At 36.6% G+C, this 144,179-nt stretch overlaps 1 protein-coding gene across 2 annotated transcripts; it reads left to right on the plus strand.

The window, feature by feature from the left end:
* Positions 1 to 7,894: 7,894 nt before the first annotated feature.
* TRAPPC8 (trafficking protein particle complex subunit 8) lies at positions 7,895 to 96,692 on the plus strand. Of its 2 annotated transcripts, XM_055324284.1 has the most exons (29): positions 7,895 to 8,468; positions 16,354 to 16,548; positions 24,581 to 24,670; positions 25,899 to 26,073; positions 28,165 to 28,318; positions 30,635 to 30,728; positions 31,364 to 31,620; positions 31,949 to 32,064; positions 32,758 to 32,908; positions 37,344 to 37,444; positions 43,403 to 43,508; positions 52,999 to 53,130; positions 56,967 to 57,191; positions 58,120 to 58,228; positions 60,046 to 60,240; positions 60,863 to 60,993; positions 63,169 to 63,243; positions 63,748 to 63,874; positions 64,268 to 64,422; positions 70,387 to 70,829; positions 74,173 to 74,320; positions 76,569 to 76,665; positions 77,877 to 77,945; positions 78,033 to 78,091; positions 80,335 to 80,502; positions 83,727 to 83,828; positions 87,380 to 87,525; positions 94,632 to 94,721; positions 95,650 to 96,692. In XM_055324284.1, exons 1-29 carry the CDS (start codon positions 8,312 to 8,314, stop codon positions 95,882 to 95,884), a joined length of 4,302 nt encoding a protein of 1,433 aa, XP_055180259.1. In that variant the 5' UTR covers positions 7,895 to 8,311; the 3' UTR covers positions 95,885 to 96,692. The 2 variants fall into 2 exon arrangements, with proteins under 2 accessions (XP_055180259.1, XP_055180260.1); XM_055324285.1 differs by lacking the exons at positions 7,895 to 8,468; positions 24,581 to 24,670; positions 25,899 to 26,073 and having other exon boundaries at positions 16,485 to 16,548.
* The last annotated feature ends 47,487 nt before the right edge of the window (positions 96,693 to 144,179 follow it).

The raw sequence follows: 144,179 nt of genomic DNA on the forward strand, positions 1-144,179 counted from the left end.
CCTTTGTTAAATACTTCTATTAATTCTCATGGTTTTTTCCCCAGTGAATTTGTCTGGGTTTTCTGAATATATAACAACCTGTTTTTTTCCTTTCCAATATTTATACTACTTATTTGTATTTCCTTTGCCCCAAATTTTCAGAACAATATTAAATATTAATAATTAACAGTGCTTTGTTCCTGATTTATACCAGAAAGCCCCTGTCGTTTATCAACTTCTCAAAGAGATCTGTGATACTAAAAGTTGAGAACCATGAGTTATTAATATTCATACAATCTTTAATCTATAGGAGATGATTCTTGAGATCACAGGGTTAAGTGACTAGTGTTCTAAGATCCTACAACTAGATGGTGGAAGAAACATGAAGAGAATTTCTTTCCATTTACAGTTTTGTTGTTAACCATACTTTGCAACACAAATTGTAATGCTTTTCTTCACCTCTGACCTTTTTTAAATTGCAAATTATTGCGATTGCATTTTTTAAAGTAACAATTTATTGAGCTATAATTCACATAACATATAATTCATCCACTTAAATTATACAATGCAGTGGCTTTTTGGCACATTCACAGAGTTATCATCACAATTACTTTAGAATATTTTTATCACCCCTAAAAGAAGCCTGGTAGTCCTTAGCCATAACCTTCCAACTCTTCCACTCCTCCTCCCCACTTCCCTCAGCCCTAACCTATTTTCTATTTTTATAGATGTACCTATTCTGGATATTTTATATAAATGGAAAGATATGTGGTCTTTTAGGACTGGCTTCTTCCACTTAGCATGTTTTCAAGGCTCATCCATGTTGTAACATGTATTGATAATATTAATAATATTCTGTTTTTAGTGTATACTTAATTGTTCATCTATCAGTTGATGAACATTTGGACTGTTACCACTTTTTGGCTATTGAGAATAATACCATTATGAAGGTTCACATACAAGTTTTTTTTTTTTTTTTACAATTTTATTTATTTATTCATGAGAGACACAAAGAGACAGAGACATAGAGAGAGAAGCAGTCTCCTTGCAGGGAGCCCGATGTGGGACTCAATCCCCAGATGAGGATCACACCCTGAACTGAATGCAGACACTCAACCCCTGAGCCACCCAGGCATCCCTTTACATACAAGCTTTTGTGTGGACATACATTTTCATTTCTTCGAGGAGTAAAAGTGCTGCATCATATGGTAACTCTATGTTTAACAGTTGAGAAACTCTATGTTTAATGAACTGTTTTCCAGACCACTGCACCACTTTAACCTTCCCATCAGTAGGATAGAAAGGCTTAAATTTCTCCATATCCTTGTCTCACTTGTTATTCTTTGTTTTCTGATAATAGCCATCCTAGTGGATGTGAACTGGTGTTTTATTATGGCTTTTTCATTTCCCTGATGGCTAATGATGCTGAACATCTTTTCATGTGCTTGTTTCCTATTTATTATCTTTCTTTGGAGAATCATATATTCATATCTTTTGCCCATTTTTTAAACTTTGAGATTATTTAAACGTTTATTGACAGTTCAAGTTTCCTCTTTTGTGAAATGACTTTCTGTCACTTGTGTCTATTTTTCCATTGTATTGTTTCCTTTTTTCTTATTAACCATAGTTCTTTTGTGTAGATATGTATCTTTTCACATTTGTAGCTTGTATTTTTGCTATCTTTGTGGTCTTTTGATGAAAAGAATATCTTAAATTCAATTATCAGTCTTTTCTGTTAGGATATGCACTTTCGGACTCTTGTTTAAGAAATCTGTCCCTCTGGGACACCTGGGTGGCTCAGTGGTTGGATGTCTGCCTTTGGCTCAGGAGGTGATCTCGGAGACCCAGGATGAAATCCCACATCAGGCTCCCTGCATGGAGCCTGCTTCTTCCTCTGCCTGTGTCTCTGCCTCTCTCTGTGTCTCTCATGAATGAGTAACTAAAATCTTGAAAGAAAGAAAGAAAGAAAGAAAGAAAGAAAGAAAGAAAGAAAGAAAGAAAGAAAGAAAGAAACGAAATCTGTTCCTCCTTGGAGCACTTGGGTGACTCAGTTGGTTAAACATTCAACTCTTGATTTTGGCTGAGGTTGTGATCTCGGGGTCATGATCTTGAGGACATGAGATTGAACCTCACATGGGTCACCATGCTCCACATGGAGTCTGAGATTCTCTCTCTCTCTTTCTCCCTCTCCTTCTGCCCTTTCTCCTGCTCTCTCTAATAAAATCTTTAAAAACAAAGATGCATGAAAGGGAGGCAGTATAATGTACTGCTGTATAGCGTATTAAGATGGACTCAAAAGGCAGATCATTTAAGTTAAATTCACAGCTCTTCTACTTAGGGCTCTGAGACAATTTAATTAACCTCTTTTGCCTCAGTTTCCTCATTTATAAAATGAAGTGATATTAACAGTACCTACTACATAGGGTTGTTGGGGGAATAAATGAGTGGGCATATATAAAATGCTTAAAACCAAAGCAGGCATGTAATAAGCATCAAATAAGTGTTTGCTGTCATTATTTGCATCTTTATTTCATACGATCTGATTTTTTGAATGAGTTGGATTTTTGTTCCAAAGAGATAACATTATTAAAGCACCATTTATTGAATAGTTCATTCTTTCTGCATTGCTTTGTTCATGTTTCAAGTTGGTCTAACTTGCAGCTCTGTATTCTATTCCATTGGCCTACTCATCTTTGCCTATCTTTTAATAATGGTATTATAACCTTAGTATGTCTGGCTTGCTGGTAGAATAAATCCCTTGTTATTTCACTTCCAAATTATCTAACTGTTCTTTGATCTTTGCTCTTAAATGTGAATTTTAGGATTAGTTTGTCAAATTCCATAGTCTTTGTGGATATTTGATTGAAATTGCATTGAACCTATAGATTAATTTTGGTAGAATTGACATCTTTACGGTACCTCTCTCACTACCAATGACAGCAGAAATTAAAATTCTCCAAAAACATGTTTTCTTACATCATACACTTTCAGATAGGATTCTTGCAACTATATGTCTAGCTGACCAAAACCAAGTCAAATGATGATGTCTAAAAATATGAGTTCTGCCTTCTACTTGTAGGAGAGCAAATGAAGAGATGAACTGTCACATATATATGATGAAGGTACCTATATATTTAGTCCATTATATCATTTCCAAATGAGTACAATATTTTTTTAAACAATCTTATTTATTTATTTGAGAGAGGGAGCGAGAGAGCAGGAACATGAATAAGGGGAGGGGCAGAAGGAGAGGGAGAAGTAGCTCCCCACTGAGCAGGGAGCCCATTGTGGGGTTCCAACTCAGGACTCTGGTATTATGATCTGAGCTGAAGTGAGACACTTAACTGACTGAGCCTTCCAGGCACTCCTAAAATGAGTACAATTTTGTTTCTTCCTTTTTTTTTTTTTTTAAGATTCATTTATTTATTTGAGAGAGTAAAGGAGTGCAAGGAAGGGCAGAGGCAGAGGGAGACAGAAACTTTAGCAGACTCTTCACTGGGCTACGAGCCCGATGTGGGGCTCCATCTCATGACCCTGAGATCATGACCTGAGCCAAACCAAGAGCTGGAAGCTTAACTGACTATACCACTTAGGGGGCCCTTGTTTCTTCCTTTTGAAATCCTGTAAGTTTTACTTTTTTTTTTCTTCTTTAGCTGCTTTTGTGGAAAGCTAGAGAAGTATTGAATAGAAAAAGTGATAATGGACATCTTTGTTTTATCCTGATTTTAAAGTAAATGATTCTTATATTTCAGCATTGAGTAAAGTGTAGATTTTTGCTACATTTTTATCGAGTTTTTGGAAGTATTTATATATAATTTAAAAGCAAACAGTAAAAAAAGCAAGCATTAATATTATCTCTTATTTTAGAAACATAAAGGAGAAAAATATTTATAAAAGATTTTTATCTACAGATTTAATTACAGAAGACTTATATGGAGCTTGAATACCTATAATAAGTAGAAAATAGAATTATGGGCTTTGGAGTACAAAATTGTAGTTATGATTCATCCTTACAATAATTGGGAAATGGATGTCATGTTAGTTTTAGAATATTAATAAATAATCTTAAAACATCCAGTGCAGTAAACAAAAAATGTGCGCCAGTTATGTGGATTATATATATTTAAGCCTCCCCCCACCAAGGTTTTAAAGTAACATAATGTAAAATCTTTGAGCTTAAGAATACTTTTAATATATGAATTTGCTGGGCATCTGACCTCCAATACTCTGATATACAGCTAGGTATTAAGAACTATGTACTCAGTAATTAGAGTGGTTTTTACTGGGTTTTAAAGCCAATACTCAATAGCACCACCTACTGTTGACACAGTGAAATTTAATAATAGTGGAAATCTCCGAATCCTTGCATTGAGACAAATACAAGAAATCTAATCCCAACTTTATAAGCTAACAAATGGAGAATGTGAGGCTCAGAAAAGGTAAGGGACCTGTCAAAAGCCACAGATTTTTTGCTAAAACCATGTATACTGTTGTAAACTAAAATTTCTGTAGGTGCTTTCAAAAGAAGGAAACGTAGAAAGGCAATTTATCCAATAATCAAATATCTAGGGTTAAATTGTGCTGGTTCTGTTCCTGGCTCCACTGCTGGCTCCACTGCTATCTTTGGACAAATTAATTAGTTGGTCTATGCTTTAGTTTCAGTATCTGAAAATTGGTGATGCATGTACCTCTCGGGTTTGTGTGAGAAGCAGAAGTAGTAGAGAATGTAAAGCATAGTGCTTGGCAGATAGTGACCAATAATGGTGATACTATTTCTATTCACAAGTGGTAGCACTACTTTTGAACCAAGGCCTCTCTGACATCAGTGTCTGTGTTCTTTAAACTTGACTTAGCAGCCATCAGAAGAGACTGGTGATTCAATCCATACAAAATAAAATAAACAGTGAATGTTAGATTAAACAGTGTATCAAAATACAAGCCCACTGGCTGAGCAGAAGTTTTAGGAAATTCTTTGATTTGGGGAGAGAAGGAAGCTGGTTCTCATATTTAATATTGGAAAAGAGGTCCTGAGTTGCTTGTGTTATTACTATTTTGTCCAGCAAGTAGCCTCTCTTTTGGTGATAGACTTTCTCCTCTTGACCTTGAGGGTATCAAGCTTGGACAATCAGCATCTCATTTTTCCTGGACACAGTGAATAATCCGGAGGACCTGTGATGAAAAAGGGCCAGTGTCCAGACGAATCAGATAAATGAGAGATGTGTGGTATCTCAGACCCCATACATATTGCAGGATACCTCATTCTTAATAAAGTGTGGTAGACACCCTAGACTTTTAATTTTTATTTTTTAAAAAGGTTTACTTATTTGAGAGAGAGAGAGAATAAGCATGAGCAGGAGGGGCAGAGGGAGAGATATTTTCAAGCAGACTCTGCACTGAGGGTGCAGCCCAAAGTGGGGCTCCATCTCACAAGCCTGAGATCACAACCTGAGCTGAAACAGAGTCAAATGCTTCACCAACTGTGTTACCCAGGTGCCCCACACTTTTGACTTTTTAAATAATATTCCCTTTCCTCTTCTTCATTTAGCAACAGAAGCCTATGTTTTGCAGCCTCTGTTGGAGATAGGTGTGCTTGTGAGGCTCACTAAGGCTGGGGGATGTGAAATTATTGAATGCCATTAATACAATTTGATCCTAAACCATTAATCATGTGTTTTTCCATTCTCTTTTCCCCACTCTTGCAGCCTGGAAAGCAGATGTGGCAATGACTCAGCGTTAACCTTTAGATGAGGATGACACCTTAGAAGATAAACACCTTAGAAGACCAAGAGAGACTTGGAAATAGATTTTTACAGTGAGTTACTCACTGGAAACACCATGTGTGGATATGGTGTTAAGACTGTAAAGTCAATGCATAAGACAAAAATCCATTCAGGGGGATCCCTGGGTGGCGCAGCGGTTTGGCACCTGCCTTTGGCCCAGGGCCGATCCTCGAGACCCAGGATCGAATCCCACGTCGGGCTTCTGGTGTATGGAGCCTGCTTCTCCCTCTGCCTGTGTCTCTGCCTCTCTCTCTCACTGTGTGCCTATCATAAATAAATAAAAAAATTTAAAAAAAAAATCCATTCAGGGTCAGCCGTAAAAAGGAACGAAGTACTGATACATGCTACAGTGTGGACCAACCTTTAAAACATTACGCTAAGTGAAGGAAAAATGACAAAAAGTCACTTGTATGATTCCATTTTTATGTAATGTTCAGAATAAGTAAATCTATAGAGATAGAAAAAGTATATTAGTGATTGGCAGGGGCTGGAAGAGGTAAAGGGGTAGAGAGTAACTGCAGATGTGTGCCAAGCTTTTTTTTTTTAGGGTGATGAAAATGTCCTGATATTAGAAGCAATGGTTGTGCCACGCCACCAAAATGTAAGGGGTGAATTTTATAGACTGTGAATATTTCAAAAAATTCATTTAAGATTAATTGCTCTTGAAAGTCCTTCTCAGAGGAGCTAATACAACTAGTTTTAACTCTAGTGTAAAAACGTTGCCTTTTTAACTCTTATTTTGAGCCCTGTTCCCCCCAAAATATGTTATAACTTGAGTCATATTTGTATGGGATTCTCACCTAAAGGGATTGAGATTCAAGGTATTCAAAAGGGAACGTGTACGTCTGCGGATACACGAGGGATTTCCAAGAGGAGCTCAGGCACCAATACTTTTAAGGGGGTGAATTTCCAGATCCCCAACTTGCACGTTATCTTTTCTAAACTGATTTGTGGCTAAGCTGTCACAGATATCCTTTTATACTTTCCTTCCTCCCACCTCTCAATTTACAGGAGGAAGGCATACCTCTTGCCTGTCATAAATCCTTACCACAGTAAAAACCTCAAGGTGCCAAACAATCCGACAGATTCGAGATACTGGTGTTGGGGAAGCCTCCTTTATTAAGTCAAGGTAGCATAAAACCACCATGTGGGGTTGTATTTCTCCTTGCTTTCTATTTCTGGCAAATAATTCGGAAGGAATCCAAGCCAATTCCGTGACACGAGAATAGAATCCCTTTCATTCACTTCTACTTATGTAAAGGAACAAGCTAGCAAAAGGAAGCTAAGAGAGGGAGCCAGTTTAGGACTCCCATTTGGTAAGGAATCACTGGCTCCCCACATCTCCATCGCTGCGAAGGAAACCTCCTGGCATCGTGAAAACACGGATGCGGCTGCAGGGGAGACTCAGGTTATTTGCAAGCAAACTCAGCCTGCGACCAACAAAGACGCAGGAGCTCAAGAGTCCTCCCTCACACTCGTCTGAATTGCAGCACCCACGGGAGCACACTTCTGCTCGCTGGTTGATTCCACGATCGCAGTAGTCCGTTTCTGTTGTTTTTACAATTCACTCATGAGAGACGCAACGAGAGAGGCAGAGACATAGGCGGAGGGAGAAGCAGGCTCCCCGTGGGAAGCCCGATGCGGGACTCGATCCCAGGACGCTGGGATCACGACCTGAGCCACGCAGGCGCCCCGTGGTAGTGCAGTTCTAAAAGCGTATTTAAGTGACGCCAGGTCTGTTCAGGCCGGTGCCACGGGAACCACTCTTCCCTGAGCAGGTATCCTTTGCTGCTCTAACCCCAACGCCAACAACCACACGACTTGCGGGTTTCTAGGGAGAGCCTGGGGGGGGGGGGGGGGCAAACAGACCCCGCCCACTGTGACGTCGCGGATCCCGAACGCCGACCCGCACGCGTGCCCCCGGCACCTCTCTCGGCTTTGCCAATGGCGGGCGTGAGAACCGGGCCTGAAGTGGCGCGTCTCCGCTTGGCCCCGCCCACCGCGCTTGTAGCCCCGCCCACCGCGCTTGTAGCCCCGCCCCACCCGGCAGAGGCCCACCCATCGCACCATTTCCGGCGCCGGCCTCCCAAGCGGCCTCCGTCGCTCTTCACTTCCCTCTCCTCGGCTCCCCTCCCCCGCCCCCATCTCCTCCTTTAATACCGTCACGTGAGGGGCGAGCGCGGGGCCTGCCGGGACGGGTACTGCCGGTGGGTCAGGGTTCGGCCTCAACATGGCGGTTCCGGCCGGGCAGTGACCAAGGTTTTGCCGTCGGGAGGGCTAAGTGGCGTTTGTCGGCGGCTCCACCTATCAAGGTGGAATGCGAAGACGCCGGGGCGAGCCCTGAGGAGCGGCGGTGCCGCGGAGGGGTCGGTGGCGTGTGCCCGGGAGCCGAGGCGGCGGCGTCTGTTCCTTCCATTGGTCTCCAGGCTTCAGTGCGGAGCCCCGCCCGGCCGGGCTAGGCCGGCGGGCGGCGGCAGGAGCTGCTGCAGCGGCAGGATCGGCCTCAGACAGTGGGCCGGAGGGCGGGCGCCGCCGCAGCTCGGGCCGCGGCGATGGCCCAGTGTGTACAATCGGTGCAGGAGCTAATCCCGGACTCCTTCGTCCCCTGTGTCGCCGCTCTGTGCAGCGACGAAGCCGAGCGGCTCACTCGTCTCAATCACCTTAGCTTCGCGGAGTTGCTTAAGCCCTTCTCTCGCCTCACTTCGGAGGGTATGTGGTCTCCTCCCTTTTTCGCTGTGCTCCGTGAAAGCCGGGCCGGGAGAAGGAAGTTGGGAGCGGGCCGGGAAGAGGAGGGCGATGTTTACACCTTGGAGCCCGTCGAGTGGCGTCCGGGGCTGGGGCCGCGCGGCGTCCCCCCGCGGCGGCCGGGGGAGGGGCCACGAGGGAGGTTGTCAAGACAGCGCGGTCCTAACCTCCAGTTTCCCTAGGCGCTTTCCTGCTGACCCGGACGAGCCGGGCTGCTGGGTAATTAGTGTCAAGAAAAACATGACCCCTGAGAAGCGCGTTGAGACGGTTTCAGCGGCCACGGGGAGGGGATTAGTAGGAAGTTAAGTTGCTAGGGCAGGGAAGGGTAGGAAGATGCTGCCTCTTAGACCGATGAGGTCTTCCTGGAGAAGGCCGATCACCTCCCTCTGGGTGTTAAAACTGGACTTCCAAAGTTCTCTTGAATATTACATTCTTCTGGTAATGGGGCCTCTTCCTTTTTTTTTTATTTTTATAAATTAATTTTTATTGGTGTTCAATTTACCAACATACAGAATAACACCCAGTGCTCATCCCGTCAAGTGTCCCCCTCCGTGCCCGTCACCCATTCACCCCCACCCCCCGCCCTCCTCCCCTTCCACCACCCCTAGTTCATTTCCCAGAGTTAGAAGTCTTTATGTTCTGTGTCCCTTTCTGATATCTCCCACACATTTATTCTCCCTTCCCTTATATTCCCCTTCACTATTATTCATATTCATGGGGCCTCTTCCTAATCTTCTGTTGTTTTGTTTTGTTTCTTTTTTTCTTTGAAAATGTGAACATTTTTTTTTAAAAGATTTTATTTATTTGTTCATGAGAAACACAGAGAGAGAGAGAGGCAGAGGGAGAAGCAGGCTCCATGCAGGGAGCCCGACGTGGGACTGGATCCCTGGTCTCCAGGATCACACCCTGGGCTGAAGGCAGCGCCAAACCGCTGAGCCACCCAGGCTGCCCGAAAATGTGAACATTTTCATAAATACATAATGTGTAACCTCTCCCAAAAAAAAAGTTAGAAAAATAATAATTTGTAATGGCCTTTTGCCCGAGGGACGAGGAAGTAAGGACAAGTTGTAATTAATCTAGATAGTTGGAGTTGAATAGATTTATAGGAATAGTAAAGCCTTGGAAATTTAGTTTTTCAGATAAAAGTTTAGCCAGCGGGAGAAATGAGTCTTTTTTATTTAAGAGCTACCTGTTTTCTCCACCTTTAGATTAGGGAAAAATAAGCATAATAAAACTCCTGGGTATTTAACCAGTGTATCTGCCTTTGTAAACAGCATAGCAAAGTATAGGTCAGGTTCTTTGGTTAAGGTGTGTGTAAAGCGAAGGGTTCTGTAACCAGACTGCGTCAAGCCAACGGTTGTGATGTTTATTTGATTATGATGATTTCTCCACAAAAAGCGCTGTGGCATGAATTTATGTATTTACATGCCACGGGTGTGTATTCTTGGGGAGAATAGCTCCATAAGTTCACTTTATTATTTAAAGGAGGGTGGGAACTGTCCAAAAAAAAAAAAAAAAAAAGTTTAGGAACTCTTGGATTTCTTCATCTTGTACTCTTTGTGTTCTACTAAATCAACAAGAACAAAGTACCCTATATTCTTAAATTCTTTAAAAAGTGAGAATCTGTTTGACTTTGATGTGTATGCCCTTTCCTGCTTTGTTAATAAAGAATAATAATGCTAATATCCGATACCTGCTGTATTTAGCTTTCTCTTAGTGCTCATTGAATCCTATGGGGTAGATAACTGTTATCACCACTTTAAATTTGAGGACGTTGAGTATAGAGATGTTAACTTGTCCACAGTATTTTTTTTTTTTTTTTTTTTTTTTTTTGTCCACAGTATTTCGTGTGAGAAAGATTTAAAAACAGGCAGTGTGACTCAAGGTGTCCTTAACTCCTCTCCTGGCAATAGGATTGTTTATTCATACTAGAGAGCAGTGCTGTCCAGTAGAAATATGAGAGTCACATATATAATTTTAAATTATTTAGTAGTCACATTATAAAACAAAGTTAAAAAACCCAGTGAAATTAGTTTTAATATTTCCAAAATGTTACATTTCAACATATCAACAATATAAAACATCTTAGAATTTTACATTCTTTTTCTATTGCCACGTCTTTGAACTTTGGTGTGCATCTAGACATTTAGACAATTTATGTTTTAGTTTGGACTAGACGTTTTAGTTGCCCAGTAGCTACATCTGGCTGGTATTGAATAGTGCAGTGAATAGGAGCTCACTTCAATATTCTGATTTCATTCTGTAAAAGGCAAAAAGTTAAGGGAAGGAATATAATTCCAAGGTTAAGTAGAGAGTTGGTGGAGAGAAAGAGTGCCAGCATTTCCTGTTGACGAGGGGAGTGAGGTTAGAATGTCATGGCCAAGAGGTATAAGTTATGACTGAGTGGTTGGGGAACAGTGAGGAAATTATCCCTATCAGAGTACAGGCTAATAAGGGAAGATGCCTAGATAAGGAAGGGTCTTGAATTCTAGGAAAGGAACTTTGGATTTCTTATCTAATGGTTAAGTATATGGTACTCATAGATTCTTGAACAAGGGTATCAAATTAGGGAGATTAGAATTATGTGGTCTATAAGGGTAAGTAGGAGTTGATAACCATTTCAAAGTTTAAGATGTTTAGGGTATAGACTTTGGCGGTGGCATTAGAAATTCGGTGAAAAGGACTTAATTTGCCTGTGTTCAATTTTTTGCTGGTCAGTAAATTTTGGGGTTCTTTGCCATGCAGAAAACGCTACTTTTTTTTTGTTTCAAGTGTGAGGATTCCTCTTAGCTGCTTATCTTTAGGCAATGAGGCATGAGAATATAACTTCAAACGCATACTTTAAGAATACAACTAACCAAAACAGCTAAAATTTCCTTAGGAGGAGAAAGGAATGTTAAAAAAAAAAATGATAGGACTCCATTTGTGGCCTATGAGTATTTGAGATCAAAACTGTTGAATATTTCCAGGGGACTTTTTTTTTTTTTTTAAGGTTTCAGTAGGAAAACTGATGGTTTAAAGCTGTACTGAGGGAGGGTTGATAAAACAAATTTGAATACCATGCATATATAGGACTTTAAAAATAGAGTTTAAACTTACGTATTAGGCAGTGGAGAGCCATTCTAGATTCCTTGGATATATTTTTTTAAAACTCAATAAGTACTGCTTTTTATTAAGTAATGGTGATTATATATATTCTTCTGATCATTATGCTAGATATATGTTTGGAACTTAACATATATTTATCATTTCAACACAAAGTTTGTAATCTTAATACTGCTTGAGAAATTTCCACTGGCCATCTATTACGGAGAGTAGTGGTCACATAATTACTTAACCAAACCTCACTGTTTTTGCTCTCATAGTGATAGTTCTTCAGTAATTCTAAACAGGGTTTCAGTGCATCATTTAGACATTTATAAGACTTAAATAAATTTCACTTAAACAACAACTTTTGAAAGGACTTGGTTTTTACTTTCAAAAGGTATATATTATTATTTTTAAATGGATTAAATTTATTTAAGGGTTTAAAAAGAATAGAATGTAATTTTTATATAAATCTTGAATATTTTCTGAAGGACTTTTGAAGGGTACTTACTGCATCTAGTTTTCTTTCTTTCTTTCTTTCTTTCTTTCTTTCTTTCTTTCTTTCTTTCTTTCTTTCTTTCTTTCTTTCTTTCTTAGATTTTATTTACTCATGAGAGACAGAGAGAGAGAGAGAGAGCGCGCGAGTGCGCGTGCGGCAGAGACACACAGGCAGAGGGATAGGCAGACTCCATACAGGGAGTCCAATTAGGGACTCAATCCTGGAACTCCAGGATCACGCCCTGAGCTGAAGGCAGAGCTCAACCACTGAGCCACCCCAAGGTGTCCCTGCGTCTAGTTTTCTTTTAAAAGGTTGGAAGTACTTCATCAAAAAAATTTCATTCTTAACTTTCAGTCTTAACTACTGTGGTAATGTAACCAGGTAATTAGCCTGCAAGTTTTTCAAGTACCAAACTTTGGATAAATTCAAGTCAAGCCTTCAAAATTTAGATAACATGCTTGTGTCATTTTTGTACAAGTTACAACTTTTTTTCCCAGCAGTTGAGGTTTGATTTATACATTAAAGTTTCTCGTGCTGGGTAAAAACATAAAAGATATTATTTCATTTTTAAATATATATTCCAAAGAATACCTGATGTGTGATCAGATATGTTTGCTTCAAATAGATGCGTTAGTGAGAATTACAGTGTTGTTTAGCACATTAAAGGCTCTGGGAAGACCTGTATAAAGAGACCTTTTAAAAACTTAATCTAGGGGCACCTGGGTGGCTCATCAGTTGAGCTTCTGTCTGCCTTTGGCTCAGGATGTGATCCCGGGGTCCAGGGATCGAGTCTCACATCGGGCTTCCTGCATGGAGCCTGCTTCTCCCTCTGCCTGGGTCTCTGCCTCTCTCTCTCTCTCTCTCTCTCTCTCTCTCTCTCTGTGTGTGTCTCTCATGAATAAATAAATAGAATCTTAAAAAAAAACCTTAATCATATATTTCTCAAATTTATTTGAACCTGGAATTTATTTTTCTGAAACAACTCTTAACTAGCTTGAGAAAAGAGTATTCCATGGAACTGTACATAGTAGGATGTTACTTCATAATTCAGAAATTCAAGAAATTCTGTGGTAACCTATAAAGATAAGACAGTGACAGAGCTGAATTTCATTTTGAAATTGAGATGTTATGTGATAAAGTTAGTTTTTGTGGTGTACTCTTAATTCTTAATGAAGCCAAGCTTTTGAATTTTTTTGTGTGTGCTTTTTAAAGAGCATTTCTCTTAATCATTCTTAGCTTTTATCTTTCTCTTTATTAGGTTAATTTTGTGATATTCCCATGTTTTACTTTATTGTTGCATAACAAATTATTCAGAAATTTAGTACCTTGGGGGAAAAAAAGCATTTATTATATCTCAGTTTCTCAGGAATCTGGTTTAGCTGGGTGGTTCTAGCCCAGGATCTCTCTTGAGGTTGCAGTGGAGCTGTCAGGAGACTATAGTTTAGTCATCAGGGGCTGGAGGATCTGCTTCCAAGCTCAGTTGTGATTGTTGGCAAGTCCCATTTCCACAGTAGATGTTGTCCTGAGATCTCTGTTCTGTGCCATGTAGGCCTCTCCACAGGCTCTCTGAGTATCCCCATGGTACAACAGTTAGATTGACTCAGAGGGAGTGATGAGAGAACCCAAGATAAGAGCTGTACTCATAATGTTTTTCAGAAGTAATATACCCTTGCCTTTTTTTTTTTTTAAGATTTTATTTGATAGCGCGCATATGCACAAGTGAGGGGAACAGCAAGCAGAGAGAGAGGGTGAATCAGGCTCCCCACTGAACAAGGAGCCCGATGTGGGGCTCAGTCTCAGGACTCTGGGATCATGACCTGAGCCGAAAGCAGACGCTAAACAGACTGAGCCACCCAGGCACCCCTATACCCTTGCTTTTGCTGTGTTCTATTGGTCACATATACCAATTCTAGGATGTGGGAAGGGACTACACAAGAGTATAACACAAAAAATGGGATCATTGGGGGACCATTTCAGAAGCTGGCTGCCACATCTGTTAATTCATTTCCAGATTTATTAGGATTACCTAATAAATGATAAACTCACTCTGAACATATGGCAAAGCTAGAATGTCTTCTTCTTTTTTTTTTTTTTTCCAAGTAAACTTTACTCTCAACATGTGGCTTGAACTCCCATTCCCCCCCCCCCCAGACCAAAAGTCATATGCTTTGTGGACTGAGCCAGCTAGGCACCCGTAAAATGTCTTTTTTTTGTGTGTGTGTGTGTTAACTCTTAGGGAATACCAAAAGATAATTAGCCTATTTAAAATTTTGAGAAACATTTAATACACACATAACTACTTATGTTATTTGACAATTATGGACCAAGTTTAGGGAGAATATTTGTACAATATGTTCTTAAAATATCAGAAATGTAACATAGTATTTTCATTTTCTCTATTTCATAGCTAGAGGAGCTGAGAAGTTTAATTAGGGGAAGAGGCCTGTGTGTGTTTATTTAAATTAGAAAAACAATTCAGGGAAGACAGTTTCTTAATATCCAGTTCCTCACAGAACCAACTAATCTTCTTGTCCTATTTACATTGTATTTTTTCCTTTCCTTTAAAAAAAAGAATCAGGGCACCTGGGTGGCTCAATGGTTGAGCGTTTGCCTTCGACTCAGGTCATGATCCGGGAGTCCTGGGATTGAATCCTGCATCAGGATCCCTGTGGGGAGCCTACTTCTCCCTCTGCCTGTGTCTTTGCCTTTCTCGTTTTCATGAATATTAAAAAAAAAAAAAAATCATTAAACAATTGAAGTCCCCTTCCCCACATTTCTTCCATCTTTCATCTTGGACAATCACTGTAATGGAATTTGCATGTATAGTTGCTATACATGTATTCTTACAAGTGCACATATTTATACTATATGTACTATATATTTTTTTATATGTACTATTTTTAAAAGATTATTGTCTTATGTTTGTTAAAAATTTAGACGTCAACAGAGAAGACACCTAGGAAATTTAGGAAGATGTTTGATGTAACTAATTAAAATATAAACAGGCCTGAAGTTAAAAGCTCAATATAAAGATTCTCTCCTGAGAAAAAAGTGTCAATTTTTTATGGGTAGGTACCCAGAGCCAATTTTCCAAAGTTTCCTCATTTGTATGTGATACCTGCCACTGTCATGAGTTCTTGAGTGCCTAACTGTATAATTATGTATGTGGCAGGTGTGGTACTCAGTGCTTTTACACTTACTGTCTCATCTAACAATAGCTCACCTAAAGTCTTAAAAAAAATAAATAGCCCCATGAAGGAGACATGACTTACATGCTAGAGATGAAGAAATTGAAGCATAGAAAAGTTAAAAAGTTGTTTAGAATGACCTACGTACCATATGGTGGGTTATGATTTAAAGTAAAATTTAACTCTAAAAGTTGAGTCCTTAATATAACGGACTGCTTTTAATACTGTTATGAAAACTAATATCTTGTCCGATTATATTTATGTGAAAATATGCTCACATTTCCTACTGTGCACTGTGGACACTGTCTTCTTGATATGGTGTCCTGCAGACCAATTCTTCAGGGAGAAGTTTTGAACCACTAGTTAAAAACCCTACACATAGGCTGAGGCAAGGCTTTTATAGCAGGGTGGAGTCAGGAGGTATTGAGGTTGTAGAAGGGATCTGGGCTTTTTTATTTTTTATTTTTAAGTAGATTTTAGTTTTTTAGAGTAGTTTTAGGTTCATGGGGAAATTGAGCAGAGAATACAGTTTCCATTATACCTCATGTTCCAGGGCATACACAACCTCCCCACTATCATCCTCCTGCACCAGGGTGAGCACTATTTTTTTGATGGTAGAGTAGGGCTAAGAATGCAGGCAGTACATTAAGAGAAGCAGAGGAGGCCCATGCACAGCACTTAATTCCCCTTTTTTCCCCTTTACTGTTCAGCGTTGATACCACAGATCTCACAGGTCACATTGCCCTGAACTGGCCTGAGGGGGAGGGGAGAATAGGGATTTGGTATGGATAGTTATTGGTCCCTGACAACTCCAAACATAGGGGAAAGGAAAGGACCTACAGATAGGAAAGTTGTGAGCAGTAGCATTGTGGGAGGTTAGACTGTCTAGCCATTTTGGTATATAAGGAAATACTCTAAGTTGGTTGTATTTCTGGAAGACTTCCATTTGGAATTAATGGTTTCTGATTGGAGCATTCTTTTTTGTGAAGTATTAACCAAATTGTTTATTGTTGTAATATTTGGTGGTTATGCATTGTGTAGAATTTCAAGCCTTTTTCCTTTTTTTTTTTTTAAGTTCATATGAGAGATCCTAATAATCAGCTTCATGTAATCAAAAATCTGAAGATAGCAGTAAGCAACATTATCACCCAACCACCTCAGCCTGGAGCCATTCGGAAGCTTTTGAATGATGTTGTTTCTGGCAGTCAGCCTGCAGAAGGATTAGTAGCTAATGTGATTACAGCAGGAGATTATGACCTCAACATCAGTGGTATGTAATAAGTTTTATTATTATTATTTAAGTCAAGCGTTCTTCTGTTAGAAAAAGCAGTGCTGTATCTTGGAAATCATTCAGCAAACACTTAAATGCCTACTGGGTGCTAGAGGTTGGGCATACAGTTTTAGAAAAGAATAGTCCTTGCTTTTACAGAGGTTACGGTCAAGTAGGCAGCCAACTGTGAATTACATGTTTGTTTGTTTTTTTTTATAATAAGATGCTTATATAGTTTTAATTGTAAAGTTAATAGAAGGTTCCACGAGGGCAGGAACTTTTGCTCTTTCTTTTCTACAAAGTACTTAATGTCTAAAACATAGGCATAATAAATATTTCTTGAATGAAAGACAAAAACAACATATTCTTTTGTGACATAAGTAACTAAAATAAAAAGCATTAAGTTTATTTTATTTTTTATCCTGCTTAGTGTGAAGTTGAAGAACTTTTTATGAGTAAATATTTCATCTTTTTTAAGTGCTTATTAATCTGATTTCAATGGTAAATGTTTTCTTAATTAGATTGGTAGGTGAAGTATATTAATATGTAAAATGAATAGTGTTTGATGTGACTCTTCTAGTATGAAAAAGACTTACTAGAAACATGGAATAGACTTTTAGAGGGCAAAGATTAAAAGTACATCATCTAATCAGGATATTTCAGCAACCTAATAAAATAATCTTTTTAGGTTGGCATAATTTATAATCTAATATTTTAACACCTAATTGCATATTTAAAGATTTTCTTAAACATTCAGAGAGTTTAAGTGGTGTATCTTAGGTCACAAAGTGAGTTGATTGCACTTGTGTAGTTAGAAATGTTTGTAGAACTATTTTGTTTAGATATCTTCCTTTGTTATTCTATGTTATTTTAATTGCCACAGAAATTAATTGCATTATTTTAAGTCTAGAATATGATGGTTATCTTTAATGCATTAAAAGAATCTGAATTTCAGGTTACATATTTTGAGCAATTCCTGGCATAATATGTTTTAACACACGATAAAATTGGGATATTTCTGGGAGTAAGTATTGGAATTTAAACTATTGTTTCCCTGTCATCAGTGGGAAATTCATGTTGACATGTGAAGGACAATATATGCCAGATTGTCCAAGTTTTTATAGTACCATAGTCATTAGTTAATTGGATAACTTGAATAAGTCACTTATTCAGACTTGGTTTCATTTTTTTGATAACAAGAGAATTTATTTAGATTCTTTGTTAAGACCTTTCCTAGAACTTTAATCCTGTAATTCTGTTTCATAGGGTCTTTAACACTTTTGTTGTTCATGCAACAAATATTTACTGATTTCCTACTATATGCCTTGTATCACAATAAGAGAGATAAAGAAGACATATGAGTTTATAATCTGGTGGGGAGATAAACATGTAAGTCAGTAATCATGATATATTCTAATTTATAATACCTTATAATCACAATACATTCTAACAGAGATGTGGCATATCTGATAATGCCAGAGTGCTAAGGGGGCACAGAGTGTGGTTAACTATCATATTTAAAAACAAAAAATACCTTTTTTATTCTTCCTAACCTCTAAAGCTTACAATACCTTTTACTTTTAAAAAGTTTATCCAAATGATATGTGTACATAGATAAAATACTGAAAAGACTTATAAGGAAAAAACAAAATGATGTGTTTCCTATGTGTCTCTGCCCTTCCAGTTATTTTCATGGGTTCCTCTGGTATTTAGTGTGTGTGTGTGTGTGGTTTTTTTTTTTTTTTTAAGATTATTTATTTTAGAGAGTGTGTGAGAGCAGAGGAAGGGGCAGAGGGGAAGGGAGAGAGAGAGAATCTGAAGCAGATTCCACACTCAGCAAGGAGACCAGTGTGGGGCTCAGTGCAGGGCTCTAATACAACCCTGAGATCATGACTTGAGCCCAAATCAAAAGTTAGACACTTAACCAACTGAGCCACCCAAGTGTCCCTGTGTTTAGTGTTTTTAAGTCATATTTCTATATGGCTATCTATGGCTTAAACAATTTTAAATTTTACTTATTGATTTCTCATTATAATTGATGAAGATTTAGATTAATCATTCCTACTTCTCCTTTCCCCATCTTCCTAATGTAGTTTTCATATGTTGGTTGATATTCACTTGACAATATTAAGATTCTAAATTGAAGATTATTTTCTTCTTCACTGCAGAGGCATTTATTGGGCTCAGTTTGTTTTCATACATCTTTTTTTTTTTTTTTTGACTTGGTAATTGCCTTTTTTTTTCTTCAAAGTAAGCTCTAGGCCAACATGGGACTTGAACTTAAGTGCAAAAAAATTCATTTTATGAAATTCTATTCTATTAATAAAAATTCATTTAGTAAAATTCAGGAATCATAAGGAGATTTAAGAGTGATTTTATCCATTTTTAAAGATAATAATTCTCTATGTCTAGAAATACACTTCTAAGATTTATCATTAATGTGAGTCAGCATAGTTTTTACCCATTCTGTTTAAGAAATACATATTAGGTATTTACCTCATAAGTCTCACTTAACAGTGCCATGTTTCTTCATCACATTGGTGCATTAAAGCTAGTGTTCCTTGGTATGATAATTAGACACATTGGGGATGCTTGGGTGGCTCAGTGTCTGCCTGGTCAGGGTATGATCCAGGTGTTCCTGAATGGAGTCCAGCATTGGGCTCATCACAGGGAGCCTGCTTCTACCTCTGCCTATGTTTCTGCCTCTCTCTCATGAATAAATAAATATTTTCTTTAATAAAAAAAGGAAAGACGCATTGATGGAATTGAAAGAATTCTCTTTATATACAGGTATTTACTGTAGTAGTCTCAGTTTTGCACATTGTTTTCACTCTACTCCTTACATACTATCTTTTTCTTCTCAGCTGTTGCTGCTTTATGTTCATCCCAATGACATGTCTAATTTTTTAAAAACTGAGGTGGTCTGGTATGCTCAACTTTTGTTATCTATCCTATTATCTGTTGTGTTTACTCTTGATTTATAGCATTATCTGCTAAATCCAGGCATTATTTTCTTTGAATAGTATGATTTTGGGGTATCTTTTAGAAAATAAGGAAGAACATGCTTTTTCTCCCTTTCATTGTATAGTATGCTTTTTCTGATTTGTATTAATTGCTCTTACTCTAAAATATCATGATAGAGTGTAGTCCTGTATATAAACAGTGTTTTAGAGGCTTGTTTATCCTTCCTTCCTTCTTTCTTAAGATTTTATTTATTTTTTTGAGAGAGTGCACGCGCAGCCATGCACATGCACTCTCCTGAGAGCAGGAGCAGGGGAGCTGCAGCCTGAGGCAGAGGCAGAGGGAGAGGGAGAAGCAGGCTCCCTGGTGAGTAGGGAGTAGGGAGCGCAAAGCAGAGCTCTATCCCAAGGATCATGACCTGAACTGAAGGCTGATGCTTAACTTACTGAGTCACCTAGGTGCCCCTGTTTATTCTTTAATATTTTCCTTTAAGTTTTCAGTTGTGAACAAAAAAAGCATAAAGAACACTTTAAAAGGGTGACAATTAACTTAGAAAATGGCTAGTACAAGGTAGGAACTTATAGTTCTAGTTTTTCTGCTATCTTGAATATTTTGCTATTTTTCATCATCTTAGTAATTATTTATCAATTATGCCAAGCTACAAGAAAGTAGAAGAATGGTGACATTGTGTAGAAGGATGTTGCAGTAGTGAAATAAGTCATTGTTATTTTATCATCTTTTAGTTTTTAATTTCCCATTGCCCAAAATATTGAATTTTCTTTTAAGAAGGTATAAAAAAAAAAAAAGACAACACAGTATTTTGAGACAAGAACTTAGACTGTTCTCTTTTTTTTAAAATTTATTTTTTATTTTTTAAAAAAGATTTTACTTATTCATGAGAGACACAGAGAGAGAGGGAGAGGCAGAGACATAGGCAGAAGGAGAAGCAGGCTTCTCCCAGGGAGCCTGATGTGGGACTCGATCCTGGGACTCCAGGATCACCACCTGAGCCAAAGGCAGAAGCTTAACCACTGAGCCACCCAGGCGCCCCATCTTTTTTTTTTTTTTTTTTTTTTTTTTTAAGATTTTTATATATTTATTCATGAGAGAGACAGAGAGAAAGAGAGGCAGAGACGTAGGCAGAGGGAGAAACAGGCTCCATACAGGAAGCCCGATGTGGGACTCGATCCTTGGACTCCAGGATTGCGCCCTGAGCCAAAGGCAGACGCTTAACTGCTGAGCCGCCACCCTGGGGTCCTGACTATTCTCTTTTGTTAAAGGACATGGGACAGTATTCTTTCACACTAAATGATGTTTGTATGACAAAATTTACTTGATACAGTTTGAACGTGGACAGATGTTAAAGGCAGGTAGGCAAGTAGATGTGTGTGTATGAAGGGGAGTATAAGGGATTAGATGACGTAGGGGTGAAAAATTCATTGGGTTTATTGATCATTCTGTTTGTTATTTAAAAGTCTGAAAATGAAGGTGTTTTGTAGTAATGGAGCAAATAAAATGACCTTTTTCTCTTCAGCAAAATTATGAACCATCAAAGTTTCCGAGACTATGCAGGTACAAGAAGGAATAGAAGTAATGATAAAACTAGAACTTACAGATTTATTTGAATCTGGAATCAGTGTTTACATGATAGATGTGTTCCAGGTTAATGAATGACCATTGAACAGTTAGTTATATTCAAAGGATATTGCCTAATTGAGGCATGTGTGTCTTTAAAATGAGGAAAACTGGGAATACAAATTTGAATTTGCTATGTTTAAACTCTTACTAAAATTTCTAATAATTTTTTTATTGTACCTTTATAATTCTGTAAATAAGTTAAAAACAATAAAATATCAAGGATCAATTAGATTCCTGTGGTAAATGACAATGAGTATTTTTTTCTTGATAGACTGAGGGTTAAAAGGAGTATAGTTTAAAAGAGGACAATTTACTTTAAAAAAAAAATCTTCCACTGTGATGCCAGAGAAATTTAAAATTAAAAATTGGGCATAAACATCTGTTCAGAATATTTTGATTATTGCTGATTTTTCTCAAAAGACATGAATGGAAATAGTCTCTTCAAAAATAGTTCTTAAGTATGTTGTTGAAATAGAAGTTAGTATTTCTTAATTATTTGTATTATTTTAAGTTTTTTAATGATTTGAAAACTGTTAATAAATTTTACATAATAGTTCCAGTTTTAGTTTGTTATAGCTTTCCTGTTCTAAGATCCTCTGAATTAAGCCATGTTTTCTGATAACCTTAGTGTTTGGTGTCAAATATTTTTGACCTTGAGTCTGTACTTTATTGAATTAAGTAATTATACAGCTTTTAATTATTTCATTCCTTTCTTTTGAATGTTTTCATTCTGAAAATATGTTTTAGTATATCCTGGACAGTTTAAAGTTACATAGTCATAAATACCAATGTTATTTGGAATTTGTTAATATTGGTGCTTTTTTGTTTAGTCTGAATAGTGATTTTGCTGGCAATTTCAGCTTCTATGAATGATTAGGAAGGGAAAAAATGTAACCTACAGACAATGTTTATATGTTTTTATTTAGGATAATCCAGTCTTTTTCTCTTACAGATACAGGGTTACTAAGTATTTCTGGTTTTAATATGACAAGGGTCAGAGTTGTTTTAGGTCTCTAGTTTTATAACAAACGTTAGATGCGTATTGGGCACACTAATAACTAATTATGTCTCAAATTACTGGCACTAAGAAGGGAAGAAAGAAGAGACAGAGAAAAAGCTGCATTTTGTGAGTGTGGATGGAGGATGGAACATTGTTTTTTAGCTCTTAGCTTCCTTCTTTACCCTTCCGTACCAAGACAAAGTACATTCTGCATAGAAAAACTTTACCTGGTAGAATAACATGGTTGCTATTTCAATTTCAAACTAAACATGTGGAGATGGAAAAGGAGTTTGAGCAAAATGGTGATTTCATTTCAAAATAAGTCCAAGAAAAATGAAACAAACCAAAATAAGTCCAAGATAATTTTTTAAGGGGAGAGAATTGTCACTGTTAAAGAAGTCTTTTGTTAACAAAAATTTCTATTATTTTCCCATTTTCTGCAAAAGTATCATTTGAAAAAGCAAAAAAAGGAAAGATGCTGTTGATTTATTGGCATGTAGAAAAACTGAAAGAGGACTTCTTAATTAGCCCCTCAAGGAAATATGTGGCTAAAGAGAAAACTTACCATATCAACCTCAATGTGACCTATCTGAAGGATAAAACCCACTTCTACTATATATATATTTAAAATTTTTTCCTTCAGTCTTTTATATCCTTAGTTAAGTACCTGGTATCTTCTTGCACCAGTTTTAGAAAGTATTATTTCAACCATTGTATATATATGTATGCTTTGGTTTTTGTTCTTCTCCTCCTTCCCCTTCCCCTCCCTTCCTTTCCCCTTCCGTTTCATCCCCTCCCCTTCTCTTTCTCTCCCTTACCTTCCTCTCCTTTCCCCTTCCTTCCCTCCCCTCCCTTCCATTCTATCCTCTCCCTTTCCAATTTTTGCCACTTTTCTTACAGATTATAATATTTCTGGGAATGTTTTTTTCTCATAGCAATAAACATGAAAAGGTTAATGATAGTCCTCCTAAACACTATATGGGTTATTCTCTTAAGATATTTGTTGGAATTGAAATTTTATTTGTGTGTGTGTGTGTGTGTATATATATATATATGGCACCAGATTAGATATTACTGTTTGGTAAGAGGAATGACTCCCCCCCCCTTTTCCATTTGGTTAATGTATTATAATGTGAACAAAGTGTATTTGCTGTTTTCAGTGATTAAGATGAAAGATTTCATAAATAACTAGGAATGGGGGCCACTTGGGTGGCTCAGTGTTGCCTTCAGCTCAGGTCGTGATCTCAGGGTTCTGGGATTGAGACCTGCATCGGGTTCCCTGTAGGGAGCCTGGTTCTTCCTATGCCTATGTGTCTGCCTCTCTCTGTCTCTCATGAATAAATAAATAAAATCTTAAAAAATTAAAAGAAGTGTCTTTTATTTATTTTTTTTAAAGATTTTTTTATTTATTCACTTGAGAAAGAGAGAGAACAAATAGGAAGAGTCAGAGGGAGAAGCAGACATGCTGAGCTGGGAGCCCAAAGTGAGGCTCGACCCCAGGATCCTGGGATTATGACCTGAGATGAAGGCAGACACGCTCAACCACCTGAGCCACCCAGGAGCCTCAGATTGTCTTTTAGTAAAATTGATATGGATAATTTTCTTAAACCTTGTGAAATGACCAGTCGAGTGACTTAACCTTTAAAGTAAGTTGTTTTTTCTAAATGAGTAGTTGTAAAATGCTTAGCATCAAGCAAGAGAGGTTTGACATTTTAAGTATTACATTATATACATTTATTAAAGAGTGAAGATAAACCTCTTTATATTTGATTATAAGGTAAGTATACTTTGAAATTTCATTTAAAGAGGTTTTGTTATTGTCATACTCAAGTAATCAAATTATAAAGTAGAGGTTGTCAACCTGACCACTATTGACATTCTCAACGAAATCATTTTATTTTGTGGAGAGCTCTCTTGTTCTTTTCATTTTAGGATGTTTTGCACTGTTCCTTATATATTTACCTAGAAGCCAGTATTATCTGTTCCCAACCCTAGTTGTAACAACAGAGTATCTCCAGATGTTTCCTAGAGGTCAGAATCACTCTTGGTTGAGAAACCATTGCTTTGAAATGATATTTATGAAGAAGAGCCACTTGTGACAAAATGATTGTGGCAGAGGCACAAAACTTTAGTTCTAGAATGTTTTTACTCCTATAGGTAATGTTTAAAGGATTAATAAGTAGGTTCTGAGATTATTGTATAGGTTTGGGAATAAGTCAGTTTTATTTTTACAAATACATATATATGGCGTATATAATAAATCTTGAAAAAGTGAAAAATGCTTGTTTTATATCTTTAAGTACAAGTGAAAAATGCTTATTTGCTGCTGAGAGTTATTTTTCACACCTTTTAGGAGTATGGACTTGAAATATTGTCTGTTGTAAATTGATTTTATTGAGGAATTTTAACAATTTTATATATTGTTCATTTTAGCTACTACTCCATGGTTTGAGTCTTATAGAGAGACCTTTCTTCAGTCGATGCCAGCATCAGATCATGAATTTCTGAACCACTATTTAGCATGTATCCTTTGACCTTTCTGTTTCCTTAAAATTATATGTCTTAGAAGCTATTAATCTCAGAAATAGTTCTGTGAGAGCAAATTTTTTTTTTTAAGATTTTGTTTATTCATGAGAGACACACACAGAGAGAGAGAGAGAGAGAGAGAGAGGCAGAGACACAGGCAGAGTGAGAAGCAGGCTCCATGCAGGAAGCCCAATGTGGGACTCGATTCTGGGACCCCAGGATCATGCCCATGGCCGAAGGCTGGCGTTAAACTGCTGGGCCACCCAGGGATCCCCAAGGGCAAAATTGTTGAGAGGACATGGAGAATGGAGAAATTATTTTTAATTGATGATGCTTCAAGTTTTTATTATTTTTGTTAAATAGCATCCCAGATACAAGACTGGTTGTGATAAATTAATTTTTTTGTACAAAGTAAGAATACTGAGGTCTTGCGTATTGTTTTTTTTTTCTCTCCAGCTCAAGTGTTCCACATTTAGTAAGTTTCTAAGCCATTTTACAGAGTAAACTGTCAGTGTTAACTGCTTTTGCTGATTGCCTCAAAATTAATTGCATGTGCAAAAGCTCATATTTAAAATTAGTTTTCCATTTTTTTAGTAACCTGTTTTATAGCTGTTAACCTCTTCTGACCATTAAGGCTTTTTAGTTTGCTTTTTTTTTTTTAAATATTTTATTCATTTATTCATGTGAGACACACACAGAGAGAGAGAGAGAGAGGGGCAGAGACACAGGCAGAGGGAGAAGCAGGCTCCATGCAGGGAGCCCGACGTGGGACTCGATCCTGGGTCTCCAGGACCACGCTCTGGACTGAAGGTAGCTCTAAACCGCTGAGCCACCAGGGCTGCCCAGCTTTTTAGTTTTCTTAATGAAGTTGCAGAGAGAAGTTAAGAGGTAGGATAGAATGTGAAACTGCAGTGAGATGGAATGGAGAGGAGTAAGATTCATCAGAGTTGTTCAGTATGTTGATGTATAATTTTGATATTGTGTCTTTTTATGTTCATGGATTTCCTTTTATATGTAAATGACCTAAAATGTTAACAAAAAAACCCTTAAGATTTAAAATCTTGAATTATTTGGAAATGTTGGAGGAATTATTTTGATTTTGCCGCAAAATATATGAAATCAGATTTTTTTTTAGCTTGAAAAAAATCTCCTTAAAAGTTTATTTTAATAGGATAATATTTATCATTTAGTATTAAGTGATAATTACCTTAATATGGTTTACAAGGTATGTTGGTAGCATCATCTAGTGAAGCTGAACCTGTGGAACAATTTTCAAAGTTATCACAAGAACAGCATCGAATTCAGCACAACAGTGACTATTCTTATCCCAAGTGGTTTATACCAAATACACTTAAATATTACGTACTTTTACATGATGTAAGTGCAGGAGATGAACAGAGGTAAGCTTTATTTTTTTAATTTTAAGTTTTTCCCTGTTAAATGATAAAACATTAGTTTGGACATGGCTTGTTTAAATTTTAGATGTATTTTTTTATCTAGGAAAGTGGAAGTTTATTAATAAAACATTCAACAACTGTCATTTTATGTTAGATTTCACATGCTTATTCACACTTCTCTTTCAATATATATTTCCATTACTTCAATCTTTGTACAAAAGTGCCTGCCATTTTACACCTGTAGGTCTTAGCAGTCATTTCTTACTTTATTTTTATTTTTTTATTTTATTTATTTATTCATGATAGACAGAGAGAGAGAGACAGAGAGACAGAGACACAGAGACACAGGCAGAGGGAGAAGCAGGCTCCATGCAGGGAGCCCGATGTGGGACTCGATCCCGGGACTCCAGGATCATGCCCTGGGCCGAAGGCAGGTGCTAAACCGCTGAGCCACCCAGGGATCCCCTGAAGAATTTATTTTCTTAAATAAATCTCTACCCAGGGTGGGGCTTGAATTTACAACCCTGAGATCGATTCACTTGCTCTACCAACTGAACCAGGCAGTCACGCCATAAAGTTTCCTTTGTAACCAAAAAGTTTTTCTGAGGAATAATTACTATTTAGGGTTTTTTTTTTTTGAAATCATAAACAGTCTGTAGTGCATGGATAAAGTTTACTATTTAAGTAGAAATAATTTAAACTGGCTATTAAAATTAGTTTCTATCAGTTGAATATGGTATATGTCTTCTAGTTGAATAATTGTAATTGGGATATTTAAGTAATTTAGGTGTTAGATTAGTTATTTATATGTTTAGCAGTATCATTGTTAAAGTGAGTAGTTTATTGTATTTAAGTGTGTATACATAAATCATAAATACATATATGCTTGTAGCTGTTTGAACAAGTTTATAACTTCTGTTTATCTTGTCTTAATTTTATAGTATATAAATATTTAATAGTTTGTCATGTTACTTGTGTACTATATTTTACATTTGAATATAAGATTTTCTGGATTTTTTTGTTTTTTTTTGGCACTAGATGGCTAATTGACTAAAAAGATACCATTTAAATTAGGTTAGCTCTGTACTAAAATTTCATTTTCCATCAGAATGTACTGTTTGCTTCTGAGGCTGTCTTATCACTTGAATGATCTTTTCACCCACCAACTAGCATAGTTAGTTAGAGCATGGAAATAAAAATGCTTTTTGTTGCACTTAAGATGTAACTCATGGATCCGGCTATTATAAATTTTACAAGAAAAAAAGTGGATTTTATGTAATAAATATTTTGGCTACTCTTCTTTTTCTCCTTTTCTTCCTTTGTCTTAGAAGACAAGTAAGGGAAGGGTAAACTGTGGCAGTGAAAGATGTTTTGTTAAATTTGGGGGTGCTATACTTTTCTGTTTTCACACTCATGTGTTTTGATAAATGTGTGTTATCTAAGATGGAATTTCTTTTTTAAAAAAAATTTCATTTATTTATTCATGAGAGAGAAAGAGAGAGAGAGAGAGAGAGAGAGAGAGAGAGAGAGAGAGGCAGAGATACAGGTACAGGGAGAAGCAGGCTCCATGTAGGGAGCCCGACGTGGGACTCGATCCGGGGACTGCAGGATCACGCCCCGGGCCGAAGGCAGGCGCTAAACCGCTGAGCCACTCAGGCGTCCTTAAGATGGAATTTCCAAAAGTTTTTCCCAAAGCCTGGTTCTCATAGTTGGAAGAGTTTCTGATCTATAAGTTTGAAGCCATTCTTTGGAAGTTCACAGTGCACATTATTAGCAAACGGGAGTCTTAGACATGGTCTTCTGGCTTTGTTTACTGTGGTTCTCCAACTAGTTTGACCACCAGAACCCTTTCTTGGGATAATGGAGTGTCTTGCAAAGTTTTATTCTGTGAAGCACGTTTTAGAAACTCTTCTTTAAGGTGATATCCAAGCTAGCAAAATTACAGTTTGTTTTAATTGTTTTTTTTTACTATCTTATCTCTGATTTTCTGTTCTGCCTTTTTGGGGGATTATTTTTGTATTTATTTTACTACCTATTATTGCTTAAGGTATGCTCTCCATTTACTACAAACTTTGTTTCCTTTTTTTATTTTAGAGCTGAATCAATTTATGAAGAAATGAAACAGAAATATGGAACTCAGGGTTGCTATTTACTTAAAATTAATTCTCGAACATCTAATCGAGCATCAGATGAACAGATACCAGATCCTTGGAGTCAGTATCTCCAGAAAAATAGTATTCAAAACCAGGTATATGTAAAAAACAACAATGAAGCAAACCACAAATGCTGTATTTCAGTATTTCAAATGCTGTATTATGTACGACATAATGGCATAACTGTAGTAGAATTTTTTATGTCTTCATTTAACTGTTAGAATTGTTAATATTTGTGGAATCTGGCTAGTTCTGATCCATCGGCATGTGAGCTCTTAATTCAGTGGTTTTAAACACTGTTTTAACTAACACATGATCCCTATGCATACTCCTTTCAGGTATATAATATCAGTGTTAATTAATCTTTTCTGAAAAGAGGAAAAGTGAATTACATAAGAATTGAATTAGATTGGCTAGACATGTAGAGAATAGAATTTTTTACTTGTAATTTAATTCCTTATGAATGCTTACAGTCAATTCTTTATTATCCACATGCTCTGGGGTTGCCTTCCTTCATTTTCAACATGCTGTTCTTATGGCCACCTTTTGGAGCTCATACTTTTTAGGTGGGTGGGCTTTTTTCCCTAACTTTCCTTTTATTTCTTTTCCTTCTGAATTTTTAGGAAGTGTTACTTCTTCCTAATTTGCTCCTTTCTTAATCTAGAATTCTAGACTAATGTTAATTGCTGTCTGTTGGTTGAAGCGAGTAGGTAGTTATAAGGGTTCATGGTCTGTCAAACTTTTTAGGTAGAATTGTATGCCACTTGATGGTAGTCAGATGCCACTTTCCCATGCTTAGTTCAGATAATCAAGAGTTGACTGTTTTCTGTGAGGAAGGGGAGTTGTAAGTAAATGGAAAATGTATCTATTTTGTACCTTTAAACTACATTGTGTACTATGTGATAATTTAAAAAAAATATCAGTTTATAAAGTTTATGTAATTTTTGGTATTCTAATGTCAGTATTGATTAATAATCTGTGATTTGCCTTATTTTTCTCTCATACGGAATTTTTGATCCAGATATAGGGCTATACTGATATTTACTCACTTTAAGAGAATGCTGGGTAAAACGGAGGGAAAAAAAAGAATGAATTGGATATGACGGAATTTTATTTTAAAAAATGATCTTTCAGGGTCACACTCAGAATAGGAACGATATTGGAAAGAGGAATTTAGAGTCTAGACATCCTAATGAAGGGAAGCATAAGTCAGATTGTCCAACTTGAGAACTTTTTCTTTTTTTTAGATTTTTTAAAAAAGATTTATTTATTTACTCATGAGAGAGAGAGGCAGAGACAGAGGCAGAGAGAGAAGCAGGCTCCACTCAGGAGGTCCGAAGCGGGACTCGATCCCAGGATCACGCCCTGAGCCAAAAGCAGATGCCCAGCCACTCAGGCGTCCCCAATTTGAGAACTTTTAAACGGAAGACAGAAGTATCAGAAATTCTATAGCTAGAAGCCCAGGATTGGAAGATAGTTTTTAAAGCTTATCAAATCTAACCCTCTGATGTAATACTTTAATTTCCTTTACCAGTGAACAACCTCATCTGGTAGTCACTCTCTTCTCAAGTGACCTGTACCATGTCTGAGCAGCTGGAGAATCAACCAAAAATTATCTCCCTTTGCTTGTACTCGTTTGTCCTTAGGGACTAATCAGTTTTTCATTAAGTCAACTTTCAAAATATAGAAGGATAGTTCTCATGTCCCCTTTTTATTTTTTCCAGGCTAAATATACCTAGTTTTTTCAACTCTTTCTTGCATGGTGATTTCAGACTGTTTCTTATCCTAATCACTTTTATCTTAGTAAGTTCTCGTTTATATACTTCCCTGAAAGACACTCAGAATGATACCTCAAATTTACTACTGACAGAGTCTGGATATTTTTAAGTTTTTTTGTTGACTGAGAAACCAGTGCCGTTGTACAAATAAACATCACATTGGATATTTCTCCAATACACTATGATGTATGCGAATTTACTCCAACCTATTAACATTGTATCCATGACCTAGGAGATTCCATACCATCCATCTTATTTTCTCCTTCCTGGCTAGTAGTCCTCGCTCTTGGCATTTATTTCTCTCTTTGATATCTCTACAGGTATTCTCATTTGGTCATATACTTAACACATGTAAAAGGAAAACTGAGATAGAGATCATTTGAATTTGGAAGAATTAGGGTAGTAGATTGAATGTGAAAGTAGAATGTGAAGGTAGAAATATAGTAGGTGGGGTATGGAATTACAAGATACATGGAAAAAGTTAACAATTTAGAGGACTGGACAGAGTCTCGCTAAAGCAAATAAATGAGGCTTACAGTTAACAGAAAAACCACAGTTGTTGATGGATTTGGTGGTATCTTAAACATGATTAATTAATATAATTGCTAATGCTTTTTTATTTTATTTTGATAGGAATCATATGAAGATGGCCCTTGTACTATAACTTCAAATAAGAATTCTGATAGTAACTTGCTTTCATTGGATGGATTAGATAACGAAGTCAAAGGTCTTGATATACTTTCTCTAAGTTCTCTTTTGATTGAAAATATGTACTGTTCTCAAAGCATGCTAATCCTTACAGATAAAAGATGGGAGAAATTTTCATAATAAAAAAAAAGAAAAAGGACAAAATAGCTGTTCCTTTGAAGAATTTTTTTAATCATTTGAATTTGATTTTTTTTGACATTTGAAAACTTGTTTTACAAGAGTAATATATTTCTTTTGAAAAATTTGTAGAAAGCAAGGGGGAAGACACTGTGTGCAGCATTTGTTATTCCCAAAGGTGACATGATTTTGAGAGCTTTATTTCTGTATTTTAAATTACAGTTTTGATAGTGATAGCTCTAAAATTTTTTTGTTAAAAATTTTCTTATTAGCTGTGTTACTTAAAATGATTCTTTATGTTAACAATGTATTTTTCTTTTATTATATGAATTTTTAAATTTTTATTATGTGTAACAAGTATTAACCCAAGTTCTATAATTTTAGGAGGGAAAATGTTAATGTTATTGTATCTTAGAGTTATATACAGAAATATAAAGGGTTCCAAGATGTTCTTTTTTTTTTCTTTAGCAGTATGGTAGTAATATCACAGTTTTCTGTTGCATTCTGAGAGTAAAAGAAAGATCTGTTTTTCAGTAGATGGCTTACCAAATAACTTTAGAGCTCACCCACTTCAGTTGGATTCATCCAGTGACCCTTCTAACAGCATTGATGGCCCAGATCATGTAAAATCTGCCTCATCATTACATGAAACAAAGAAAGCAAATACTGGAATTATTCATGGTGCATGTTTAACGCTTACTGATCATGATAGAATTCGACAGTTTATACAAGAGTTCACATTTCGGGGCCTTTTGCCACATATAGAGAAAACAATTCGGCAATTAAATGATCAGGTAAGATTTAATTGTTCGGGTTAGTATTTTTAAACTTTCAGCGAAGAGTAAACTTGAGAATATAGTAGTGTAAATTAAAGTATTTGGATTTTTTTTTAAGATAGACTAATATTAGGATTTACTGTTGGTGATGAAATTGTTAAATCCTAAAAGATACTTATTTACACTAGGGATTTTGCGAGCATATGAACAATTTTCTTTAAATCAATGTTGTTAAAATGAATATTTGCTCACTATTAAAGCTTTTTAATTTTTATTTAGAATTTTTTCTTTTGTATGTAAAAGTAAAATATTAAATTCTCATTTTTGTAACAATCTTTTTTGGTAGCTAATATCAAGAAAAGGTTTAAGTCGATCTCTATTTTCTGCAACTAAAAAATGGTTTAGTGGCAGTAAAGTTCCAGAAAAAAGCATTAACGAGCTGAAAAATACATCTGGATTGCTGTGAGTAAAACATTACTGTTTTTGTTTTTCCTGTGTTTAACTCTGTTGTTCGACTCTCTGGTTTCCAGCAAAAAATGATAAGTTTTTTAGTTTCATATTGGTTAAAATTTAGGTGGATAAGAACAGTGACTATAAGTTAATTAAAAAAAAAGTTTTTTAGACCATAAAGTAATTGGATATCTAAAAATAAATAAGAATTGGGAACGTTCCTTGCTTTGGATCTCTTTCCCTGTTTGCAAAAAGATGAAATTAGATTAAGTATTCATTACTAACTCATCTAAATTAAAATATTGTGATCTAGCAATTATGAATCCTGGCATACATTTAGATATTTTTGTTTAATATAGTCTTGTTGTAAGGGAAAATAAAATTCATTTTGGGTTTTTATGTTTTTTGTGGTTATATATAAAATGAGTCACCTAGAATTAATCATTTGCTTAATTTGACCACAGAGAAAATGCTTGCCTGCTGTTGAGATGTTCTTAGTATAAAGCTGTAAACTCTATATAACCTAATTATTTTCAAATATTTCTGAGAAATAACGATCTCTCGTTAGAAATAGAATTCTTGTAAGACCAGATTAATTTTCCTAATGTTTTAGATAGTTTAGCAGCTTGTTAGACATATTATACTATTTAGTGGTTTAGGGGTCTAACTTACAAATTACTTTTTTAACTTATTTTATATTTACAGGTATCCACCGGAAGCACCAGAGCTTCAAATCCGAAAAATGGCTGACTTATGCTTTTTGGTGCAGCATTATGATTTGGCTTATAGTTGCTATCATACTGCAAAGAAAGATTTTCTTAATGATCAAGCAATGCTTTATGCAGCAGGTGCCTTGGTTAGTATTCTATAATATTATAGTTTCATACTTCTGTTATCATAAATGATTTAGAGATTTCTCTTTATGAAATGGCAAGTAAAATACTTAGGGATAAAGTTGTACTTAAAGAGGATATAATGCTTTATAGGTTTTGAATTAGTTTATATAGAATTGATGGATTTTTCTCAACCTAGTATATGTAAGCATGTCATATATGAAATTTGATGTCTTAGCTTTGGCTAGTACCTTCTAATTTTTGCATATGTCTTCAAAATTTAATTTAAATTTCAGTTATTAAATTGAGTGTAACATTTTTTTTAGCAGATGCTTTTGGACCTATTGAAAAATCTTTTAAAATTGCTTAAATGTTTTTTTCTGATATATGACTATATATCAGTTAAGAATGTGTACATTGGTGTGAGACAGACTCATCTGAGGCAAGTATTGAACATCTCTAAGCCTCAGTTTAGTTTTTTTTGCCTGTTAAATGTAAACCCTAATGGCATAGGGTTAGATAAGGTATAAGGCATGTGATGTGCATAGCACACTGCTTTGTATCTAAAGAGCTGTAAGCATCAGCTATGTTAGTTTTTAGAATTGATTGGTAAACCTTGGTATCTCAAAGAATTTTCTTTTTTTTAGAGAGCTCAAAAGCGAGTAGGGGGAAGGGCACAGGGAGAGAAGCCCGACATGGGGCTACATGTCATGATCCTGAGATTGTGACCTGAGCTGATATCAGGAGTTGGATGCTAAAACTGACTGAACTACCCAGACGCCCCCAGAAAGAATTTTCTTCACTTGTTTGCCTTATAACATTTTAAGTTTTTTAAGAGTTGTCATGCATATATGCATAATCTGCTTTCTCTGTGTAGAAAAGAGTAAACACTGTTCCTTTCAACATCTTCACTTTAAAAATATATAAGCTTGTAAACAAAAGTGTGAACCAAAATGCTTAAGAATAAATATATCATTGGAAATTACCACACTTGTTAAATAATTGCCATTTATTTTGCATTTGTTTTAGTATTATGTATAAAATTAAAATAGGTAACTTAAAAATGTAAAGCTAAAATAGCAAAATTACATTTTTCTTTTTATTTCTGCAATATTTTTAATGAAAAATGTCTTCCAACTTTTGAAAACCTTGTTTAGGAACTAAAATCATTATGAGTTGAAGTGCTTGAAAACTTACATGAATTGTCCTTGGCTAGACATTCTGTAATCTTTTATTGTAGTCTTTCAGAATGATGATTGTGTGAATATGAAATCATAAATACTTAATGTTATTTAATAAATACTTTACAACATAGATGTGAATTTATAAAATTATACATTATGTACCTAATTGAATGTTTGTATATAGGTAGAATCTTACAAAGGTGCAAAAGATTTCTGTAGGTTTATGGTATGTAAGCTTTTTCATTTTTATCTACAATCTGATAAATACCATATTTAAACCAATTAGGTGGAGGTGTTAGTAGCAACTATATGAGAGAAAATACTTTCACACTGGAAAATAAAGTCATATTACTATAACATAATATACAAATACTTGAAAATCCTTGTCTGTAAAAGCTGCTCTAAAAATATCAGGCCTTGGAGAAAAATAAGGTTGGGACAGTTCTTAAATTAGGGTTGGGACGTGTATCTTTGAAACTAGACTACAAATAAAAAATATGTTTGTACCATGAGAGGTGATCTGTGTAATCTAGTGAGGCCACACCAGCATGGCTAGAAGCTACCTCAAGGAATAAAAAACATACGGAAAACCAGTATGTAAATAATAGCTGGGAATAGAAGTGGGGGAAAGTAGCTCCTAACCAGTGGAGGTGCCATGAGGTAGAACATGGAGGGAAGTACAGCTGCCTTGAGCCAAGAGCTGTTCAAAGTGTACTTCTCTGGAGAGAGGGTCCATGTGCACCGAAGTGTAGGTGGTCATTTTCTATTTTCTTAAAATACAGATGAAAAAAGCTCCTGCCTATGCAACAGGTGAGCTCAGGGCATGTTTCTTTCCTGCTGAAGGTTATAATTTTGTATTTGCTATTTTTGATACCCTTGCCTAAGAAAAATTATAAATGAATACAAATTCTTTTTGTACTGATCACCACTTTCCTATTTACCATTCACAGATCAGCTAATTTAATAAGGTCAGAACAGACCATACTGCCTTTTTAGTGGAAAATTGAAGATATTTATAGTAACTTTAAAGTTAAAATATATATCATAGCAAAACCAGTAACAGGCTTTTTTTTTTTTTTTTTTTTTTAAGAGGAAGAGAGTGCATGTGAATGGGGGGAGAGGCAGAGAGAAAGAGAGGGAGTGAGAATCTTAAGCAGGCTCCTCGCTGAGTTCAGAGCTCGATGTCACAATCCTGAGATCATGATCTGAACTGAAATCAGGAGTTTGGACACTTAAACAACTGAGCCATCTAGGTGCCCCAATAATAGGAATTCTTAAAGAAATACTGTTTTTTTTTTTTTTTTTTTTTTTGTAGTTTAATCTGTCTTAACTATCTTAACTAACTGAAGGGTAAGGAGATCACTCCGGTTCTTGATGAAAATCATGTAAAAAGTATTAGTCCATATCAAAGACTATAACACATGATTTAATGGTTGATTTTTGAACATCATATGGTAACTTGGGTGATCATTTTGAATGTTCTCACCATATCTGTAGAAATTATGTCAGTTTTGTTTGAATGTATATTGATTTAATATTTCTTGCAGAATTAAATTAGTAACTTAGAATTTGGGGTCATATTTTTCTTACAGGATTTTTTCTTAGTATCCTTTTATTAATGTATTGGTATGTAATATATATAGTTTGTATAAGGATGTGTTTTTGTACAATATAGTTTTCTACTATATATTCATTAGATAATTGCTTATATGTATAGTATAGAAATGTGCATTTATTATATTTTTAAAAATTAAAGTAGTTAAGAAAACTTGCTTCAGAGCTGTAGTATATTTTGTCACATGGATATAAAGTATTTTCATTCAGTTTATTCATTAAATTTTGAGCAAATACTGCTGGACACCAAGGATAGAAATGCATTCTGAGACAGATGGAGTTTATATTGTCATGGAACCTATAATCTGTCAGGTTAAAGGTTTTAGTCGTTCTCCCAATTTTTAGATAATTATTTATATTCTTTTCTATTTTAAAAAGTGTTGCAAAGAAATACTTTTCATCCTAAAACTGGTTTGGCATTAACAGTTTATCCCCCAATTTATGAAAATTTCTTTCATTTCTAGTTAAATTTTTATTGAAACTTGGTCCATAAGAGGACATAGTAGTGTATTTTACTAAGAAAGTCAGAACCCCGTATTTGCGTCTTCGTTTCTCATTTCATTAGCACTATTGTATGTTATTTGCATTATTAACTAAAAGCATAGATATTGACAATAGAATAGCTTTTTTAAAAAAATTAATTATGAAATTTTTACTTTAAGATTTCATTTATTTATTTAAATGATTATATTTATTTATTAGAGAGCATGTGAGCAGGGAGGGAAGAGGAATAGGGAGAAAGAATCTGAAGCTGACTCTTCACTGATCAAGGACCCCAACATGGGACTCTATCCCATGACCATGAGATCATGACCTGAGCTGAAACCAAGAGTCAGATGCTTAACCACTGAGCCACTCAGGCGCCTCCAGAATGGCTTTTATTTTTTATTTATTTTTATTTTTTTTAAAGATTTTATTTATTTATTCATAGACACACACACACACACAGAGAGAGAGAGAGAGAGGCAGAGACACAGAGGGAGAAGCAGGCTCCATGCAGGGAGCCTGATATGGGACTCGATCCTGGGTCTCCAGGATCACACCCCAGGCTGCAGGCGGCGCCAAACCACTGCGCCACCAGAGCTGCCCTAAAATGGCTTTTAAATGTGAAATAAAAAGACCTAGAAAATTAACAGAAATATAGCTCTAAGAAATGGTCTTTTGTATGGTATAGGATATAAACTAGAGTGTGTAAATAGTTGAAAATATATATAGCGTCAGTTGTTGTGAGTTCTGTTGTAATGTTCTGATGCCAGTAATTTTTTTTTTTTTGATGCCAGTAATTAGAGATGTACTTTACCTTTTTTTTCTCTGTATGGTCCTGTTTACTCATGAGAAGTAGGGAAGAACAGGGAGGAGGTAGTAGAATCTTAAGCTAGATGTACTTGGTAGTTAGTTGTATATACCATAATTCAAAGTGTTTAACAGGTCTTTTTGAAAATCTTATTTAAATACTGAATGACAGACTTTTTGACTAGAGAATTTAAAAACTAAAAGCATATGAATAAGTTTTTCAAGTCTGCAATAATCCGTGAAATTCATAGGTGTGCATATATAAAAAGCTCCAGCAAACTTCAGTCCAATTTTTAGGCTTCCAAATCTAAACTATAAGAATATTTCTCCTTTTGAAGTGTAGTATAAATAATGTCTTTTTCTTTAGGAAATGGCAGCAGTGTCAGCTTTTCTTCAGCCAGGAGCACCCAGGCCGTACCCTGCGCATTACATGGATACAGCAATCCAGACATACAGGGATATCTGCAAGTAGGTGACTACAATGTTTATGTTTTATCCATTTAGAGGTAAATTTAGTGCTTATATTGTTAATTAAGTATAAATGGTTATTTGTTTTTCATGCTTTAAACTTAAATTAGCTCCCAAATTAAGTTAATATACTCAGACACAAGATGAGGTGATTTTTTTTTTTTAAGCTAGTGTTTTATTATGTCCTTTCTTTTCCTATTTTGTTTGGATGTGTGGTTAGGAATTTGTTATATGTAACATTGAGGTTTATGTTATAGAGAGGGTAAAAAAAAAAATAGGGTGATTTCATGGTGCAGACATTTCTAACCTAAACTACTGTTACGCCAAGGGTTAGCCACTTTTTTTTTTTAATTTTTATTTATTTATGATAGTTACACACACACACAGAGAGAGAGAGAGAGGCAGAGACACAGGCAGAGGGAGAAGCAGGCTCCATGCACCGGGAGCCCAATGTGGGATTCGATCCCGGGTCTCCAGGATCGCGCCCTGGGCCAAAGGCAGGCGCCAAACCGCTGCGCCACCCAGGGATCCCGGGTTAGCCACTTTGAACTTTTCTTGTTAAATAGGCAGAATGCAAAGTGTTATATAAAAGCCCAGATAAGTCTGGCAATCCAATTTTGTCCTCCTGTCTGCAACAGACTGTCAGCTTTTTCTAAGTCCACACTTAGTGCAAAAAAATTTACCTTGGAATCTTTGTACTAAGTTACCATAATTGATAAGATTTATCATCAATTTAATATATCTTTTGGGATAAATGAGAAACAACTACATTAATTATACATATGCATTTTAAGAAGCTTCCTGGTCTCAGAAATCCTAAAATGTAAAAGAATTTTCTTAAGATATCAGAAATGCAATATTAGTTTTACAATGCCCTTGTAGAATGCCATGTTCTACTTTTTTTTAAAAAAATATTTATTTTAGCGTGCGTGCATGCTGGAGTGAGTGGGGGAGGTGCAGTGGGAGAGAGGGAAGAAAAATCCTAAAGCAGACTCCCCACTGAGTGTGGAACCCAATGTGGGGCTTGATCCCAGAACCCTGAGATCGTGACCTGGGCTGAAATCACGAGTGGGCTGCTTAACTGACTGAGCCAGGCACCCTCTGCTCACTTTTTTCTTTTTAAAGATTTAGCTATGCTCCACTTTTTAACTGGCCAGATCCTATTTATCCTTAAAATATTTTCTTAAATTTCTTTTATGATGTCATCCCTTTCCTTTCTCTACCCAAATTATGGTGAATATCAATTATTCCCTGTTTGTTACCTGTTTGATATCAGTTTTTTGTTTTTAGTAAGGATTGTATCATGGGAATACTTGAATTTATAGCACTCCCAGTGCCTGACATAAATGGATTTTAAAAAATTTTATTTTTAAAAACGTAAGATTTTTTTTGGATACTTGGGTGGCTCAGTGGTTGAGCATCTGCCTTTGGCTCAGGTTGTGGGCAGGGAGCCTGCTTCTCCCTCTGCCTTTGTCTCTGCCTCTCTCTCTTTGTCTCTCATGAATAAATAAAATCTTTAAAAAATATATATATGGATATTTTTGTTAAAAATTAAAAATATGTTTTTTATACTAAATAGTAATGAAATATTTTTATTATTTAAATTCCATTGTAATTAGGGCATGTTATATTAATTTGATATAGTGATTCAGCAGATCCATTTATTACACAGTACTCAAGATAAGTGTACTCTTAATTCCCTTCACCTATTTCACCTCTACCCACCAAGTCCCATCTGGTAACTGTTCTCTGTAAAGAGTCTGTTTTTTGGTTTGTCTCTCTTTTTTTCTTTTGTAAGTTTGTTTTGTTTCTTAAATTCCACATATGAGTAAAATCATATGTGGAATGATTTTCCCGACTGGCTTATTTCATTAGCATTATACTCTAGATCCATTAATATTGTTGCAAATGGCAAGATTTTACTCTTTTTTATGACTGAATGATATTGTGCGTGCGCGCGCGTGTGTGTGTATGTATCTTCTTGGAAAGAAGTTTTTATGGAAACTTGGGCTGCTTCCATAATTTGGCTATTGTAACTAATGCCGCAATAAACAGGGGTGCATATATCTCTTCATATTAGTGTTTTTGTATTCTTTGGATAAATAAATATCCAGTAGTGTGTACTGGATCATAGGGTAGTTCTATTTTTAATTTTTTGAGGAACCTCCATACTGTTTTCTACAGCGGCTACATTCTCAACAGTGTATGAGGGTTTCTTTTTCTCCACATCCTTGTCAACACTTGTTTCTTGTGTTTTTGATTTTAGCCATTCTTTTTTTTGTTTGTTTGTTTGATTTTAGCCATTCTGACAGGTGTGAGGTGATAACTGCATTGTGGTTTTGATTTGTATTTCCTCGATGATGAGTGATGTTGACCATGTTTTCATAGATCTCTTTGCCATCTGTCTGCAGAGAAATGTCTGTTCATGTCTTCTGCCCATTTATTAATTGAATTTTTTTTGTTTGTTTTCTTTGGATTTTTTTTGTGTTGAGTTGTAGATGTTCTTTATATATTTTGGATACAAATCCTTTATAAAATATGTCATTTGCGAATATCTTCTCCCATTCAGTAGGTTTTCTTTTAGTTTTGTTGGTTTTTCTTTTGCTGTGTAGAAGCTTTTATTTTGATGTAGTCTTAATAGTTTATTTTTGCTTTTGTTTCCCTTGTCTCAGAAGACCTCTAGAAAAGATGTTGGCACAGCCAATGTCAGAGAAATTACTGCCTATGCTCTCTTCCATGATTTTTATGGTTTCAAGTCTCACATTTAGGTCCTTAATTTAGGTCCTTTTTTTTTTTTTTTTTTTTTTTTTTTGAGGGGAGGGGCACATATGAGGGTTGAAAAGGAGCCCTGCGGCAAAGGAGACGGTTCCGGAAGGCGGAGGAGAACCCTAAAGATGGTGGAGACCCATCTTGGTGCCGCATGGTGGAAATGGAAAGGGGGTGAGGGGAAGGCTCGAGAGCTTTGGGAGCTGTCCAGTGGATGGGGTACAAGTCCCCTAAAACTGGCGAGACTGCAAAAGGGTGTGGCTGAGGGAGAACCGCAGGAGGAGCGTCCGGCCCGGCGGGCAGGGGTCCTGAGGGCAGGAAGGAGGGTGATTCTCTCCCCGGCAGGCGGGACAGAAGGCACCAGGAAGACGGGCGGGAGGGGAACTCAAGCTGGCCCGGCCAATGGTCACCTTGATTGGGGCCATAGCGGAGGCGGCGCTTCTGAAACCGTGGGCCCCGCCAAGCGTCCAGTCCCTGCCTTGTTGCTGGCACCCTCCGGCTGTCGACACTGCCTATGCTGCAGACCCGAAGGCAGCCGTGGGGGACGAAACCCGAGCCCACCCGGCCCTTCAGGACGTTCAACGAAAGCAGCTGCACGCCGATCCCAGCGTGCACCATTTTGAACTTATTCTTGTGTGTGATATAAAAAAAAATGTCCCATTCTTTTGCATGTAGCTGTCAAATTGTCCCAGTACTATTTGTTGAAGAGACTTTTTGCCCCATTGCATATTCTTGCCTCCTTTGTCAAGTTTATTTCTGGGCCTTTTCTTCTGTTCCATTGATCCTTGTGTCTGTGTTTGTGGCAGTACCATACTATTTTGATTACTACAGCTTTGTAATATAACTTGAACTCTGGCATAATGATGCCTCCAATTTTCTTTTTCAAGATTTGCTTTGGTAATTTAGGATCTTTTGTGGTTCTATATAAATTTTAGGATTATTTGTTCTAGTTCTGTAAAAAATGCTATGGGTGTTTTGATAGGGATTGCATTAAATCTGTAGATTGTTTTGGGCAGTGTTGACATTTTAACAGCATTTGTTCTTTTAATCCACAGACATGTGTTTTATAGTTTTTAAAATACAGATCTTTCACCTCTTTGGTTAAGTTTATTCCTAAACATTTTATTATTTTTAGTGCAATTGTAAATGGGATTGTTTTCTTATTTCTCTTTCTGCTATTTCATTATTAGTGTATAGAAATACAATGGATTTCTGTACATTGATTTTCTATCCGGCAAATTTAGTGAATTTATTTATCAGTTCGGGTATCTGTAGATAGAGAAATAGAAAACTTAAAAGACTACAAAACCTAAAAAACTTGTGAATAGTGAAAGTTCTACTTTTTCTTTGCCTGTTTGGGTGCCTTTCATTTTTTTTGTTGTTTGATTTCTGTGGCTAATGGCTAAGACTTCCAGTGCTGTGTTGACTAAAAGTGGTGAGAGTGGGGCGAGGCCTCCTTGTGGTCATCCTGATCTTAGGAGAGAAAAACTCAGTTTTTGAGTATGATGTTTGCTTGGGTTTTTTATATACAGCCTTTCTTATATTGAGATATGTTCCCCCTAAACCTACTTTGTTGAGGGCTTTTATTATGAATGGATGTTGTATTCTGTCACATGCTTTTTCTGCATCTATTGAAATGATTACATGGTTTTTATCCTTTCTTTTGTTGATCTGATGTGTCACATTGATCAATGTGTGAATATTGAACCCAAATGGTTTTTTAAAATGTTACTTGAATAAACTAATAAAATCTTGGACTTGGTAGCACTTTAACTTAATAACTGACCACATGGAAAATTGGTGAGGAGAAATCAAACAGAAATAAGTAAATCAATAGTGTTAAGATTCAAGGGTATTTATAAAATTTACTTAAAACTCTTTAAGAAGTGAGCATATTTGAGCATATATATTAGTAGGTGTTACTAATTAGGAGGTGGTCTTTTGTGTTCATTAAAAATAATGTTTGACATTCATAAATAACCTAAGAGAGAACATAATTTGTTAGTATTTGTTCACTACAGTAATTTTTTAAAGTAATGCATTGTCTTTTTAAAACTCACTGTTTGGAATGACCTTCACGTTAGTTATGTTTGTGGGGCCCCTGGGTGGCTCAGTGATTGAGCGTCTGCCTTTGGCTCAGGTCGTGATCCCGGAGTCCAGGGTTTGAGTCCTGCATCAGGCTGCCCACAGGGAGGCTGCTTCTCCATCTGCCTGTGTGTCTGCCACTCTCTGTGTGTCTCATGAATAAATATATAAAATCTTAAAAAAACAAGTTAGGAATCTTTGTCAATTTAAAGCCAAGTGTAATTTTGAAACAAGGATTAGAAAAAGAAAAAATAAATCTTGGCTATTTCCCAGCAATAAGATTCCATCTTGTAATTTCATAGTAAAAATATTTTTATTTATTTTTATTATTTTAATGAATAACCCAATTTTAGATTATTGATGGTAGTAATCCATTAAGAAAAATCAATTGTGCATTTTTAAAAAATACTTTGCTCAGGAATCCATCAGGCATTCCTCATGCTATCTCCAGTTGAAATATCACGGTGGTACTACTAGATGAAAAGCCCCTGAATATTCCTAGAAGTAGCCAGCAAATTGAAACACATCTGACTACAGTTTGCAGTGAGGAAAGAGAAAGAATTATGGGTGAAATGTTTATATTCTTTTCTATTCATAGTAAATTTTACTGTTAACCAGTGGCCAGTTCAGATATACCCGTTAGGTACTAGCATTTTGTGTATAGAAAATGTGACTTTGCATTGTATTTTTACCATGAAATTATATGATGGTAAAAAGTTTTGAATATGGGATCCCTGGGTGGCGCAGCGGTTTGGCACCTGCCTTTGGCCCAGGGCACGATCGAATCCCACGTCGGGCTCCCGGTGCATGGAGCCTGCTTCTCCCTCTGCCTGTGTCTCTGCCTCTCTCTCTCTCTCTGTATGACTATCGTAAATAAAAAAAAAAAAATTAAAAAAAAATTAAAAAAAAAGTTTTGAATAGTTAGGAGAATTCTTTGAAGTTTTCTCTTTAACCTTTTTTTGGTAAGTGGGAAACGAGCATGGATTTCTTTTTTACTCAAAACTAGGTTGGGATTTTTGTTGAACACATAGTGATACATTAAGTATTATTACTGTGATGTATTAAGATATTGTAGTGCTAATTATATTTTTTCTTGTCTTTCTTTAGGAATATGGTATTGGCTGAGAGATGTGTATTGCTAAGTGCTGAAATCTTAAAAAGCCAAAGCAAATATTCAGAGGCTGCAGCTCTGCTAATACGGTTGACTAGTGAGGTACTGAAAATGTATAGTAATTACTTTAGTAATAGTTCATAAATTTAAAAAGGTGTTTCTTTTTTTCTTGAAGAGGGTGTGCAAGACATAAAAGTAGAGAGGACTTTCTTTTTGGGAATTTATAATATTGGTACTTTATTTCTTGAATTAATTTTAAATGTATTTTAGAGATACTTTTTTATTTATAGATTTTTAAGTCTACGTTATTACTAACCACAAATATGTATTGTACATCTTTAATGAATTAGATTCTGACTTATGCATAACAGTATTTATTTAGATTCTTTTTTTTTTAATTTTTTACCTTGAGTTTAGTGATATCCAATATTACTTTAGTGTTAGGTGTTCAACATAGTGATTCAACTTCTCTATACATTAGGCTCTTCTCACCACAGGTGTAATTAACCATCTGTCACATACAACACTATTACAGTATTGTTGACTGTGTTCCTTATGCTGCCTTTTATTCCTGTGAAGTACTTATTCCACAACCGGAGACGTGTGTCTCCCACTCTCCCTCACTCATTTTGCCCATTTCCCTGTTCCCTTCCCTGTGGCAACCTTCAGTTTGTTCTCTGTATTTATAGGTCTGATTCTGCCTTTTGTTTATTCGTTTTAAGTTTCCACATATGAATGAAGTCATATGGTATTTGTCTTTTTCAGTCTGACTTGTTTCACTTAGCATAATACCCTCTAGGACCATCTAGAAGTTGTTACAAATGGCAAGAGTTCATTCTTTTTTATGGCTGTATAATGTTCTATTGTATGTATATAAACCACATCTTCCTTATCCATTTGTCTATCCTGGGACACTTCTGTTGCTTCCATATGTTGGCTATTGTAAATAATGCTGCAGTAAACACAAGGGTCTGTATAGTTTTTTGAACCGTGGTTTCATTTTTGGGGAGTAAGTACAGAGTAGTGGAGTTACTGGATCATATGACATTCCACAGTGGCCATAACAATTTGCATTCCTAGGAGTGCATGAGAATTCCTTTTCCTCCACATCCTCACCAATATATGTTATTTCTTTTCTTTTGATTTTAGCCATTTTAACAGTTCAAAGTGGTATCTCATTGTGGTTTTGATTTGTATTTTCCTGATAATGAGCAGTGTTGATCATCTTTTCATCAGTTTGTTGGCCATCTGTGTGTCTTCCTTGGAGAAATGTTTATTTAGGTCATCTACCCACTTTTTAACAGTATTATTTATGTTGTGGTGTTGAGTTGTTTAAGTTCTTTATATATTTTGGATATTAATCTCTTATTGGATATATCATTTGCAGATATCTTCTCCCAAACAGTATGTTGCCTTTTTGTTCTGTTGATGGTTTTTTTCACTGTGCAAAAGCTTTTTAAAGATATTTTTTATTTATTTGAGAGAGAAAAAGAGCATGAATGGAGAGGAGAAGGGAGTGGGAAAAGCAGACTCCCACCCTGAGCAGGGAGCCTGTCACAGGGCTCAATCCCAGGACCCTGAAATCATGACCTGACTCGAAGGCAGATGCTTAACCAACTGAGCCACCCAGGTGCCCCTGTGCAAAACCTTTTTATTTTGATGTAGTCCTAATAGTTTAGTTTTGTTTTTGTTTCCCTTGCCTTTGGAGATGTATCTAGAGAAACATTGCTATAGTAAATGTCAGAGAAATTATTATATTCCCTTGTAGGATTTTTATGATTTCAGGTCTCACATTTAGATCTTTAGCTTATTTTGAATTTATTTTTGTGTGTGCTTTAAGAAAGTGATCCATTCTCATTATTTTGCAATTAGTTGTCCAGTTTTCCCAGTACCATTTATTGAAGAGACTTTTCCCTGTTTTATATTCTTGCCTCCTTTGTCAGAGATCCATTGATCATATAAGGATCAACTTATTTTGGGGCTGTCTACTCTGCTCCATTTGTCTAAGTATCTCATTCATGTGCTAGTGCCACACTGTTTTGAATTTTATAGCTTTGTAGTATATATCTTGTAATCTATATTTATGGTATCTCTAGCTTTGTTCTTTTTTTCCTCAAGATTGCTTTGAGATTTTTTGTGGTTCCATACAAATTTTCATATTATTCTGTTTCTGTGAAAAATACAGTTGGTATTTTGGGTAAGAATTGTTTTTTGTTTTGTTTTGTTTCATTTTTTAGAATTGTTTTTAATCTGTAGATTGCTGTGGGAAGTATGGTAATTTTAATAATAGTAATTCTTCCAGTTCACGATCATGAAATACCGTTACATTTATATGTGTCATCTTCAGTTTCTTTCATCATCGTCTTATAGTTTTCAGAGTACAGGTCTGTCACTTCCTTGATTAAGTTAATTCCTAGGTGTTTTATTCTCGGTGCAATTGTAAATGGAATTATTTTTTTATTCATAACAATACTTAAACCAACATGCATGTGCATCTTTCTAATAGAAAATTGGTAACACAATGAGTAATCACTGAGGAATTTTTACTGTTTCACTAGTATGAATGTGTAAAAACAATCACTGTAAGCATTGAAAATAATCTATATTATGAATATTACAGAAGATGAAAAGCAATCCATTTATAGTTGCTATTGAAAGTTTACAGTAGATACTATTTTGCATCACTAATAAGTATGTAATGTATTATCTTTCTATCCCATCTCCAAACTGGCCAACATTATTTGCATATTTGCCTTAATCTCAAAGAATAAATGTCTTTGTGTCACTATGCCAGGCATCTGCTGCAGGTGGTGTAGGGTTAGATGTTTCTGACCATGTAAGCTCAAAGGTCTGTAGTTAAGGAGAAGGGATTGGTGGCTAGGGCTCAATTTCAAAGCTACTTTTATAGCCTGTAACTTAACTCTCTTCCTACTTTGTATCTGATTGGTAATAAATACATTTAATAGGTAAAATTTGATAGATAATATGTTAATATTAAACAAAAATAAAAGTATTTTTATTTTTTTATTTGTTTAAAGATTTATTTATTTTAGAGAGAGAGGGAGAGAGAGTATCTCAAGCAGATTCCTCATGTTGCAGAGCCCACCATGGGGCCTGATCTCACAGCCCTAAAATCATAACCTGAATTGAAATAAAAAGTTGGACCCTTAATTTACTGAGCCACCCAGATGCCCCAAAGAGTGTTCATAGATGGAAAGTTCCAGAAGATTCTCCTTCTCCTTCTTTTTGTTAAATTTAAATTCAAGTTAGTTAACATACAGCATGGTATTGGTTTCAGCAATAGAATGTAGTGGTTCATCACTAACACAACACCCAGTGCTTATCCCAACAAATACCCTTCTTACTGCCCATCACCCATTTAGCCTGTCTCCCTGCCCACATTCCCCTCCAGCAACCTTTAGTTCTCTATAGTTAAGAATCTCTTATGGTTTGCTTCCCTCTCTATTTTTCTCTTATTTTTCCTTCCCTTAAAGTTCATATTTTATTTCTTATGTTCCACATGAGTGAAATCATATATTTGTCTTTCTCTGATTTATTTTATTTGGCATAATACACTGTAGTGTTCTATTCATGCTGTTGCAAATGGCAAGATTTCCATTCTTGATTGCTGAGTAATATTTCATTATTTGTATATACCACAGCAGATATTATTAATTTGAATTGACTCCAGTCTTGTAAAGAGTGGTAGTGATTTTTTTATATGTATGGCTAAAGACAGATTTTTTTAAATGGATGCTCGAGAACAAAATAAAATCAAACACTTCCTTTGCCTTTTAAATGTTGATATACCCTGTGGTTTTAATCCTTGGACCATTGTACTTTTGCTCTATACATTTTTTTTGGTGATAGTTCTTAGTGATGATTTTCACTCTTAAGTCTTTCTTCAACACTGACCTCTTTTTGAGCCTTAGATTTGTGTAATGCCAGCTGCCTTTTAGACTTACCTACTTAGTATGTTTCCAAAGCACCTTGTGTCAGTATATATATATACCAAACTCATAAACTTGGTTATCTTGTTGATCATGATTTAAAATTATAACTACATAGTTCCTTATCTGCTCAAGGCAGAAACTGAGAGATGTGCCTGTATTCTCCTATCAGTAATCCAGTTTTTAAAAAAATTTCTTAAATACATTTTCTTTCTATATCTCCAGATAATTTACTTCCTTCCCTCCACCCCACCCCCCTTTAAATTCCTCTTTCTACTGCCCTGGTTCACGTCTATAATGTCCTTCTGGACTGTGGCCCTTTTCCTCTTTGTTCCCTTGTCTCCTCATCCTTATATCTGTCCTGTGCTTCAGATAGTCTTCTACAATACCCCAGGTTGTCATAAATGTCTCTGTACTCCCCTCTCATATAGTGCTGTAAGACCTGACTTGTCATATTATATTGGAAATTATATTTAAGTTCTTGAGGGTAGAGAACTGTGTTGTCTTCTACATATTTATCCTTAGTGCCTGATACTGGCCTTGGCACATGGTATATCATTTACAGATGTTTGTTGAACTCTGAACCATTAATTATTCTAAAAAGATTTTGGTAAGATATAACTAATTAGGTTAAAGGATGATATTAACAAGGTTGAATAATTGATATTGCATGGACACTAACTAGTATGAACAGTTGCTAGACATAAACTATTTGGTAGAGCTGAATATAGATTCTTGAGTGTGTTGATGTTTTGTATTGTAATAAATAATCTTAATTTGGGTTTGAATATGTTGCTGTTTTTCAATGTAGGGATTATTAGTGAATGTAAAGGGAATTTATGGTTTAGGAGCTTGAATAAAAAACTGTTTGGAGCAAATTCTTGTCTGGATCGCAACCTTGTTATTTTCTGTCATTGTTCTTTTTCCCTTACAAGTTTGTTTTCACCTTTTCAAACCTGGATGACTTGTTTTGTCATGAAATTTGAAGATATTTATCATTGTCATTGTTTTAGGGTGAGGCGTGGGGTGAGTGGTGGTACATTTCCCCAGAAATTGTCATTCACAAGTGGGTTTTTTGGTGCTATACCTTTCAGATAATTATTTGAGATAACTTGAAAGTAAAGACTGCTAGGCATAGTGTGTATAAAGTCATGTTAAATTTTAACTGCTAATTGTATTTATTCTATGCATTTTATCAATTAAAATGGCATATAATATGTGAAAAGTGCACTTGTCTTGAGGATAGGGAACAGTTACATACTCTTGACATTAATGAATTAGGTTTCCCAGATTTTTGCTAGCACTGTTTTGGAAAACACAACTGTGAGGCCTGGGGAGAAAGAGTTGTACTTTGGATTTATTTTTTGGAATGCAAATTTAATGGGCAAGTGGATCTTATTCTTATTATGCCCTGGGATTCTCAGGATGTCAGAGCAAAACCAGGTAACGATAAAACATGCCAGTTGCCACCACATAGGATGGTATGTCTGAATTTGGTGCTAAAGATGTGATGCTTTCCCCCTACTGTGTCTCTGTTTCTGTACTGAACATTTACTCTGGTCTTAATAACCCCTTTGTCTGTTACTGCATTTAAATACAGTAAATCAGTTTTTTACTATCAGGGATAGTAATAGCAGTTTTTACAAGTTTCTCTACCTTTGGAGAAACTGTTCCTGTAGTAAACTGATCAGCTCATGGCACCTTTCCTACTATAGTTACACGAGGAAAAAATCTGAAAGTTATCTTTGAGTTTGATTCATTTAAGTCTGTGTAACCAGTGCTACATTAGTTGTGTTTTTTATGGAAATGTTTATTGAAGCCTCTACCTCAGACTATTTTCCTCCCACTATTTATCTTCATATTTTAATTCATTTGCAGTTTTTAAAAAAACTATCTCTTGGACTATGGGCACAGTCCATAGGCTGGAATTCCTATTGGAATAGTATCACAGATTTTTTTTCTTAGTTTCTTATAGAGCATATGTAATACATTTGTCATATAGATATGAACTAAAAATTTTATTCAACTCATTCAAAGCATCTGCTTTCTAGATAAAACTGTCGCTTTGTGAAATTCTTTCATTTTTCTTTCATCAACACTGAAGGCAGTTGTCATTCTTTTCAGGCTATTTTTTTTTTAAAGATTTTATTTATTTATTCATGAAAGACACAGAGGAGAGAGAGGCAGAGACACAGGCAGAGGAAGAAGCAAGCTCCATGCAGGGAGCCTGATGTGGGACTTGATCCCAGGATTCCAGGATCACACCTTGGGCCAAAGGCAGGCACTAAACCGCTGAGCCACCCAGGGATTCCCTTAGGCTATTTTTTGGTATAAAGCAGTATCTTTTCTACTTTAGGTGTCATTGTAAGAGATACAGAAGAACAAAGTTGCTGTGAGTCATGGGAATAGGGCATTCAGCTTAGCAGATTGATTCTTTTTCAGACAACTGCCATACTGGATGCAAGAGTCAGATTTTGCTTCCACTAAATTAATATATGCCATGGACTTCCTGGTCTCTTCTAAATTGGTCAGCCCTTGAGAATTAAATTTGACAATGCTGAGGGTTTACTGTGCTGGTCTCAATTGGATTATACATTAGAATCATTTATACACCACCAAAAATATCTAGGGCATTTTCTTTATCTTAATCAGAATATCCAGGATTGCTGCCCTTCCAAGTTTTCCAGTTTAATGAAACCTCATAGACAATTAAAAAAATAAGTATGTATTTATGCTGTATGTCTGTATGTGACTGCCTGGGTTTGTGTGCACATACTGGGAATAAACTTACAGCACTTAAAGAAAAAGACTGAAATACTATTGAGAAGCCTAAATAAAATTTGAAAACAGAAGAAGTAATTAGAGGGACTTGCCTGTTCCAGATATTAAAATGTGTTATAAGGCTACAGAAATTGTAACTGTTTATAGTGGTAAGAATAGACAGAGTAATGGAATAGAATGAGAATTTAAATATGACCTGTGATTAGGTGTCATTTAAAATTAGTGAGGAATGTTAGGTTATTCACTTAAATGGTATTATGACATCTAGCTGTTTGGGGTTTGGATTCTTACCTTACTTGCTACATAGCTTGATTAAGTTTATGATATGAAAAAATGAAACAGACTCCTAACAGAATATATAAGAAAGTATTTTTTTTAAATCTAAGAATGATAGCTTTTTTTCTTGTTTGATACAGTATCTTGAAGTCATAGAGGCAAAAGATAGTATGCTTGACTACTGAAGAAAAACTCATGTCAAAACTGGGAAATACTATTTACAAATGTATGATGACAAGGCCTAATATTGATTAAGTGTGCAAAGGGCTCTTACAAACCACATAATCATAAAAACCCATTCACAAAAGAGTATAAATGAGCAATTCACAGAAAAAATACAAAGACCCTTAAACATATGAAAAGATTACCAGCCTTACCATTAAAATGTATGTTGGGGAGCAGTGTCATTTTTTTTTTTATTAAAAAGATAAAAACCTTTAAAAATAATTTTTGGCTGGGTGAGTGGAAAACATACATTCTCATTCTGTTGATGAGATTATATATTGGTACTACTTTTTTGGTAGCAGTTTGGCTCTATCGATTAGAATTTGAATGATATACATACATAGCTTTCATTAACTTAGCGGTTCTACTTTCAGAAATGTGTCTTAAGAATACATATAATTACTCAATGGTTTTATAAAGATGTTTATCAAAGCACTTTTGTAGAAATAAAAGTAATAAACAATATTAAATCAGTCAATTGGAGACTATTAAATTATGGTATATTTATATAATAGGATACAATGTAGCTTTTTTTTTAAGATTTTTTATTTATTCATGATAGACATAGAGAGAGAGAAGGAGAGGCAGAGACACAGGCAGAGGGAGAAGCAGACTCCATGCCGGGAGCCCGATGCGGGAATCAATCTTGGGACTCCAGGATTGCGCCCTGGGCCAAAGGCAGGCTCCAAACCGCAGAGCCACCAGGGATCCCCACAATGTAGCTTTAAAAGAAATAAGAGATGTAGATGTAAAAACCTTTTAAAAGAAATAAGAGATGTAGATATCTTGGAAGGATGTCCATGATACTATATTAAGTCCAGAAAATGAGATGAAGAATTCTCTGTATAATACCATTTATGTATGAAGAAGTATGTGTATTTTTAGAAAACTGTATGTATTTAACATAAAAACACAAATAAAACACAAAAATGACAATACCAACACCAAACTGGTAATTGTGGTTAACTCTGGCAAGTCAGATGAGGCATGGGATGGCGAAGAAAGATTCTCACTTTTTTTCCCCAAATATTTATTCTTGAAGGAAAAAAAAAAGTATTTTCTAAAGAAGAAAGCTTTTTCCTGAAAATTAAGAATGCACTTCCTAGTTCCCCTAAGTAATTCTCATGTAAACCCTTGGATGAGAACTGTGTGTCAATTGTACATTCCCTGATGTTCCCACTTAATAGCTTTTGGAACTTACTTGGACAAAAACATCTATCATTTAGTTTCTGTTATAAGGGGGTTAAGATAGGTAATATCTGCAATTTACTGAATGCTTTCTAGATTGTTTCCTCAGATCTGTTTCCACTCTAATTTTGTGATTGCTGCGGACATAGTTATAATAGTCAATGATCTATCTATGAGCACTTTTTTGATGTAACTATAATTTGTTGACATTACTGCATTTAAAGTAAATGTTTTCTGTTTTCAACTTTCCCTGGGGAAAATAATGGCAGCAGAACACATGGAAGGGCATGGTAAGTTCAGCTTAAGAATAGCTGAAAACCTAGAGAAAGTTTTGGTGAAAATGTTGTTGATACTTGATCAGCAACCTTCACTACTTTCTCTGTTATTTGTAAAGTGATGATGGCTCTTTGATTTGAAAGGTTGTCCTTATGGGTGAGGATGTAAAAAGTGGTATGTGGTTTTTGTAGACAGTTGTAAGAGTCCATTGAAGTGGAAACTAATTTGAGTTGTACCATTTACTAATAACACCAGTAGCCGCTGATGATCTTTGAAGGGGAAACCTTCTAAACTTTTTAATGAAAAGCAGTCATTGTGGCATTCTTGAAATAAGCAAAATTAGGAATTACTCTTGTATAGAGTAAACTTAATAGAGGATAGTAGTAGATTAGATTATTTCATAATCTATACACATTCTCTTTTGTTTTTCTTTTTTTCTTGGATGGATGGAAATATGCTTTCGGATATCACAGATCAATTTCCTGAAGATTAGATTAGTGTGAATTTTGTTTTCTGTGCTCTCTTTTCTAGTTTATCTTTAATCACTATACCTGTATTCTCAGTTGATATACTTTTTTTGCCATTTGAAAAGGGATTGCATTTCTTCAGAGATCTATTACATACTGCATATCATTACCAGACATTTGGCTTTATGAAAAGTAAAAGAAAATATTTCATATAGGGGATTTTTTGAAGGATTTTAAGAAAAATTTGTGCTTATTGGAAGAAAGAATCATCAAGATTGGATTGCCCCTTGATGTCTGCCCTCAGATACACTTAAGTTAAATAGTGAATATGCTATATATTATTTTTAGAAAGTAAATGCTTTTTTACCAGTTATCTTTTTACTTTTAATTTTGTGAAGATAACCTTATTTTCCTTTAAACATTCAATAGGATTCTGATCTTCGAAGTGCACTTCTTTTGGAACAGGCAGCACATTGCTTTATAAATATGAAGAGTCCCATGGTTAGAAAATACGCATTTCATATGATATTGGCAGGCCATCGGTTTAGTAAAGCTGGGCAGGTGAGTACATTTTCTTAAAAAAAAATGATAAGAACAAATAATTTATTTTAGTTTTTGTTATAATTTGTTATTTATCTTATAAATGTATATTATTTGTCAATTTTTTATTCGAAATTAATCCTAAAAATGGGAATAAATTTTGTTCTGAGATAATGTGTTATATTGGTAAGGGCATGAGATGTGGATTTAGATAAATGCTTACAACTTAGATTAAGTTACTTCTCTGAGCCACACTTTTTGTATTTATTTTGGAATTTTGCCCAAATTTTTGTGAGGTTAAACCAAAATCATATACATGAAGGGTGGGATGTACAGAATGCATTCAAGCAATTTTAATTATCCTTCCAGTGGTTGGACTCTCTCTACTTCAGCTCTGGTCTTCTGTTATCTCTCAAAGTGCCTTATAATGATATTTACTAAATATTTAATGAGTAGAAATCATCTCTTTCTTGTTCCTGCTGCCAGGGAAAGATTTTTATCTTTTTATTGCAATTTCTCCAGCCCCATTTGCCACCTTAAGCATTAGTTGGAAGGAGTTTTGCTGGAGACAGAGTGGTAGCAGCTTAAGTGGTGATTTACTATAAATATAGATAAGTGTGGATTGAAGAATCATCTCTATATTACTGGGACTATACTAGGAGTCTAGCATGTACCCATAAAACCATGATCTTATCTCTTAAGGAGCTTTTTATATGGTAGGGGACTATGAGGATTTAAAAAAATTGGTTAATATGAATTTTTAGGAACATATTTATATTTTTAAAGTCTGTGCTAACCAAACATGTCAGTGTTTTAAATCATCTGTTATGGGATGCCTGAGTGGCTCAGTGGTTGAGCATCTGCCTTTGACTCAAAGCGTGATCTTGGGTTCCTGGGATTGAGTCCCGTATTGGGCCCCTGGCAGGGAGCCTGCTTCTCCCTCTGCCTATGTCTCTGCTTTTCTATTAGTGTCTCTCATCAATAAATAAAATCTTTTAAAAAAATAATAAGTCATCTGTTATTACAAAGGCATAAAGAAACAAGTGTTCAAAAGTTATTCTCAATTTTGTGTAAAAATGCCATGATTTTAAAAAAACAAATATTTCAAGTTTGGGTTCATCCCTCTTTTTTGGGGGGGAACTGACAAATTATAGAAAATAGGTGAACTTGCTTTATATTAGATGCAAAACTAAAAATATTTATAAAAATAAACATTTTTTAATAATAACTGATACACTCCATCAACGAGAATTTCTCAGGTTCTAAAGTGGAACAAAATTTAAAACTCATTTTTTTTTTTAAAGATTTTATTTATTCGTGAGAGCCAGAGAGAGGCAGAGGCTTAGGCAGAGGGAGAAGCAGGCTCCCTGCAGGAAGCCTAAAGCAGAACTTGATCCCAGGATACTGGGATCATGACCTGAGCCAAAGGCAGACTCTCAACTACTGAGCCACCCAGGTGCCCCTAAAACTATCATTTTCCACAGCCATTCTTCCAAAGTAAATGTAAATGCATTTGTAAATGCATCTGAAACATGTTATCCCATTGTTTATCTTTATTTAAAAGTATTTTATTCAAAAATTTACAAACTGTAATAAGCATGTGGTTCTCTTTGCTTGGGAAGCAAATTAAATACCCCATTAGGAATGATCCATTGCCTCTAATTAAAAATAAGTCATCCTTTTTCCGTATCTTTGTCTGCTTTTGTGAATGGTTTCATTTATGAACATGATGATGTTATTGGAACTGGAAACAGTTGCTTATATTTCATCTTCTGAAATTATAGGGCATATTGCTTCTAGGAAATGGGCACAAATTAAAAATTCTACATTTGTAGTAGGTTGACATATATTTACTTTTTGGCTTATTAAATATCTTTAACTATAGTTATCTAATGGAGTTTATGACTCTGTGGTACCCAGTTTTGTGTTTTGTGACCACTCTGTATATACCCTGCATCCAGGAACTCTCTTTCTCAGATACTGTAGAAACTGAAAGCATACCTAGAAGTGTCTTTCTATTGAAAAAACAAATATATATCCTCCTGTAGTTGGTGAAGAACAGTATCTTTCTTTGAAGGTGGGACGCAGAACACAATTGTGACCGAGGCAAAGTTGTTTTTGAGAAGTACCACCTTTTCATGACATTTCCATTAAAATATGTGTTGGCAGGGACGAGAGGACAGTAGAGATCATGTGTGTGTATATAGGAATGCTGTTTCTCAGTCCTCTCTGACTGAGAGTTCATGCTGGATTGCTTATCTTGGGCCCAGCATTTTTTTATAGTTCCTTTTTTTATTCATTGGTTTTCCATGAACAATTATTAGCGAGTAAAAGGCATTTAAAAAAAAAAGAACTGGTATTAACAAAGATTAAAATTAGTAAAAAAATTTAAGAAAGTGCTAGGGAGGGTATATGTGTTTATGTCCAGTATACCCCTGGACAGAGTTTCAATTTTCACTTTAAAAGGCAGACTTTAAATCTTGTTACCTTTTAAATCTCTTCAGGTGCTTCTCCAAGAAATCCTAACAAATGCACTTGAACTTTACATTTTGACACATTGTTTCTCTGTATCTCTTAGTTTTTAAGACTCAGTGTTTGTGTTCCTTTTTACTAAATGTAGTATGGAGATTAGGGGTGTTTTATCAAGAAACATTAATTATTTTGAAACACTCTCAAGCTTACAAAAAAGTTACGGATACAGTTCAGAAACTTCACCTGAGCAATTTGATAGTTCTCCACCTGGTGCCTTATTACCCCTAAATACTTCAGGACATATTTGCTGTTTCCTAGAAATGACTTTTTCTCCTGTATAACCATAATGCAACAATCAAATTAAGAATTTAGTGCTAATACAGTACCACTAGCTAATTCTCAGACCCTATGCAGGTTTTAACAATTGTTCCATAAATATCCTTTGTATTATAAAGATCCTGTTCAGAAGGATCCTTTGACTTTATGACCTTGATACTTTTGAAGATTACAGGCCAATTACTTTATAGAGTGTCCCGCAATTCAGGTTTGATGTTTCCTTATGATGAGATTCAAATTGGGTATCTTCTTTGTAGGAATATCACAGAAGAGAGACTGAGTTCTAAAATTGCATGATATTAAGTGGCAGGTGATTTTGCTTTACTTGAATTATTTACCAAGAAAACATTTCTTTTAAAAAAACAAGCAGTCCTGGATATACATAGTACCAAGTATGTAATCCACCCTGGAGAGGGAGTAATAGGTACAAGAGTATACTCTGAAGCAAAAGGTTTAGTGGAGTGAATCCTCTTCCCTGGTACCAAATACCAGTTTTAAGATAGAGGTTGAGTTCAGAGGGTAGCAGTGATAGGTAAGTAACACCAGTATCTGTTTATGGGTATGGCAGTATGCAGCAGTGGGCAATAGAAAAGAATATACCATGCTCTTACTACCAAACAAACAGTGGTTTAAAAATGTGTATGTGTGTGTAAATATGTATACATACATACAGGATATTTTCATTCAACCCAATGCAGTGGTATAGAAATGACTGTACAAAATTAGTAAGATAGCTCTCAGTTATAAAACAACAACCTAATTCATGACTCTGTATGTTACTGCTCTCAAAACTCCAGGTGATTTTTCATAAAATCATGATTATTTCTGACTTCTTAGACTTCCTGCCCTTGGACAAAGCAGTTACTTGCCTGCTTTAGGACCTCTTGGTTTTTAGTAATAATTGCAAGTGGGTCTTCATAAATGTTAGTTTCATTTTCTCATCATTCTAGTCTCGGTTAGAAGAAGCACCAATTACCAGGTATGTGTTTATGTGTTTATTTTTTCTAGTCCAAGAGAAATTTGGATATTAATACTTTACTTTCTTACAGAAAAAGCATGCTTTACGCTGTTATTGTCAAGCCATGCAAGTTTACAAGGGAAAAGGCTGGTCTCTTGCAGAGGATCACATTAACTTCACCATTGGGCGCCAGTCGTATACCCTTAGACAACTGGACAATGCTGTGTCTGCTTTTAGGCATATTTTAATCAATGAAAGTAAACAATCTGCTGCTCAGCAAGGGGCCTTCCTCAGAGAGTATCTTTATGTTTACAAGGTGAATACTTATTTTCAGTAGTAGATACTAAAATTATATTTAAGTCATTAGTAAGAAGCATAATCAATATTGTCTAGCAAGAATTTAATAAAATGGTTTGCTTAGAATTTATGTCATTGTCTATCATAATAAAGTGTGGTAGGCTATGCTCTTTGGTCATAGATCTGAGTTGAATTGCCCTTCTATATTTCTTTAAAAGAAAATTTTAGTATTCCAGTAAACATTTAATTTGTGGCTATTCTTGGAACTTAAAAAAAATGCCATAAGCTTTCTGGACTGCTTCTTCATTATTACTAATTTTTAATCATAACTGATTTTATAATATATTGGCTATTCATACCACCCTTTGAAAAATATACATTCTTTCCTTTCTGGGTCTGTGGTAAGTAGACATATTATTATGGTCTAATCCAGAAAAATTAATAGGAAGGAGAAATACTTCACTGAGACAAGAGGATAGAAAATGTAAAACATTGTTTTACAGGAAAATTTATTTTTAAATTTTTTAAAATTTAAAATCTTTTTGGATTTTAAATTTTTTTCCTCAAGAGCTATGAATAATGAATATTTTATCTGTCCTGCAGAAAATACCCATTTATGCTTTATTAATTTGAGATTATATGGGTTAGAAGTTTGGCAGCTGGGATGCTATAATGGGTCACAGGAAGTGAAGTGCATACCAAAATAATAATTGGAAGTTTTAACATCCAAAGAGAGCTAAACTAGCTGAGTAATTTTAGGAAGATCTCTTTGCCAGAATAAATTTTATCTAAATTTTATGACTGATACATTAAGTAAGACTAGTAATTCCTTATCTTAATATTCTTGATTAAAATGTTTTTAATATCTTATATATTAAAAAAATGAGGCAAATGTGAAGAAAGTGGAATTTTCTCAAAAAATCTTTTTTCTGTTGTGTTTCTCCTAGAATGTAAGTCAGCTATCACCAGATGGTCCTTTACCACAGCTACCTTTACCATATATTAACAGTTCAGCAACACGGGTTTTCTTTGGCCACGACAGACGACCAGCAGATGGCACGTAAAATTTTATTTGGCCTTGTTATCTATCTATCTAGTGACTGTTTTTTAAGTTTTTTTTTTTTAAATCTTATTTAAGAAATGATGTTGTAATTGTTAAATAATATTTGAAAGTAAATAACTCTGTATCATATTACTTATCATCCTGCTACCTGAAGATAACCACTACTTCAGTGATTTTCCTCCAGCTCTAAAAGCTAAAAATAACAGCAAAATAGCTATAATTATAATGGGTTTTCTTATATAGTATAAAGAATGTTCATATTTTACATAATCTTATTAAACATTTTTAATGGCTGTGAGATACTCTATTCAGTATATAAAGTAAACTAACATTTACTTATTAAATAATTGGACTATTTCCTTCTTTTCCTTATATGAAATTAGGTTGTGACGGACATTTTTGTGGACAAAACTTGTTTTCTTAATTTTTTATTATGGACATTTCAAATATGCTTAGAAGCAGAGAACAGTTGCTAATACTCTGCTGTTCTTATTGTAAGACATTTTAAAATATAGGCTTATTTTCTCAGGATTGAACCTTAGAATGGTAGTACTGGGCCAAAAAGTATAAATATGTTAAAGTAAACTTTGTAATTCTAAGCATTCTTATATTTGAGCTAAATATGTTTCTCCTTGAAATTTAATTTAGTATTTTTTAAAAAAATATTTATCAATGAGTGCTTACGTGGTGCTGTTGGTTAAGTGCCTGACTCTTGGTTTTGGTTTCGGTTGTGGTCTCAGCATCAAGAGATCAGGCCCTGCTTTGGGCTCTACACTCAGTGTGGAGTTGGCTTGAGACTCTGCCCTTCCTCACCCCTTTCCTCTCTAAAACAAATAAATATTTAAAAAAATATATATTTATCAAGATGTTTATGGCAACATTGGTTTTAATAGCAAAAAAAGTGAAATGAGGAACAGCCCCGGTGGCGCAGCGGTTTAGCGCCTCCTGCAGCCCAGGGTGTGATCCTGGAGGCCCGGGATCGAGTCCCACGTTGGGCTCCTTGCATGGAGCCTGCTTCTCCCTCTGTCTATGTCTCTGCCTATCTCTCTGTGTGTGTTTCTCATGAATAAACAAATAAATAAATAAATAAATAAATAAATAAATAAATAAATAAATCTTTAAAAAAAAAGTGAAATGATGTGTTGATAAATTTTGACATATTTATACAATGGGCTCATACTGTAGGAAATAAATGAAATTGTTCTACATGTTTCAATATGGATAATATACCATAATGGTAAGTAAAAAATTTACAGAATGATCAAACATAATTCCATTTATATAAATTTCAAGCATACAAATCAATTCTATGCATTGTTTTTGTATACTCATGTGGTAAGGTAAAAAACAAATATAGTTGAGAACACTGTTTTTCAGCTTTGGAATAGCTCTGGAAAGAAGTGCTAGTGAAGGTGGAGAGTCCTAGGATTTGAGAGGGTTACTCAGAGGACAGTAACTCTATTTGTAACATTTATTGTATAAAAAATATTTGGGATCTTATAACAAATGGTGATATTTGTTAAATTTCAATATATAAATGTTATTCTATGTTTCTGTGTGTTTGAAGTATTTCATTTAAATTGTGGAATATTAGGAAAAATACATTCTTTTAGAGTCTAGAAGAAAAGAACATCAGTATTATAGGTCAAATTCCAGGTAGGCTAGGGTTAATGAGAGGATATTTTTCTTCAGATAAATAGGCAAGAGTATGTATATATATTTATTTGGATACCTTAGGTTTTTATTTGAAATATGTTATCATTTAGGGCAGGTGTTAATAAACGTATGTTTGTGACTTTTATTTTTTTAGGTGAAAAGCAAGCAGCTACTCATGTAAGTCTTGATCAGGAATATGATTCTGAATCCTCTCAGCAGTGGCGAGAACTTGAAGAACAGGTTGTAGCTGTTGTTAACAGAGGAGTAATTCCATCTAATTTCTACCCCACACAATACTGTTTGAACAGTTATTCAGATAACTCAAGATTTCCACTGGCAGTTGTAGAAGGTGATATACTTGAATTTTTATTCATGGATTTTTGTTTGTCTTATTTATAGCACATCAAAGATAATTTTCTTTGTGCCAAAAATCACTGGAAGCTAAGCATGAAAAAATAGGAAGCATAACTTCGCTGCATTTATAAAATCAGGCACAATGGGCTCTAATACTGGTATATACATTGTGCTATTGGAAGTTAGAGAGAATGACATTCGTTAGTACAGAGAAGTTGGGGGGAAATCTAGACGATTTCATTTTATCTTTTTTTTTTTAATTTTATTTTATTTTATTTATTTTTTGATAGTCACAGAGAGAGAGAGAGAGAGGCAGAGACACAGGCAGAGGGAGAAGCAGGCTCCATGCACCGGGAGCCCGATGTGTGGGATTCGATCCCGGGTCTCCAGGATCGCGCCCTGCACCAAAGGCAGGCGCCAAACCGCTGCGCCACCCAGGGATCCCTAGACGATTTCATTTTAAAACTGAATCCTGAATAAGTGGACATTTACAAGGTGTTAAAGGATAGTCTAGGCAGAGATGCAGAGCTGTGAAAGTAAGGTGTATTCAGAGAATTGAAGCATGGGGTGATAGGTGGGATTTTTTAAAGTTATTAATTTAGGCCTTTCTTTTGTAGAACCAATAACAGTGGAAGTGGCTTTTAGAAATCCTTTGAAGGTTCCACTTTTGTTGACTGATTTGTCATTGCTGTGGAAGTTTCAATCTAAAGATAGTAGTGGAAAGGATAATGAAGAAGTTAAAGAACTAGTAAGTTATTAAAAGGTATTTGTAATAAGCATGTTTTAGTAATCACCTAACAGATACATAACATTTCAATTTTTTGTTTAATGAGCTACACTCTTTTATGTTTATTTTTCCTAGTTATAAAAAGTGTGACATATGCTTATTGTTGAAAATTGAGAATACAGAGAACATAGGGAATAAAGATAAAACTGTCTTCTTAGTATTTAGAAATAGTGACTTTAACACTTTTCTGTATGTCTTTTCAATCATTTTCACCTGCATGCTTTCTCTCATGTATGGGATTCTTTCCTATTATGTATGTTGGGTTTTTTTTTTTTCATTCTGTGTTGATTCATATGCATATTTTGATATTAAAATGTCTCAGTGTTTCATTTCTGTATAATGTTCCCTCATGGATGACCTATAAGCTCTCCTAATATCTCTCCTCTGATAGTTGTTTTAGAAGTTCGCATTTGTTTACTATTATATTAATACAGTGGTGAAAATTTGGATGTATAGTTTTTTTATCCTTATCATTTTTGTAGTAAAGATTCCTGGGCATGAAGTTAAAGCATTTTCAGGGAATATGTTATTTTAGTACTCTCTTGGTTTCCAAAAAGGTTATACCAGTAAGCTTTTACCAATAATATATAGGATTGCATATCTCATTTTTGCAGCATTAAGTATTCTTATTTATAAAAAAAAAAAATCTTTAGATTTGATTGGTAAGAAAAATGCAATTTTACTTTATTTCTTTCTATCTCATTCATTAATTTCTGGTAAAGTTGAAGTTTTTCTATTTTTTATGGATTGTCTTTATACATATTTCTTTTCTTTATTTATGTCTGTAATAAGCTCTTTAAGATAGTTATTTTTGAAGCAGGAATGACTTGAACAAATAATTTTCATTACCGAGCTAATTGTAACAGAAATAACTAGGACAGTACATTTTTTACTCATTTATTAGGTTATTCACTATAGTATGTAACTTTAACCTCTTTATACTGTCTTGTTATATCCTTTAATAATGTGGTAAATATTATTTTGGAACTGGCAAATATCCCAACATTTTGGCACTAATTAGTGGAGAGAGAACTTGAAAGAAGATATATGTCAACTTTATTATAAGTTATTTCTCTTGAAGTGTTTTGATTTCTAAAGATTGTCTTATTTAAAGTCTTAAGTCCATTAAAGACATTTTGTGATTATTTACACTCATTGTGAATAGTTTGAAAGATTGAGATTTTGTAGGCTCTATTCTGACTGGAATTTTAGCAACCTCATGAATTTTTCTAATGTTTTTGGGTGCCTGGAGTACAAATTAGAAGTACACACACTGTTTTCTCTTGGAAAAATTTTTTTAAAGATCCATTAGCTTTTTAACTGTATTAGTCTGTTTAATATGTTAGATTTTAAAGGAGGTTTATTAAAGCTAAGTGAAAATTTTCATTGTGTATAATTTACACTTTTTCCTGTAAATTTCATACTCTTGGGACTTCTTCATAAGCTTCTGCTGATGGACTAAGATGCTGAACTGGAATTCAGGGAAATGTAATTTTTATTGTGTGAAATAACTAACTTCATTGTAAAAGTAAAACAGTGTTTATGAGGACCAGCTTTACTCTCAAGAGTGAGTCAGTTAATTCTACTTTGTTATATGACCAGAGATTATAGTCTCTTATAGAAGTCCTTGATTTGGAAGACATAGGCCTTCTTTTGGTCTTTCCTACTGCCCTTACTCTGTCCGCCAGTCTTTTATGCATCATACTTAAGTGCCATTACTTTGTGTAACTGGCTGATTTGGAAAAAGAGGCTAGTCAGAGTAAAAGATGGAGAAATTTTGCTCTTATTGCAAGATTAAACTAAATGGCCATTTTGGCCAGTGTTGACAATTAGTAGCTGAACTTTATCTTTTGACTTTTATCTTGATGGCTGCAACTTTTGAGTAGATCACTTACCCTCCTCTCTTGAATTGGACTGAATGAAATGAAAAAATGTATGTATCATGCATTCTGCTGCTGCATGGCTTTACTCCATGTGTGAAAGTAAAACACTTTGCATTTTGTTTAGCACATAGTAAGAACCTTATATGCTAACTATAATTATTGCTATTATTCTAAGTGTTGACATATAGGAATGTTAATATTCTGATACTTTATTCATTAGAATGTTTATTTTACAAAATCATTTATTTTTCAGGTAACAGGTGAACCTGAGATGATTGGAACTGAAGTTATTTCAGAATTTTTAATTAATGGTGAAGAATCTAAAGTGGTAACTATTACTTTTTTTGTCTTAAGCCTTTCAAAATGTAAGATGCAAACAAATTTTAAAATCAAGTTTATTCAGTTTGTTTTATATTCTAGCTTTCTTAAAAGCTAAACTTTGGAAGACTAGGAAAGAGGAATTGCACAAGAGGAAGTTGCTGGAAAGAGTAGATTTGCAGCAGTCTTTGGTTTGTTAATTTCCAGAGAAGCCTGGTGAAAAGGTTTTGCTTTTTTGAAGGGAGTCAGTGTGGTAATTTCATTATGACCTTTGCTTGTCCAGAGTATTTTGGTTTTTGTTGACTTTGAAGTGTTAATGAAGATCCAGGCCTGTAAACATGTAGAATTTACAAATTTTCTTTTGAAGAAAATGCTTTCCAATATAAGAAATTAATTAATTATTCAAAAGTTTAGGTCATGAGTTTATATTTTTGCAATATTAAAAATTTAGGTATTGCACTATTTAAGATTATAATGAAAACAGATAATAAGAGTGACTTAAATATCTCCACAGGCAAGACTAAAGCTCTTTCCCCATCACATAGGGGAGCTGCATATTCTGGGAGTTGTTTATAATCTTGGCACTATTCAGGGCTACATGACAGTAGATGGCATTGGTGCTCTTCCTGGATGTCACACAGGTAAAATTATAACATTGCTCAACAGATACAGAACTAGTAATTAAAAGTCTGTAGAATGAAATGAATGAAAATGAGATGTTTTTGAAATAGGTTTAATGTACCTTAACAAAGGTATTTGGATTATTTTAAACTCTTCGATTGCTTCAAAAATCAACTTTATTCCCTATGTATTCTGTATCTCAAAATAAGTAAATGCTAACAAGAAATTAAGCATCATACAATAGATGTGGTTAAACATAAAAATAAAATATACTTAATTCTTTGATTAACCATGCTACTCAGTAATTGTCTAGAAATTTTCTAGAAATAATCTGAAAGTTACAGTACTTAGGTTAAATTGATATCATTTAACATACCAAATTATTTTAGGGCATTGATTGTTTTTTGTTTCAGGAAAACATTCCTTGAGTATGTCAGTCCGAGGGAGACAGGATTTAGAAATTCAAGGTCCTCGGCTTAACAATACAAAAGAAGAGAAAACATCTATTAAATATGGTCCTGATCGACGTTTAGATCCCATTATCACAGCGGAAATGCCACTATTGGAGGTATTTCACTTTTTAAAACTTCATGGATTAATGAATTGTCTATAAGGTCAGATAACATTTTCAATAAATGAATTTTACTTTGAAGTTACTGATATTACGTTGAACCATACTTTTTAATTATTCAACTAGAGTTAAATATATCTAATTCACAAAGATAAATCATAGCCAGGTTATAAAATATAAACCTCAAAATATTAATGGAAATTGAGAAAATATATTTAAAGAACACTTTGTTTATTAAAATCAGTGGCTCTTTTTTGATAAGGTACAAAAATAATATGGGAATTAATGCTTATAAAAAGTTTAAGCAAAATACCTAAATATATGAATAAAAACCAGTATTCTCTTCAGTTCTCTGTTTCCTACCCTACCCAACTTTCATGCCATCTAAGTTAAAGCTTTTTTAGGTTACAGAAGATAGAAACTGATGTCTAGGTAGCATAAGTCAAAAGAAAAAATGTTTATTATTTAGTTGAAGGATATTGGAACATCTTTAGAAACTAAAGTATTATTAAACAATAAGTCTCAAAGTAGAATAAGGACTTGGCACGTCCAAGAAATTTAGCAGCAAATGTTTGTAAGCCTTTAGAAAGCATTGCTTTTGATATGACCTTAATCTAACAACTTTTCCAATCTTTGTGCCACTTTATTACAAGTTTCAAGTTTGTGGGAGAGAAATTTGGCCTACCTTGGACCAGTGGCAGCGTCATGTAGTGTTATAGACACTGGCAGAAGGTCTTTTCTCCTGCATTCTCAAGTTTTCCTACTTAGAGGAGTTAGAAGCTTAGCCATTTACCTTCTAAAAGTGCTATTGATATTAAATCGGTGTTTCTCTTTTCAGACCTTTCATTGTACACTCATATGTAGTTTTAGTAATTATAAATTGAATCATACTGTACGTTTTACTCTTACTTGCTTAGTCTTTGTTTTCATTCAGTAAAAATTCCTTTTTTTACAACTGTATATGACATTCCTTATGTATATATATCATAATGTATTTTAATCATTTATTGATGAATGTAGTTCTGGTTTTTCATCATTACTGACAGTTCCTCAGTAAATCACATTATGTATATATGTTATCCATATTCTAGTTTATATGAAAGTGGAATTGGGGCCAAAGGGCATATAAATAAGACAATTTCGCAATATTCTACAAAATTACCTTCAGCAAGTCTGTAGCAATTTGCAATTTTCCTTTAGAATGCTTCACATCCATTGCATCACATCTATGCCATACTGGATATTACCACTTTTTTTTTTTTTAACTTTTGTGAATCAGATTGGTGAAAAATGACATTCTTTTATTTACATTTCTCTGATGTCTGATAAGATTGATCAGTCTTCATATGTTTTTTTGATCATATGATTTCTCCTTCCATATGTCCATATGATACCTATTGATATCCTTTGAATTGGCTATCGTTTCCCTTTTCTCACTGGATGATTTTTATGGTCTGTCATCTTATGCTTGTAGTGGGGAAGGAGTAGGTATATTCATGAAAAGATGGTGTGTGTGTGTGTGTGTGTGTGTGTGTGTGTGTGTGTGTGTGTTGAGGGGAAGGTACTGCTGAGCTACATGTATTTTGCCCAGGTTTTACACTTGCTTCATTCTGTTTCATTTAAAGAGTTGTGTAGGGCAAATAGACTTATAGATTAACTTCAGTGCTAGTCTCTGATTGATAAATATTTTACACATATTTTAACTTTGATTTGGTGTCTCTCACCATGTTAAGGTTTTTAACATACACGAAGTCCTATCTGATTATCCTTTGTTGTTTCTGAGTTTTATAATTACTTACAGAGACTTCTGTAGTCAGAACTTTTACAGTTTTATTTCTTAATGTTTATATTCTTTTTTAAATCCAAAGGAATAATACTCTATTGAATGTCAAGGGGTAGGGAATGAAACTTTGTTTCTAGTCCTAATTATTTTAAATTGAATATTAGAAACTTATTATATCATCTTTCTAATATACTAATATCCGAAAAAGTATGCATGCCTGTTTTTTTTTGTCTTTTGGGTGTTTTATTTTGTTTTGTTTGGATGGTACTTATTCTGCTTGATAATAATTCCTCATGTTTCTGGGTCAATACTAGATTCTAGCTTTATTATTTTTCTTAATCTGGCAAACTGAATATTTCTCATAGTCTTTCATTTTTTTCTTTTTTCTTACACTTGTGTCATTTTTATCCAAGATTGTCAAGTTCCCATAGTAATGTATTGGGTTTTTATTAGGATTTGCTTTGCTACACCTAGTCATTCTAAGGCTAAAGATTGAAATGAGTTGAAATCCAAATTTTATTTTTAGGTCTATTCATCATTTTAGATTAGAAGTCACTAATTAGAGATCCCTGGGTGGCGCAGCGGTTTGGCACCTGCCTTTGGCCCAGGGCGTGATCCTGGAGACTCGGGATCGAATCCCACGTTAGGCTCCCGGTGCATGGAGCCTGCTTCTCCCTCTGCCTGTGTCTCTGCCTCTTTCTCTCTCTCTCTCTCTGTGTGTGACTATCATAAAAAAAAAAAAAAAAGAAGTCACTAATTAATATACAGTTTGCTTGGAATTCTATATGTAAGAGTTTGCTAGAGCTTTACTTTCAAAAGGGAAGATTCTGACTACCATGGTTAAATTGAGATCAGTCTCTAGGGGATACTAAAATACTCTATTTTTAATGATTTTACTAGCTTATAATTTTCATTTTATCTTATCATTAAGATGGTCTTCATTATTAAGATTGGTAAAAGTACAAGTGGCTTTTAAGTGCACAATTTCTCAGATGACATATTATGTATAGAACCTTACTTTTAGACTTCTTTCTAAGCCCTATTTCTAATTACCTTGGGAAGTTTCTTCTCTTATGAAATGTGGAAAGTTGAACCAGATGGTGTTTGATTTTAAATCTGTTTAACCCAATAGTCTTCAAATTTATATTTTATTTTGTTTTTGATATTGCTAGTTCTGTACTTTTCTTCTTGTATACTGTAGTGGGTTTTTAGAAAACTTTGTTACAGATGTAGTTCTCCTTGAAGAGAGTATTTTAACAGAGGACCTCTTATTCTACATAATGACAATTGGTGTTTGGCTGATTAAACAAAAAAGGTTGTAAAGTAAATAACAAAAAAATAAAATAGACCCATACTCTAAATATCTTAAGAAAACATACAAATGTACATTTATTCGCTATCTTGGGGTTGGGGAAGTGGATTTAGGTCAGAGGCCTTTTCTATGAGTTCCTCGTTATTGGTACAGGTTTCCTAATAGGAATTTTGTTTGTCTTTCATGCATTCAGCCACATCTATAAGTTACCATTTTACATTTCCAATTTTGGTTTCATTAGAGTGAGAATTTAAAGACAGTTAAGTGGTTTAAGCACAGTATATGTCTAGATTAGAGTTTATTTAAAGTTGAAAACAATACTTTCAGGCAAAGTTGGAAGCAGTTTACATAGTGACTTAAACAAGTTTGAGAATAGTGACTCTTCAGGAGAGGGAAAGAAGGCACTGTAGAAAGCCTCAAAGTCACTTAATGTTCACTACCTTAAACATTACTCAGTATTTTCTACTAAGATATTAGAGAAATTGGTTAATCCAACAAACCACAGGAAGAAGTCAAGTAAAAAGACTTTTTATTATATTTGGATCAATAGTGGTAGACATTAATATTGGGAAGAGATTTCATGGAATAGTCCTATTTCTACTATCTTATGTCAGAAGTACTTTGTATATTTCGAATTGTGTAAGGGAGCAGTGAAAGAAGTTACCAGTCTAGTATCTGATGAAATAATCCCTTGTAATATGTATTAACCAAAACAAGAGTGAGGATCAAAATTAAGCCCATTGAAAAGAGATAAGAATTAAAATGTCATGTGTATACTACCACACTGAAAGTAGACTATGAGCTGTGAACTATAGCCACTTATTAGAAATTGGGGATCAGAAATATTTTGTTCTCAAGTTGTATTCAAGAAAGTGATGTTACTCCAAAACTTTCATCATTTATTTTTTACTTTGTGTTAGGAAAAATTTTAATACAGAAAAGTGGAGAGAAGAGCAGGCCTCTTTGAGTCTCTACTGTGTAGGCATTATGTTGTGTAGATGTACCATAGTTTATTCAACAAGACTTGCGTGATAGACATTTGATTTGTGTCTAGTCATTTTCTGTTACAAATAAAACCACAGTGAATAGCCTTATGCATACTACTTTCTACTCACATGTATATCTTCAGGAGAAATTAGTGGAAGGGAGAGTCCTGGGTCTTGGTCTTATTGGCCATTTAAATTTGAAGCTGTCACAAAAAGGACTTTAAGCAGTTGTGTACTCGAAGTAAAGGTAAGATATATTGATTATTTTTAAAGAGCAAATATTTAGTAAAATTTTTATTCTGAAGATATGTTACGTAGTATCAGTGCACCACTGTTCTGCTAATTCCAGCTCCCTTCCCATTTTACCAGTGCCTGAGGTGTCTTGGTGGTAATCAGGTGTCCATGTATTTTAGTGTGTCTTTCCAGTACTCTTTCAACTGTTTTTGACACATCTCAAAATTTACATTCCTTCACAAATTTTAACTTACTTGACTAAGTTTATTTGACACTGGCTAATCAGTACATAGTCAATGTCTTTAATACAATACTATGCCCAGTTTTGTCTTGTTTTTTCCCCCTATCTTAACCTGTGTTTCGGATTTCTACGTTAATTCTGTACTTTTTCATACCCATTTTTAAAGCTTCTGATGTCCACAAAATTTATCTGCTTCCTTAAAAGACTATGGCCATAGTGAAGTTCCATTCAAACTTAGATTAAGAAACGTAGGTATTTCCACTGGATTTTAATCACTCCTATGGTACTGCCAGCCATAACTTTTATTAGAATATTTTTTTCTCATGCTTTTACCTTCATATCCCTCCTTTCTTAGATGCTATTAGTGTACTGACATTTATACTTAACCATCTTTTCAATGCAAATAACATTAGATGATTTTGTTACCCCATATTTCTGCCTCTCTAGTATACCTTCACATTCCCTTATCGGGAATCCTAAGGCCAGATGTGTGTTGAAAATCACTTTTATATCCTTAATTTTTAGAAATTGTGTGTGTATGTATGCATGTGTTTATATCTGAAGTGTTATATAACCCCATTGGGTTTGTGGTAACATCTGGAAATCAAGCACATTTATATTGTGTGAGTGAACCACATGAATATCACACTGAATAGGAAAGGGTTTTAAAAGCCTCTGTTAGATTGGGTTTTACTCTCATGTGAGTTACTAAAAGTTTTAGGTTGTTCAGGGCTTTTTGGGTTTTAAAATTATGGATATGGAATCATGGATCTGTATATTCTTCCCTTTTAAGACCTATGGTGTATCTTTGCATCTTAATGTATATAAAAATAGTTGCATAATTTGACATTATAGGGCTTCTCAACTGATAATGATTTAATTCACATAGCCATGTTAAATTACTTGTAATTTGTCCATAGTCTACATAGTTGTCAAAGTTTTGCTGATAGCTTACTTGTGTCTGATATTTTATCTGTAATTTGTAACTCTGCAATCTGCTACTGAATAGCATTGGTCTCTGTCTCTTCTTTTCTTTTCTTTTCTTTTTTTTTTTTTTTAAGATTTTATTTATTTATTCATGAGAGACACACACACAGAGAGAGAGAGGCACGGACACAGGCAGAAGCAGGCTCCATGCAGGGATCCTGACTTGGGCCTCAGTCCCAGGTGTCCAAGGTCACACCCCGGGCTGAAGACGGTGCTAACCCACTGAGCCACCTGGGCTGCCCTGTCTCATCTTTTCTTAAATGGAGTTGTTAATTGCCACATATTCAGGGAGATATCAAAGAGAATTAATAAAATAATTGTAAACCTTTAGTAAAGAAATAGTATCTTAAATTGTTATTCATTAGAGGTTTGGAATTTTTAACAAGCAATATAATAATATTTTTTCCCTCCAATGCAGGTGTTCTTTATACATTTTCCTACAGGGCTCCTCTGTGGAGAAATCCGAAAAGCATATGTAGAATTTGTCAATGTCAGCAAATGTCCTCTTACTGGATTGAAGGTTGTTTCTAAACGTCCAGAGTTCTTTACTTTTGGTGGTAACACAGCTGTTCTAACACCGCTAAGTCCCTCAGCTTCTGAGAACTGTAGTGCTTACAAGACTGTTGTGACAGATTCTACCTCTGTGTGTACAGCACTCATATCATCAGCTTCCTCTGTGGACTTTGGCACTGGCATAGGAAGTCAGCCAGAGGTGATTCCTGTTCCCCTTCCTGACACTGTTCTTCTACCTGGGGCTTCAGTTCAGCTACCAATGTGGTTACGTGGGCCTGATGAAGAAGGTGTCCATGAAATTAACTTTTTGTTTTACTATGAAAGTGTTAAAAAGCAACCTAAAATACGGTGAGTATTATAAAACTTTCTTGATTAACCTGCTTAATGTATGTGCACAAATTCAAATAAACATTTTGGTATTTGTTAACATATGTCATTGTTTCTTAAGAAATTACCCTCTTCCAAATTGTGCATGATGTTTATATTTGAGCTTATCCCTAATATAAGTCCTAATAGCTTAAAGTAGAAAAAATGAAGCTATCTTAATCTTTTTAGTGGCTTCTATCTATAAACTTCATGATTCTCTGATACAACTAAGTATTCTAACCAAAGTTATCACATAATAATGAAACTTACAAGTACCATTTGTATATGAAGACAACCTTATAATCATCCTGTTGCAAGAAAATTATTTTACCTTTCCTTTTCCTTTGTACCCTCTCCTGACCCCTGAGAATATATGGGGGAAAAGTATGTACTTGCAGAACAGATGATTAGGGTGGTGTTATAATGAGGGTCACTGAAGAAATCAAACATTGTTGTTCACAAAGATACGTGGCCCATATATTATTAAACAACAGATTATTTTATTTGTGATAATGCCATTGCCACTTTTATAAAATTAATTAGGAGTAATTGTGTTACTCCATTTATTAATGGAATATTTAAAATATCTTGCAAGACTTACTGTGAGGACAAAATGATACAGTATTTATAAGTATGGGGACATTTGAAATACTCAATAAATATTAATTCTCATTTGGAAGACGGTAGAGCATCCTCTGGCCATGGCAGTAAGGGAAGGCTTTGTGGAATATAGTAGTGATGAAATGAGCTTCCAAAGAATGTAAAGATTTCAGAATTTGGATATCCAGGGGGATAGGCAAGAGAGTAGTGAGTATTCCAGGGAGTGACTATAAATATAAATGAAGATTTGTAAATTAGGAAATATTAACTGAGTATAGTTAATTTGGTCACAGTGTGTAAAATATGTGTAAAAGAAGTAAAGGGGAAAATACTAGAACTAATAATTTTTTTTATTACTGAATTCAGTAAAGTTGTAGGTTACAAAACATATAGAGATCAATTGCATTTCTATATATTTATAATGAACTATCAGAGAAATTAACAGTCCTATTTATAGTCACTTACAAAGGAATACCTAGGAATAAATTTAATCAAGGAGGTAAAAGACCTATGCTCTGAAAACTGTAAGACATTGATGAAAGAAATTGAGATGAGACAAATCAATGGAAAGATACACTGTGTTCATGGATTGAAAGAATTAATATTATTAAAATGTTCATACTACACAAAGCACTCTACAGATTCATTAAAATTCCTATCAGAATACCAATGGCACGTTTTACAGAACCAGAAAAAAGAATCTTGAAATTTGTACGGAACCACAAAAGACCCCAAATAGCCAAAGCAGTCGAAAAAGGACAATAAAGCTGGAGCTATCATGCTTCCTGATTTCAAGCCATACTACAAAGCTGTAGTTAGTAATCAGTGCAGTATGATACTGGCACAAAAACAGACACAGAGAGTAACAGAACAGAATAGAGAGCCCCAAAATAAATGCATGTATATGTGGTCAGTTAATCTATGACAAAGGAGGCAAGAATATACAATGGAGAAGATAGTTTCTTCAATAAATGATGCTAGGAAAACAGGATAGCTACATGCAAAAGAATGAACCTGGACCATTGTCTTATACCACACACAAAGATAATTCAAAATGGATTAAAGACTTAAATGTAAGACTTGAAGCCATAAAACTAGAAGAAAACATAGGCAGTGAGCTCTTTGACATTGATTTTAGCAATATTTTTTTGGAGAGGGGTTCTTCTCAGGCAAAGGCGGCAAGCTAAAACCAATGGGATCTCAGCTTTTGCCAGTGAAGGAAACTGTCAGCAAAACAAAAAGGCATCCTGCCAAATGGGAGAAGGTATTTGCAAATCATGCATCCAATAAGGGATTAATATCTAAAATATACAAAGAACTTACACAGCCTAATAAACCCAAAATATATAAAGAACTTACACAGTCTAATATTAAAAGAATTTAAAAATGGGCAGGGGATCTGAGTAGACATCTTTCAAAAGAAGACTTAAGATAGGCCAACAGGCAAAGGAAAGAATACTCAGCATCACTTATCAGGGAAATGCAAATCAAAACCGCAATGAGATGTTACCTCATACTTATCAGATTGACTGTTACCAAAAGACATAAAATAGTAAGTGTTGTTGAGGATGTGGAGAAAAAGGAACCTACATACACTGTTGGTGGAAATATGACTTGGTACAGCCACTTACAGAAAACAGTATAAAAGTTCCTCAAAAAAATAAAATATAGAATCACCATACCATCAAACAGTTCCGATTTGGGGTATTTACCAGAAGAAAACAAACTATTTCAAAGAGATATATAGACCCCTGTGTTCATTGCAGTATTATTTACAATAGCCAAGGTATGGAGGCAACCTAGGTGTCCATCTCTAAGGATAAAGGTGTATGTGCATGCACACACACACACACACACACCTGAATGTAACTCAGCCGTAAAAAAAAAAAAAATGAAATCTTGCCATTTGTGATAACATGGGTGGACCGAGAGGGTATTATGCTAAGTAAAATAAGACAGAACATATTATTTTACTTATATATAGAATTCAAAAAGCAAAATAGAAACAGACTCCTAGACACCAGAAAGAAGCTGCTGGTTGTCAGAATGGGGAGGGGGTATTGGGGTAGGTGAAATAGGTGAAAAGGATTAAGAGGTACAAATGTTCAATTCTTAAGTAAGTCATGGGGACGTGTAATGTAAAAGGAATATAGTTAGTGATATTGAAATAGTTTTGTATGATGACAGATGGCAACTAGATTTATCAAAGGGATCATTTCATAGTGCTTCCAAATACTGAATCACTATAATTTATCCCTGAAACTCCTAGGATATTGTATTTCAATTGTACTTAAAAAAAATTTAAGAGGTAATATTTTTTAGAAAAGGAGTAAAGGGGAATTAACATTGAAATGTAAAGAGCTCTGTTGTGGAGGGCTTTGAATGCCAGATGAAAGTTTGGGGTTTACTTGATAGGGGATCACTTGCTTCAGAACTGTTGTCAGGGAAGAGGCATAATCCGTATATTGCTACATGAAAATTATTTTCATGTGCTGTACTGATGAGTTTGGTGAGCAGACATGCCCAGAGTTGGGGGACTATTAGTTTCCTTCCAAACTGAGAAGAAAAAATTGAACTGAAGTTATGCTAACTGGATAATTTTACTGTATTAGCTCTTTGTTTTTGAGTATAATTGGTCCTGAGAGCAATAGGTTTTAAAAGAACTAGAGAATCAAAATACATGGAGAGGTTCTTCTATTAAATCTACAATTTTTTATTTCTTCAGCCACAGAATATTAAGACACACTGCAGTCATTTGTACCAGTCGGTCTTTGAATGTACGAGCCACTGTCTGCAGAAGTAATTCTCTTGAAGATGAGGAGGGCAGAGGCGGCAATATGCTAGTCTTTGTGGATGTGGAAAATACCAATACTGTAAGTTGGTTTAAAACTAAATTTTAATTTTAATTACATTTGAAATGTTTCCTTTGTTTTTAGTAAAGGATTTTTTTTTAACCCCACAAGATGTCATAAGCTAGGGATTTGGGGATGTTCGTATAGAACAGTGTGAAAACATCTTAATTTTCTATTAGCTTTGTAATTTTAAGTCTCTCTTCAAATAAAAGGACCTGGTGGCATTAATGTGATACATATTCATATGATATATAGCCCCATATGTGAGTAATTCAGCACCAAATAAATCTGATAAAGTGCTTTCTAGTCTTACCATTTTTTTAAAAAAGGTTTTATTTATTTGAGACAGAGAGCATGAGCAGGGAGAGGGGTAGAGAGAGAGAGAGGGAGAAGCAGATTCCCCTCTAAGCAAGGAGCCCTATGCAGGACTCAATCCCAGAGCCTGGGATCATGACCTGACCCTAAGGCAGATGCTTAACTGTCTGAGCCACCCAGGTGCCCCTAGTCTCACCATTAAGAATCTATAGATGTAACTAAATTTGCAAGGTTCTGTTAGGATTTCACATTCCATATTAACTTGATAACCTTCACTTACACATTTTTGAGAGTATCATTTTCTTCATATAAAGCATTTCAAACATTTTACCATTCCTATTTATATATTCTAAATATAAAAATGAATATTATAGAAGGGAATGAAATCTCATGAATAAAATATCATTTTAGCTTCAGGTTGATTAAGTTCAGATAACTTCTTTGAAGTGTTACTTATTCTGTAATGTCCTTTGCTTTTGGCTTTATAAATTTGTTAGGTTGTCTCTTTTTAAGATAAATTGGGGTTTATATGCTAATACTTTGGTGTTCGTCAAAGAAAATAGCATATTTAACACAATTTAAAATTTTAATAATTTCAAATTAGCTCTTATTCAGGATAATAAAAAACTATGTATAATTTAACTTTATGTGCATTGACTGTGTATTGGGATTCTGATTTGTTATTTTTCTTGTTTGTTTTGTCTTGATGAGAATGAGCGATCTCAGAAAGATTAGAAGAAATAAAAAGAAAATGCTACAGTTTTGATTAAAAATTGACAAGGGGCACCTGGATGGTGCAGTTGATTAAGCCTCTGACTCTTGGTTTTAGACCTAGGTCATGATTTTGGGGTGGTAAGGTCGAGTCTGCTGTACCCCGCCCCCAATTATCCCCCCTACGTCCACCCTTGGGCTTTGTGCTCAGTGTAGGGTCTACTTATTATTTTTTAATTTATGATAGTCACAGAGAGAGAGAGAGAGAGGCGCAGAGACACAGGCAGAGGGAGAAGCAGGCTCCATGCACCGGGAGCCCGATGTGGGATTCGATCTTGGGTCTCCAGGATCGCGCCCTGGGCCAAAGGCAGGCGCCAAACCGCTGCGCCACCCAGGGATCCCCTGTAGGGTCTACTTAATAAGTTTCTCTCTCTCTCTCTCTCTCTCTCTCTCTGCCCCGCTCTCCCGTGCTTATACAAGCGTGCTCTCTCCTCTCTAAAATAAATAAATCTTTTTAAAAAATCGACCACAAATTTGATCTATTAAATACTTAACAGTAACTCATTATTACAGCTTCTAATAACTGAGTAACTTGTAGTATTTTAAAATTTGCCACTGGGTGTACATTATAGTTAAAAATAGTTCTTAGATAAAATGTTGACTTCTCTGTTTTCTTTAAATATTTTATTTATTTGACAAGAGCACAAACAGGGGAGTGGCAGGCAGAGGGAACGGGAGAAGCAGATTCCCAATGGAGCAGGGTGCCTGATACACAGTTCAATGTGGGGCTCAGTCCCAGGACTCTGGGATCATGACCTGAGTCGAAGGCAGATACTTAACCTACTGAGCCACCCAGGTGTCTCTTGACTTCTCTGTTTAAGGAGGGGGCACTTGGGTACCTCAGTCAGTTAAATGTCCCAACTCTTGATCTCAACTCACAGGTCTTGATCTCAGGGTCGTGAGTTCAAGCATGCACTGAGTTTCATTCTGGGTTTGGAGCCTACTTAAAAACACACACACACACACACACACACACACAAAAAAAAAAAAAAAAAACAATGTTTAAGGAGAGGTTTAAGTAACTTAAGCTTTCCAAAACATATATTGTTTATTTCAAAGTAAAAATTTCATTTTATGTTAATCGTACTTACTTTGGTAGCAGTGTCAGAATATTGTGTTCATTAAAATATTTTAAGTTCATGCTCCTAAGTTCTAAATGACCCTCTATATTTCTTTTTGATAGAGTGAAGCAGGTGTTAAGGAATTCCATATAGTACAAGTATCAAGCAGTAGCAAACACTGGAGGTTACAGAAATCTGTAAATCTCTCTGAAAACAAAGGTTTGTGCCTTTTTCCCTCTTCATAGTAAATTCTCACATCTTCATTGCTTGCTTTTTTTTTTTTTAGTGTAGTATTATAGATTGTTGGTACCTTTTTTATAATGAACTTTTTTAAACATTAAATTGTGTGTTCTTTAGTTTGTGAGTGCAAACCAAATTACCTTTCTTAATCTGTTCTTCCTCATCTTTTTATTCTCTTCCACATTTTTCTGTTTGCATTTTCTTTATTCAGTTGGAAAACTGGTGCTTGAATACATGATCACTTTTAAAATTTCAAATCATACAGAAACATGTAGACTAGAATATGGAAGTTTCTTTTTGTTTCCTTTGCCATTGGTAGGCTGTTTTTTCTGTGTATAACGATACCTCTATAGTGATTGATTTTTCTGTGTATTTCCATACACACACACACACACACACACACTCAAACAGAAGAATATACATACTTGTGATATATATTGACAAATTGTTTTCCAGAATATTTCTGTCATTTTATTGTCCTGGCAGTAATATGAGTATGCCAGTGCTTATAAGAGTGGAGTGAAGCTGACAAAAGGATATTTGCTCTTTCTGGAGAAGAATTATATAGTACATTTCAAAAGATATAAAAATATTTAAACTCCTATTTAGCCTTCTAGTAAACCTTACTTTTGGAATTTATACAAAGGAATTAATTCAAAACCCATACATTGAAAGCAGAGTAGTTTATTGCAGGTTATAGTTAGTACAGAAAAATTCACTGTGGCTTTAATTTAAATTTAATTACAGCTCAAGTCTATTTTTAGTCATTAAAATATATTAACATTTTAAAAGTGTTTGGAATAGTGAGAAAATGCATCATACACAATGTGTGCATGTAACAATCTGGATATCATGCATGTGAATAAATACTGAAAGGAAATGAAATGATGGGTTGATGCAATTGTGGACTTCCTGGTTCCCAGGTTTTGATCTTTTTAAACTTTTTTATCTGTACTGTCTCTCACACACATGCACACATGAATATATATTTCAAGAAAATTGAATTTCATCCTTTAAAAGAGCTGAGTGAAATTTACTTTATGGATATGAAAACAAAGATGTTTTTCATTAAACATTATTTATAATTATGAATTATTTCCCAGTTTGACTAAGGAAGTTTGAATAATGAATTAGGTTTTACCATGTCATAAGCTGAGAAAGATCTTTGAAATTTTTTCTTTGCTTTCTAGATGCCAAACTTGCCAGTAGGGAAAAGGGAAAATTTTGCTTCAAGGCAATACGGTGTAAAGAAAAAGAAGGTAAATTAATTTTATTTTCATACTTTCTTAATAGTCATTTTATATTTCATGCCAATGATATGATTAGTTTGTTTTCCCGTTTTTCAGTTGCCACACAGCCCTCAGAAAAATATACCTTTGCAGATATCATCTTTGGAAATGAACAGGTATGCAAATAAGCAAATGGCATTTGATTTTTAAAAGTCAAAGTTCTAGAATATCTGACTATTTTGGCAAAACTTTTGCTTTAGTAACCCCCCAAATCTTTTCAGGATGAGCATATCAACTTTGTTGGGTTTTGCAACTTACTACCTTCATGTTCCAAAACAGACCAGAAATGCTATATGGATTTTAACATTTTAATAGTTAAAACTTCCTTTTGAGAATATCACAGGAAAAAAGTATGATCCTTAGGATTAAAAAACGAAATTGGATTATACAAGGGAACTTATTTAAATTAGGGAAAGTGATCACACTGGGACATAAAGGTGTTATTGTCTAGATTTTGGTATATCACATGGTTCTGACATCCAAATAATAAACTTTTTGTGATTTTAAATATATTGTTTAGGACAGTGATAGTCCAACTTAATTATTCGTAAGATCACCGAAAGCAGTGGTTTACAGACTTACAGAGAATGTGCATATGAGTAATCTGAGGCTCTTGTTAAAATGCGGATTTTAATTCAGTAGGCCTAGGGGTGGGACCTGAGATTCTAAATTGTTATAAGCTGGGTCACCTGGCTGGTGCACTCAGTAGAACATGTGACTCTTGATCTTGGGGTTGTGTGTTTAAGCCCACGTTGGCTTTAGAGTTTACTTATTATAAAATATACGTACTAAATTATTATAAGCTCCTAGGTGATGTTGAGGTTATCAGTCTACAGACCCTATTTTTGATACAGGAAATTTTGTAAAGATGAAGCTTTGCCTCCCCACCTCTAGAACTGTGGCTCATTACGTCTTGGGTGGAGTTTGGGAATAAGAATTTTCAACCAGCTCTGTAGATAATCTGAATAGGTGATCTGGTGATCTGCTTTGAGAAATACTGGACCAAGAGTGTAAAATTCCATGTAGTTATGCCCTGTTACTGTTATTATTGCTACTATTTCTGTTACGGTTTGTTTTCCTTTGATAATTCTAAACATTCTTATACTTTTGTATTTCTCTTGCTATTTGCCTTCATCTGACAGACTCTTTATGGCTATCTTTTGACTATTTGAAGAAATAATTTTTTAGAAATATCTCAGTGTACCAAAAGTCCAGTAATTCCAAAACAAGTATGACTTTTGGCGACACTGTGCCACCTGAATGATTTGAGTTTAGGTTTCATGATTTCAGGTTATTTGTTCTGTTTGTTTCTTTTTGAAACTTAAAATCCTTAGAGACATAATCAAGACCCTTAAATTGTATTAAGATTGTAATTTTTATTGTATTTCTTGCCAGATAATTTTGTATAGGAGTACTGAAGAAGGCAGAAACAAAGACATTTTCCCTTTTGATGAATCTGGTTGAGTAAATAGAACTCACCAAGCACTACAGATTAATGAGAAACCTATGGGGACAATTATTTACCAGAAAATAGTTCACTCTTAAAGGGGAAAACATATATTTATTAATATTTAATAATTAACTTGAAACTTAGTATCTATAAAATATAGCCTAGAATGCAGGGAATCATAAGTGTAGGGATTTTACTATGAAACACAGTATTCCATTAAAGGAAATCTTGCAGTTTTGATTCCATTTAAATTTTTTTTTAAAGATTTTATTTATTTATTCATGAGAGACACACACACACAGAGGCAGAGACACAGGCAGAGGGAGAAGCAGGCTCCATGCAGGGAGCCCGACATGGGACTCGATCCCGGGTCTCCAGGATCACACCCTGGGCTGAAGGTGGCACTAAACTGCTGAGCCATCCAGGGATCCCTCCATTTAAAATTTTTTAAAAAAATTCTTTTCTTCTCATATTTTTTTCCTTCAAGTATAAAAGCCACATTAAGACCAGTAGTTCCATTTGCATTCTGTTTTAATTGGATGTTGTCTGGTGTTCTAACTATCTGAATGAGAAATATTTCTGTTACTTTAATAGTACAAAGAATATTACTTTTCAGTAATTTATTTTTTATTCATTTTCTTAGAACTACCCATCATCCTCTCTGGATGGTCAAACTTAAAATCCAGTGTAGATTAATTATTTCTAGGTAACAGCTTTAAGATTCAGGGTAATTTATATCAAATATTTTAGGTGTTTAAATGTCTTATTGTGTTTTATAGCCTTCTTGTATTGACAAATTGACAAGAAATTATTGAATAGTAAGCCTTTTGGTATATAGAGAAATATAAATTGTAGCAGGGTATATTTAGTTGAAAACATTTATGTAGATAAGTGATTTTCTTTTAACAGATAATAAGTTCAGCAAGTCCATGTGCAGACTTCTTTTATCGAAGTTTATCTTCTGAATTAAAGAAAGCCCAGCTATCTGTACATGCAGAAAAACAGTCAATAGAGGATGCTGTGAGATTAATTCAGAAGTGCAGTGAGGTGGATTTGAATATTGTCGTATTATGGAAGGTATGTGTTACTGAATTATTTCAGCAAACCTTGCTTATAGTTACTTGAGCCTTAAGCTGAAGAACAAATGTAAGCTGTTACTTTTATTTTTTCTGCTTAAAATTTTCATTTTCAATATTAAAGTCATTTCATAACTTTTTTTTAACAGTTCATAATGACTTCTTAAATACTTTTTTTTAAGGATTTTGTTTATTTGAGAGAAAGAGAGCATGAGTGGGAAGGAGGGGCAGAGGGAGGGGGATAAGCAGACTCCCCGATGTGGGGCTTGATCCCAGGATGCATAACCAACTGAGCTACCCAGGCATTCCCCATAATGAGAAAGAATTCATTCAAATTATATAACTTTCTTCTCTGTTATTGTTACTTCTTAGTGGTACTGAGAATATTGTAGATATGATAAGCTCCATGAAAGCGGTATTATTATTAAATCTTTATTGTGGGCATTTTCAAACACTGAAAAAGAAAAAATAGTACCATGAATCTTCAGATACGTATTACTCAGGCTCCATATTCACTAATTTGCTGTTCATCTTTCATCTATTCCATTAGCCCCTCTCCTTTGTTTTCTTTTATTTTTGCCTTCCTTTGTTTTTTGCTGTAGTATTTTTTTAATGACATTTTTTTATCAAATACAAATGCTTCTGTATTTACTTCTTGCAGATGAGGACTTTCTTATTTAACCTAACCCCAGAGTATTTTATCTCACTGAGCCAAATTAACAATAATTCTTAATTATTACCTATTTGTTGGTCTGTTTTCAGTTTTTCCAGATTATTTGAAAATATTTCAGTTTTTTAAAAATCGGATCCAGATTAAGATCCACACATGGCAGACCAGAATGAGATTGTTTAAACCTTAGTCTTAAGATTACCTGAGCTATAATACAAAGGAGGCTTGTTTTTTTACAATGCGCCCATTTGTATCTTATGCATATAAGAACTTATATATGTTACATATAATATATAATAAGATTATATTATAAAATATAATACTTTTATACTTTTTAAAAAACAATTGCCTAAGGATATTTTCCGGAACACTATGGAAAGGTTTGATTTTGTGTTGTCTGTAATAAAGGCTCACATAGAGAGATATGCCCATAGTAGATGATCAGTACGTGTATTTTTAAATTGGTTCAGATACCCTATTCTTTTTTACTACATCATACATTTTCTACTAAACTTTTTTGAAACCAAGCGAGCATGAGTTTTCTTTTTTTGCATAAGTTTTAATTAAAGCTATTTAAACAAATTGGTACTTTCATTGATTATAAGTGTTTAATATTAAAAAGATCAGTTACACATTTTTAGCATGAAATCAAATGTTGTTGAAGCTTAGAATCAGGATTCTATTTTCAGGCTCAGCAGTATTGTCCCTTAATATAAACCAACCACTTATTAAACGTATACTAACCCTTGGGGTATGTGGCTGCATTCCACAGATTTCTGCCACATAACAGTTTGTAATGTTTCTGAGACAAAGTTTTGAATAAATATATCTGTAATTTGTATTTATTGTTAAGTCCACAGTTAACTTTGGGGAGACAAGTGTTTATCTTTTAAAAAACAGCCCTCAATAAAAGGCCACTTCTAGTATTGCTGATCACACAAAGAAGAAAACTAAGATTATGATACTCCTTGGCTAGGAATTGGAAGTTTGAATAGAATAAAGAATAGGATACTAAGTTGGTAATGTCTAGTATCTGAGATAAGTTTATCGCACACTCATTTGAGAAGTGACTGGTAGATTTTCTTTAGTGAGATCTCTAGATAATGCAAAAATGACACACTGAGGGAAAGGAAACTTGAGAAGTCATTTAATTTGTGGAGTAGGAAACACAGGTAGCATAGGAGTCTTTCAATAAAATGTGGTACGGGAGAAAAATGAAGAGTTCAGACAACATTTTTCTGAAATATAATTGGAAAAGGGGCATAAAGTAATTCCTAACCAATCTTAACCAAACAAAAAGGTTTGTTTTAAAAAGTTAAAGCCTTTGTGCAAAGAGGAGAATACATTATAGAATTCATCATGGCTATGGGTTATTTTTATTCAATCCCATGAGACTATTGGAAAAAACATGACATTTCTCAGAACCTTACCCTGTCCGCATTCATCCACTCAGGTAAAGGTCTACCCCATCAGGTATATTGGATTGCGTATTGATGGACACTGAGCAGGTCCTGGGCTGTCCCGTTTCTTAGTGCAGCACTACTCCAAGTGTGATCTGCAGATGGCAGACTAGCCATGATAAAATAGAGAAATTGAAAATATGAAATGAAAACATTTAGAAACTTTTATAGCATTTTGGCTCAGAAATTTTGTGTCTGTTGAATCTAACAGTAAAAGAAGTTGGACTTGTCAAACATTTTTTTAAGCTTTTGTATTTGCATAATGTGATGCTAACAGTATACCAGACCCATTTACATATAACATTTTCTCTGGGACAGAAGTAATTTAAGAGGGTGATGAGTTATATGCTGGAACCAGTTGTGATATAGATGAAATTAGCCTTTTTTTTTTTTAAGCATATGTACTTATTTAAGACATCCAAGGGTGTGACATTTCCACTTATAAGATTTATGATTAAAAAAAAAAGATTTAGGATTGTACTCACTGATTTTGTTCTACTAGATAAACCATAGGGCATTTCAGAAGCAAGACTATGAGAAAAAATGTTTTGCCTGTATATTGACAGTCCAGTAACAAAAAGGCCTGTGTTATTATAGCACTGTTCTTTTGGACAAGTTTCTTTTCTTTTTTTTTTTTTTTTTAAAGATTTTATTTATTTATTCATGAGACACAGAGGGAGAGAGAGGCAGAGAGTTTTAATTAAAACTATTTAACAGGCAGAGGGAGAAGCAGGCTCCATGCAGGGAGCCCAATGTGGGACTCGATCCCGGGACTTCAGGATCATGCCCTGGGCCGAAGGCAGGCGCTAAACTTCTGAGCCACCTAGGACCCCTGGACAAGTTTCTTGAGAGCTGTAGAGAAAATTGGAAAAGATTTTAAGATGTGTCCCTTAAATGTCCAGGCCAACTGTGTTAAATTGAGATAAAACACATTTTGACAGATTCTTTATTGATTCAATAAATAAAAGTGGAAATGCTGACATTCCATAGTGTTGATAATTGTTAAGTAGCCATATTACTAATTCCATAAAATATTGCATTCATTACTTTTGAGGTTACTGCCAAGAAAGGTAACATTTTTGTGCTTTGTCTTAGGCTTATGTAGTAGAAGATAGTAAGCAGCTTATTTTGGAAGGTCAGCATCATGTTCTTCTTCGTACCATAGGAAAAGAAGCCTTTTCATGTCCTCAGAAACAGGTAATAACAGTTTTCTTTGGGTCTTCTTGTGAACTGTGGAGTTTTTGATTGTTAGGTTTTTTGGGTTTTGGAAGGGATCTGGTTTGTGCAGCCTTTTATATTGAGATTTGAGTGGGGAGTTGGTGGCAAATAATTAAAATGAGAAATGAACATAAATTAAAATTTATTAGCATCTTGTAAAAGTATTAAGATGCGCTTGTGATCTTGAGGTTTCTAATAAATATTCTATATTAAATCTAGAATTCGTAGTTATAAAAAGAATTGATTTGCTTGAGAGGAAGGGAAACATGCCCAGACCTCCAGGAAGGCAAAGCATAAAATGTAAAGGATGGCCGGTGGAGAGGGGCAGCAGCTGGTAATAGCGTTTAATGTCTTTTCTCATAAAACACTATTTTAGGGGATCCCTGGGTGGCGCAGCGGTTTGGCGCCTGCCTTTGGCCCAGGGCGCGATCCTGGAGACCCGGGATCGAGTCCCACATCGGGCTTCCGGTGCATGGAGCCTGCTTCTCCCTCTGCCTGTGTCTCTGCCTCTCTCTCTCTCTCTCTCTGACTATCATAAATAAATAGAAATTAAAAAAAAAAAATTAAAAAAAAAAACACTATTTTATTTCACTAAAAAGTTCCCATAGTATGTATAAACAAAGTCTAAGCACATCCAGTAATTTAAGCAGTGGCCTTGTATTGTTGATAAATAATGGATCTTAATTTTAATCTTTTCTCATTATTTTTGAAAGCTTTTATTTTGCAATTTTCAAACTTGCAGAAAAGCTGCAAGATTAGCATAAAAGACTCTCATAGTTTTCACCACTGGTTAGCATTTTACCTTTGCTTTACCATTTTTTCTCTATTTATGTACACATTGATTTTTTTTTCTTAATCATTCCCAAGTAATTATTCCCAAGTAAATTGCAGATGTCCTTCTCCTCTGTCCTCATTTTCCTAAGAATAAGGACAGTCTCTTACATAATCACTAAATTCAGGAAGTTTAACACTGATACAGTACTCATTTATGGTCCATATTCAAATGTCATCAGAGGTCTCCGTTATATTCTTGTAACAATTTTTTTTTCCTAACCAGTATCCAGTTCAGGATCATGCATTACATTTACTTGTCAGGTCTCTGTAGTCTTCTGTAGTCTCTTTTAATCTGGAACAGTTTCTGAGCCTTGGTCTGTCAATATGTCACTGACATCTTTGAAGAGCATGGAGCATTTATTTTAATGTAGAATAATACCTCTTTGGGTTTTCCTTGTGTTTCCTCATGATTAGATTAAAGTCATGCATTTTTGACAGAAATACTACAGAATTAATGTTATGTCCTTGCCAGTATATTATATCAAAAAGCACTTGATGTTAATTTGTTTCATTACCAGTGCTGGATCATTTGATTAAGGTGGTATGCACCATATTTGTCTACAGTAAAGTTCTGTTTTTCCTTTCCTTTTCTAATAAGTAATTTGTGGGAGATAATTTGGACCTATGTAATAAATGTTTGATTTCTTATCAGACCTAGGTCCACTAGTTTTAGCATCCATTGGCAATTCTACATCTTGAATCAGTTTTTACTTCAGTAGTTACAAATGGTAATATTCCGTTAGGTTTAATGAAGATATCAAATTTAACCCCATATCTTTTTCTTTTTTAAAAACTTGGTTGTTTTTACCTTTGATTAATACAGAAGTCCCAAGTTCTAGTTGTATAGTTATAAGTTTTTGATAATTTGGAACCTCTCAAACATTGGCAGAAATAGTATTTAGAAAATGAAAAAGTGATTGCTATATAAAATTTATTTTTGTTGTATTTTCATTTTACATACCATGAATGGCATATCCATTTTACATATTACATATGTATTTACAACATGTAATTACATTATTTACATAAATATTATAAATTATAATTAAAAATTACAATATTTACATAAATATTTCCTTTGAAATATTTTTGCACCTTTGAAATATTTTTTATTCTCTTTATATGATTAACTGATCTTGGGATATAAGGCAGTTTCATAATACTGTGAATGATAGATTTGGAGCCCAAAGACTTTCAGATTGTTGACCAAATTACTTATACAACTTGATGAACCTTAGCTTACTACTCACTTAGAAGACAAAGGTAAAAGTTCATTAGTCCTTGCCTCTCTTGTGGTAGAACTATCATAAGGTATGAATCAGAAGCTTATTGTCAAATCACTGGACAGATATTTAGCACTGGTTATGAAAATACTTTTTGCTACTCTTAAGCTGGGAGAAGGGAAACTCTTAAATATTCTCTCAATAAATTAGCTCAGGCTTTTGGTATCCTTTTAAGGCCCTTGTTCGTGTGTTTTCCTCCTAATAAGTGGCATATGGAAATTTATTTATAATTTAGAAGTCTCAAACAACAGCTTCTTTTTTTTACATTTAGAATATATTAAACAATAATACATTCTTTGAACTTTCTCTTAAAGTGTAAGATAAATACAGAATAGTTGAATAGCTCATTGAATTTCATGAATTGAAGAACACTCCAGTATAACCAGGACCCGGATCATGAAATAGAACAGAACTAGCACCCTAGAAGTTCTGCTTCTGTTCCTCTTCTTTCCTTCAAAGTAAACCTCTAGTTACTTTTCTCTGACTTAGAAATCAAAAACAAATTTAGTTCTTGCTTTTATAGCTTTATAGATCAGGGATCAGCAAACTTTTTCTGAGAATAATCAGATGGTAATATGTTAGGCTGTGCTGGTTACTCATCTCTGTTGTTGGAGTCCAAAAGCAGCCATAGATAGTATGTAAACAAATGGATATGGCTATTTCAATAAAACTTTCTTTACAAAAACAGATTGCAGGCTGGATTTGGCCCATGGGACTATAGTTTGCCAATCCCTAGTGCAGAGCAAAATCCCAACTAGGCTAGCATGGAATTAAAAATCAAAAATCAGAACTTTCCTGGATGGTAAAAAAAAAAAAAAAAAAAGGAGTAAAAATGATTTAAAAAGATAATAGTAGAAAGGGGATGATATTCTCTGTTTTCATTTAGGTGATAATGATACCTACTGAAATGTTTACCGTGTGCCTGACACAGGCTATCTTGAGACTTCTAGATGCATGTTAACCTTCAGTTAGTACAGATGAAACGCTATCATCTCTAAAACACAGCAGTCTATTGACAAAGTGAAATTTTAAGGCAATTTTAGTTCTTCAACTATTAAAGCAGGTGCTATACAATTAATTCAGTGTCTGTGGCTTAAGTACTAAGTAATAAGGAATTTTACCAAATGAGAACCACAGCAGATTTTGAATACCTTATCCAAGATCATAGAGTTAGTATGTGAATTTCCTAGAATTCAAATCTAACTCCAGCACATAAGGAATGAATAAATGATTCTGATCCTAGGTTCTTTATCCTAAATTGTATCACTGATGAATCTGTTAGTTTAACAGCAGAAAAAGTATTGTATTGTTTGTGCTTTCCTTTGTCTCAACTGGTTTTAACTTATTTTGTTTGTATATGCCATATTTTTACAAGATGTTTTTATTGTCATATATATTTTTTTCTTTTCTCAGGAGCCACCAGAAATGGAACTATTAAAATTTTTCAGGCCAGAAAACACTACAGTTCCTTTAAGACCATCAGTAGACCAGCTTTCTAATCTCATTAAAACAAGTCTTCACTATCCAGAATCATTCAATCATCCATTTCATCAAAAAAGGTCTGAGGCTTATTTTTGTTAAGATTTGTCTATAATGCATGTGTGCACACACTTGCACATACTCTTATTTATTTAACAATGGAATTAACCCAAATAATAGAAGAAATTTAGAATAATATTGAGTGTATGGAAATTGCTCTTAAGTAATTTACCCTTTACTACAATTACTGTGTATTGGAGCTCTGGTTAGAGATGGATATTGCATTCGACACCTCAGTTGCCGATAGTTTCCTTTTGGTGAGCAGGTTTATCATTAAGTCAGAAACAAGGAAAAAATATTGTATCATTTTGTTTTTGTTTTAGACACATACTAAATGTAAGAAATGACTATAGACTCATCAAACAGTCCAAATTTAGCACTATTAAGATTTACTAAGTGCTAAAATTCTTGGGGAATAATGTTCAGTAAACCCTTGAACATGCAGTTCAAACTATATGGGTCTGTTTCTACATGATCTTTTTTGATAAATACAATATTATAAATGTATTTTCTCTTAAGGATTTTTTTATTTTTTATTATTTATTTATTTTTACTAGAAGACTTCAATCCCACTTTTAATAATGGAATATCCAGATAAAAATTAATAAACAGCTGACATAAAGAACATTATAGACCAAATATACCTATCAAACATGTTCAGGAGATTGAATCCAACAACAGAAGAAAATGCTTTCTTCTCAAGTGTACACAGAACATTCTTAAGGATTTTCTTAATAACATTTTCTTTTCTCCAGCTTACCTTATTTTAAGAATATAGTATATAATTCATATAACATACCAAATATGTGTTATTTGACAGTTTATGTTATTGGTAAGGCTTTGAGTCAACTGTAAGCTGTAAGTAGTTAAGTTTCTGGGTAGTCAAAAGGTATACACAGATTTTTCGCTGTGTAGGGGTTGGCACCCCTAACTCCTGTGTTGTTCAAGGGGCATCTATCTATATTTGTAATTTTGGTAAGTAGCTTGATTACATAAACTTAAGATTCTAAAAATAAAAAAGTCCTAAGTCAGATGACACTTCAAAAAATTCCTGGTTTGCAGCAATAAGAAAAGATGGAAAGAAGTCTCTTAGCACCACTCTGTAAGTGATACTTGAAGGTATGAATTTTGGTGAAAAATCTACCCTACATAAGGGTGGGGTAGGGTGGGATAGAACAAGAAGAGAACAGTGACCTGCAGAACAATGACATCTGAGAAAAGAGTTAAAGGAAAAGGAATACACAAAGAATACTAGTTGAGAGGTAATTAGAAGACCAATGAGGAGAAAGTGTTATCTCAAAAGTTGAGAGAGAACAGTTCAAAGAGAGAAAAATAATATAAATGTTTAAGATGCTGCAGAAATGTCAAGCAATAAATGGACCAAAAAATTATTGGTTATTATTGTCAGATCCAATAAGAGACCATTGATGGTTTCTTAGAAGAATGTTACTGTGCGATGGGAGTGGAATCAGAATATAATAGGTTTAGGAGAGATTGGGAGGTAAGTAAATAAAGTGTAATCTACAAGTGTAGACCACTCTTTCGGGAAGCTGGGCTATTAACAGAGATCCCAGAATTATCTATTCAGTATTGTTTTCTTACTAGGTAAGATATGGATATGTTTATGGTCCTGAAGGAGATGATGGGATACAGGGAGAATAACAGAATCCTTAATAGGTGGAAAGATACACCAAAGAATGACAGGTTTAGCTTTGTACTTGCTATTGAAACAGGGACAGAAGAAGGTAGGGAGAAATTTTAACATGTTCACACATTATGGAGTGCCTCCATTTTGGGTATGTTTCTAGGAGCAAGGTTAACTACACAAAGTAATATAGGAGGTAAGAGAATAAAGGATAGAACATTTTTGAGAAGTGAGATAAGGCTAACTTCTGAGAGGAATGAGAAGAAGCTAAGAACACATTGCTAGGCAAAATTAAGACCTTGACAGAGAGTTAACATCAGACTGACTGACTTACTTACTTACTTATTTATTTATTTTTAAGATTTTATTTATTCATGAGCAACACAGAGAGAGAGACAGAGAGAGAGAGAGGCAGAGACACAGGCAGAGGGAGAAGCAGGCTCCATGCAGGGAGCCCGATAGGGACTCGATCCCTGGTCCCCAGGTTCACACCCTGGGCTGCAGGCAGTGCTAAACCGCTGCGCCACCGGGGCTGCCCCATCAGACATGTTTAAAAAGTAACTTAAATGGTACTCACCACATTTAAACCTTTTCATTGTTAAATATAACACACACAGAAAAGTGCTCAAAAACAAAAATATGTGACCATGGTGATTTTTTTCTCCACAAAGTTAACACCCAAATAACCACCTCTATTTAGGAAATAGAATATTGCAAGCATCAAGAAGCCCCCTGTGTATTCCTTCCCAGTCACTACCCCTTGTACCCACAATATTGATAGTCGCTGCTTTGCTTGATTTTTCTAAGTACATATATCTCTATAGTTTGATTTTTGTGGGGCATTTTTTGAACTTCTTATGTAAGTGGAATTATAGAGTATATTCTTTTTATGTCCAGCATCTTTCACTCAATATTATGTTAGTAATTGCCAACTATTGCATAAAACAGAATTTTCATTGCCACGTGAATGTTTGAACATACCAGAACAGTTTATCTGTTTATCTACTTTACTACTGATGGACTTTTGGATTGTTTTCATATTTGATTTCTTTTGAATTCTGTGAATAATCTTGTGTATAATCTCCAGGTGTATGTGTGCTTGCCTCTTTTTTTTTTTTTTGTATTTAGGAATTTCTCCAAAGTAGTCTAACCAACTTGGACATCCCACTAGCAGTATATGGGAATTCCCTTTGTTCCATGTCAGATTTAAAAAAAATTTTAACCATTTAAGTTATTTATAAAATCCTTTTTGTCCAGGTCTTAATGTTCTAACATGCAGCCATAGGTGAGGGGAAAAAATTTTTGTTTTATCCCTGTTGAACCTGTCTTGACATCTTGTACTTTTCATGGGTAGTTTTAATTCCCTGATGTTTCAATTTAAACCCATTGTTTTACTTTGTCTCTTTTTATTGGACCTGTTCTTTATGTACTTCCTGAATATCTTCCATTCCACAGTGCTTCTTTTTAACCTTAGTAGTTAAAGCTTTGGCTATGCCTTAGAGACAAGGATTAAATATCCTTGGAATTTTCCACATGATTCTGTTGGAATTAAAAAGCATCATAGAATCTAGGCAGTGCAGGGTAGTATGTGAAGCAGGGCAGGTTTGATTAAGCTAAAGTAGAGTAGTGGGTTAAAAATAAAACCACCATTAAATAAAACTGTGCATGGAAGTATGTGAAAACAAGACAGGTTAGATAAGGATCAATAAAATGTGGCAGTTTTTTTCCAACCCTCCTGGCTGCACATTAGAATTACCTGGAGAATTTTTGAAAATCCCAGTGCTCAATGCCAGTTAAATCAGAATCTCTGGGAATAGGACCCAGGCATCTGTATTTTTTAAATGTCCTCATCTGATACCAGCATGCATCCATATCAGTCATTATTGCCACAGTAGTATGTTTTAAAACAAACCACTCCAGAATTCAGTAGCCTACAAGGTAGTCTTGTACTCATGGACGTGCAGGTCAACTACCATTTGGCTTGAAGCTCATCTCCAGGCTTTGGGTTGGTTGGGTTGCTGTCTGCACCACATATATATTGGGCTCAGTCCAAATGAGCAGCATTTGGATATGTTCTTCTCATGGCATATCTCTCTCGAGTACAAATGTGAACCATATTGTAATAGCACACTTATGGCTTCTGTTGACATCAAAGACATTAATATTCCATCGGCTAATTAGCCTCACCTTCACAGTCAACAAGGATGATTCACAGTCCCCCCAATAGGAAGGGTGAGGGAAGTACTAAACAGTAATTTTAGTTACACTACTGTTACCATGAGTGAGAAACACTGAAATTGAGGGCCAAAGTGATTGGTCATCCTAGTGAAACTAAGATTAGAAGTATAATTGAGTGAGAGAGCTGGAAAGATGGGAGATAGTTGTTAAGAGAGTGGACTGACAGAGTATTATTGCAGAGGTAGCTGTTTTAGGTGACTAAAAATTATCCCTATATGGTCATGGAAAGTAGGCAGTTGAGTTGTGTATAGTACTGAATTTGGGAAGGTGTTGGATGAGTTAAGACAGTAAAGTTGTCCACATGATTACAAGTCTCTTAGGATTAAAAAGAAGAAAGCAAATTCATGCTGAAGCTTTTAATAATTTAAGCCAATAGCTGATATGGAAGAGAAGCCTAGAGCAGTGTCTCTCATCTAGGTGGTATGCCGCTGCTTCACAGATTTATAAGATGAATGGGAGTTGGGAGGTGAAACAGACTCTTCCCTCATCTTTACCTAGGATATTTCAAAATACTCCTCCTTTCCCGTTTCCCCAGAGAATCTGCTGTACTGAGTTACTGTTGGTGGTTTAGTATGTCAGTATGAGGACATAAAAAAAGATAAAAACTGTGGAGTAGTTTATGACAAAAAATGGATGTTTTGACAGAAGAGATAGGAAGAAGAAATCATCAAGAAGTGGCATTGAGAACTACATTAATGATACACTCTGACCGAAGCTGTGGAAGACTTTGGAAGAAAAACAGTGCCTATTGTTGAGAGGGCTATGGAGAAAGCTGTGTACTCAGCCAAATTTCAGTTAACGTAAGACTAGAAACATAAAGAGAAGAGATTGAGGAGCTTTAGGGGAGTGTTCTTCATGTAAACAGAAAGGCAGGAGGGAATGGGACAGTAAAAGGTTTGACTACAGCAGTAGCACCCAGGCCTTACAGGAATTAGAATATGAGAAAGAGGGGCACCTGGGCAGCTCAGTGGTTGAGCGTTGGCCTTTAGCTCAGGTTGTGATCCCGGGGCCCTGGGGTCGAGTCCTGCATCAGTCTCTGCACAGGGAACCCGCTTCTCTCTCTGCCTATGTCTGCTTCTCTCTGTGTCTCTCTCATGAGTAAGTAAATCTTTAAAAAAAAAAAATGAGAAAGAATATATGGCCAATGATAACAAAATGTGAAACATAATGAGTTTAGCTGTCATAGCTTTCAAAATAAGTCATATTAGACATTGTTTATGGAGCTTTTGAACCTGTGCTAGGCAGTATTCTCAGCACTTTAGCATATTTGATCTTACCTAATCATCCTAACGAGCCCAAGAGCTACATACAGCTATTGTTCCTATTTTACAGTTGAGAAAACCAAGGTACAGAATTGTTGAGCTCATTTTTGAACTATAACTGTAGAACCCAGGCCTTTATTTATTTTTTTTTCCAGGCTTTTAATAATGCTAAACTTGGTGGCAGGGGGATAGTTGTCAGCAGTTTGGTCTCTAGGTACTCTGTGTGGCTGATCAGATCAGCATTTTTGAAAGACTGTTGTATAAAGTGGTTTTTAAAATGTGGTCTCCGACCAGTAGCCTTAGCATTGTCTGGGAACTTGTTAAAATGCAAATCCTTGAGCCATACCCCCAACCTGCTGAACCAGAACTGAGAGTGGGGCCCAGCAGTCTTTTTTTTTAACCTGCCCACCAGGTGATACTGATGCATGTTCAGGTGTGAGAAGCACAGTATGAGCAACACCCCATGTAAAGAATGGATTGCAGCAGGGCACTAATCGAGAGGCTGTTGTAGTATACCAAGAGACAAGATACTTTAAACTAGTAAGGAAAATGAAGATCAAGTGAAGTAATCAGGTTCCAGAGATGTGTGGGAGAAAGAATTGACAGAAATTTGTGAAGAATAATAGAAAACTAGGAATGGGGACTTGGCGAGGCAGTAACTCCATTCCCAAGTAGGAAGCAGCACTTAGTATACCGCCCAAGGTTTACTGGGGCGGATGCAGGGGTGGTGGTGGGGTGCTGACCACTGACACAGGGTCAGCACCGCCTGAGGAAGAGAAGGAATGAACTTAATGAGTTTGGTTTGGGGCTAGGAAACATCCAGATGTTCACATTTCTAGAGGCATTTAGATAAGGCGTGGAGAATTTGGCATTTGAGGATCAAAAAATTCCTGAGGTTTTGCTTTGTGTTACAAATTATGCAACTGGAATTAACCAAAAGGGTGCTTCAGACTGGAAACCTACTCAATAGACTTGATTGCTTTCCTTTTCTTGTGAGAAGTTTGGTTTGTGGGGGAGGTAAGGGCATAGCACCAGCACAAGTGAAGGATATGTTTTTGATTTATCTGAGCTTTTTGGTTAGGAGAAATCTGTTATTTGCAGTCTTGTTTGGAAAACATTTGTCAGTAAGAGGATATACCATTTCTGAAAGCATAAAATACATTGAGCAGATTTTTAGTCATTTTGTGTGCACTTATAAGGTTACCATATTTTATTTTTTACTATCTCTTTATTCTTTGTATTTATACAATAAAATATTAATATGTAACCAGGCTTCTTTTGTGCCTAGGTTATGTTTATTTTTTATGTTCTTGATTTAAAATCTGTACCAGTCTCTTCATACGTCTTCCTCTGTCATCGCCTGTCCATTCTTTGCTTAATAATGCTTTAGTAATCTATTAATTACAAAGCAATATCAGAAACTGAATTACCTGAGCAAATGTGTCCACTTAAAAAGGCTTTCCTCATAATTTGTTGTATAGGATTAGTTTTAGTTTCTAAAATAGTTTCTAGAAGTAAAATCTTTGGTAGAAAAGCAAATATCAGTCAAGGTCAAATTCTCAAAGTAATTTTCAAGAAACAAAGAGAACAGGATTAGTTGTTGGCATTTTCAGAATTTATTTTTACTTCATTGATCTTTCCTGGTTGCAGTTATTTATGTTATAAACTTTTGTTTTTCATTTTGAGAAATAATTACCAAGAAACACTTTGGTTGTTTTTTAAGAGTAGCTCTAATAAATGGAAACAAAATGACTTTGTGGATGTGTGTGTTCTGGTATTTAACATTCAGGCATTGTTGGAACATGTTTTTCTTCTTAATTACACAAATACTGTGTCTTGAATAATTTTGGAACTCAGTTTTTTCCTTTCTTGAATCTAATTGTTTTTAAGGATCTTGTTTAGGTATTTGTGAGTGTTATTTTCAAGAAAGTTGATTTAAAAAATAAAATGACAGCTTAACCTCTCTATTTTCCTTCCACAGTCTTTGTTTGGTACCAGTCACCCTTTTACTATCCAATTGTTCTAAGGCTGATGTTGATGTAATAGTTGATCTTCGGCATAAAACAACAAGGTAAAGATTCACTTAGTGCAAGATTATTTTGTAGTTTAGGATTTATTTAAGAACAGTTTAATATTTTGAGTTATGCCCATAAGGACTTTAACACAGAGGAATTTTACTCAGATGAGCCCTGGATTTGTGTTTGACGTAACAGAAGTGTTACAGAAGAATTACTGCGGATTGTCTCAGCATTACAGCAGTGACGGAGTGACAAGCAATTTCCAAAAGCAACAGATTGTTTTGATCAGAGACAAATTTTTTGCAAAGTTTGTTGGTGATGGAAAATCAAGTTTGCAACAGAAGTTTTTTTTAAAGGTTTTTTTTTATTATTATTATTAAATAATTAAGAAAATACAAGTCCATACTCCCATATCTGATATCTCAAGAGCTAGATGCTTTTTGGAATGCAGAAATTTTTGGATTTTTAGAAAATTCATGTGAAGTATACACAGATTATTATTGTATAACACCCAGATAGGAACTGGGTCAGCTCTCTGGAGTCCAGACATGTTCTATGTATGATTATGTGTGTCATAAATTCACTAATGCCTTACTGGTAGATAATAGGTTGCTCTCCATTTTTCAGCATTATAAACAGTTTTAGTATTATAAACATTCCTGTATACAAGTTTATTTTTAGGTATGGATAACCAGTTGGTTAAAAGCTGAGGTTTGAAATCAGGTTCCATCATTTACTAGCTGCTATTGTGAGCATTGAGATAACACTTATGCCTAGAACATAGTAACTGTTAACAAATGTTAGCTATTATAGCACTAGTAATACTAGCTATTGCCATTATTGTTGTTATTAATAAATAGTTGGCTTTATGAAATAGTTTCTAGAAGTAAAATCGCTAGATGAATGTGTTACTGGGACTTCAGGAAAAAATTTATAAAGAAAAAAACCCCTCCAACTTACTGTTTTCTTTCTCCCACATAGTCCAGAAGCATTGGAAATCCATGGGTCATTTACATGGCTTGGACAAACACAATATAAACTTCAGCTTAAAAGCCAGGAGATTCACAGTTTGCAGCTGAAAGCATGCTTTGTTCATACAGGTGTTTATAACCTGGGAACGCCTAGAGTATTTGCCAAGTTATCGGACCAAGTTACAGTGTTTGAAACAAGTCAGCAGAACTCCATGCCTGCCCTGATCATCATCAATAATGTGTGACAACTTGCACATTTGTACTGATATCCACAAGAATCAGTTTTATTTTACTGAATGAGTTTTAACAGCAGTATTTGAAATACCTAACTTGTTATGGAGGTTGGTGTTGGATTGCTGCAAAATACTTTCGACTTGTCAGTGTGTTGATGATGCAAAGCACGTGGGACTGAGAATACTTATTCTTTTTTTTGTATTTCTTTAAACCCTGGTAATAATTTACATGCTCATAATACAGAATTTCAACATATCCATGCACCTTATTAAGCCCTGTCTTAAAAACCAATGTCTAAGTCTGCTGTTACAACTTATTGATGGTATATGAATATAACAGATGATTCTGAGGAAAGAAAGGCCTTGTTGGCAATACTCCTGTTAAGCCATTAGTCTATAAATTCCAGCTTTACTGTGAAGTTCTATAGAGTGTTAAATACAAATTTTCCTGTCTTGCTTCACACAATTCTCTAAAATCAGTTTTGAACTTTGGTTATAGAGTCTTCATACTTCAGTATCTGGTGGTTCCTATGGCTTATACATAACTTTGTAAAAAGAAAATTTTTTCTGATGCTTTGAATATAGTTTTGAAAGGAGTTTGACTTTTTTTTCCCTCATTCATCTCAGCATAGGGTGCACTATTTCACAATATGAAATTTTTTTGTCATTTAAATTATCATATTCTTTATTATGTAACTTTAACAATTGAGTTGATCTGTTTAAAATATAAATCTACTCAAGTTAATTAAAAATAAGCTTTTCAAAAATGTATTATATTTATAACAAATGTAAATAGAATAAAGACATGCTATTCACTGTATAGATTTATGAGATGCTTTTTTTTTAATTCAGAGGACTTAATATATTCTTTATCTAAAACAAATACCAACAATATTAATTATAGCAGGCCAAACCAATTTCCTGAGATAGCTTTGTTTGCAAACATGAAGTGCAGCCTTTGTTCCTGCATTCCTTGGTGGCCTTGTTTTACATGAGCAAATGAATTTTGTCTTTAAACATGTTCTGTCTGATGCCCAGTTACAAATCTGGATAATTGTTTTATATTCTGGGAGAAAGGAAGATCATGCTTACTGAACTGTTGAAAAAAAACCACATTGCAAGGGTGCCTGGGTGGCTCGGTTGGTTAAGGGTCTGCTGTCGGCTCAGGTCATGATCTCAGGGTTCTGGGATCGAGTTCTGCATTGGGCTCCCTGCTTGGTGAGGGGTCTGCTTCTCCCGCTACCCCTCCCTACTCATGCTCTCTTTCTCTCAAATAAGTAAATAAAATCTTAAAGCAAAACATTACAGACTGAAGCTGGGTATGGTAGCCTAGGTGCTTTAGTCGTCTTGCTAAAGAGTCTAAAGAGTAAACAGAGAAGAAAACATCTTATTAAGACAAAGTGTTAACAATATAGTCCCTTATTAGTAGACCAGAATCTAGAAGAAGAAAGTCTAGAGAGAAGAGACCATCATTTGGGGCTACATGGCCTTGGGAGTGTTTATCTACTTAGGAAGAAGCAGCTGAGAGGCAGAGCCTTCAACACATCTGACATACTTGGAAACAAGAAATACAGATCAGGAAAAAAATAAACTGAAGCAAGGAGACAAAAGTTTGGAAAATGGACACAAGAAAGTAAGGGACAGGGCAGCCCGGGTGGCTCAGCAGTTTAGTGCCACCTTCAGCCCAGGGCGTGATCCTGGAGACCCTGGATCGATCCCATGTCAGGCTCCCTGCATGGAGCCTGCTTCTCCCTCTGCCTGTGTCTCTGCCTCTCTCTCTCTCTCTCTCTCTCTCTCTCTCTCTCTCACTCTCTGTGTGTGTGTGTGTGTGTGTCTGTCTCTCATGAATAAATAAATAAAATCTTAAAAAAAAAAAAAAGTAAGGGACATACCTGGTTCAGCGAGAAAGTTTTATGTTTATTTGGAGTCCCAGAAGGAGGGGAGAGAGAGGGTAGGGCAGAGATGGTATTTGAAAGGAATCTGAGAATTTTCCAAGATGGACATCAAGGTACAGATTCAAGTGGTTTAGTAAATCCCAAACAACATAAATTATATCTGGATGCCACAAAGTGAAACTACTGGGAATTTTAAAAAGGTGGTGGTGGTGGGGGGAATACAATCTTGAGTTCCGAAGACAAGCAGCATAGCTGATCGCATGTTCTTCAACCAAAATGATGAAAACCAGAAAATGGGCCTGTGGGTTGGGGGAATATCTTCAAAGAGCTGAAAGAAAAATGAACCGCCAAGCCAGGGTTCTAAACTCAGCAATAATACCTTTTAGGAATGGAAATGAAACAAAGGTATCTTCAGACAAATAAAACCAGAGTTTTTTTTCCAGGTGGCCCTAGGATAATGGTGTCTACCTAAATCTTAATCTTTCCCTTCATTCTGCAGTTAAATATACATATCAATAAGAGCAAGTGAAGTCACGCCTAACTCATACTTCTGGCATAACTAGACATAGAACACTACTAACTTCAGATTGTCTGAATGGAGAATTTAGCACTGAATTCCGAGCTATCTCCAGCATCTACTACCAGCCTTTGTAGGGAGTGGAGGGGAAGACAGGAATCCAGAAGGACCTGTGGAGAGGAAACCAGAGAACAGGGCTTAAGGGTCAGCTGAAGTCACTCAGAAACAAAGCAAGTCTCCCCTAACTGTAAAAGTACTCCCATCTGGCAGAGAGAGCGCTGATGACAGGCTTTGTGGTGAGGCCTTGTAGGAGCAACAAGGGACCGGGTCATTCATCAAGCAGCAAAGGAAATGCCTCCTAAGGGGAGTAAATTGGCTCCTTAGAAGAGCACTGAGTGTTTTGAAGCCTGTGCTGCTCAAAGAACTTTCAATCTCAACTGAAATTTTTTTCATTAAGATTCATACCCCTAGGTTTGATTTCCAGAAGACTCCATTAAAGTGCAAATACTTGTAGGTACCCTAAGAACCTACCATAATTGATGAGATTTGCCCAGCAGCTTGTGAGAGCAAAGCTTTTCTTGGAATGGGACTCCAGAACAGTGCTTAGAAGGGAGGTGAGGAGTGCTGGTGGGAGGAGCAGGAATGGGGAGAGGTCCTGAAGGAGCCAAAATAATATAATAATAATAATAATAATAATAACCCACTTAGCCCATTTCATATTTTTGCTTAGAGTCAACCACGTTTGATAATATTCTATTGCCTGTTCCCAGGATTGATGGGCTGGAGAAGAGTTTGCATGTCATGTGTTCCCCCTCTGCCCCCATGTTTCTGTTTTGATTTTTAAGCTGTAAAAGAAGTCTGCTTTCCTAACTTTAACAGTTCTCCCCTTCTTTAGTTATTGAATTAATTATATGGTGGCAGAAAGGGACACGTCTGAGAATTCGATGTTTTTATGAAAGGCAAAAAGTGAGTGCTTTTTTTTTGTCTTAGTTCAGTAAACGTTCTCCGAGGATTATCCTTTGAATACTATTACTATCTGTTACTTAGAAAGTCTGGTTTCAAAATAACTTTTTAACCAGAGAAGGGGCATTTGGCTGGCAGAGGCAAAACTAACTTTACTACAAAACCTTGGTAGACGCAGATAAAGGAAGAAGAGGTGTTTCCAAGGGAGGCCTGTGTAATTGAAGGAGGGGACAGGCTCAGCCCCTGTGCCTTCTGGGGCTGCCATGGTTTATTCTAGCATGTATCCCAGCAACCCTCTAGGGAGAACTGCACAAAAGTGAAGAGAGCTCATAAGACCTTATTTTCCAGATTCAAAAACATTGAAGATTCAAAACCTGGGCGCAGAACAGCTCTTGTTAAGAGCAGGGTTGTACACTTCTCTGCAACTGCTGCTGACACTTCTGGGTCTCATGCTACTGTTCCCAGCTCTGCATTCAATGATGTCTTGCTCTGGCAAAGCTTGAAATTGTCCAGAGTGGAATATTTACCACACAGGCATCAAATGCTACACATTAGGGCTTGATGTATTGATTTTTCTGTTTTCTCTAGATCTCCAAAAGAAATGGAGAAAATGTTAGCAATGCAGATTAAAGTTTAAAAGTGTTACATGAAGGTAGCTGTTCCATTATGGATAGCACAAATATTTGAGGAAATATTCCTCCAGTACCTGGAAACTGTTATCCAGATCAGCAAAGAAGTTGCTCATGGTAACTGATAAACAACATCAGGTGAGGATTAGCATATCTTCTCACTTTCCTCTTCCTCAATAAAAATATCAATCACCATTCGTACTGGAATTGTTCTCATTTGATAATTGCAACATAGATTGGTTGTGCAAGAGCTTGGCAAAACTCAACAAAGGCCCTCTGTGAAATCACTGGGCTACATGGAATTTGCAATATAGAATATTGCATATTTTATTATTCCACTGAATAGGATGTTAATAGATGTTAAGTGGAAAAAAAAGAGTTCCCTGACTAAACAAAATAGAGGTTTCTTTACTGCTCACGTGCATTCATGGAGGCTTCCCAACATATTGACTAGGAGGGATCAGTCTTCCCTCACCAAGCATTTTTCAGATCTAATGATAAACTAAAGATTGGCAAACTTTTTTTCTGTAAAGTATCAGTAAGTCTTTCAGATCTATGGGGATACAAACACTCTGGCTGCAAACAGTATGTAAATGAATGGGTGTGGCTGTATTTGTAAATAAACACTTGTTTCTGTATTAACAGAATAATAACATTTATTTATTATTATTTTTAAAAAGATTATTTACTCATGAGAGACACACAGAGCAGGGCATAGACATAGGCAGAAGGAGAAGAAGGCTCCCTGTGGGGAGCCCGATGCGGGACTGGATCCCAGGACCGCAGGATCACGACCTGAGCCAGGTACCCAAGTTACTCATTTTAACACTGAGTGACATTGTGAGTACATCTTGGGAACCTGGACAAGACCGGAGAATAACGGAGGAGAAAGGAGAGAGGATAGAGCATAGGGAGAAGGAATGTCTCATTCTCTAGGCAGATTTGGCAAGTGATGCTCAAAACCATTATATCCACTAGAGGGCACCTGGAGTGCGATTTTATATGGGTGCCATCCTTCCCATTTTCCTTTCAAATGTTAAAATTAGCATGTTACCAGGAAGCACTTAGTGGAATTTGGCTTAGCATTATTCTTCTGCTACACAGAATTAGAATCAGGCAAGTTAATGATAATTTACCAAACTAACATATTAACGATATTAAACCAGGAAATGTTTCATACTTAAAATGATTATGGACTTTTTAGTAGCTTTTACATCATCTGGTGAATCAAGATGGACGGATTTTCTTGAAACTTTTAATATCTTTTTTAATTGGTGGGAGGAGGGGCAAAGGGAGAGGGAGAAAAAGATTCTTAAACAGGCTTGACATGGGGCTTGATCTCATGACCCTGAGATCATGACCTGAGCCAAAATCAAGAGTCCCATGCTTAACCAACTCAGCCACCCAGACACCTGAAGTTTTAATATCTTTAAGATGCTATAAGGTGTTACTCATCACAAAGTCATTTTAATATATCACAGTACAATCTAAAATGGAGGCTAAAATGGGAAATTGTTAATTCAACAAAGCCTCTGATAAAAGATGAGGGTAAGAATTCCTCAGTCTGGGGGCACCTGGCTGGCTCAGTCAGTGGAGCATGAGACTCTTGATATCCCAGTTATGAGTTCAAGCCCCACATTGGATGTAGAGATTACTTAAATATAAAATATTTAAAAAAATTCTTCCAGGGCACCTGGGTGGCTCAGCTGGTTAAGCATCTGCCTTCGACTCAGGTTATGATCTCGGGGTCCTAGGATCAAGCCCCACATCTGGCTCTCCACTCAGCAGGGAGTCAGCTTCTCCCCCTCACTCTCCCTCGGTTCTTTCTCAAATAAGTAGAATCTTAAAAAAAAAAAAAAGTTCTTCCATCCCCTGGAAGAACTGTGGACAAATCTTTTAACCCCTTTATTTCTTTATAACGCAGGATTCTCTTATGGTATATATTTGAGAAAATGGATTTTAAAATGTTTGGAACATGGCTGGTGTCCAACACATATTGGCTAAATCATATGTGGGTAAGCTGCATGTGGGGGTTTCGAAGTACCTGCGGAATTCCTCCTAGTGGGACCTGACATCACAGTGCAGGATGAAGGAAGCCAGAAGGGACCTCAGGCTGCTGGGGAGAATAGGAAAACTTACCAGCTTGATTCAGTCATTAGGGCAGCTTTCTGAAGTATCTCACAGTTACCTAAAAGTCAAAATCTGGCAACCATTAGAGGTTGGCAGAAATAATCTTTAAAATTTTAAAACAGAAGTTACATATTATAAACTAAAATCTTGATTCAAGATGAATGCCAAGATTGAGGTACAAGTGTAATACCTGACCACCCGCTGAGTACTAGAAGTACTAACTATACTACTATAAGTAGTAAAGTAAGGGTCTATGATTTGGGGCTTCTCAGTTTGCTTGTGGGTAATAGTCTTGTGCAAAAAGACTGCTTCGGAAGATCTAGTGTGAATGGCTCCCATAGCAGACCACCTGGGTTTGAACTCCCATGTTTAGTCCTTACCAAATAGAAGACCTTGGAAAACTAAAGTGACTTAACTAGCCATGTTAGTTTCCTAATCCGTAGAGTGTGTCAACAACAGTTCTCATTTCACTGGGTCGTTGTGAAGATCAAATAATTTAAGTCCGTAAGTTGTTAGTTCAGTGACTGTCACATAGTAAATACTCAATAAATGTATTGTTTTTAAACATGGTTTACTTAGATTCCCCTTGAGAATGTCCTTCATAAGCCCCCCTAACAGATGCAATTTGAAATGGCTATAGAAACCATAAACCCATAATCTATTCTATCTATAGCAACCATTACACTATTTTAAGTTTCCAATTTCGTTCAAGATTATAGGCTTTATTTTGATTGCTGGCTTGGGCCTCATGCACATTAACCATGAGATTTGCTTCCTTCATATCATCCCTTAATACCTAGAGCAGTGCAGGATGCACACTAGAAATGCTTTTGAATTGAAGAATTGATTAAATTACCTCTTGTCTATTATACAACTGGAATGAATTTTGTGATTAGCAGTGCCAATAGATAGCAACTCTTCAATGGCTTTAATGTAATATATACAGAATGCTTTATAAATGACAAATATTCATAACCCTGGCATTTAGCTTCCTAAAAATGAACTTTCAAAACTGGAATTTCATAATTGCGTGCACAGGAATTCATTTTCTTGTTAAAAGAATGGAGAAAAGAGTAAAAATCAAGCCTTTTACCCATGACAAGAAGTTTAAAGAATTTAGGAAAGTGGAAACATTAGATTTGATTCTGTATTGTGCTTTTTTGCCAACATTGTCAATAAAAGTGATTTCAAGTACAGAAGTCATAATGTGTCATTTAGCCAGCAAATATTAATACGGTCTTGTTCTGGCACTATTCTAAGTGCGAGAAACACTATCCTGGGCACTTGCTGCAGGAATGTCTTATGTTAATTAAAGAGATTAATTTTTAGCTTAACAGAGATAGCAATCAGACAACAATTATATGAACACTGCATTTGTAAAGAACCAGAATTTCATTTTGAAAGATACAGGAAAACGTTTTGCTGTATCCATTTACTAGACCAAGCAATGAAATATTTTATTCACAATCTTTCTAGTTATCGCATTTAAATGTTTTTGTTCACTTTATTTACATACTGTAAAATTAATTGCTTTTTGTATATACATCTCTAGTCCTGTGACTGCCGTCAATCCGGGCGCAGGGCAGTTCCAACACCCCCCAACATTCCCTCATGCTGCCCCTCCACTTCTGTTTGGGAGGGCTGCCATAACAAAGGACCACACGCTGGCTGGATCACACGACAGAAACGCACTGTCACGGTTTTGGAGGCTGGAAGTTCAAGATCAAGATGTTGGCAGGGCTGGTTCCCTCTATGAGAATCTGTTCCCTGCTTCTCTCCTGGCTTCTGATGATTTGTTGGCAATCTTTGGTTGTTCCCTGGCATATAGAAGCATCCCTCAGTCTCTGCCCTCATCTTCACATGATGTTCTCTCTGTGTGCATGTCTGTGCCTCAGTTTCCCCTTTTCATAAGGACACCAGTCTTTTGGGATTGGGGGCCTGCCCTACTCCAGCCTGGTGTCATTTTAACGAATGACACCTGCAATGACACTATTTATAAATAAGGTCACATTGTGAGGTGTGGAGACGTCAGAACGTCAATGTAGGAATTTTGGGGGGAACACAATTCAACCCGTAACTGTAGTCAACCACTCCCCTCACCCTCAGCCTCTGCTGCCACTGACCTGTTCTGTTTCCTAAGTGTTCCTTCTCCAGAATGTCATATAAATAGAATTACAGTATATATACCTTTGTCTGTGGCTTCTTTCATTTAGCATACTGCATTTGAGATCCATACACATTGTTCTGTCTATGTATCTACTGACACATTCCTTTTTATTGCTGAGGAGTATTCCGGAATGCACCAAGGGTGCTTATCTGTTCACCAGTTGAAGGACATTTGAGTTATTACCAGTTTTTGGAGATCGTAAATACACTTGTTGTAAACATTCACATGCATGTTTTCATGTGAAAGTAGTTTTGATTGCTTTTTGGTGAATTCCTAGGAGTGGGGTTAATGGGTCACGAATGCACAGGGAGTATATGCTTAACTTACTAAGGCTCGAAACTGTTTCCTAAAGCGGCTGTACCAGTTTGCATTTTCACCAGCAACGAATGAGAGTCCTTGTTCCTCTGCATCCTCACTAGCAATTGGTATTGTCAATTTTTTTATTAATGTCTAAAAATTCCAGTATAGTTAGCATACTGTATTATATTAGTTTTGGGGTATGATATAGTGATTCAACAGTTCTATACATTATTCTGTGCTCATCATGGTAAGTGTACTCTTTTAGGTTTTTATTTAATTTCCAATATAGTTAACATGGAGTGTAATATTACAATATAGAGATTCAATACATCCACACATCACTGGATGCTCGTCACAAGTGTCCTCCTTCATCCTCATCACCTATTTGACCCATCCTCCCACCCACCTCCCCTCTGGTAACTAGCTGTTTGTTCTCTATAATTTCTTGGTTTGCCTCTCTCTTTTTTTCCCTTTTTCTCATTTCTTAAATATGAGTGAAATCCTATGGTATTTGTCTCTAACTGCCATATTTCACTTAGTATAATACTCTCAACCATGTTGTTGCAAATGGCAAGACTTCATTCTTTCTTATGGCTGAGTAATATTCCATTGTGTATATATATATATATACACCACATCTTTTTTTAATCTATTTATCAGTTGATGGACACTTGAGCTGTTTTAAGTATCCTCTTAATCCCCATCACCTATTTCACTCATCCCCACACCTACCTCTCCTCTGGTAATCTTCAGTTTATTCTCTATAGTTAAGAGTCAGCTTTCTTGGTTTGTCTCTCTCCTTTCCTTTTTTCCTTTGCTGGTTTGTTTTGTTTCTTAAATTCCACATATAGTGAAATCATATGGTATTTGTCTTTCTCTGACTGGCTTATTTCACTTAACATTATACTCTCCAGTTTTTTCCACGTTGTTGCAAATGGCAGGATTTCATTTTTTTTTAAAGATTTTATTCATTCATGTGATACACAGGAGGAGCAGCAGAGAGAGAGTGAGAAGCAGACTCCCCACTGAGCAGGGAGCCCGATGTGGGGCTCAATCCCAGGACCCCAGCTGAAGGCAGAAACTTAACCAATTGAGCCACCAAAGCACCCCCATTCCATTCTTTTTTATGGCGAGGTAATATTCCATTATATGTATATACCACACTTTCTTTATTCATCAGTTTTTAAAAAATTTTAGCCATTCTGATAGATGTGTGGTGTTTATTCTTTATAGTATTAATCAACATTTTTTCTAACAGTAATCACATCAAAACATTGTTTTGTTAATGTGATGGGTACCCACCATTTGTACTATAATTGTTATTATGTGTTTGAATCCAGTTATCTCTTGAGATTTGAGAGCTTTCTATATGTCTTTGCTTATAAAGAAAATAATTTTGTTTTCATTAGAAGCTTCAGCATTGTAATATGTGTCAGGGGGCATGTGACATAATTCTGCTTTTACTCATAGCCTTAGTTTAAGTAAAACTCAGTTTGAGCTTATTGTTTCTTGGTTCCTTTACTGAAATGTAAGTATTTTATCTTAAAACAATCTAACAATCTCATTTTTAAAAAATATTTAAATTCAATTTGCAACATATAACACCCAGTGCTCATCCTTTATTTTGTAAAAAAAAATAAAATAAAATGTTCCCCAAAGCATTGCAAATATTAAATTAGGTTATGATATGCTCTCTAAAATTTGAATGGATTATAACCTCCAAGTTGACATGAATTGATTGTGGCTGTTATTTAACTAGATCTTTGGAAAAATGCATGCTTTTTAGGTTACATTTCTGGAAGGTTAGAGGAGAGCCTGGTAATGGTGGTTGCCTCTGGACTGAAAAGGGGAATCCTTGTGGGACAGGAGAAGAGAGGAGACTTCCTTTTACTCTATATTCTTTGTCACCATTTATATATGAATCCATGCAAATACCTGTATTTAAAAATTACAACAATTAAAAACAACTTAAAAGCTCATTTCCATCCCCTATGCCAGATATTTTAATTAAGCAGATCTGAGTAGGGAGTCATGAATTTACATATTTAACAACATGCACAAATGTTCATTTCTAAGGTTTCCTCAGGAATGTGACATTTTTATTAACATAATGATAGAATTTAGAATTGTCACCTGAATGAATGCATAGTATCAATATTTACCATTTGTCCCTGAAAATTACCACAGTCTTCACATTAACCGGATCACCAATCTAGTTTTTGCCTCTAAATGGCTTTTTTGGATTCATTCCCCTTGATAACAGGGAACTGGAGTATTCTCACAGAGATTCTCAGGAATTAATTAATTAACTAATTAAGGATTAATTAGCTAACTAATTAAAGTAATTGAAGTATAATTGGCATGCAACATTGTATTAGTTTCAGGTGTGCAGCATATTGATCCAATATTTGTATACATTGGGGAGTGGGAGGTCCAGGCTTCCAGTTAGGGAATGAATAAGTCACAAAGATGAAAGGTCCAGCATGGGGACTGTAATCAATGGTGTTGTAATAGAGTGGTATGGTGACAGATGGTGGTTTTACTTGTGGTGAGCACAGAATAATGTAGAGACTTGTCTGTCAAATTGCTATGTTGTACACCAGAAACTGATGTAACATTGTGTGTCAATTATATTTCAATAAAAAAAACTTGTATACATTGCAAAATGATCACGGTAAGTCTAGTTACCATCTGTCACCACACAAAGTCACATCAAATTTTTTCTTGCAATGAGAATAAGATGTACTTTCAAATATGCAATACAATGTGACTGACCATAGTCACCATGCTGTATGTTACAACACCATGACTTATTTATTCCATAACTGAAAGTTTGTATCACTCATTTCAGCTACCCTGACTTGCTTCCCTCCAGGCAACCACCAAGCTATTCTCTGTATCTATAAGTTTTATTTCTCAGGAATTGTTTTATGTCACCCATCTAGAACTTATGGACACACTGCGTCCCATTTCCTCATGCAATGCCCAGTCGTTTCACTTTCTGAAGTGCCAGTGACCCAAACTCTTTCACGGAGGTTGGAAGATGTGTGGCAATGGAGGGTTGCTGTATTGGAGCACAACACTACGGCAGCTGAACACCACCAGACATCCAGGCAGCAGTCCGTTGACGACCTTTATTCCAGGCATCATTTTCCACTGACCTACTTTCCCAGTTTCCATCTCATCATCTGGTTACCAAACCTCGCTCTCTCCCTTTCCATCTGCCTCCTGAAATGCAGTGTTCATGTCTTATGGACTTAACAGACTCCATAGGATGTCGCAGAAAACAATTCTGTTTCTTTTCTTTACCCTCCCGATATACACACTGAAACTCACCTGGGTGGATTGAATGAAATTCGGGCACCATAATACTTTCATCCAATGCCCTCCAGTCACCTTAAATCTCAAGAACAGCCTCAATTTCAATAATTAAAATTTCCAGGGTGCCTGGCTGGCTCAGTCTGGAGAGCATCTGGCTCTGGATCTCAGGCTCTTGATCTCAGGGTAATGAGTTCAAGCCCCACTTCCAGCATAGAGGCGACTTAAAATAAAAAACCAAAACAAACACAAATGTCTTGGTAAATCTAGCCCTAAAAAAATTATTGAAGTTTTCAAGCACCCTATTTATTGATTTATTTTAATTAAGTTTTTAATTTAATTCCAGTAGAGTTAACACATAGTTAACTCTTACGTTAGTTAGTTACTCTTAGTTACGTAACTCTTAGTTACGTTAGTTTCAGTGTGCAATATGGTGATTCAGCACTTCTAAGCACTTTGACAACCAGTATTCTGAATTTCATAAAGTTAAAGCTTTGTTTCTCTACTAAGAAGCCTCCAGTTAGGGGGAGCATGGCCAGCTTGTCCCATTTTTTCTATCGTGTCTCCTCCCCTTCTGTCTTGTATACCTGGTTGCCTCCAAATCTTCCAGAATTTGGTGAGAGAACTAAATAGGAGATTCAAGGGTTTACTTGAGTGAGAAAGGCCTCACCTCACTGGTCCTGTGGTAATCTGTCATTGACGTTTTCTGGGCTCTCTGGTCTTGGTAGTTGCTTAACATTGACTCTGTTGGGGAATGTTTTGTGTTTTGGAGAGAACTGCCATTACTAGAGATTTCTCACCTAAAGTTTCTAAATGTGGGTGTTCTTCCTTGGGTGGCTGTTGATGGCTTTCACTTCCCTCTAGGTGAACCCTTTTTAAATCCAGCTGCCAAATGTCTTTCTCTTGTACATGGCCCACATCTGGAACTTGGTGCCAACAAACTGCAAATGCTGACTGTTCCCAGTGCAGCCGCCTCTCTTGCTCTTCTATTGGAGGAACTAGCCACAGTTTCTTGCCTTTAGGCTTTTTGGTCCTTGGGCCTGACCCTCACCTCTCTTCCGTACAGTCTCCATAAGATCCAGGTCAAACTACCTGAGAAGTTCCACCAAAGCCCTCTAGACTTATTCTTTTTTATATCCTTGAAGTGGATGTTGAGTCAACTGGATGTTGATTATCTCCTCTGTGCATCCTGCACAGACTGTTTAGCTCCTTACTTTGGAAGATGGGAGTATTTTCCATCTTTTGTGTTATTCTTGAAATTTGGGTTATCAGTGAAAATGAAAAAAAGAAAAAGTCCCAATTTAACAACCCATATCACTCATTATACAGAACAATTTAGGTTTCTTTGTGTCATTATTATTGTATATTGGCCATTTCCTAAAGGTAATACAACCAAAATGACCCAGCAGAATTTTTGAAGCTGCTATTCTCTTCATAAGGAATTTTACTCTGCTCATTTCCATTTCATTTCTCTTGATTTTTGTCAATTTTGTTCTCCATATCTTTGTATTTTCATCAGTGTCTCATTTGTGCTGCTTCCAACATAGGCTGCACTTGCATATTTTTATTTCCCACTTTTTAAAAATGTCATTTTCATCTTGTCCTTGTGGTCTTATATGTCTTGGCCTCATGCTCTTGTTATGTAGAGGGGATTGCTTCATTAAGTGTTTTCTAATTTGACAGCTATATCTTTGGTCACATATTTTGGCTGCTCCAGGGCAACATTATTCAGATACTTTTTCTTGTTTTTCTCTTTTTCCTTCTAGTATTTTTAAATATATATTCTAGTCTAGTTTCTAAAGCCATCCTCAAAAGAAATGAGTTCCTTGACCAACTGGGTCACAGAGAGAGAAAGGGTTGTGTATGTTTGTTAATGCTGCATTGCAGCAATTTTTTGTGTGTTCCAATAATTTTCCTAATAATCGAGGGTTATATACATGAATAAGTTTAACTTTTATAGCCAAGATTAATAGCTGTAGAAAATACTCATGAATATTTTGCCTCCACTTTGCCTCATTGAGAGATATTTTTTTCTTACCAAAAAAGGCTTGTCAGTGTAATTTCTTCTCCAGCCCTGTCTTCTCTTGTTTTTCTCAGATTCAGACTCAAACAAGAGACTCTCATCTTGACTTTTATGGCAGACAACCCTTCTGGTTTTCCTTTAATATGTTCAATGTTCCTTTTGAGACTTCTTTTTAAGCTCCTTTTTCTTTATTCAACCATCAACAGTTTGGTCTAATTGTTAAAGAGTGGACTGGTTTTGGCACAGCGTGAGATTCAATTAAAGGGAGTGGCTTGCTTCTACTCCTATTTTTAATTTCCATGCTTCCATGGAATCTTGGGTTTGTAATCATAGACAATCACAGGGAAAGTGACTTTTTTCCTGAATTTTTAGGATGCATAATTAAGTGCTTAAAAATTAACAATGCTCAAGGCTAGATGAATTAATAAAAAGACAACATAGAAATAGCTTTATAATAAAAGAATTCCAGAGTAACAATATAAAATAAATCTTAAAAATATTCTTGTATAATAAATGGGAGATAGACCTGATGTTATTCTGTAGAAAGCTATTCCTCTATTATGAAAAATACAATTGTCGACTCAAGGAAAGTTAATTAAAATCTAGAAAATGTCTGTTAGCCTAAAATGATTTGTAGTTGAGGGCTTTAAAAATTCGTTAAGTTTAATATTTTAAAAATTGGGATTGTCTGCCTAGGAAATTTTTTATGCTGCATATTTCAAATCAGAAAATGGATAATTGCAAGTCAGATATCATATGTAAAATAAATTATTGCTAATGTAATATTAATATAATATAACTAGTGTAATGTAAATAATTTTTGTGTTCTTATATATAGGAACTTGGAAATGACTACTTTAAACAAACACTCATCTACCTATTATAATTATTTGAAAATGTGAATTTAGGTCTTCCTTATAGGAATTTGGAAATGGATATTTTTCACAAATTCACATTTGTCAGTTATAAATATTTTTATTTTATTTATTTATTTTAGAGAGAGAGAGTGAGAGCAAGCATGAGCAGTGGGAAGGGCAGAGGGAGAGAAAGAGAGAATCTCCAGCAGATTTCCACTTGAGCGCAGAGCCTGACTCGGGGTTTGATCCCACAGCCCTGAGATCATAATCTGTTCCAAAAATCAAGAGTTTGACACTTAACCAACTAACCACTCAGGTGTCCCAGTTATAATTATTTTTCTATATGAGCTTAGATCCACCATTTTGAACATGATGATCCATTACAAATTTGTCTCCAACCAAAATTTCTCTCTGAGCTTCAACCCTACACATTCAAACTCAGCATGTTCTGAGCTATCTTACCCTCCCCTACCCTGATGTTCCTACCAACTTCCTTATCTCCTATGTGGCCCTATGCTTCGGCCACACACCAAAGCCTAGATGCAGACTTGTCCCTAACTTCTTCCTATCCCTCATTCTCCTCAGCCAATAAACTGTCATGTCTTGTTAATATTATCTCCAATCACATGAATCTGTCTACTTTTCTCCTTTTCCATTGCTACTTTCAGACTCCAGGGTTCTGTGATGACTAGCCTGGTTTACTACAAAAGTTACCTCATGGGTCTAATCCTCATGTTACTCCACCTCCAATCTAGTTTCCAAATTACAGCCAGAGTTTTCTTCTAAAATGCATATCTGATCAAGTAATTGAGAATGTTCTGTGCAACATCTGGGAAGCATCCTTAATGCCTTCCTTCTCTCATTATTCCTGTGGAAGGCTGGGATGCACGGACTGGGATGGCTGAGGCTGCGGCAGCCATCTTCAGCCATGAAGTGGAAGTCATGCTTTGAGAATGGATCAACTAGGTAGTAGAAGCCAGTAGTCCTAATGATTGCAGCATCTACATAATAGCCTGGGATTCCTTTCTTGGACTTTTGTGAAAAAGAAACAAACTTTATTTTTATTTAAGCCATTGATATTTTTACTGACTATAACCCTAACTAATAAAACTATTTACCAGTAAGTCTAGTTTGGTATGCCATGATATATTGTTTATGTCCAATTTCTAATACAGCAGTTAATTTGGTTGGGTTTAGCTTTGCTCTTGTAGACTAGTGATTTTCTCCATCTCTCATACTCAATTGTTTAAAGTCCAATCTTTGACCAGATGCCCTCGGCTATCTACAAGGATGCTTTTCTACTCTAAGGCCATCCTGGCGGTGCTTGTCTGGACAGCCGCTGCTCTCACTTCAGGGAACACCTCTAGCCATTTGGGCAGGTAACACACTCCTCTTTGGCTGCAGTTTCCCTCATGCTGCTTGGCCTAAGTGTGGGTCAACCCAGGTCCTTCCTTAAGGTTCCAGAGCACAGCTGATACTAAGATAAAGCATTGGAACAAGAATTAACTGAAGACTTGCAATTAACAAGAATGCAAAGTAGGGGTACCTCGGTGGCTCAGGTGGTTGAGCACCTGCCTTCAGCTCAGGTCATGATCCTGGGGTCCTGGGATTGAGCCCTGCATCGGGCTCCTTGCTCAGTGGGGAGTCTGCTTCTCTTTCTCCTTCTGCTTGCTGCTCTACCTGCTTGTGTTCTCTTTCTGTCAAATAAATAAAATCTTTAAAAAAAGACTACAGAAGCTAGAATCTATTTTCCTTCTTCTTTTATTTTTTTAATAAAGATTTTATTTATTTGAGAGAGAGAGAGAGAGAGAGAGAGAGAGAGACAGTGATAGATAGCACGAGCAGGGAGGAGAGGGAGAAATAGGCTCCTCATGAGCAGCGAGCACAATATGGGGCTCAATCCCAAGACCGTGAGATCATGACCTAAGCTGAAGGCAGATGCTTAACCAATTGAGCCACCCAGGCACTCCTAGAATCTGTATTCTAAACAGAGTAAAACTGCCCAAATGTCCAATTTTCCTAATTTAACCAAAGGCATAAAGACTGAACGTTGTCTCAATGGGCTTTTACTGGTTGACGGTGGGGTAGCATAGACTCAAACTGCTGTTTGTAAAATATTTATATCTTCTGTAATGGGCTGCAAGCACACCTGCATGACCTTCACTGCGCGCGAGGACATTAGCTTTGTTAACTTGGACGCTAGCTTCCAAGTTCCACTGTACAACTATTCTGGAGAAGGTGGTCTGAAACACAAGGCCACGTAATACTCATGGGACATGCAGGAAGATGCGACCCATGGAGAACTGTCTGTCAACAGAAGGTCATTATGTCCCTTGGAGGTACCCCCAAACATTTAAGAAGCTTTCTTGAGGACTATTAAGAGTAGCAAAACACTTTCAAAATGTACTCCACCTGGAAAATTATGTATAGCATATAATCTTAAAGAAAATATCAAGAAATTGTTAGGATTGCTAGCCAAGAACCTGGGAATATGGATAGCCTTAAAAACCATATTTGTTACCTCTTATGTTACATCATAAAATCTGTCCTAGACATTTATTTCTTGGCATCACAACTCGATTGGTGATAATCAAAAGTTCTTTGCAGATGAAGGCAATTGTTCTGTAGTCTGTATGTTCTCAAATGACAGGTAATGCAATTCCAGGCTTCCCAAAGTTCACACAAACCTTTCCATTTGGGGAGGCTGACACCTGGTCTACAGCTTATTTCCTTTTTCTTAGTTTCTATTTTGGCTTTGTATGCATTCAAAATGTGCTATATTTAGTGTGACTCTTCCCCCGTGTGAGATGGTGTGATATTATAGAGAATTTTTAATTCTTGCCAGCTGAAGTAGCTTTACCTATAGTCCCTTATTTATGATGGAAATAACACAATTCTCATAATTTGTAGTATTTTTAGGTTTTTCATTTTATTCTGGGATGGAATATAATATGATTTTTTAAAAGAAATATAGAGACAAACCACCCTAATTGAATGAACTGAATTCTGCATTTTATGTCAACTTTTAAGTGATTGTGGCTTTGGGAATTAAAATCCTATGTCCTTCAATTTGTGAATTAAAAAATGTGTGTGCGTGTGTGTGTGTGATACACACTTCTTAGTTTGTAACATTAAAATACACATACAGGTACACTTATTTAGTGGTTCATAGAAATAGCTATTTTGAAATGTAAAATGTTTGCAATGATCAAAACAACATCCCTATGTGGTTAGAACCGATGATGATGTTTTACACAAAGGAAGCTAATTTGTTTATTTAAATCAGTCTCAAATTTTCACCTGTTAAATTCTTTTTTTTTTAAGATTTTATTTATTTGTTCATGAGAGACACAGAGAGGCAGAGACACAGGCAGAGGGAGAAGCAGGCTCCATGTGGGGAGCCTGATGCGAGACTCGATCCCAGGACCTCAGGATTGCGACCTGAGCCAAAGGCAGATGCTCAACCACTGAGCCCCCCAAGTGTCCCTGTCCCCTGTTAAATTCTCTTAAAACACCCGATCTTTACAGTTGCCATTTTGAACATTAAGATACAAGCTCAGGTGTTGCTGGAGGGTGTCTGCTGCCAGGGCGGACTGGCTGCTACTTCCAAGGGTCTTCACAAAGTGCTATTTGCCTCAACCAATTCACTGCTTTCAAGGGACTGTTCCAAAGCCCGGAATTCTCAGAAATTGGGCTTTGGTAGAAATCTAGGAAGGGGTGTGTTATGTGGCTAGACAGGGATGTTTGTGGGCACGTAGGCTCGCACACACGCACACACACACATGCTGAGGTGAGTGTATACTGTATACCTACCACTAATTTATGGAAAGCAGCAGCACTGACAGGTGGGTCAGAAAGCTCATGCTGTCAGACTGTCCTTTGGCTTCTTGCTACAACAGAAACCAAATTATAATCCAAATGTTGAAGAATACAGAGTCAGACCACAAAGAGTCATTTTTTTATTTTTTAACTTAAATCTTTAATGGCACTGACCTATTTCAATCTCCATGAAGGAGTCATATCTTGGATGGAAAATTTAGGAGTAAGTGCTAAGTACATTCTATGTGTGAAAAGTTTACAAACACGTGGTCCTCCAGGCTTGATTACTCTAGAACCCAGGACTGGAGAGTGATTGTAATTTAGTAATGGGAAAAACAGATTACATGAAGCCTTGTTTGGAGAAAGGCTGCGTGAACACAAGGGCATCGGCCAATGTGCAAATTGTAACACTTGCTCCTAAAGAACCAGAGGTTGGCAACACCCAACCAAGCACAATCAGGAGAGGGTGCCCCCGGGGTCTCCAGACCGTATGCATTCAGGACTGCCTTCATCCCTACAGTCATTGACCTTGATGTGACATTCAGATCCTTCTGATGTCTCCTTGTTAAAAAATGCAAAATCCTCACACCAGTGCTATGAGCTGAATGTTTGCATTTCCGTAAAATCCACATGTTGAATCTTTCAGGCCCAGTGTGATGGCGTCAGAAGGTGGACCCTTCGAGAAGTGATTGGGTCATGAGGGTGGAGCCCTCATGAATGGGATTTGTGGTCTCATAGAAGAGATCACAGAGAGCTCCCCAACCTCTGCCTCATAGGAGGCCACAGTGAAAAGGTGTCATCTGTGAACATGGACAAGGATTCTCACCAGATTCAGAGCCCACTGGCACCTCGATCCTGGACTTCCCAGCCTCTGAAACTGTGAGAAGTAAACGTTTGTTGTTTATGAGCCACCCCGACTATGGCATTATACTCCAGTAGCTCCAAGGGGCACATGTTTTTAGAAAAAAAGTAAATGACTGGAAGATTTAGCTATGCCATTAAAAATAATTAAGACCAAGACTGCATAGCATGTTTAAATACATTTAATCAGGGGTATTGTAAATGTTGAGATTTTTTTAAATGGTAATTTTTAAAAAAGATTTTACTTATTTATTCATGAGAGACACAGAGAGAGGCAGAGACATATGCAGAGAGAGAAGCAGGCTCCATGCAGGGAGCTCGATGTGGGACTCGATCCCAGGACTCCGGGATCACACATTGAGCCAAAGGCAGATGCTCAACTGCTGAGCCACCCAGGTGTCCTTAAAATGGTAATTATAAGAAATTTATTACAAGGAAGGATAAAAAGGGCTCAGGCTCCAGTGATATTAGGAGAGTAAGTCAATTGGAATCATCTTTAGCAGCCTCTGTGCTGGCCCTCAAAAGAACGTGTTCCTCTAAAAACACTTTTTTTCTTTCTCTCTGTCTCTTTTTTAAGATTTTATCTGTCTATTCATTAGAGACACAGAGAGAGAAGCAGAGACATAGGCAGAGGGAGAAACAGACTCCCAGTAGAGAGCCTAATGTGGGACTCCATCCTGGGACCCCAGGATCACACCCTGAGCCAAAGACAGAAGCTCAAACACTGAGCCACCCAGGCACCCCTTTTTTCTTTCTCTTTTTAAAGAAATAACACCAGTGAGTGAATTAGGTCTTTTCAGGGTGTGTCAAGTGATGGAGATTTTTTTGGTAGGAAACACAGGAAAGTGAAGAAGCAGAAGAAACCATCCCAGTTATGAAGCATCCAGCCCCCAGGAGCCTAGAACATCGTTGCTTTCAGAGTGTGACCACAGCTGCTCTGCGGTCCCCCCGGAGCCCCTTGCTCCTGCTCTGATGATGCTTCCATGTTGTGCTTGGTTTCTGCATTAGTGTGGCTCTTGCTGCGTCTACCCTTGCTTGAACCTCTCTCCACCCTACTCTTCTCTACTTACAAGTCTACAGCTGTCTCTTAGAGAGTCTCTCAGGTTTTGCTGTTGAGAACTGTGTGTCACTTCAAAAGCCTCACAGGGTTGGGTCTGTTTTTTTTTTTTTTTTTTAAGATTCTATCTATCTATCTATCTATCTATCTATCTATCTATCTTATCATCTATCTATTATCTATTTATTTATTTATGAGACAGAGAGTGCACATGCATGAGAGCAGGGGGAAGAGCAGAAAGGGAGGGAGAGACGGAGAGAATCCCAAGCAGACTGGGGGCTGAGTATGGACCCCATGCTGGTCCACCCGCCAACCCCTGAGATCACAACTTCATCAGAAACCAAGAATCTGATGCCCAACTGACGGAGCCACCCAGGCACCCCAGGTCTGTTTCTTAAAGCCCTGGTGGGAAGAAGCCTCAGTCTCGGTCCCTCATAGGTTGGTTCCCTCATCTTCGTATTATGGGTCAGTGGTTCCCAAATGTGGTTAATCATGGCAGTCACCTGGTGGGTGTATTTAGAATGGAGAATCCATCCCTTCTCAGGGAATTAGATTCAGTGGGTATAGCTAGTTTCTCACAAAGCTTGTTTATACGAAATTCTCTAGATGATTCTGAAGCACTACTTTAGATGGCTCCCTCTATGTTAGGCATCCATTTCTGATCTAATCAGGTGTGTTCAGGATTGTAAGGTCCACTTACACAAAGAATGAGAGAACCTCATTTAGCTTCGGTTCCAAGAAGAGGAGAGCATAACTGGCAGGCCCTTTGAACCTTTAACCTGCTGAATGCCATGTCAGAAATAGTAGGTACATTAGCAGCATAGTGAGGGCCCATTGGAAGAGTTGAATTTCTGAGTGGACTCATGGAGCATGAAATTTTGCTTTAATTGTGCTCTGACGCTTTCATTAATGAGCGCTGGAACTCATCTCCTGTTCTTGAGTCTTCTGTCTGGTAGCCTGGCTGTCTGCAAATTATAAGTCCAGAGCAAAACTCCATGGGATGCTCACAGAAATAGAGCCTATAAGCATGTTTTAGGAAATTCAGGCTAGGAGGTTAACAAAATTAACCGCGTTATTTAAAAAATCTTGAATATAGTATACTCACCACCAACTCCCTGAGATTTCCTTAAAAGACAAAACGATTTCGTTCATTCTCAGGGTGGCATTTTCTTTGTTGTATGATCTGCTTACACCAGGGAGTGAAAAAATGGAAACATCTCTCACCTCAACACGGAAGATCTTGATTTTGCAAGTAAAGAGTGTAAACTGACAATATGTATTAGCTACCCTGGGCCTGTTGCAAAGAAAATGGCCATATGTCAGTGAGATGTTATAATCAGCTATATATCAGCTAATGGAGACTTGAAGGAAAACATGATTTGGGTGGTATTTATTGAAACTGTGTTTAGGTGCCGGTGTGAGGAGTGTATTCATTTGTACTAGTTTGGTTGCAAGCAAGAAAACAGAATCAAGCCTAAGCAGGGGTAACCAGCAACAGCTCCAAACTCCTCACATTTTATAGTTTCAACCCTAAGAGGGAGATAGACTTGATTCTCTTTTGGTTCCAAGATCCCGGGTCCCAGGAGTGACCCTCACCGAACTCACCTGACTCAAGTCTACACCCCTGGCCAGTGGACTGTGGCTGAGGGCAGGAGCTGGAAATGGACCAGGCCTCAGAGGAAGGAAGGTGGAGGTGGGGGCAGGTTGTGGAGGGAAATAAAGAAGAAATGAATAAAGAAGGAGAGGAGAGAGGTGGTGACGTGGAGGGGAAGATTGCTGAGGTTCTGAAGTCAACAGCCACGGTGCGTTAGTGTTGTTAGGTCCCAAGAGGAGTGGGGAGGCCCCCAGAGGTTGGCTTTTGGTCTACAGGCTCTGGCAGAGGTGCTACGTTGTTGGTGGTTGGAGATAGACAACAGTTTGTCCAGCTTACTGTGCTCGGTGTTCAGCCATGACTTCATGGAGGAACAGAGAATTTAAAGAATTGCTTAACTTATAGTAGAGTCCCTTCAAGGAGAGAGCACAGCAAAGGAACATTCGGGAAAGGAAATGTGGCCAACGAGGGGCGCCTGGGTGGCTCCACCAGTTAAGCACCCAGCATCCAACTCTTCATTTTGGCTCAGGTCATGATCTCAAGGTCATGAGATTGAGCCCCTCATTGGGCTCCACACTCAACGGGGAGGCTGCTTGGGATTCTCTCTCACCTTCTCTCTCTGCCCTCCCTCTCCTCCACCTTGCACACACAGACACTCTCTCAAAAAAAAATAAATAAACAAGATTAAATTAGAATACAAAAATAAAGAAGATGAGGGCAACCAAAGGGAGCAAGTGGGAGAAAGACGAGAGAGCAGGCCGGTCGGCCTGGGACTGTGGCTGCCTCCACTCCCCGGCCTTCATCTCCTTCCCCCAAAGTCCAGCTGGAGATGGAAGATGGCAGGCCCCCACCCTGATCCTCTATTTTTCTCTAGTATCCTTAGATTAGGAATTTACTGTTTCTCTTTCAAATCATGTCCATCCCCCAGGCCTAATGGGGTGACGTGCACTTCACATGGAAAGATTTTCTGGATTGCAGTGCCTTTTCTGAGAAGATGCCTTGAGCGGGACTGAGAAAAGAAAATACTGGCAACAGGATCTGGGCTTTTAAACTGGTAAATAGGCTCCTAGTTTTTGTTAATATTAACCGGTCTGCTCCCCTAGCATAGGGTCAACGGTCCTCGTGTTCTTGCTTAGAGACAAGAGAACAATTGGTATCGCCTAAACCATGATCAGTATAAAACAATTAGGATCAGAGAAATAGGAAGTGAAAATATTCAAAGAGGTTGATAGAAATTGGGCACATTTTCTGACATGCTGGCATGAAGGTGGGAGGTAAGGGAGGGGAGGTCCAGATGAGCAAGGTTAGGATGTGCTTTTAGACACACATTCTGAGTTCTAATCCTATATAGTTTTTAAAAAATTTCAATTCCATTTTCCATGTAGATTTCCCAGCAAAAAGAGATTATTTCTAGTTGCAAATGTTGAAGTTGGTTTTCTGTATCAAATTAATCCTTTTTGAGCCTGAATGTTGGGACTCAGTTTCTTCTGGGCCTCACATCACCCCAGGATGAAGAGAACATTGAGAGTCTGTTGCTGCAGAGTGGAGGTCCAAAGTTTGAAGTATTTCTGAGTAATTGTAAGGACTTTTTTGACCTCCTAGTCTCCAAAATTTCAAGATATAAAGACACTGAAAAAAATTCTTTTTGCAAAATGGTCATGAATAATAAAATGTAATTTGGTGCTACAGACTCATCTTGATTTATGGAATGTTTCCATTTAAATGAGATAATATTTGTTAATCCATTGTACAAAAATTTTCAAAGATGATTAGTTTTTATTTTTGATTGGGCTGCAGTTGGCAGCCTCCTACATTTGTCTGCCTCAGTTTCTTTTTCAAGTAATTGGGAAACCATAACGTCCAGGCTCACAGGTACCCACACCCTGGGGTTGGGGCAGATGATGGGATTTCATGTAGAGGATTATAAATCCATACCAGAAAAAGGCTCAACATCACTTACAGGAACTTTCTATTATTAATCAAACTATAAACTTAGCATTATGGACCCAATTTTTAATTTATTTTATTTTATTTTATTTTATTATTTTTAAAAGATTTTATTTATTTATTTATTCATGAGAAACACAGAGAGAGGCAGAGACACAGGCAGAGGGAGAAGCAGGCTCCATGCAGGAAGCCCGATGTGGGACTCGATCCCAGGACTCCAAGATCATGCCCTGGGCCAAAGGCAGGCGCTAAACTGCTCAGCCACCCAGGGATCCCATACTCAATTTTTTAATTTGACTTTTTTAGTTTTAGATTTTATTTATTTATTTATTTATTTATTTATTTATTTATTTATTAGAGACACACAGAGAGAGGCAGAGACATAGGCAGAGGGAGAAGCAGGCTTCCCACAGAGAGCCTGATGCAGGACTCGATCCCAGGATCCCATGATCACACCCTGAGCAAGGGACAGATGCTCAACCGCTGAGCCATCCAGGTACTCCTAATTTGACTATTTTAAAAGAAACTGTAGTTATAGTGCGATAAGAACTGACATTTTAAAATCCAGCTCAAATTGTTTTTTTAAGGCACTCCATGGAATCACCACAATCCAGAGCCAATTCTCAGCTTTATAGACATATCAGCAATTTGCTTATGAATATCCCAGAAATATTTAGTCTCCAGTGGAAATGACTCATATTATTTAAATTCACAAAGATGGATATATTAACTAAAATACTAATTTATTACTTTTTAACGAGGGATATCATTTTCTAGTGTTAATAATATTCAAGACCACTATGTAGTAACAAATTAACCAAATTTTGTTACAATAAAAAGTTATTATTTTGGTTTTTGTGGGTCAGAACTTCAGATAAAGCATAGGGTATGACTTGTCTCAGTTTCATGATGATTGGTACCTCAACCGAACAACTGATGGCTGGGGACGAGACTCACTGAAGACTCATTCTCTCACATTTCTGTCTGGTGGTTGATCTTGGGTATTGTTTGAGATCTAAGCTGGGCTGTTGACTGCAGCATCTATATGTAACCTCTTTATGTGGCTTGGACTTCCTCACAACAGGGTGGTTGAAGAACTGAAAAACCAGCACACAGGGAAACTGAATCAGAATAATACTTCATTTTTATGACTTTAATGAATGAAGTACATTTTTATAACTTTTTTTAATTAAAAAAAAGATTTTATCTATTTATTCATGAGAGACACAGAGAGGGAGACAGAAATACAGGTAGAGGGAGAAGCAGGCCCCATGCAGGGAGCCGGATGTGGGACTCGATCCCAGTACACTGGGATTACAACCTGAGACAAAGGCAGACGCTCAACTGCTAAGCCACCCAGGTGCCCTCATTTTTATAACTTTTAGAGATACAGTAGGTCATCATTTGCCACCTGGAAGATAAATCCATGTATGGCACTTACACCATCTGTGCTCATGGTGAATGTTGTGCTAAATCCAGAATCCTTCACAATGGTGTGTCTCAGGTAGCCATGACCAGTAATCAGGGTAAAGCATGCACATCTTTGTCTGCCATCCTTGTGAAGGATTAGTTTTCCATGGGTTTTGACCTAAGTCAAATAAATTCTCCTGCTTCAGGAGAAAGTAACTTCATGATCCCAGGTCCAATTTCTGTTGAAGACATTTGCCCACCCATTCTGGGGCCATCTATACCATCTTCTGTATGTTTCTGTATAAGGTATATATACACATGTATTACAATATTTAACTGATTCTATCACTACTCTAAGTCACTTAAATCTTTTTCATAAACCTAGCTGGATTAATTTCTTTTAGCTAATTAGACTGCAGCATACTTATGTTAAATTTCTAAATATATCAGTAAAATTATATTTCCAGAAGGTGTATTTTGATCCTTTGGAGAGATATGTAATTTGTCATATGTCCTCAACCACTCACTTTTCAAAAACTTTCTACAGACTAATCATTTTTCCGGCAGGCTGAACTTGCTCATTATAATGGATTTGAGTAGTTGGATTTTCAAAGGTTAACCTTATTTCCCAGTTCCGGGAAACTCTGACAAGGCTAATTTGCTGACAAAATGAAAAAAAAAATAATACTTCAATTTTAGAGACAATGTTTAGCCATCCTTTCATCTGAGCTTGCTACACATCTGATTGTTCCACTCAGTGTTCAAATCGCCTTTTTTTTTATAGTGAAATAAACCTGAACTATATTTTATGACAGACTGAACCCTACTCCAACTCACAAGACACTCTTATTGTAGTTACTGGAATTTATGTGTATTAATAAATAAGCCATTGACTTATGTCAGGAAATCTTTGCTATTCTTAAATTTCTCAGTAATGATATTAACCAAGTTTTATATTCTATTGCCTAAAATGAAATACCTGAATATTTTAGATTATTCCAAGTATTTTTATAGATCAGCTAGAGCTAATGGTATTCATCTGTTTCAGCCAAAAAATGCAATGAGAATGAAAATTGATGTAGTAGATGATAGCTATTTGATATATTCATACACGTTTGACCTTTGAATGGCATTTATGAAGTACAGCCCTACTTCATTGGGGTTGTTAGAATTATGAAATTTGATTTCATATTTTATTATTTTACATCTATATGTTAAAATAAAAATATATAAGGCATTTGAGATAGGCCCTGATACATATGAAGCTTTTATTATACAGTAGCTATTGTTTATTATTATATTATTATTATGAAATGACTCCTAGAGCTAAATGTCCAAGGTCACACAAGTTGTCCAGGGCCCATCCAAGTTTGGAATTCAGATCTCCTGATTCCAGTCTTTGTGTTTTCCACCTTAATATGATGACTCTCTGTCTGTTCCTGGGACAAACCCCAGCAACAGCTAATGGGGAAAGTGACCGTCATGGGATATGAGGACCAACCTAGCCTAGGTGGGGCTGATGGCTTTGTGCACATACTGCTACAGGGACAGAGCAAAATGGCAAATGGACAAGACCCTGAGGAGTCCAGAATTTGAATCTGTTGCTAGTAGTTATCAAGACCCAGGGCTACCTGAAGGTGTTTGAGAGCCATAGGTGGCATGCAGATTTTTAGATTCTAACCATAGAAAGATGCTTCTAGCACCAGGGAACACAACTGTGTTCAAAAGCTCATCCCAGAGATGTACAGAGGACGTAGAAACCAGGAATTTTTTAATGACTATTTGTCTTTTTGGGATTGTTACCTTCCTTTTGCTAGAACATCACATATGGGCAGCCCCGGTGGCTCAGGGGTTTAGCACCGCCTTCAGCCCGGAGTGTGATCCTGGAGTCCTGGGATCAAGTCCCACGTCGGGCTACCTGCGTGGGGCCTGCTTCTCCCTCTGCCTGTGTCTCTCATGAATAAATAAATAAAATCTTAAAAAAAAAAAACAACATCACATATGTCCCCAGGCAAATCATGGGAATTCTGGAAGATTCATGCAACCCCAAGTTTCAAAATTTATTTAAGTTATGTGGCTTTGGGTGAGATTGAGGATCTTGATACTATTAGAAAGTGGAAAACCCCAACAGATATAGCAGAATTAGCGGGGGCAGTAGAAGCTACAGTAGGATAGTCATTATGCAAATCCAGGGCCATAAAAGTGCTCGTCTTCCTGGCAGAAATAATGTCAAAACCTGCTTGAGACCCAAAGCGAGGGAATATAAATACATCATGTTTTCGTACAGCACAATTCACCAGATTCAAATCCGAGCTCTCCTCCTCACCCCAGGCTGACACAGGGTGCTTCTCTGAGGGAAAAGATCTGCATTTCGCCTGCTAGTTTGGTCTCCTTTCAGTATCTTCTCCACCTTGAAAGTTTCTTCCCTAAGTTTCAGGGTCAAGGAGACTCAAGGAAATAAGCAAGGAAAATAATCTTTCACAAGTGTAGTCCATATCTCATGAGCTGTGATGTGTGTTTGTGGAGAAAGGGTGGCCATTCTCTCTTTGCTCCTCAGTAGATCATGATAAATGGCCATGATTCCTCTTTTTCTCACGGTCTTCTCTTCCCAGGCCTGGTCTGGCTTAGTGCTAGAAGACGTCCTTGCCTGCTTCCATTTTGACTTCAAGCTTCCTGGTTGGGCTCTTCTGTCCAGCTTGTCTCTTGGTTCAGGTGGAAGACCCTGAGGGCAAAGCACCCCCTGATGGGCATGGGAACTGCTCCCTCAGCAACCAGGACTGCCCTGAGTCACAAGACCCCACCGGTGCTCGAGTCCAAGACCTGATGGATTTGACCTTCACCGCAGGCCTGCACACAGCCACCCACGCTTGCCCCTCATTTTCCTTATATAAACCTGAAGGTGTATTTGGCCTTTTGGGGACAGGCTTTGAGACCCTGATCCACTGTCTTCCCGGTGTCAGCCTCACAGAAATAGGTTCATTTCTTGTTTCACCACATTCTCCCTCTGCCTTTGGATTCTGTCAGCAGAGAGAGACCACACCTGGTCCGTTCTGGACCTCAGAGCCATGTGCTCTCCACTCCTGCACCCCAACTCACCATGTTGTCTCAGCTGCAGACTCCTCAGTCTAAGAGGAAAGAAACATGTTGTATACCTGAAGCTAATGCCAACAGCATGTGGGTCGACTACACTTCAACTGAAAAGTAAAAAGGAAATGAGACAAGGACAATGGTATACTTCATATTATTCTGAAATGTCATAAGGTTACACAAACTATTTCATGCACCTGTTCTAGAGTCTCTGTGAGTAGATGTGTAACAACAACTAAAGAGGCAAGAACCAGGTGCTGTAATTCCGTGGTTCAGTTAGTGCCCAAATGAAAAAGGCCAAGGCAAAGAGTGCTTGCATTATAAGGGACGAAGGGAGAGAACACTGCCATCAGGATTTTGCTCTGTATTCCCTGTAAGGATCCAGGCAGAGCATGGTGAGAAACTGTGCCAAGCTGGAAGGAATGTAAGGGGAAGGATCCAGAAGCAAGCAGGAAAGAGAAATGACAAGCTGAGGCTTAACAGGAAAGGCAGATATGGTGAGACAAGCATTGATTCTGGGTCAATGGTCCAAGAGGGGAAGAAGGTTCCTTGACTTGGAACCTGAAGATGGATTTTTTTCCATCAGTTCTGGGACTTTAGTGGTGGCCGCACTGGTGACGGCAATAGATGAGCCGCTAATGAAATTCTCTGTGAACCGTAAAGCAGAAGCCAAATACGAGATCTCAAGAGTGTTAAAGATTAATTGGGGCTTCTTAAACATTTTCAGAGTTTATTTGAGCAAGATCGATTGGAGTTAGGCGGAGCTGGACGGGGAGGGTTAGGAGCGCTCCCCTGACTGGAGCCAAGGGAGAGGAAGCAGAGGAAGGACATTATTTGATTGCTCTTGCTTAAAGCCTGCATTGTGATTGGCTGTCCCTAGTGTTTTGATTTGTAACCTTGAGGCATTTACAAGGTTCCATCTTCGTGTGCAGATGGGCTGCCCATCACCAGATCCACTTCAGTCCAGTGGCCTCCTTGGTTAACTTAGCAAGTCACGCGCCGAAGAGTACAGGGGCCAGTCCCACCTGGGGATTTGCTCTGTGATCTTGCTTTTCCAGCCTGCCTCTCTGACATGCTGTAAGCCACAGCTTCCAGAAAGTACTTTCTGACGATTGAGGCTCTCAGAGTCCATGTTTCTTCTTCCTGCCTGAGCCCTGACGCATCCCTTCTCGTCATCAATCCCCACGTCTTCCCTTCCACACAGACAACATCCTCTGCTCACCTGCTCTGCCACAAGTACATCCACAGCAGTGATAAAGCTAATTTCCTTTTGCCTCCAGCCCATCATTACTTGCCTTCTACTGTCTTTCCATTTTTGGCCTGGGAGAAAGCCCAACCTCTCATGTAACTCTTGAATGGAATGAATCATGTCTGTTATGTTGCAATTCCCTAGTCTAACACTCAGGAGTTAACATGTAACTCCTTCTTAAAATATATTGGGGGATATTTCACAGTTATCTCCATATATATATGGCATTGTCAGAAGTGCGACTATCAAGGAAGGTGAGTTTTTGGACTTTGGGGCCTGTTGACTATTGTGTTCACCATTCTGAGCCATGGCAGTATGGGGCAGGGGGCGGGGGTTGGGGTGGGAGGCTTTCCCTCAGAAGAGAATACATGTTTCTACTGTTAGTTATCCTGAGGTAGGATGGGATGGGGCTTGGGGGACATCTTCTGGGGTGCTGGGTCTGGACTCAACCCCAGCCCAGAAATGCCTGGGGTTCCCAGTGGGAAGTGGAGCCTGCTCCCCTGTATGGAGGTATGTGGCAGTCTGCTCAAGACTTCTTGAGGTTAGGGACGCCTGAGTGACTCAGTGGTTGAGTGTCTAGACGCCTTTGGCTCAGGTCTTGATCCTGGGGTCCTGGGATCAGGTTCTGCACAGGGCTCCCCACGGGGAGCCTGCTTCTCCTTCTATGTCTCTGCCTCTCTCTGTCTTTCATGAATAAATAAAATCTTTTAAAAAGAAGACTTCTTGAAGTCGGGTTAATAGTAGCTACACAGTAGTCTTTGCATCATTTTCTGATACCTACTTCATTAAAAATTAATAAAAACTGTCTGGTCTCAGCTGTCCTCTTGGAAATTCGTGGCAACAGACACCCCAGCGGAAGTCAGAGCGGGAGCCTCAGAGTGGTCATCATGGGGACAGCTGACCCCACCAGGGGCTAGTTCACCAGAACTAAGAAGAAACAGAGGGACCTGTTCCTCAGTCCTCGGGACACCTGCAAAGAGGCAGGAAGGCGCTCTGAAGGGAGTAGCCGGTGGGAGTAGAGTCATAATAAGTACAGGGGGTGGAAGGCCATTCTGAGGTCACAGGCACATGCCCTGGCAACATGAAGCACAGCGGTGTCTTTCAATACTCCCCACTTCCCTTTCTTCTAAAACCACACTCACCGAGTGACCTTCAAGTAGTGATCGAGCCTCCCAAACATTTGCCGACAGGGAGAGAATACAACTGGTCGTGGCCGTGGTATTCCTGCTGTTCAGCGGGCTTTATTCTGCTTCGTTCGTCAATACAACTCTTAGGTCCACGAAGCGACCTTCCATGAGTTTGGCACATGCCCGTCAGGGCTCAAGTGATTGCCTGGGGCGGGCGAGAACTGAACCAGGCATCTGGGCCCGGGAGCTGACGGTGGGACCCCGGGCCACGGCCTCCGTGCTCGTTCGCCAGCACGGCCCTAGCGAAGTACCACAGGCTGAGTGGAGTCGACGACAGAAATGCATTTTCTCAGATTTCTCCAATTTTTAGCTGCTACTATGTGCCAGACATCATTCTAGACTTGGGGAGTATATAAAACAATGAATCCAATCACACAGAGCCTATGTCCCAGCAAAAGGAGATGAACAATTAGGAAACGTATGTCAGGTTACCGTATGAACTGTAAAGAAAGATAATGCAGATGACAGTGTTAAGGACTTAAGGAGTGTACAGTATTTTACAGAAAGGGGTCAGAGACGGCTCTGAGAAGGTGACATTTGGTGGAGACCTGAGTAAAGGAAGGAAACAGAGGCCTGGCTTTAGCAGCACGAATGTTTATGAAGCTGCTGGCTTAGGATATGACACATCAACCAGCCCCATGATTTTTCCCCTAATTATCTTACTATTAAAAAAAAAAACAAAACCTTAAGCATTTAGAAAAGTTGAAAGAATTTAAAAGAATTTAAAAGAATTAAAATGAATTTAAAATTTAAAACCACCACCTAGACTCTGTTGCAAGCATTTTACTTTAACCCACATCTCTTTACCCATCCTCTACTTGTTCATCAAGTCATCTTATTTTTTTTGATACATTTCAGAATAGATTGAAGACATTAGAATAGCTTCCCCTAGAGGTGCCTGGATGCCTCAGTTGGTCAGTCGTTTGGTAGTCTGACGCTTGGTTTCAGGTCAGGTCATGATCTCGGGGTCCTGAGATCAAGCCCTGCATCAGGCTCTGCGCTCAGTGGGGAGCCTGCTGGGAATTCTTTCTTCCTCTGCCCTGCCCCTGCCTTTCTCTCAAATAAATAAATAAATAAATCTTAAAAAAAGAGTATTTTCCCCTAAATACTTTTATATACATAAGTTCTTTTTTTTTAGTTTTATTTTTCCTTAGATAAAAGGAAATGCACAAGTGTTAAGTGTACATTTGCTGATTTTTGACAAATGTATGTATCTCTATAACCCCAAATTTGATCAAGATATAGAATATTACCATCACCCCCCATGTTTCATCTCATCAACCCCTGTACCCACTCCCCTACAGGCGATCAGTGTTTCCCTCCCCCCACCCCAACAATAGATTACTTTTGTCTGTTCTAGAATGTCATATAAATGGAACCATGCAGTATGTGCCCTTTCATTCAAAGGCTTTTTTTACTCATAATATTTTCAAGATATATCTATGTTGTTGCATGTATTGGTGACATGACTACAAAGAAGACTGGAACGCAGTGGGTCTTTATCAAGGGTAATTTTGCATCCAGGGGACATTTTACAATGTCTGGTGACATTTTTAGTTGTCACACATGAAGGGGGTTTTGCAGGCATGTAGTGGTTAGAAGCCAGGTAGGCTACGAAACATTTTATTGTGCAGAGAACAGCATCCTCCCCACTCCTTCCTACAAAGAATCATCCAACTCCAACTGTCAATCATAGTGAGTTTGAGAAACCCTGCTTTGGCCAGATATAAAATGTTATTCATCTTTCCATCCATTCAATATCTTCTGTCTGCTGTCATTGATCAACAAAACCATTCAATACGGATCTTTGTTTAGTGTTAGTCTTCTTGGGTATGTTTTTTGTTTTGTTTCATTTTACATTTTAAAAACAACATTGTTTTAGCCTAAATAGTTTTACTTTAATAGTAGAAAATTCGTTCATCCATAGCAGACCCAGGTAGGAGGAAACTGACATATGATTCTTTCCTGGGATTCATCACATTTTACCCCATTCAGATTTCTTCAAAAGCTCAGGCTGTGCCAAAACCACAGTAGCTGCTAAGGAATGACCAAAGAAAATGCAAGATGAGAAAACTTCACTTTATTTTATTTTTTAATATCCTTAGGAATGTGGGGAGTGACTAAATGGCCACTTGACTTAGAGAAGGGGTTTTATTTATTCCCCTTTGGAGCCGTAATTCAAGAACAGATAGAAGCTGGGGGTGGGTGGAAATGGCAGGTACTCTGAAATGTTCTGTAGTACTTTTCAAACAAAAGTCATTGACTGAAAAAAAAAAAGTCATTGACTGATACAAAGAAAATGAGATTCGAGAAGTGTACTGGAGAGAAGTTACATTAAGTGTCTCATAAATTTAATGGCTATTGTTTTGAACTACCTGACAGATTTCCTTGTGTCGAGACTGCCATGAGGCTGAATTTCTTGTTTCAAAGAGAGCCATGATTAGCATTCAGATAGCTCCCAGGCACCGCTGAGGGTGGAATAAACATAGAGTAGAACATGTTTCTTAAAAGCCAGCTGCCATGAAGCTCTCCATTTATGATGTTTGATGTTCACTGTTCTCATCGTTGAGTTTTTTTATTTTAATAATTTTATCTGTTTTAGCTAATGATTTTAGATATTTAAGAGCAAAATTAATGGGTATAAAAGTCTTTTTTGTGAGTTTAAATTTTTATTTTTATTTCTTTGACTTTTAAATGTTATAAATACAATGCAATTTAACTTGATAATCAGTAATTTTTAATTAGTTTAAATTTAGATTTATTTAATTTTAATGATTTTTTTTTACATCAATGTACATCAAACTACTTACAAACAAGTAACATAATATAATGTCATATGAAATACAGAGGAGAACAAATCACATTAAAACTTAACTAGTATAAGGGTGCCTGGCTGGCTTAGTTGGTAGAGCATGAAACTCTTCATCTCAGGGTCACAAGTTTGAGTCCCACATTGAGTGGAGAGATTACTAAAAAAGATTGACTTAACAAATAAACACTTAAAAAATACTTAGCTAGTATTATCTAATATTCACACTCATATTGTTAAAAATAAATTTCTGAAAAATATGTTCCTTCCTGGGGTGCCTGGGCAGTTCAGTTGGTTAAGTGTCTGACTCTTGATTTCGGTTCAGGTCAGAGTCCTGAGATCCAGCCCTACAGTGGGCCCCACGGTTGGCTGTCAGTCTGCTTCAGATTCTCTCTCTTTCTTTGCCCCTCCACACCGTCCCTTCCCCTAGCTTGCACTCTCTCTCTCTTCTCTAAAATAAATAAATAAATCTTCAAAAACAAAATATGTTTCTTCCTAAGTCAGAGTTTTATCAGCTGGTGTGCCTTTTCATCTCTATTTTCCAGTGCCTATTTCTGTGCCAACCCCTTGAGAAACTACTAACAGAACCAGACAATCAGCTTTTGTTCCCTGACATACTTTTTTTTTTTTTTTACAACTTAGTTAAGGTGTTGTTTATCTCCATAAGCCAAATACATTCTTTTTGCCACAATTAGCTTCCTACCCTGAGTGGTCCAAGTGATATTTTCCTCACAGATTTTTTCAAAAATGTCATTTCTGGTCATAAGTTCCAGATGAGAATGTTGTTTCCCTACTACACAATAATATCGTATTCATTTGCTAGGGCTGCTGTAATAAAGGATCACAAATAGTGTGCCTCCAAACAAAAATTTGTTGTCTCACAGTTCTGGAGGCTAGTAATATGAAATGAAGATGTTGGCAGGGTTAATTCTTTCTGTGGGCTGTAAGGGAAGAATACGTTCTTGGCCTTTCTCCTTGGTTTATACATGGCCATCTTCATGTCACATGGCCTTCTCCTTTGCGTGTACCTGACTTCAAATATCTCCCTTTTTTTTAAAAGATTTTATTTAAACTCAAGTTAGTTAACATAGAGTATATTATTAGTTTCAGAGGTAGAGTTTAGTGATTCAACAGTTGTCTATAACACCCAGTGCTCATTACATCATATGCCCTCCTTAATGCCCATCACACAGTTATCCTGTCCCCCTTCCACCTCCCCTCCATCACCCCTCAGCTTGTTTCCTTGAGTTGAGAGTCTCTTGTGGTTTGCCTCCTTCTCTGTTTTTATCTTATTTTATTTTCCTTCCCTCCCCCTATATTCATCTGTTTTGTTTCTTAAATTTCACATATGAATGAAATCATATAGTATTTGTTTTTCTCTGACTGACTTATTTTGCTTAGCACTCCGGTTCCATCCACTTTGTTGCAAATTCCATCCACGTCATTGTGAGTGGCAAGATTCTGTTCTTTTTGATGACTAATATAGTCCATGGTGTGTGTGTGTGTGTGTGTGTGTGTATATATATATATATTTATATATTATATACCACTCATTCTTTTATCCATTCATCAATTGATGGACATCTGAGCTCTTTCCATATGTTGGCTATTGTGGACGTATTGTGGACATTGCTGCTATAAATATTGTGGTACATGTGTCCCTTTGAATCGCTATTTTTGTATCCTTTGGATAAATACCTAATAGTACAATTGCTGGGTCTTAGCATAGTTTCATTTTTAACTTTTTGAGGAACACCCATACTGTTTTCCAGAGCGGCTACTTATAAAGACACTGGTCATACTGGATTAAGACCCAACTTAATGACTTTATTTTAACTTGATTACCTCTGTAAAGACCCTGTCTACAAAGCTGACATTCTTAGGTACCGAAGTTAGGGCTTGAACATATATGAGAGCACAATTCAATAGATACAAATATTATTTTCTAAACTTGCTGAGAACTCTTAGAGTCCAATATCTGTTCATAACACATAATATATATATAAAGTTTATGTTTAAAGTGTATAATTTGATAAGTTTTGACTGTGACATATGTCTATACCCATGAAACAATCATCATAATCAAGATAATGAACATATCTTTTACTCCTTCCACCAAGATTTCCCCAGGCCCTACTGTCAATTCTCCTACCTGTTCCTACTCAACCCATCTAACCCCAAGGCAACCACTGATCTGCTTTCTGCCATTGCAATTAGTTTTCATTTCCTATAATTTTAAACAAAGGGAATCATAAGTATGTACTCTTTTTTATCTGGCTTATTTCACTCAGAATTGTACTGACATTCATTCATGTTGTAGTCTGTATCAATAGTTCATTTCTTCTTACTGCTGAATAGTATTCCAGTTTTTGTATATACTACAGTTTATCCATTTACCTGTAGATGGACATTTAGGTCATTTCCAGATTTTGGCTATCATACTGTACATATATAATAGTTATGAACTTTCTATGGACATATGCTTTCATCTCTCCTGATAAAATGCCTAAGAAGAGTGGCTGCATCATATAGTAGGTATAAATTTAACTACTGAAGAAACTGCCAAAGGGCTTTCTGAAGTGTCTGTGCCATTTCATATTGCTGTGGATGAGAGGTCTGGTTCCTCTACATCTTCACCAACACTTTGTGTGGACAGTTTTTTAAATGTAGCCATTCTGATCGATGGGGAGTAGTAACTCATCATGGGTTTAAATTGTATTTCCTTCATGCATAAGGACATTGAACATCTTTTCACATGCCTTTTAGTCATTCATTTAGAAAAGCTGATTATGAAACAAAATTTCTTAAAGAAACTCAATCTTGGGTTTATGTCAAAATTCATACATTGTCTAGGGACAAGGGAACCAGTAAAGTTCAAAAGAGAAAGGTCGAGAGAGAGGGGGAAGGAGAGTGGATATGGAGACATTAAATAGATGGGAGAGAGAATGATTACATAAGTAACTAATGTTTTTCAAAGTAAAAAAACGTTTGCAGTTTCATTTCACATCATGACACTGTCAGTAGCTACAAAAACAGGTCTATGACAATGTGGTGCCAGTGCCAGATACACTGTCTGCCAGATAAGAAAGAAAAACCATCTCCAAGCAAATGATGAAGATACATCTGTGGTGCTAATCACTGGAATAACAAAATTTCATCCCCTGATGAAGGTGCTGATTAGTTCAATCAACCTGAAAAGGTGAAATGAGGTCATCCAGAGAGCAGAAGCAGAGCACTGGGGCGTGTAGCTGAATGTTAAACAGACTGTTGCCTGTAACGATTTTTTTTTTCAGGATCCAAACAAAGGCAGAATACACAGTTCTTCCATTTCCTGGCTTGGGGACTATTTCTTTCCCCCTTGATGCCATCAAAGAACATGGGAGAATTTAATTGTTTTAAATAATAATAAAATGAGGGGTGTTGGGTTGCTGTGGATTGTCTGAGGAAGGATGCCTCTTCTGCAAAGAGAATGATATAGGAAGAATGAAGCAGGTGAACAATGTGACAAGGTGGTGAAAAGATTTTTAAGAATATGTTGTGTCTAATTTTTAGGTTTTGTCAATACCTCTGTAGACCCCAAGTGCCAGTAAACTTTGTTTACACATGAATGCCTTGTTTGAGTGTCTGTGTGTGTGTGTGTGTGTGTGTGCATGTGTGTAAACCAAGGGCAAGAAGCTGAATTTGACATGTAGGCTGGCACATAGGAAGTATCTTTGGGATTCATGAGTCCTGCCAGAGCAGCAACCATGAGCAGAATTGCCACGAGAAGATAGGCCCTGGAGAATTTTCAGGAATGCTTGGAAACTGTTAGACCTCCCACAAATGTGGGTAAGTAGATTTCAGTGAATTTTGTCTAGATCTTTAAAAACAGAGTGATATTTGGGTTTTGTGATTACTGTGCCTTGATAGTTTTATGTAGGTGTCAATTCTTAGTGTAATAAGTTTCTTTCTTTGTGTGTGTGTGTGTGTGTTTTAATGTAAGCTCTATGTGGGGCTTGAACTCATGATCCTGAGATCAAGTATCACATGCTCTATCAACTGAGCCAGCCAGGTGCTCCTATTTTAAAGAACATTAAGAAGAACATTGTTGAAGATACAACTCTTTCTAACATGCAAATCCTTGTGCAACAGTAATAATCATTAGCCCTTGATTTACTCCTGAGTTAGGAAGGGTAGCCCAAGCTTTGGATCATTTTTCTTCCCTCTCCCTCCTAGAGCATCAAAGGCCCTGGGCTGCTGTCTGTCTACTGTGGCTCTCAATGGTCTATTTGGCTGACAGGCTGGCTGCCATTGGGGTTCACCTTCCCCCTTGCCCCATTTTTCTACATTCCTTTCTACTCAATTTGAGAGCTGCACATGATTGATTACCTGACCAGCTTCCCTTCCCTCTCTTACCATCCATTGCTTCTAGGAGAATTAAGGAATAGGTATAAATTGAAGTGCCCCTGACTGATCTGCTTGCTAGATCTGCTTGCGTCAAAAGACAAGGTCACTATGTGACATATATCAGTCTGAAAAATATTTTATAATGATATTTTAAAGAAATGAGAAAGCCGCAATAGTGCTCTCTGTTATTTGTACTGCATATGTGCAGCCTTTCAAATGCAGAACAGCTTAAAGCTTTCATATGTTATTAACACTTTGATGATTGTTTATGCTGATTTTATAAGGAAAACTATTCTAAGTTGAAAGCACTTGATAAGCCTTTGAGTCATTGACTCTGAAGTTTGGCAAATAAGCGAAACCTTTCTCAAAACCAAGATCAACCATAACAAAAAAAGTGATGTTAAAAAGAAAGAAAGAGGACTTCTGCTTGTAGCCATGCCTGAATAAAGCTGGTGCACATTCACCCTCTTGCCATAACAAATGACAAAATTGTATGAGGCAACAGTTCTAGGTACGGGGTAACAGGTAGTGTAAGACTGTGATCCCCGAGATAAGGAAAAGTCAAGAGGTGAGCCCTCCATGCAACTGAGGTCTCTGTTCAGGGACAGTTTTAAGTCTGTGACCTAGGACAATGGAGACTTAACAGACCATAGTGGTCTTGCTGAGTTAAGGAGGCAGAAATGAGAGTGGGGGCCACTGAAGCAGCTGGAATTGGCAGGGCAGGGATCTGAAGAGGACAAAGCTGTGCAAAAGCGGGGCCGGAAATATGTTTGTGGGATCCCTGTGAGTCTGTCTAAAGACAGGGCTGTGCATGCATTGGTTGAGAATTTGAGAGATTTGCCAGGGAGTTGCTGGTACACAGTTGAGTTTGGAACAAGGGTGTAAGAAATCAAACATTGGAATTCAGTTCCAGTCAGAGCAGAATGACCTCATTAACATTCCAGATACTCATCAAGACCATGCCTTAGGAGTCATGTCCTAGAGCAAGGCTTATTCTAGATCACTCTTAAAATAGCCCTTACGTGGAGGGGTTGTGGGGCTGGGGCTTCTCTTCACCTTCACCCTCCTCCCCTAATGCTCTATCCCTGGGCCTGTTTGTTAAAAAAAGAATAATAAAAGGACTTTTAAAAACCCCATAAAACTAAGTCTTGTCAGGGGAGTCTGTCTGGCTGAGTTGTAGAGTCTTGGGGTTGTAAGTTTGAGCGCCATATTGGGTGTAGAAATTACTTTTTAAAAATCTTTAAAAAACAAAACAAAACAAAACATAAAGCAAACCTTGTCAAAATCTACTGGGTGGACAGAGTTTGGTATTTGAATCTTGTGTGAGCATGGTAAATATCTTGAAGCTTTCCATAGATCTGCCCTAAGAAAGCTTCAAGATGGCTAATGATAGTTAACAGCCTAATAGAACATATCTTTACATTATTGGAGAGTGAGATAACAGAATCCAGAATGTATATTTTGCCAACAATATCCACTAGATAATAAAAAAGTTACCAGACATGCAAAGAAACAGCAAAATGTGAGCAATAGTTAAGAAAAAACAGGTAATAGAAATGGACCCTGAGATAGCCCAAACATTAGATTTAGTAAACCCTTTAGAAACAATTATACATATATATATATATATATATATATATATATATAAATATATACAAAGACTTAAAGTCTTAATAAATGAACAGAGAAATGGGAATTGTGATAAAAAATCCAAATTATAGAATGGAACAGAACGATAACTGAAATGAAGAATTCACTCAATAGTCTTCAAGATTTTTTTAAAAGATTTATTTATTTTAGAGAGACAGAGGGAGAGTGCGAGAGTACACTAGCTGGGGAAGGGGCAGAGGGAGAGGGAGGAGAGGGAATCTCAAGACGACTCCCTGCTGAGCTCAGAGACCAAAACGGGGCTTAATCTTAGGACCCTGAGATCATGACCTGAGCTAAAATCAGGCTCAACTGGCTGAGCCACCCAGGCATCCCCACTCAGTTGTCCTAATAGCAGAAAGGGTCAGTACATATATTTGTTTTCTCTGCTGCACAGAAATGCTGTGCAACACATAATCACAAACTTAATGGTGTAGAACACAGTGGTGTAGAACTCAGTTTATTATCTCAGTTTCTGGGGTCAGAAGCCCAGGCATGGCCTACCTGGGTTTTCTGCTCATCATTTCTCCAAGCTGTTGTCAAGGTGAAGGCCATGCTGTGATTCTCAACTGATGCTCAGGAGCCACTTTCAAGCTCATGCTGGTTGTTGGCATAGGACAGAGGCCCCAGTTCTCCTGGCCTGGGACTGTTCTTAGCTCCTAGAGGCTCACCTGTACTTCCTAGCCAGGAAACACAGCCCATAGTGACGCTGCTTGTTTTCTTCCTGGCAAACAGGAGCACCTCTCTCTGATTTCAAATAGCTCCCTTCCTCTATTTCTGACCTGTAGACCCATATTTAAAGGGCTCATACAAGTAGGTCAGCCCCACTTAGATAATGTCCTATGTTAAAGTCACTGGTAGATCCTAGTGACAACTGCAAAATCCCTTCACTACGGACCTAGATTAGGGTTTGACTGAATAACTGGGAGAAGGTGTGTATACACCAGGGGCATTATCCCAATCTTCCTACTTTGAGAGAAGCACGAACTCTTCTCACTGTAGCATTCTGGCTGTTCTCTCTTTAAATCTCAAGCCGCATTCGTAGGTTTTCAGGATGATTTGAAAGTTATCTAGGTAATTTGGTGGCAACGGTGACTTGGGGACCCTACTCTTCCACCATCTTGCCCCGCCTCTCCAGGGGCATTATCATTGGACATTGCAGGAAGAGTTTGTAGTTCTTTTGGTATAATAGCACCATGCTGAGAATCTTAACTAATGATGCTTGATGATCCCCTACAATTTGAAATTTCTTATTTTCTTTTTTCTTCATTTGGCTTATCCCAGAAAGTGCTGACTTTCCTATCTTTTTTTTTATTAGGAATTACAAATATCCTTTTAATTTCCCACCACTGTTGCTTCTGTTAATATGATGACAACAAGCATTGCCAGCAATAATCTGGAAAGATTTCTGTCCATTCTGGGGGATTATATCTTGAAATAAATAGTCAGGTGGATCTTCCCACTCCAGATGGCTATCTACAATAATCTGAAGACATTTTATCTTTTATGAAGATAAAAAGAGGGTTTCTGAGATTGAAGAACCATCATTCCCTCACCATATGTTAATATATAACAATCATTATCCAAATATGCTGCATCCCTCACTTGTATCCAAGAGCTGGTGGCCTTCCTCTTCAGTGGTCACTGTCTGCTTGTACCCTCAGTGTGGTTGGAGGAGCAGCAGCTGCTGGCATCACCTGGGAGCTTGTTAGAAATTCAGACTAAGGCCCCATCCAGGCCTACTACATCTCAGCCCACATTTTCACAACATTTCCAGGTGATTCATATGCACATTACAGTTTGCAAAGCACTACTACAGAATACTGGGAAAGAGGAAAGTTGATTCATGCATAATCTTTTTTAAAAAATATATTTTTAAAGATTTTATTTTTATTTATTCATGAGAGACACACAGAGAGAGGCAGAGACACAGGCAGAGGGAGAAGCAGGCTCCCTGCAGGGAGGCTGATGTGGGACTGATCCCGGGACACCAGGATCATGACCTAAGCCAAAGGCGAATGCTCAATCACTGAGCCATCCAGGTGTCCCTTTAAAAAAGATTTTATTTATTTATTTATTTATTTATTTATTTATTTATTTGAGAGAGAGAGATTGAGGAGGAGGAAGAGGTGAAGCAGAGGGAGAGGGACAAGCTGACTCTGCACTGAGCACAGAGCCTAATGAGGTTCTTGATCCCATGACTCTGAGATCCTGACCTGAGCCAAAATCAAGAGTTGGACACTTAACTGACTGAGCCACCCAGGTGCCCCTGGTTCATTCATATTCGTAAGTATCATCTGCTTGCTATCTCTTCTATTTCCAGCTCTGCTGTGGGCACATTCACTTCCCTGCGGGTAACTGCTTGGAGCCCCTGAGCAACAGTCCCTTGTGAGTGGAGGCTGTTCCCTCCACGCCTTCAGAGCTTCACTGACGTTTTGCTGTAGTCCAATTGAAAAGTGGAAGATTGTAAATCCATCAAAGGTGGTCCACCTTGTAGAACCTCTCAAATCCCGACATCTCTTACTAATCCTTTAGTTCACATCCCTTTCTGAAGGGGTCATCTTCAAAGTCCCCACTTTTAAGAAGACCGCTCTAGGGACTGATGATTTGGTTCTAAGTTGCCTGCTCCTCCTCCTCAACTTCCATCTTGCCATCTAGAGCACACTGTGGGATGTGGTAAGCAGCAGCAGATTTCCCAAGTCAACTTATTCCGTCTTCAGTGGCACCAGTGATGGGGTGGAGCTGAGGAATTGGAATTTGAGCAATACAGTAGAGGTATGCTCTGCAATTCTCAGCCCCACAGAACCATCAGTTGAGGGCTTTGCCACTTCAAGTCTGTTCCCCTCCGTGGTCTCTCTCTGAGCCAGTCAGATGCTGATACAGCTCTCCATCCTTCCAGACCTTCCAGTGGGTGACTAGTAAATATATATCTTACACACACACACACACACACACACACACACACACACACACACCATGCTTCCAAGAACATTGGTTCTCACAGACTCGCCAGTATGAATCTATACACCTTTTCCTATCTGCAAACTACTGAGCATGCTTCATGACTAGAGTCATGAAGGAGTAAACAATGGAAGCTTCTTCCCTTTGTTCCACTTGCTACTTGCGGACTCTGCCTTGGAATATATTCAAGATCAAGGCGTCTAGTTATACTCACTTGTAAGCTCAACAAAGGCCCAGGAGATGCTCTAAAATGAAAGGGTACTTTTGTTTTTCTATTTTAGGGGTCATGTCAGATGCACGTACAATTTTTAGGGTCAGCTCTGTAAGAGCAAGAGAGCTGAAGTGGGTGTCTATCAACATCAGGCCCCCAAATGTGTGGGAGAGGGCTTGACTTTCATCCTCCTTTGCAGAGTAATTTTAAAGAAATGCAGTTGTTTCAGAAACCAACTTCCAATTCCACATCATGAAAACGCTCAGCCACTGTGGCTAAGAAAACAATTGGTTTTCAATTCTGGTCTGTACTCCTCTTTTTTGACTCTACTAATATTTTCCTGTTTTCCACATCATCATTCCCTACTCTTAGCTACACTAATGTATCACTTTCTTGTATTTGGTCTCTTAACTACAGAGGTAAACAATCTACTATTTGTAACTCTAGTCCAAAACACTCTAAAAATGAAGCCCATATGGCAGCAAAACTACCCTATCCTGACCTAATTTGACTGTACAACCATGTGTGACCACATGAGAGGCTTTGCATATGCCTTACCATTTAGTGTGAATATCAGTAATAATACCCGGCAGGAGTTTTAATGTGTTTGATGACACATTGCTATGGATCCTGCTAGGAATATTATCCTGCTAGCACTATATTAGTTGGGTTCTCACTGCATTCCTTTGTAAAATCTGAACAATTCTGCATCCTGAAACACAACTACCCAACAGTTTTAAGTAAGAGTATGGATTTGTATTTGCAGACATTTCTTAGCCTTGACATCTGCAAATATTAACATTGACTTTAGAAATTAAATCTTTATCTTATTTTTATCAAGAAGTCTTTGCTTGTCTCCAATATGCTTTTCAAAAGCCTAGTTATCTGCTTTTATACTATTCAAGGCGTGACTGTTCAAGGTCACAGTCTTCATGTGCCTATGAACTCTTTCTGATGTTTCTAAGTCTTGTTATGTCTTTGTGGGGAAGAATAACTTCCACAGGCCCTAATGTGTCACTGTAATGCCATTATCACATTCTCCTAGAGTAGGAGCTGAGAGATTTACTCTGTCACATTCAAAATGGTGTCAATTTCTCAAATTGGGATTCTATTAAAAATGCAGATATTTTCAAGTGTCCATCAATAGATGAATGAATAAAGACGTGTATATATATATATATACATACATTCATACATATATATATATACACCATATATTCCATATATATGGTATATGTGTGTGTGTATATATATAATATATATGTATACATAATGGAATACTACACAGCCATCAAAAGAATGAAATCTTGCCATTTGCCACAACATGGATGGAGCTAAAGAATATACTGGCAAGTGAAATAAGTCAGTCATAGAAAGACAAGTACCATACGATTTCACTCACATGTGGAATTTAAGAAAGAAACAAACAAAAATGACCACAGGGGGAAAAAAAAGAGAGAGAAACAAACCAAGAGACAGACTCTTAGCTATAAAGAACAAACTGCTGGTTACCAGTGGGGAGGCTGGTGGGGGATGTGTGAAATAGGTGTCGGGGATTAAGGAGTACACTTGTCCTGATGAGTGCTGGGTGATGTATGGAATTATACTGGGATTTAAAATTTTTAAAAAAGTAAATATTGACAATGCCAAGGAGGGATTATCTTCAAACTGGAAATCCAGTTTGAGAGAGATTATTAGTGCTTCAAACAAAGTATTACATCATTGCACTTTGCTTAGCATCGACATTAATTAAAACCACGTTTTTAATTAAATAAACACCAAGCTGAAGCCATGCTGATGAAAGGGAGCAGATTATACCACCCCAAAAATATGCCACTTTGGCATATTGGTTATTTTAAATTAAAGTTACTTGAGGGGCACCTTGGTGGCTCAGTGGTTGAGGGTCTGCCTTTGGTTCAGGTCGTGATCCCAGGGTTCTGGGATCTAGTCCTGCGTTGGGCTCCCCACAGGGAGCCTCCTTCTCCTTCTGCCTGTGTCTCTGCCTCTGTCTCTGTGTCTCTCATGAATAAATAAATAAAATCTTTTAAAAACAAATAAATAAATAAAGTTACTTGAGAAACAGCTAACGTAAGAAGGATACTTGAGCTCTCCTCTGTTCTCCCTGACAGTGGGGAATAAATCTCCCATGTCAAGGCATTCTCCCTCTGCCAAGAGGGTAAAAGGTATCCTTATTACCAGAGAGAGGGAATTCAAGGCTAAACAAACCTTACTACTTCCCCATTAATTCATTATTCCAAGCTCAAATTTCTTTGTCTTGTCAATTCTTCAAATATGTATTGTTTCTTTATCTAGAAGGTGTCAAAGCTGCTTGCTTTGGTCACCTCTTTGAGCCTCATATCTTTGAAGCTCCCATACCTACGAAATGAAATTATTTTTTTTCCTGTGAATCTGTCTTACACCAACTATTAGACCAACCAAAGGACTTAGAAGGGAAGAAGGGAAAAGTTTTTTCCCCTACAGTCTTGTCACTCAATATGGGGCTGTCCCCCAGCTGGACATGGCTTGCTCCAGAGTTACTGCAGCCACAAGGTTCTGGAACAACTGACGAGGGCCATCTGAAGGTAAGAATTTGTACCAGGTTGGTCTCCTGGGTCTCTGCCTGCAAAGTCTGATGGAAGTGAGAATGGTGATGGTCCTTTTCTTTTTCTAAATTTAGATTAGCAGGAGAAAAATATCTGTGGGAACTAGTTCCTTGAGTATAGCAACACTGGTAAAGATTTGTTATGAGTACTTTGGTTTTCTATTGATCCCTTTCCTCCTAGAGAGTGACATTGTTTTCCCTTGTCTCTGTGTTTTGTGTCATTTGTCATAATGAGGAAAACCATGGAGTAGAACACAGGCATAGGTCCTATGAGCCTGTTGTTCAAGCTGGCCTCACAGACTGGTAAATTCATGGTTCTCACCAGACTGGTGTCAGTTTAGACAAACTTTGATGTGGGTCCCCTATGTAAAAACCTGATATGATTTTCTTTTCATTTTGTTCTATGTCCCAGGGACTTGGCTTTGTGACCAGTGAGAACATTCTCTCTGGTTTCCACCTTCTGGAAGGTGCATGTATGGTGTACATCTCACAGCCAGTCGAATAGACAGAGTTTTTGAAACACGAAGTCACAAGCATTATTCTCATTGTCTGGCTCTGCCAGCTGTCAGGGAAATTTGTCGTAAGAGGTCCCAATCCATAGGTTGTTGTCTCAGACCTAGTTGTTTTATTATTGCTGGAAAAGTTGCATTCCAACAGTGCCTGCCTGGTATCACAGAATAGCTGTTCTATGGCTAAAGGCATCTTACACTCCTGTGAGAACCTGGTCACACCATTTCCACTACACCACCAACCATACCACCTGTGACAATGAAGGCTTTTGTTTCTGAGGCTAACTCTGGGAGTGAACTTTTTGGATCTTGTGAGGGTTGCATCTTGTGTATTCTCCTTTGGGAACCCCCCTTAAATCCAAGGTTAAGCTGTAAAAAAGCTTATCGATTTGAGTCTCTACAGAGATTCATGGATCCTGGTTATCAATGGGCAGATCATGGGTCCTTTCAACTGAAAAAGCTTCTATATTTGAAAAAAAAATTTGAGAGCTCATATTCTGAACAACTATCTTATTGGTATCTATGGGAAGACCAAGTTGAAAAGTGGATAGAAAGGAATATAATGGTTAGCCTTAGTGACTCTCTTCACAAGAGGAAAGAGCAGAAATTGAACTTAGAACAAAATTAAAAGTCCACATCCAACCTAAATTCTCCTTCTTGAAATCTGGCCTATCTCCCCAGTGGTACTTAAATCTCAGTAGTCCTCCACCTTCCCCAGAAAATCCTTTAAAAACCCAGCTGCGTGTTCTAACCTTCCTTTCCCTGCAAGATTGACAGAGGATGCTCCAGCCTCATCTCTAGGTCCCGGGTGTCCCAGGTTACTCCTATTAGTGCTGGAAGCCAGGAAGAGAATTTAGCAGAACCACCTGCAGCAGGTGGGAAAGCTGCTTTGCTTTCTTAAAACTCCTCCTGTTTTCCAGATCTGGCTCTGACAGCCTGGGGCCTTCCTTTGCAATGTCTTTTGCAGATGTAACCTGGACACCCACTTGCAAACAATTCATGTCCCCTGGACAACAACAAATCTTTTAAATTATAAAGCCTTTTATGCCAGTTTGAGAAGATCTTACCTTTTTTAAAAAAAAATATGACTGCATGGTTAAGTTTATTTGTAAAAGGCTCTCCTCCATCTTGCTGAAATTCTTTATTTTAGCACCGTGCATACCATCAATAATCAAATCACTTAAATTATTTGATCTAACATGTTATTCAACATTCCTATTAAATCATCTAAGTAATCTTATGTTCTTATATAATAAAAGCAAAGCATGAAACATATTTATAAATTGACAAACTTTTTTTAAACCAAAGATAAAGTATAATTTTTAAACCTGTTTTAGAATTTCATGGAATGAACTGACAAAATTAGGTAATAAAGTGGCTAACATACTAGATCAACAGAAAGATCTTACCAAATTTCAAGAGGACTTAAAATGATTAACGGCCATTCACAGCCCCACTCAGGGGGATCTTGTTTGGCAGTTAAGGGGTGTTCTTCCCAGCCCTGATTATGCTGTAGTTATCAGGCAAGCCAGATGACTCCTTGGGGGGAAAAACCCCACAAGGAAACAGATGGCCAGAAAGTCTCCCAGGTCTTCCTGCAAATGACCAGGTAAAGGACCAACTGGAGGCTGATGGTGAGAGGCTAATGGAAACATTAGTAGAGGCTCGCCCTCTGGGCTGCATTGGGCCAAGGTCAAATGGTAGGCGCAGAAAGCAGGAGAGCATCCAAGCCTTTGTTGAATGCTCTATACAGACTTTTCAAAGGCATACTACACTAAACCCTGAAGTCCCAGAACATAGAAATCTTTTAATTTCCACCTTAGTAAGAAACTTTCTCTGGATAAAAGGTATGTTCAAAGTAGCGTGGTTGAGTAGGCTAGTCAATCTCGAAGCAACATAGCAGAAGCAGCTACCCAATTCTTAGAAGAGCGCTTGTAAGAATACAAGAGGAGGGACGCCTGGGTGGCTCAGTCGGTTAAAAGGCTGCCTCTGTTCCGATCATCATCCCGAGGTCCTGGGATCCAGCCCTGAACTGAGCCCCTCATCAGGCTCCCTGCTCAGCAGGTAGTCTGCTTCTCCCTTTGCCTCTCACCCTGCTCGCTCATGCTCTCTTTTTCTCTCTCTCTCTCTGAAATAAATAAATAAAATCTAAAAAAAAAAAAGAGAATACAAGAG

Source organism: Nyctereutes procyonoides, unplaced genomic scaffold (genome assembly GCF_905146905.1).
Source record: "Nyctereutes procyonoides isolate TBG_1078 unplaced genomic scaffold, NYPRO_anot_genome, whole genome shotgun sequence".
In the NCBI taxonomy this organism is placed as follows: Eukaryota; Metazoa; Chordata; class Mammalia; order Carnivora; family Canidae; genus Nyctereutes; species Nyctereutes procyonoides.

Bases quoted from the DNA above. Each gene is read 5' to 3' on its own strand.
- TRAPPC8 (XM_055324284.1), top strand. From the start codon at position 8,312: ATGGCCCAGTGTGTACAATCGGTGCAGGAGCTAATCCCGGACTCCTTC. The intron at 24,671-25,898 runs GTATCCTTTGAC...ATGGTTTACAAG, and splicing joins TCTGAACCACTATTTAGCAT to GTATGTTGGTAGCATCATCT. The intron at 30,729-31,363 runs GTCTTGATATAC...GTTTTTCAGTAG, and splicing joins ATTAGATAACGAAGTCAAAG to ATGGCTTACCAAATAACTTT.